Here is a 144179-nt window from a genome sequence, read left to right as displayed (position 1 = left end):
AAATTGACATCATTTTCTGGAATTTTCCAAGCTGCTTAAAGGCACAGTTAACTTAGTGTATGTAAACTTCTGACCCACTGGAATTGTGATATAGTCAACTACAGGTGAAACAATCTGTCTGTGAGTGGTGGTGGCATAGTGGGCTAAAGCACATAACTGGTAATCTGACACAAAAATCATAAACTGGTAGTTGCTGGTTCAATCCCCACAGCCAATGCGTCTCCTTCCTGAGCGGTATGATGGCTGCATGGTCCCATGGTGTTTATACTTGAGTACTATTGTTTGTACAGATGAACGTGGTACCTTCAGGTGTTTGGAAATTGTTCCCAAGGATGAACCAGACATGTGGAGGTCCACAATTTTTTTTTTCTGAGGTCTTGACTGATTTCTTTTGATTTTCCTATGATGTCAAGCAAAGAGGCACTGAGTTTGAAGGTAGGCCTTAAAACACATCCACAGGTACACCTCTAATTGATGCCAATTAGCCTATCAGAAGCTAATTGGCTAATTACCTAAAGGCTTGACATCATTTTCTGGAATTTTCCAAGCTGCTTAAAAGCACAGTTAACTTAGTGTATGTAAACTTCTGACCCACTGGAATTGTGATATAGTCAATTAAAAGTGAAACAATCTGTCAGTAAACAATTGTTGGAAAAATGACTCGTGTCATGCACAAAGTAGATGTCCTAAATGACTTGCCAAAACTAAAGTTTGCTCAAATGAAATCTGTGGACTGGTTAAAAAATGAGTTTTGAGTCACGTGATGCCATGTAAGAAGCAGACGTGTGAGTGACGAGCTCTGCGCACATTGCTAATTTTTAATTATTCTCATGTTATAATCTGGTGAAATTCGATACACCCAGTTACACATTTGCTCTTTGAGGTAAAACATGGCAAAGAAATCAAAATCCTCGGGCTCTGGAGACATTAAACGACACTTACGTGTTCAGGATGAAAGCCCCGACAGGCCTACAGACCGGGGACTCGATTTAGATGGCGCGGCGGGAGAGGAGATCCAGTGTCAGTTGTCCAACATGTCGGTAATGCTGACGAAGGTTCTTGCTGACTTGATACGTCGATCGATTACGGTGATGGAAATAAAATTCTCTGAGTTAGTTACAAGAGTGACTAATGTTGAGAGACCAATCGATTATTTAAAGTGTTCGGAGAAGGAATCATCCGACCAAAGTTGATTTGGAACGGGTTCTTGAAAAGCTTGAAGATCTTGAGAATAGAAGCCGCAGGAATAACGTTCAAATAGTTGGAATTCCTGAGCATGAAGAGGGCAGAGATATGGTGAAATTCCTGGACGAGCTCTTCCCGAGTCTGCTCGACATAACAGGCCACAAGCTGGAAATCGAGCGAGCTCACAGAGTCCCTGCTCGCAGATCTGCTGAGGGAGACAGGCCCTGATCAATCCTGGCCAGATTTCTGAGATCATCCGATAAAGATCTTGTGTTGCGCCAGGCGAGGAGCAAAGGAAAGCTTTCTTGGAGGAATCGTAATGTTTTTTTTGTTCCCGGACTTTGCGAGTTCGACGAGAGAGAAACGCGATCGGTTCGGGGAATGCAAGAAACTCTTGCATCAACCTAAGATCACTTTTGCATGAATGTTTCCGGCCAAGCTAAGAATAGAAGCGAAGGACGGTCCAAAGTATTTACATGTCCCAATCAGGCAATGTCTTTTATAGAATCAATGGGTGAGTAAACCATCAGATGTTTCTCATGTGAGTGGGTCGACTCGCTGTACTTACGCTGGCTTTTGAGGAAGCTGGGCGTCATTTTGGTTTCTTTCTGCGTTGGCTCCGCCTAGCGGCTGGAGTTTGTTTTGTGAATAACACTTTTCCTTAAAGAAACTTTTGCATTGACGGAAGATAATTTTTCATTGAAGTTCCCAGCCAGTTTGAAAGTGGACACTACGGATGACCACAAAATATCTACATGCTGCTCACACAAAGGATGTCTTTTATAAAGTTGACGGATATACTTTTATGCGGCCTCCGAGTGAATTGACTTGATCATCCGGGGAACCGGAATGCCTGATTTGTTTCTTTTTGCGTTGGTTCCGCCTAGCAGCTGGAGTATGTTCTGTTGAATAACACTCCTTTGGAACAGCTGGGGATTAATCTTTCGTTCTTCGTGCTTATGCCTCCTGCTGGCTGGAGTTTGTTTTGTTGAGTATTTTTACGGGACACAGGAATGATTATGTCATCTGCTGAACTCATAAAAGCTGGCTCACTGATCATTTGTTTGTCTGTCTGAGGAATCTGAACGTTTTTATAACGGCTGGAATTTGTTTTGTGGAGGATCACACTTTTGAGACAGTTCTGTGAATGAATCTACATGTTCTTTGTGTTCATTTTGCCTATTGGCTGGGGTTTATTTTACAAAGTAAAATTTGTACAAAGTAAAACAAACAAATTTGTGAGGTAAAATCGCGCATTCCGATGGCAAAGTTGTCGTGGGGGCTCATGGGCGTTAATGGACCTTTTGAGTTTAGAAGGATCGTCGCCGGTTGGTGCTGTCGTGCGCGGGGTTAATGCGCACGTTTTTCTTTTTTCTGTTTGTTTTGTTCGGGGGGAAGTTAGGGGTTTGATTGTTTCACTAATGGCAAATGTGGTCTGTATTATTTTATTTTTGTCACACAATTAATTTTTTCTACTATATCAAAATGTCAATTGTTAAAATGAGTGTACTATCTCTCTCCACATGGAATGTAAATGGGTTGGGGCACCCTATAAAAAGAAGGAAGGTTATTACTTAAATGTAAGAAATATGATATAGTGTTTCTTCAAGAAATGCATCTTTCCCTGCAGGAAGCTAAAAAATTTGGGAAGATATGGGGTGGACATGTTTTTTTTTAGTGCTGGCTCAAGTAAGAGCAAGGGAGTCATTATATTGGTAAATAAGCATCTACAATTCAAATGTCTCAAACAGATTAAAGATAAAGTAGGGAGAGTAATTATTGTTTTAGCTGAAATTCAGGGGCAAAGGTTGATTTTGGCAAATTTTTACGCACCTAATGCTGATGATCAGGGCTTTTTTTTTTAGATCTTGAAGGGATGTTGCAAGCCGCTGGCACCCCTCATGATATAATATTGGGAGGAGACTTTAATCTGTTGATGGACTCAGTCCTTGATCACAGTGAATCAAAAGTGTGAAAGCCCCCTAGAACAACAGTGATGCTTCACAGGATGTGTAAATATCTTGGGTCTTACAGATATTTGGAGACTTTTGAACCCATCTGGTAGGGACTATACATTTTTTTCATCAGTCCATAAGATTTATTCTAGAATAGATTTTTTTCTTGATATCTAAGTCCCTCATTTCATCTGTTGTTGATTGCTCAATTGGAAACATCTTAGTCTCAGATCATGCCCTGGTGAGTTTAGAGGTGATGCCACATATAGAGAAAAATAAATCATATAGTTGGCACCTTAATGTATCCCTTTTACAAAATCCTGATTTCCAACAAATGTTAAAGACTGAAATCAGTGTTTATATGGAGACCAACTGGTCCTCAGTATCCTCTGTGGGTGTGGCTTGGGAGGCACTTAAGGCGAGAATTCGCGGAGTTGGAAGGAAATATTAAAAGTGCAGAGGCAGAGCTGAATCGCCGTTTGTCGTGATGGCCTCAGAGAATTGACCCGATTGAAATATATATATATAATACTATTTTGTCGCGGAAAGTGGAGTTTTGGTTATTCAGGGCAAGACAGTCATACTTTGAGTCGGGGGACAAAGCAGGAAAACTTTTGGCTAAATATATAAAGCAAAGAGAGTCTTTTTCTACCATTCCCTCAGTGAAATCTGCTGGTGGTGAAATATTTACCTCGGCCATTGATATTAATGATGCTTTTAAAGAATTCTATCTTGATCGCTATAGTTCCACGTCTTCGTCTACTGATGAAGTTATTAGAAACTTTGTGGAACCATTAGAACTCCCTAAATTGACGACTGAGTAAAAAAATTCTCTTGATTCTGAGATAACCTTGGAGGAGCTTGATGAGGTAATTAAGACCCTGCCTACAGGCAAGGCTCCGGGGCCTGACGGTTTTGCCGCTGAGTTTTTCAAATCTTATGCTACAGATCTGGCTTCACTTTTGTTAGAAGTTTATACGTAATCATTAAAAATGGAAAGCTCCCGCCAACCTTGGCACAAGCCCGGATCAGTCTGATTCTAAAAAAGGACAAAGATCCAAGTGAGTGTAAAAGTTACCGTCCAATCTCCCTGATCCAGTTAGATGTAAAAATGTTGTCAAAAATTCTGGCTAACCGATTAAGTAAAGTTATGACATTACTTATATATATAGATCAGGTGGGGTTTATTCAGGGCCGTAAGTCTTCTGATAACATTAGGCGTTTCATCAATATCTTGTGGTCAGTAGCGAATGATCAATCTCCGGTCGCTGCCATCTCACTTGACGCCGAAAAGGCGTTTGATATGGTAGAATGAGATTTTGGAAATGTATGAGTTTGGGAGTACTTTTATCGGTTGGATTAAGTTACTTTATAGACACCCTGTAGCAGCGGAACTAACAAATGGACTAATTTCAGATTATTTTACTCTGAATAGGGGCACTCGGCAGGGTTGCCCACTTTCCCCATTATTGTTCTGTCTTGCCCTGGAACCATTAGCAGCCGCGATAAGAAAGGAGGATGATTTTCCAAGGGTGATTGCGGGAGGTGTGGTGCATAAGCTTCTGCTTTACAGCGGATGATATTTTATTATTCGTCTCCGACCCCACTAGATCTATGCCTTGCCTCCACAGAATTATTAATTCCTTTTCCAAGTTCTCAGGATACAAAGTCAATTGGTCTAAATCCGAAGCTTTGGCTTTGACAGCGTACTGTCCAGTAACGGCCTTCCAGCCGGCACCTTCCAGTGGCCCAAACAGGGCATTAAGTATTTGGGAATTTTATTCCCAGCAAATTTGTCTGATTTAGTCAGAGTTAATTTTGATCCCTTAATAAAAAGGTTTTCGAATGATGTGGACTGGTGGGCTTCATTACACTTATCGATGATTGGGAAGGTTAATGTAATTAAAATGAATTGTATTCCAAAATTCAACTACCTGTTACAATCTCTCCCTATAGATGTCCCCCTCTCTTATTTCAGGCAATTTGATAGCGTAGCGAAGTCCTTCATTTGGAATGGTAAGCGTGCCAGATTAAATTTTAATAAGTTACATAGGCCGATGGACAAAGGTGGGCTAGACCTACCCAAGATTCTGTTTTATTATTATGCATTCGGTCTCAGACATTTGGCTCATTGGTCGCTTCCACCTGAAAGAGCCCCTCCCTGGTTTTGCATTGAACAAGAACTTCTTGCCCCTATTTTGCCATTGCAAAGCCTTTCCATCAAACTAACCAGAGAAGTTAAATCACACCCCGTTATTTCACATTTGCACTCCGTATGGACAAAAGTGTCCAGAGTGTTTAATTCAGATATTTATCTAAATGTTGCCTCGAGCCTATGACTAAACCCCAAACTATGCATTAATAAGTCCACTTTTTGTTGGTCTGAGTGGATTACGAGGGGGGTTAATACACTCGGTGATCTTTATGAGAGTGGTGTGATGAGATCCTTTGAAAATTTGGTTCAATATTTTGGGATCCCCAGATCTCAGTTTTTTAGATATATTCAGCTACGACACTTGCTCTGTACTATTTTTGGGAATAGCATACACCCCCCTAGAGCGGCAGATACTCTGGGAGAGGTGATTTCTGCTTTTGGAAAAGGCCATGAGGTATCAGTGTATTACTCCTTATTAATTCAGAGTCTGGGGGACAGAGTCTCAACCACTCTCAAAAGATTATGGGAGAGGGATTTAGACCTGGAATTGGAGGAGGGAGAATGGGCTAGGATTTTAAAAAACAAAAACAACTGCAAGGGTGCACCTTATACAATTCAAGATTTTACATCAGTTCTATTGGACCCCCTCTAAATTTGTATAGGCTTGGTCTTAAAGACACACCCACCTGCTGGAGATGCCAATCAGAGTATGGAGATTTAACCCATGTCTTTTGGGGGTGTGTTGAAATTCAAAAGTTTTGGTTAAAGGTGCAGAATCTGATATGCAAGGTGTTAGGTATTCAGGTATTATTCTGCCCCAGACTTTGTATCTTGGGTGATGGGGTGGTCATTGACATTGTAAGTAGACACATAAAGAATTGGGTCTTAACCAGTGTCATGATCACCAGGCAGATCATTTTGAGGGGCTGGAGGTTGGCTGGAGCACCCTCTTTTCAGGAGTGGTGCTCGGAGATGGGAAGGGTGGCGGCCTTTGAGGAAGTTACATTCAGAGGAACGGGGAGGTATAAAGTGTTCGTGGAGAAATGGGGCGGGTATTTGTCATTTGTGGATGTGTGATTATTGTTGTTGTGTTTTTTTTTTTAGTTTATTTATGTATTTTTTTTTTTTATGTGTGTACATGTGTGTCTATGTCATTTAAGACCACTGTTATGTTGCTGGGGTTAGGGTGGGATTGGGAGGGGGAGGAGTAATAGTTGGGGTTAATTTGATTCTATGTATATATGTTTTGTTCTATGAGGTACATTTATGTGAATCAATAAAAATTGTTAATAAAAAAAGAAAAAACGTTTGAATGACTTCAAGTGTTCTATTCATGAGCAGCCAATAATAGGCACGACCTGCTTGATTTTAAGTGTGTTTTGATTGACCATAATTATTTGCAGGTAAGAGAAAGGGTACAGCAAATGCTCGGATGCCAGAGAAGCTGTGCTGGATGAGACGCATGCGTATTCTGCGACGACTCCTGAGACGTTACAGAGAGTCCAAGAAGATCGACAGGCACATGTGAGAGACGCATTCTGCATGAGCAGAATTCATTTATGTATCAATTTTGTAAAAATAAAAATAAAATCTTTATGTAAATTGTTGCATTCAAGGAGGTTATTTAGTGATGAATGGTTTTACACGTTTACTCAGAAAATCGTTCTGCTTGTGTTACTTGAATAAGGACCATTGTACCCTAAAACCTTATTAGTAAAATTTAAATACAAAAAAGAGCAGTAAGTCAAAAATTAGCCACAGTAACTAGAGTGTCCTACATTTAGTATTTTGTTGTGACTGCAGATTTATGACTGCAGATTTGGCTAGATCTGTTTTTCTTAACACAAAAAGCATACAGAGTCTGAGCCTGAGGATCCACAAATTAATCAATGTATTTGTTAACATTCCTATTTCTCCTTCAGGTACCACAGCTTGTATCTGAGGGCAAAGGGCAACGTGTTCAAGAATAAACGTATCTTGATGGAGCACATACATAAGCTCAAAGCAGACAAGGCCCGCAAGAAGCTGTTGGCGTAAGTGTCCAAACTACATTACCAAGATGTCAATGAGTGAAATCTTCTATGGCACTTAGCTGTAAATATTATGAAAACACAGGGTTTGATACTCTGCTGTGAAGTCGCTAATAAAACTGGGGGCATTCTATGAGCTAATCTGTGTGTCCTTTTCCTCTGCAGTGATCAGGCAGAAGCCCGTCACACAAAGACACGGGAGGCACGGAAGCGCCGGGAGGAGAGGCAGCAGGCTAAGAAAGAGGAAATCATTAAAACTCTTTCAAAAGATGAAGAGACCAAGAAATAAGATTGTCTTTTTGTTATTTCCTAAATGTTCTTTAGTTCACTAAATGATGAAAATAAATATAAATGTATTGTCTCTTATTGTAATTTATTATACCGCATATGCTATCAAGAGTGGATGTGTGGCTGTACAGTTGAAGTCAGAAGTTTACATACACCTTAGCCAAATACATTTAAACTCAGTTTTTCACAATTCCTGACATTTAATCATAGAAAACATTCCCTGTCTTAGGTCAGTTAGGATCACTACTCTACTTTAGGAATGTGAAATGTCGAAAAGAGTCGCATGACGCCATGCGAGGGTCGGACGTGTGAACTGTGAGCTCTGCGCACTTTGCTAATTTTTAATTCTTTTTGTGTCCAAAACCAGTGAGACACGATACACTCTGTTTCATAACTTTTCTATGAAGACAGTATGTCAAAGAATTCAAAATCATCGGGCTCTGGAGTCATTAAAAGGCACTTACGTGCTCAAGATGATATCCCTGACAGGGCCGCAGACCAGGGTCTCAATTTGGATGGTGCGGCGGGAGAAATTCAAAGTCAACTGTCCAGGATGTCTGTGATGCTGACGAAGGTCGTAGCGGACTTGGAGGATCTTGCTGTAATGTGTCGATTGATTACGGCAATGGAGGCTAAATTCTCTGAGTTGGTTACAAGATTGTCGGATGTCGAGAAACAGATCAATTATCTGGAGTCATCGGAGAGGGAATTAGCTGCTAATCCGCTAGCGACCAAGACAGACTTGCAGCACGTTTGGGAAAAACTGGAGGATTTAGAGAATGGTAATCGATGAAACAACGTCTGAATTGTTGGAATTCCTGAGCATGAGGAAGGCAGAGATATGGTGAAATTCCTAGACGAGCTCTTCCCGAGTCTGCTCGACATAACAGGCCACAAGCTGGAAATCGAGCGAGCTCACAAGGACCTGGCTCAGAGATCCACGGAGGGAGACAGGCACCGATCAATTCTGGCCAAATTTCTGAAATCATCCGATAAAGATCTCGTGTTGCGCGAGGCGAGGAGTAAAGGAAGGCTTTCTTGGAAGAAGTACAGCATTTTCTTGTTCCCAGACTTTGCAAATTCGTCAAGAGAGAAACGTGATAGATTCAAGGAATGCAAGAAACTCTTACATCAACGGAAGATCGCTTTTGCATTGATGTTTCCGTACAAATTGAGAATAGATACTAAGGATGGCCGCAACGTATTTACATGCCCACAACAAGTGATGTCTTTCATAAAGTCATTGGAATGAGTAAGTTATTTTGGTGATTTTCATGTTGCTTCCGAGTGAGCTTGACTCGCTGAACATACACTTGACTGTCCGAGGAAACATGGTGCCTTTTTTTCTTCTTTTGATGGTTCCGCCTAGCGGCTGGAGTTTGTTTTGTGGAATAACACTCCTTCAGGACAGTTGTGGATGAATCTGATCGTTCTTTGTACTTGTGCCTCCTATTGGATGGAGTTTGATTTGTGGAATATTTTTTTTGCAGGACATTGGAAGGATTAGGTAATCTGCTGCATTTATGAAACAGCCGGCTCACTGAACATTAGTTTGACTGCCGGAGGAAACTGAACGTTTTTTTTTTTTTTTTAATTTATTTAATTTATATACTTTTGTGTGTGTGTTGGTTCCGCTAGAGGCTGGAGCTTGTTTTGGGAGGAATTCACCTTCGGGACAGTATGTGGATGAATCTACATGTTCTTTGTGTTTATTCTGCCTATTTGCTGGAGTTTGTTTTATAGATTTTCTTCTAATATGTAATTCTGTCTCACAAAATTTGTATAGAAGCACCTGACGGCAAAGTTGTCGCAGGGACTCTCGTAGGCCTACATTAACTTTTTGAGTTTAGAGGGATGGAAGCCGGTTGTGCAAGAAGTGGAGGTTGCAGTTCCCTCTGCTCAACAGTTCGTTAAACGTTGCCGCCAGACATGGAAAAAAGCCCGACTCAAGCTCTTGATGGTCTCTCAGCAGTATCAGCACCAGGCCAATCGCAGACGCAGACCTGCCCCCACTCTGCGCCCCGGCCAAAGAGTCTGGCTTTCCACTAAGAACATTCCCTTGCGGGTGGAATCCCGTAAACTTTCCCAGAGGTTCATTGGCCCCTTTAAGATTGCCAGGAAAGTAAACCCAGTGACTTATCGTTTATACTTGCCTAAGTCTTTGAAGATAAATCCCACTTTTCATGTCTCTCTGTTAAAACCTGTTTTGTCTTCTCCTTTTCTTGCGACAGGTAAACCTCCCCCTCCTCGTATCATTGGTGGCCAGCCAGCTTACACGGTCCACAGAATACTGGATGCCCGTCGAGTACGTGGGTCCCGGCAGTATCTTGTGGACTGGGAAGGCTATGGCCCTGAGGAGCGCTCCTGGGTTCCTGCCAAAGACATCTTGGACCCCAAACTAATTCAAGAATTTCATGCTCGCAAGTCCAGTCGTCCGGGAGGGAACGTCAGGAGCCGTTCCTAGAGGGAGGGGTCCTGTCAGAGTTTTTTGCTTTAATGTTATATTTTGGCCACTAGAGGCCCTCATTGTGTTTCATTTCAGTTTCCCGCCATTGTATCATGTGTTATTGTTTTCACATGTGCCTCGTTCTGGGCTGTGTATTTAAGCTGGTCACTTCCTTTTTGTTTCTTTGCTTGGTTATTGATGTTCCTAGCCAGTTGCTGCCGTAAGTCTGCTCTAGTTCTAAGTACTAAACTTTGAAAGCCTTTTGGATTGTTTTTTCCCTGTGTTTATTTTTGCTGTTTTTTGGTGTCTTTTACCTGAGTTCTTTGGAGATTATTTTTTCCCTCCTTTTGGATCCTTTTTGGACTAAAGATTTTTCTGTTTTGTGGTTGTCAGTAAGAAATTGCATTTTGTACCCTTTTTGGGTTCAACTCCTTTCTGTGGCTCAGTGGTGGAAATTAAGACTCTTGCGCCAGAGACCCAAGTTCAAATCCCGGCTCTGACAGATGAAGCAAAAAAATCCTCTTGATTCTGAGATAACCTTGGAGGAGCTTGATGAGGTAATTAAGACCTTGCCTACAGGCAAGGCTCCAGGGCCAGATGGCTTTGATGCTGAGTTTTTTAGATCTTATGCTACAGAACTGGGTCCACTTTTGTTAGAAGTTTATAGGGAATCATTAAAGAATGGAAAGATTCCGCCAACCATGACACAAGCCCGGATCAGTCTGATTCTTAAAAAGGACAAAGATCCAAGCGAGTGTAAGAGTTACTGTCCAATTTCCCTGATCCAGCTAGACGTTAAAATTTTGTCAAAAATTTTGGCTAACCGATTAAGTAAAGTTATGACATCTCTTATACATATAGATCAGGTGGCGTTTATTCGGAGCCACAGCTCTTCTGATAACATTAGGCGTTTCATCAATATCATGTGGTCAGTGGTGAATGATCAAACTCCAGTCGCTGCCATCTCATTTGACTTTGAAAAAGTATTTGATATGGTAGAATGGGATTATCTTTTTAAGATGTTGGAAATATACAGGTTTGGGAAGGCTTTTATTGGATGGATTAAGTTACTTTATAGACACCCGGTAGCGGCGGTACAAACAAATGGATTAATTTTAGATTATTTTACTCTGGATAGGGGTACCCAGCAGGGTTGCCCTCTTTCCCCATTATTGTTCTGTCTTGCCCTGGAACCATTAGCAGCCATGATAAGAAAGGAGGAGGTATGGCACATAATCTTTTGCTTTATGTAGATTATATTTTATTATTTGTCTCCGACCCCACTAGAGCTATGCCTTGCCTCCACAGAATTATTAATTCCTTTTCTAAGTTCTCAGGATACAGAGTCAATTGGTCTAAATCCGAAGCTTTGGCTCTGACAGCGTACTGCCCAGTAACGGCTTTTCAGCCGGGCGTTTTCCAGTGGGCCAAACAGGGCATTAAATATTTGGGCATTTTATTCCCAGCAAATTTGTGTGATTTAGTTGAGTTAATTTTGACCCCTTAATAAAAAGGTTTTCGAGCGATGTGGACAGGAAGGCTTCATTACATTTATCTATGATTGGGAAGGTTAATGTTATTAAAATGAATTGTTTTCCAAAATTGCTACAGTCTCTCCATGTAGATGTCCCCCTCTCTTATTTTAAGCAATTTGATAGCATAGCAAAGTCCTTCATTTGGAATGGTAAGCATCCCAGATTACATTTCGATAAATTACATAGGCCGGTTGACAAAGTTGGGCTAGGCCTATCCAAGATTTTGTTTTATTATTATGCATTCGGTCTTGGATATTTGGCTCATTGGTCGCTTCCACCTGAGAGAGCCCCTGAACAGGGAGTTTTTGCCCCTATTTTGCCATTGCAAAGCATTTCTATTAAACTAACTGGAGAAGTTGCAGTCATGTGAAAAAGAAAGTAAACCCTCCTTGAATTCTATGGTTTTACATATCAGGACATAATAAAAATCATCTGGTGCTTAGCAAGTCTTAAAATTAGGTCAGTACAACCTCAGATGAACAACAACACATGACATATTACACCATGTCATGATTTATTTAACAAAAATAAAGCCACAATGGAGAAGCCATGTGTGAAAAACTAAGTACACTTTATGATTTATATGAGAGTGTTGAGATCGGAGGGGATGGAGGGGGACGGAGCTCCAACTTCTCTCAAGAGTTTATGGGAGAGAGATTTAAACTTGGTATTGGAGGAGGGAGTGTGGGCTAGGATTCTAAAAAACGTCAAGTCTACATCTAGATATGCAAGGGTGCATCTGATGCAATTTAAGATTTTGCATCGATTATATTGGACGGAGACACAACCCAAGTGTTTTGGGGATGTGTTAAGATACAAGAATTTTGGTTGAAGATTCAGAGATTTATGTGAGACGTTTGGACACACAATTTAAATTTTGCCACAGACTCTGCATTTTGAGTGATGGGGTGGTCATTAATTTTGGGGATAGCCCCTTGAAAGGTTGGGTCCTGGCCGGAGTTATGGTTGCCAGGCGAATCATTCATAGGGGGTGGAAGATGGCTGGGGCACCCTAGTTTTGGGAGTGGTGCGGAGAGATGGGTGGGGTGGCGGCATTTGAGGAGGCGATTTATAGAAGGTTGGGAAAATGGGATTTGTTTAATAGGAAGTGGGGTGGATATTTAGCTTTTTTGGAGGGTTCTCGGGTAAGGGCAGTGGAGAGTGATTTTTTTATTTTTAGTTTGATGTGTATATGCACTCTTGTTTTTTGAAAGTATATTTATTTTTAGTTTGTTTAAAAAAAAAATGTTTATGTTATAATTGTAAGTGACCACTGTAGTGCGTGTTTGTGTCGGGTGGGGGGATGTTCGGGGGGAGGAGTTTAATTTATATAACTGATTCCGTATTTTATGTTGTGTTTATCTGTTTTTGTGGATGGAATCAATAAAAAGTGTTAATAACAAAAACAAAACAGAAATGCTTTTCTGCAGCACCCTTTAATGATTTTTATATATCCTGGGGGATAGAGACATTTGAGAGTCTGGAGGGAGGGCCTGTGTGTGTGTGACCGTAATTTATGAGAAAAACACTATTGAAAAGGGGGTCCCTCAAAATACTCAGATCAAGTGACTTGGTATAAAAACTCTGGCATCAACTTGCATCTTTATCTAAAAGTTAAAAAAAAAAGAAGAAGAAAAAAGTATTTCATGCGAAGTCCACTAAAATGAATGTAAATGTTCACCATTTACATACAGTACTCTTGTCATAGTATGTTCAAATTGTCAAATTGAAAATAAATGCCATAATTTGATGAAAAATAGCATTAAAATAATTTGCTTTGGCATGTTTATGTCCCTGCCCTTTAATCTAAATTCCTTAAAGTTTTACTACTATTATGATTTTTTTGGAGAGGCCAGATTTCTCAAAAGGCTGCCCTTTTGACATTGAGATCTTTTATAGCAACATTTAATACACTTTACAAACCCAACAGCAGTCTGAAGCTCTGAATGGCAACAGTGAGTTTTATTATAAAAGGGAAGATATTTTGAAACATATTAGTTTTTAAGAGACTGTAAGTTCTAAATTTACAAGAAGAGGTCATGAGTCATGTCAAAAACTTCTGTACATCAATTGTCATAAATGTAAAATGTAGTAAGAATGTAAGTACATTTCAATTGAGATGTCTAAAAACATCATATAAATGGGCTAATGTGAAAATGCATTTTGCTGGAAGATCATAATCTCAATGTGATAGCGATGCAAACTCAAGGAAACCAGTCCAGCGTTTGCTTGATGTTTTTGTTGTCATGCTCAGTTATTGGTTTTTCTTCCATTGAGCTGTAGGGCACCTCTGTTAGTCTGAGATTTAGCTCTCATCCTGCAGAAACAGTGAGAGATTATTATGTTTAAGTTGGTAGTTAACTGTGATTGTAACAACAAGCTTTGAATACTGTACTAGAAATGCATTCTGATAAAAGACATGCAGACACACTTAACATACTGTAAATATTGCCTATTACAGCTATAACAGTGCATTATAATTTATCAGAAGATCCAGTCAACATCCATAAACTGTTTGATATGCAGCCTGTATATGATACTGTAAGTGATGCAGAGTCCTATAAATATAAGAGCATACAAATGACTTAAGAATCATTACCAAATTAATTAATTTATTTTAATGTTTTTTTTTTTTTTTTTTTTGTCTATGTCTTAGGCACTATAAAGTAGAAAGTGTTTGCAAACTTCAAAATATGTTTTAATGCAGGAGTAATTTTGCATGTCACCTTATTGCTGTGTTTAAATGGGCACTGATGGACATTGAAATGTTTTTTTCCAATGGTAATTCAATTTGACCACATCAAATGTGTTGACACATGTGCAACATGTCAGGTTAGTTCTCCAAGTTATTCTTAGATCATCCATCATCTTGTGCTTCCTCTTTTCCCATTAACACACCAACACAAAATTCAGTATAAGATACTGAAATATACCTAAGAACCCACTTTGAACATTACTTAAACATCCATACTAGTTTTTATTCAATGTCCCCTTACCAACTTACTTACCTTCAATGACGTTTACTTGAAGGGTCATATCTGCCTCACCAAGATCATTTCTGTTGACACACTCCACAGTGCTGATGCTGGTAAAGTCCACAACATGCATCATGAAGGTGCTGTTTACAGTGATGTGACCATCTAATGCTCTGACAGTGGTAACATCATGACTGTCTTGTAGCAGAGGCCAGTGAATATCAGGCAAAGGCACACCCTGACTGACACACACAAAAGTGAGGAGATCCTGTTGCAAAGTGCATGCAGAGCTGTTCAGTATCTGTGGATGAGCTGCAACAATATACAGGCAAATCACTACAATATAAAACATTATCAAAGAGAGCAATCAAGGCTATGTATGGAGTTTGATAAATTGGGATGTTAAATAAAACTGCACTTACAGTGAACAGTCAAAGTCACTGTTGCACTGGCATGTGATCTCCGCTTGGTGATCCTCAGGGACAGGTGTGTAAAGGAGCTCTTCAGAGTATCTTTATTTATTTATTTATTTTTACAGTATACAATTTATTTTATTTTTTTTTAACCTCAAAGTAGATGCTTTTCAACAATAATAAATGCTACAAAATGTTAACAATTATTTTTGTATGTGTATTTATCTATGATCAGGTTCTCCAGCACATGAAGGTTCTGCACTAAGAAGCCGACATGGAACGAGAACTTCGGCTTTTGAAAGAGAGGGGTAGGACGGGTTACCAGTCTGAACCACAGCTGTGAATAAGAATATATTTTGTGATCCCATTGATTGCTATAATATGTTCTTGCTGTAATTTTTATTCACTTCTAGAACAAGAAAAGAAAAAAGAAATCAAGCAGAGAGAAAAGGATGCCAGGGAAAGGGAAGCCCAGAAGAAGAAAAAAGCGGAAGAGAAAGAGAGGAAGAGACAAGAGTATCAAGCGCAGATGGCTGCTCTTGCTGCACAGGAACAACAGAAAAAAAAAAGAAGAGAAGAAAAAGAAAGTGACTCAAAGTCTAGGTATATTTAAACCTCACTTAAAGAAACATTTCAGTACTTTGCACTTTTTGCTCACTGTTTACTTCATGTTCATAAAACATTGAAGTATTTTGACCCGTGTTTTTTTTTTAGGATTGGGTATTGAGAACTGGTTCATATTCAGAACCAGTTCCATTTCTATACAAAATACTGGAACTGAATGGTTTTCACTAGGGGTGGGTAAAAATATTGATTTCCCGATGCATCGTGATCTTCATTTGAACGATCTCAATATCGATTCTTTTTTTTTCTTTTTTTTTTTTTAGTAGTAATTAACATTTTTATTGATTCATGTGCATATGACAGTGAAAAAAACTCAACACATATATAATGAATCAACATTTTACATTTTAACCCTACTAATACAATCCCACCCTGACCCCTAACGAACACCCCTGTGGTCCCACATAACACACACACAATCCAAAAAAATAAAATAAATATATATAAATATATATTATATACATACACTTACATAAAATAAAATATGTATATATATATATATATATATATATATATATATATATATATATATATATATATATACATACACAAATAAATAAAATAATAAACATACATGATTAAATTACACTCTCCATATCCCATCCCCGAGATTCCCCCCCAAAAACTAAATAAGCAAATAAGTCCCTCAACCCCAGCCTTCTACTTACCGCCTCTTCAAATGCAGCTACCCTCCCCATTTCCACACACCACTCCGAAAAAGAGGGTGCTCCATTTGACTTCCAACCCCTTAAAATTACTTGCCTGCCAATCATGAGACTGGTCATAACCCAATTTTTTATATGATTGTCCCCTAAATGCATGATCGCCCCATCACCCAAAATACGGAGTCTGGGACAAAGCAAAACCTGAGTGTTCAAAACGTCACACAAATACCTCTGAACCCTCAACCAGAACTCCTGGATCTTAACACACCCCCAAAAGACATGGGCAGTGTCTCCAACTTCTGACTGGCATCGCCAGCAAGTGGGTGTGTCTTTAAGACCAAGCCTATATAATCTAGAGGGGGTCCAATAAAATCTATGTAAAATCTTAAATTGCATAAGGCGAACCCTTGCATCTCTAGATACAGACTTGACATTTTTAAGAATCTTAATCCACACTCCATCCTCCAATACCAAATTCAAATCTTTTTCCCATACTCTCTTGAGAGAAGTCAAGGCTCCATCCCCCAGACTCTGAATTAGTAGGGAGTAATACACTGATGCTTCATGGCCTTTTCCAAAAGCAGCAATCACCTCTCCCAAAGCACCTGCCGCTTTAGGGGGGTGCGTGCCACTCCCAAAAATAGTGCAGAGTAGGTGGGGAAGCTGTAAATACTTATAAAACTGAGATCTGGGAATGCCAAAATGTTGAACCAAATTTTCAAAAGGTCTCAATACTCCACCCTCATATAGGTCACCAAGTGCATTAACCCCCCTCACAATCCAATCTGACCAACAAAAAGGGGACTTATTAATACATAGTTTAGGGTTCTGCCATATGCTCGAGGCAACATTTAAATAAATGTCAGAATTAAACACTCTGGACACTTTTGTCCATATCGAGTGCAAATGCAAAATAACGAGGTGCGACTTAACCTCTCCAGCTAGTTTGATCGAAAGGCTATGCAGTGGCGAGATTGGGGCAAGAACTTCCTTTTCAATACAAAACCAGGGAGGGGCTCTCTCAGGTGGAAGCGACCAATGAGCCAAATGTCTAAGACCGAATGCATAATAATAAAACAAAATCTTGGGTAGGCCTAGCCCTCCTTTGTCAACTGGCCTATGTAACTTATTGAAATTTAACCTGGGGCGCTTACCATTCCAAATAAAGGACTTCTCTATGCTATCAAATTGCTTGAAATAAGAGAGGGGGACATCTACAGGGAGAGACTGAAGCAGGTAGTTGAATTTTGGAATACAATTAATTTTAATAACATGAACCTTCCCAATCATCGATAAATGTAATGAAGCCCACCTGCTGACATCTCTCGAAAACCTTTTTATTAAAGGGTCAAAATTAACTCTAACTAAATCAGACAAATTTGCTGGGAATAAAATCCCCAAATACTTAATGCCCTGTTTGGGCTACTGGAAGGCGCCCGGCTGGAAAGCCGTTTCTGGGCAGTACACTGTCAGCGCCAAAGCTTCGGATTTATACCAACTGACTTTGTATCCTGAGAACTTGGAAAAGGAATTAATAATTCTGTGGAGGCAAGGCATAGATCTAGTAGGTTCAGAGACAAATAATAAAATATCATCTGCTGTAAAGCAGAAGCTTATGCGCCACACCTCCCGCTGTCACCCCTGGAAAATCATTCTCCTTTCTTATCGCAGCTGCTAATGGTTCCAGGGCAAGACAGAACAATAATGGGGAAAGAGGGCAACCCTGTCGAGTGCCCCTATCCAGAGTAAAATAATCTGAAATTAATCCATTTGTTTGTACCGCTGCTACAGGGTGTTTATAAAGTAACTTAATCCAACCAATAAATGTACTCCCGAACCCATACATTTCCAAAATCTTAAAAAGATAATCCTATTCTACCATATCAAATGCCTTTTCGGCGTCAAGTGAGATGGCAGCGACCGGAGATTGTTCATTCGCCACTGATCACATGATATTGATGAGACGCCTGATGTTATCAGAAGAGCTACGGCCCTGAATAAATCCCACCTGATCTATATGTATAAAAGATGTCATAACCTTACTTAATCGGTTAGCCAAAATTTTTGACAATATTTTTACATCTAGCTGGATCAGGGAAATTGGACGGTAACTATTACACTCGCTTGGATCGTTGTCCTTTTTAAGAATCAGACTGATCTGGGCTTGTGTCATGGTTGGAGGAAGTTTTCCATTCTTTAATGATTCAGTATAAACTTCTAACAAAAGTGGGGCCAGTTCTGTAGCATAGGATCTAAAAAATTCTGCAGCAAAACCATCTGGCCCCGGAGCCTTGCCAGTAGGTAGGGACTTAATTACCTCGTTAAGCTCCTCCAAGGTTATCTCAGAATCAAGAGAGTTTTTTTGCTTAGTCGTCAGTTTAGGAAAATCTAATGGTTCCACAAAGTTTCTAATATCTTCATTAGTAGATGAAGACGTGGAACTATAAAGATCAATATAGAATTCTTTAAAGGCATTATTAATGTCAATGGCCGAGGTAAATATTTCACCACCAGCAGATTTCACTGAGGGAATAGTAGAAAAAAACTCTCTCTGCTTTATATATCTAGCCAAAAGCTTCCCTGATTTGTAACCCGACTCAAAGTATGACTGTCTTGCCCTGAATAACCAAAACTCCACTTTCTGCGACAAAATAGTATTATATCTCTATTTCAATCGGGTCAATTCTCTGAGGCCATCAGCTGACATATGGTGCTTCAGCTCTGCCTCTGCACTTTTAATATTTCCTTCCAACTCCACAAGTTCTCGTGCATTGGATTTTTTGATGAATGAGGCATACTGTATGATCCGGCCCCTAAGAACCACTTTAAGTGCCTCCCAAGCCACGCTCACAGAGGACACTGAGGACCAATTGGTCTCCATATAAACATTGATTTCAGTCTTTAACATTTGTTGGAAATCAGGATTTTGTAAAAGGGATACATTAAGGCACCAACTATATGATTTATTTTTCTCTATATGTGGCATCACCTCTAAACTCACCAGGGCGTGATCCGAGACTAAAATGTTTCCAATTGAGCAATCAACAGCAGATGAAATGAGGGACTTAGATATCAAGAAAAAAATCTATTCTAGAATAAATCTTATGGACTGATGAAAAAAATGTATAGTCCCTACCGGATGGGTTCAAAAGTCTCCAAATATCCGAAAGATCAAGATTTTTACACATCCTGTGAAGCGTCAGTGTTGCTCTAGGGGGTTTACACACTTTTGCTTCACTGTGATCAAGGACTGAATCCATCAAAAGATTAAAGTCTCCTCCCAATATTATATCATGAGGGGTGCCAGCGGTTTACAACATCCCTTCAAGATCTATAAAAAAAGCCTTGATCATCAACGTTAGGTACGTAAATATTAGCCAAAATCAGACGTTGCCCTGTATAATAATTACTCTTCCTAATTTATCTTTAATCTGTTTGAGAAATTTGAATTGTAGATGTTTATTAATCAATATAATGACTCCCTTGCTCTTACTTGAGCCAACACTAAAGAAAACATGTCCACCCCATATCTTCCCAAATTTTTCAGCTTCCTGCGGGGAAAGATGTGTTTCTTGAAGAAACACTATATCATATTTCTTACGTTTAAGAAAAGTAATAACCTTCCTTCTTTTTATGGGGTGCCCCAACCCATTTACATTCCATGTGGAGAGAGATAGTACACTCATATTAACAATTGACATATTGATATAATAAAAAATAAAAAAAATTGTGTGTGAAAAACAAAATTATGAAGACCACATTCCCCATTAGTGAAACAATCAACCCCCTAACTTCCCCCGGAACAAAACAAACAGAAAAAAGAAAAACGTGCGCATTAACCCCGCGCACGACAGCGCCAACCGGCGACAATCCCTCTAAACTCAAAAGGTCCATGAACGCCCATGAGCCCCCACGACAACTTTGCCATCAGATTGCTCAATTTTACCTCACAAATTTGTGAGGCAAAATTACATAACAGAAAATACTTTGTGAAATAAACCCAGTTAATAGGAAGAATGAACACAAAAAATGTGTAGATTCATTCACAGAACTGTCTCAAGGATGTGATCTTCCACAAAACAAATTCCAGCTGATATAAAACAGTTCAGATTCCTCGGACAGACAAACAAATGTTCAGTGAGCTGGCTGTTATGAGTTCAGCGGATGACGTAATCATTCCAATGTCCCGTAAAAAAAAAAAAAAAAAAAAAAAACTCAACAAAACAAACTACAGCCACCAGGAGGAATAAGCACGAAGAACGAACAGATAAATCCACAGCTGTTCCAAAGGCGTGTTATTCAATAGAACAAGCTCCAGCCGCTAGGCGGAACCAATACAAAAAGAAACAAAACCAGCATCCCGGTTCCCCGGATGATCGAGTCAGTTCACTCGGAGGCTGCATAAAAGTATATACCATGACTCACACAATCCGTCAGCTTTACAAAAGACATCCTTTGTGTGAGCATGTAGATATTTTGCGGTCATCCGTAGTGTCCACTCTCAAACTGGCCGGGAACTTCAATGCAAATGTAATCTTCCATCAATGCAAAAGTTTCTTTAAGGAAAAGTGTTATTCACAAAACAAGCTCCAGCCGCACGGCGGAGCCAACGCAAAAAACCCAAAATGTCGCCCAGCTTCCTCAAGAATTAGTACAGCGAGTCACATGAGAAACATCCAATGGTTTACTCAGTCATTGATTCTATAAAAGACATTGCCAGATTTGGACATGTGAATACTTTGCGACCGTTTTTCATTTCTATTCTCAGTTTGGCAGGAAACATCAGAGCAAACGAGATCTTTTTCTGATGTAAGAGTTTCTTGCATTCCTTGAACCGATCGCGTTTCTCTCTTGTCGAACTCGCAAAGTCTAGGAACAAGAAAACATTATGGTTCTTCCAAGAAAGCTTCCCTTTGCTCCTCGCCTGGCGCAACACAAGATCTTTATTGGATGATCTTAGAAATCTGGCCAGAATTGATCTGGGCCTATCTCCCTCAGCAGATCTGTGAGCCGGCACTCTGTGAGCTCGCTCGATTTCCAGCTTGTGGCCTGTTATTTCGAGCAGACTCAGGAAGAGCTCGTCCAGGAATTTCACCATATCTCTGCCCTCCTCATGCTCAGGAATTCCAACAATTCGAACGTTATTCCTGCGGCTTCTATTTTCAAGATCTTCAAGCTTTTCAAGGAGATGTTCCAAATCAACTTTGGTCGCGGCCGGATTAGCGGTTAATTCCCTCTCCGAAGATTCCAGAAAATCAATTCAACATCAGTCACTCTTGTAACTAACTCAGAGAATTTTATTTCCATCGCCGTAATCGATCGACGTATTACAGCGAGATCCTCCAAGTCAGCAAGAATCCAAACATCACCGACATGTTGGACAACTGACGCTGGATTCCTTCTCCGGCCGCGCCATCCAAATCGAGTCCCCGGTCTGTACGCCTGTCGGGGCTTTCATCCTGAACACGTAAGTGTCTTTTAATATCTCCAGAGCCCGAGGATTTTGACTTCTTTGCCATGTTTTGCAACAAAGGACAAATGTTTAACTGGGCGTATCAAATTTCACCAGATTATAACATGAGAATAATTGAAAATTCAGCAAAGTGCGCAGAGCTCGTCGCTCACACGTCTGCTCCTTGCATGGCGTCACCCAAACCCCTCTTCAGAGTATCTTAAATATTTTTTTTTTTTTTCTTTTTGCCGAGACCTTTCCAGGTTACTTCTGGATCACTATCAAGGCAGTGGTCTGGAAGGCTGCAAGTTTTTTTTTAACCACACTGCCTTTTTCCAGAGCAGCCTGTATTTCTCCTGAGGTTACCTGTGGGTTTTTCTTTGTATCCCAAAACAATTCTTCTGGCAGTTGTGACTGAAATCTTTCTTGGTCTACCTGACCTTGGCTTGGTATCGAGATCCCCGAATTTTCCACTTCTTAATAAGTGATTGAACAGTACTGACTGGCATTTCCAAGGCTTTGGATATCTTTTTATATCCTTTTCCATCTTTATATAGTTCCATTTCCTTGTTACACGGTCTTTTGACAGTTCTTTTCTGCTCCCCATGGCTCAGTATCTAGCCTGCTCAGTGCATCCACGTGAGAGCTAACAAACTTAATGACTATTTATACACAAACACTAACTGCAATTTAAAAAGCCACAGGTGTGGGAAATTAACCTTTAATTGCCATTTAAACCTGTGTGTGTCACCTTGTGTGTCTGTAACAAGGCCAAACATTCAAGGGTATGTAAACTTTTGATCAGGGCCATTTGGGTGATTTCTGTTACCATTATGATTTAAAAAGGAGCCAAACAACTATGTGATAATAAATGGCTTCATATGATCACTATCCTTAAATAAAAGACCATGATTTTGCATGATCAGTCATATTTTCAAAATCAATGCCAAAATTTCACAATTTCTGCCAGATTATGCAAACTTTTGAGCACAACTGTAATAATTATAAACTTTTATTTTGTATAGCGCCTTTAAAAGTGGCTTCTCAAAGCGCTTTACATAAGAACAACCCAAAACAACAAAACACACATAACCATAGAATAAAATACACTCATATACAATAAAAGTGAATCAAACACTACATAAACATAAAACATCAACTGAAAGCCAACTTGAAAAAAATTGTTTTTAAGGCATGATTTGAAAATACCAGGAGACTTTGACTCACGAATGTCAATTGGAAGTAAATTCCACAGCCTAGGAGCGTAATTTGAGAATGCCCTATCACCCAGTGAGCGCATGAGTGTTTGAGGGACTACTACCATGCTGAGACGAACGAAGGTTACGCTTTGGAGTATAATTAATTAGAAGGTCTGAAAGATAATTGGGAGCCAGACCATGAAGTGCTTTATTTGTAAGCATGAGAACTTTAAAGTCGACCTGATACTTAACAAGGAGCCAGTGCACGGACTCCAAGACTAGGGTAATATGTTCACTTGTTTTAGTCAGAGTTAAAATCCTGGCTGCCGAGTTTTGTACATACTGCAGTTTATTTAAGGTAGACTCTGAAACCCCAGCAAGGAATGCGTTACAGTAATCGATGCGTGAAAATACAAATGTATTGATCAACTTTTCAGCAACAGAAAAAGATAGCACTGGACACAACTTTGCAATGTTTCTGAGATAAAAGAATGATGTCCTGACTGTATTTTGCACATGGGGTTTAAATGTCAAAGAAGAATCAAAGATCACACCAAGATTCTTCAGTTTTCCCTGAAACTCAAGTACACAGTCGTCAGTAACCAATGGTGTTGGACTGGAATTACGAAACTGATTATGGGTGCCAAACATCACCTCGGTCTTGTCACTGTTTAAACAGATTTTTATCTCAGAAATACATTTGGAGAGGAATGTTTTGTTTTGACCATGCATGGAATGTATATAAATTTGTGTATCATCTGCATAAAAATGATAGGTAAGACCAAGAGATCTTAGGAACTGGCCTAATGGGGCTAAATAGAGGCTGAAAATTAGGGGACCCAGAATGGAGCCCTGAGGGACACCAGTGTGAACTAGACCAGTAAAAAGAACCAATATGGCAGCTGCCTCAACTGTTAAAGGTAGTGAACACATATTTCTGTTTCATATGCAATTTTATTATGCCATTGTTACCTGGAGCGTTTTCTTTGTTCTCAAACATTTCGCAAGAACATATAGAGGTGAATTAATGCATAATTGTTGTGATAAATAATGTTGTGATAAAGATTTTTTCTGTTATTAACAACAAAGCCATTTTTGCCGTTTTAAGTGTTGCCAAAGAAATTAACAACTTATGAGGTCCAAATACATAAACAGCTCCGGGTATATTCTCTGAGTTGCCATCTTGTAATTACAGCAATTCTGACACAACGTGAAAGCAGCATAATGAACAATAGCCTTAGAGGGGGAATTGTTTATTCCGATCATTCATAAATGTAACTCTGCTTCACGAACACCCTTTAACTATGGTAAAATCACTGTAAATTATGGCCTCTCATGGCATATTGCTTTATTCTGAAACATAAATTCAGAAAATGTCAGAACATTTCCAGTGTCATTTCCGCGCTCTAAATGTCTAGAAATGGTGCAAATATGGGCAATAAATTTTTATCTCAGTATAATGTTATTACCCCGTAATGTCAGAAAAGTGTGTTGCATTACTTGAATGAGGTAGAAAGAGGAAAATTGTCAAGGCAATGAAATAATTAAATGCAAATAAAATTATTTTACTAGAAAGGGCTTGCCAGTGACTCACAGCACATTACAAATCATGTAGCAACATGTAATATAAGTTTGCATAATCTGTAAAAGTGGCTCCCTACGAGTTTAATTGATAAGTCTAATTTTACCTGCGAATACATACAGTAGAGTCAGACACTTTAACTCTCTCAGGGAAAATGTGTTTTTCATCTGTTCCCCATTCTAACATGAGACCGTACTCTTCGGTTCTGTCCTGCAACGAGATCCCACAGAATAACTCTGCATTCCAGTTGTATTGATGTCAGTGGTCTCAACGGTCTTTCGTTCTTCTCCATCTCTGGTGGTCCGATGGGAAACTCTGGGCTGCCTCTGAACCAGACCTGTTGGCCAGAGTGCACTCTCATTGGAGCAGTGAACGCACAGGGGATCTGGGCACAACCAGCCAGTGCACTGATGTGATGCTCTTCCAGCCATAAGGAGAAGTCATAATCAGCTGCATACAACAATTCTCATAACTAGATATCAAGACATTTCTGAAGAATCTGAAACAATTAATTTGCTTTGCGAATTGTTGCTTTTTATAAAATGACTACGATCTCACCTCCTTCAGGCATGCACCCATTAGTTGATCCAATCCGCATGTGCAGAAGACAGAGCAGAACCAGACACCACTCTCGCTGAACAGCCATTGACAACTTCATCCTGTAATGCTTTTAAGAAAATAATATTACGATATTTTATAAATGAAATAGGAAGTTGATATGATTTCTGAAAATGTGCTTTTGTGTTGATCTTGATCTCCCCTCATACCAGTGAACCTCTTTCAGTGCTCCTTGATGCTCTACTTCGAGTGCGATGTGATAGAGAACATCTCGTCTACTTGTTTTTAACAGAAGAACTTTAGAGACCAGGGTAGGGTTGCACCAGCTGTGCTTAAGTTCTCACATAAGTTGGGACATAAAGTTCACACTAAGGGCTTAGTAACTACTAGTTAGTTTGTAACTAAGTCAGAGCTTAATTTGGTTGCACCACCTGTTCTTAAGGCAAGACTTAACTAGTAGTTCGTAAGCTCTCCGTAAAGTAATGCGTAGTCGCATAATATAACGTTTACCCATATTTATCCAATAAGCAGCATTCAAATTTGTACACAGAAGTGTTAAAAAGCCGTCAGCTTCAATTTGATCTTGTTACGGTTGATGTTCAAACCTTGTTTGTTCACTTAACTGTCAGCTGTAATAAATTATATCCCCATTAAAATATGATATGTAATAAAAGTAGATTTGATAAATAGTATATTTGCCCTGTGTAAATAACAATATATAGGAACTCTAAAATAAATGAGGGGTGATAAATAAATACTAATACAACAGGCTGGAAAAACAGACATTTATTCATTTTAATATCCTATATATATTTTGAATGTGTTGAAACTTGACACCGGGTGACACACCCTGAAAACTGCACCGTTAGAACGGTTTCATGCTGAATAGCTGCTTAAAAGTACTTTTTTTTCTCTCTCTCTCGTAAATGTCAACATCGTACTGTTTGCCGAAATGATTGATGCCTGTCACGCAAAACATGAGCCCATTGATGTCATTAAGTGAGTCAGCTTTTTTATTCAGTGGTGTGCTGAATGGGGTGCCAAACACTGACAAGACACACATCATGACCCATGAGCGTGTAAACAGGTTGATAATGTTCTGAGAATAAAACAAGTAAACGGGTCCACTTTGCGGCCAACATTAAAATAAGCTTTTAGAATCTCTTTCCTGAATATATTATTTTACTTTTAAACCAGACTCCTGATATAGAGTGTTGAATTGAATACTAAATTACCACTGCATTGAAGTATGGTAAAATAATCAATTAATAATTTTATTCAGCCTTTATTCAGTTTTACTAACACATGATAGAAAGTATAGCAGCAAAACTTCAAGCAATCGCAGAATGGTCCCATCAGTATACACTTCAGAAAATTGTGCATCATTCATTGAGTGCATGCTGTCATTTTCAGCATCAGATCACGGGAAAAAAAAAACCCTGAAGCAATAAATGTTTTGTACATTAAAAAACAAACTTTTCTTTACGTTGTTTAAGTAGCATTTAAACATGATTTAATCTATTAAAAACGTATGATACATCTCCACTTTATACAAAGCACCCCCACTATAAGCACCCTCAGTGATTTTGATCTGGAACCGGGCCAGATCACCTCAATCCAGGTGGCAAAGGACAAGTCTCAGTTATCTCTGCTTCTGCTTCTGAGACCGTCAGTCCGCACATCTTATCACATGGCTCGTTGTGCATGACACTGCGGAGACTCCACATGTGGAGGCTCATGCTACTCTCTGTGATCCACACACAACTTACCAGACTTACCTTACACTGAGAGAGAGAACCACTAATTGCGACCACGAGGACGAGGTCAACCATTGCGACCACATGTGACTCAACCCTCCCTAGCAATCGGGCCAATTTGGTTGCTTAGGAGACCTGGCTGTAGTCACTCAGTACAGTACTGGATTCGAACTCGCAACTCCAGGGGTGGTAGTCAGCGTCAATACTCACTGAGCCACCCAGGCCCCCTTATTTATATTTTTTTAAATAATGTTGCCACATAAAGTGTCACCCTTTCCTTCTCTGTCCATCTATCTGAGTTAGAGCCAACATTGGGAAATAATGCAAGTGTAATTTATCCTTATGCTATAATAATAACAGGACTGCGTCATTCAGATCTATAGGCCAATCCCTGTCAGCCATGAACACATTCTTGTACTATATTAATAGTCCCCAAGGATTTATGATCAAAAGACTGTTTCATTACGACACATTGCAAAGTGCATAATAACAGAAATTCATTTTCTTTTTACATTTGTACACTATTTGTACATTGTGTATCATCTAAAACATTCTTACCTTTCAGAAAATGTAAATTATTACCTGCTCATCTGAAATGCCTGCCAGACTGCTGTCCTCAAACTGTCCCTCACTGTGATAGCCTATATATCCACATAAGCCATGAAAAACTACCAATAAGTTCTATGGACACCTTAACATGACTTGTATTACACATGCTATTTAGCTAAATTATTTTGGAATATGTACATGGGGGCTTTAAGACATTTTAAGACACTAGGCACAACTTTCTGTAAAGTTGCTTTTGAAATCTGTATTGTGAAAGGCACTATACAAAAAATGACTTGGCTTGTTCACTGGTCTTTTAAATAGTGTTTGTTTGCCTCAGTATTTTATTTCTTGAATGGCATCTTTACCTGATCAACTGTTCCTCCTCTCCAACTCCTGACTGGTCTATCCTGCAGTTACATTATAATATAATGATATAAGTAGAACTTGTCCAATGCATATCCACTTAAAGGGATAATTCTCTCATCATTTACTCACCCTCATGCCATCCCAGATGTGAATGACTTTCTTTCTTCTGCTGAACACAAAGAAAGATTTGTAGAAGAATATATCAGCTCTGTAGGTCCATTCAATGCAAGTGAATGGTGGCCAGAACTTTGAAGCTCCAAAACTGACATATTGTAAAGGCAGCAAAAAAGTAATCCATACAACTCCTATTTAAAGGGATAGTTCACCCAAAAATGAAAATTATCTTATCATTTTTTACCCACACTCATGACATCCCAGATTAGGGCTGGGCGATACATTAAATACCCATGATATAATCGTGATGATTTTGCTGACGATATAAAACTAAAAAATATTGTGAATATCGAGATGATTTTAATGAGCCTTTTATTTGGCCATTAAGTTTCATAGAGATTATCAGTAGACTAATTTCATGATCCTTCAGGGCTGTATAATTAATCAAAATAACATCAAAATGGAGATATGATCATATGTGATTATGTAACTGCCAAAGGCTGCGATTAAAGACAGATAAACATGGTCTGTGTCCGCTTCAGAATGAACTGGCGATGCGCTGATCTATGTGCACGTGCGGGGGAGGAGGGGCTCATGGGCTTGTGTTTTTAGTGCAGTTCACCTGCATTGTGTAATATTGCAGGTTCAAGCATTCGCGCAATTCCAAACATTAGTAACCGCTGTAAAGTTAATATACAAATCTATAAACGCGGAACAGTTAAGGAGAGTTTGACAGCGGTTCACAAGATGCAAAACTCATAACTGTCAAACAAACATTTCACTTCCCGTTTCATAATAGATGTCCATAATAAAGGTGACATAAACACGACTGCACTTGCAGTGTCAAAATAAAAACCCCAGATTAGGGTGAAGTAAATAGGGCAGAAATATATTAATTTATCTTTAACAAATCTTATCCTAAAAAAATAATAGTCCAGTATTATATTATAATAATAAACTTGACTGGGTTCCACAGTAATCATTTAGTACTATGCAATATTCATCTGGTTTCCAAAAAATAAGTGAAGTAGTTTTTGCACACCTTGTTTTTTGCACACCTAGTATAAATGAGCAAATCAATGAAAAAGATTACATTTTACTCTCCCTTGTGTTAATTTAGTGAAAAACTGTGGGAAACATGCCTTCATAATTTTTAAATAGATTTTTATTTAATGCCTTTGAAATATTAATTCTACATGGTTAAAATGGCTGTTTAGATTCAATTATGGTTCCTCTGATTAAAAAACAAACACTTTTATGCTATTTCAGAGAACATAATTATCGAGATATATATCGAATATAGTCAATTTGCTGAAAAATATCGAGATATAATTTCTGAAGCCATATCGCCCAGCCCTATCCCAGATGTGTATGAATTTCTTTCTTCAGCAGAACACTAATGAAAAATTTTGGAAGAATATTTCAGCTCTGTAGGTTCATACAATTCGAGTTAATGGGTGCCAAAATGTTGAAGCTCCAAAAAGCACATATAGCCATCATAAAAGTAATCCATACGACTCCAGTGGATTCATTAATGTCTTCTGAAGTGAAACGCTAGGTGTGTGTAAGAAATAGATCAATATTTAAAACCTTTTTTTTAATCAAAAATATTCGCTTCCGTCCAGCTGTTGTATGCACGTTCATGAGGGTCGAGGTCACGCAGCCTATCGCGTGATGTAAGCATGTTGGCAAGTTCGCACGAGAACTGACACATGAAATACGAAAAATATGGAAGCGCAGTGTTGTTTACAACAGAGGAGGAGGAATGTTATACAGAAGCTGAATTGGTTTTGCTATAGATTTGTGTTTATATATGTTTCTTTTTCAAAATGGGTGTGTGCTTATCCTGGATGCCTCAACCTACTGAAAAACGTTAGATTACATGCGCAGGTATTATCGTATGAGGAAAGACTAACTTTTTACAGATTCCCTATCAATGATCCTGAGCGACTGAAGCTATGGCTGCTCACTGTTCAATGGGATATCAATACATCCATTGAGTCACTCAAAATATTGAGGGTGAGCAGTAAACATTTTCCCCTGCCGATTTCAGACCAGCCGAGGGACGATATCGACACGCCAACACACTTGCATCACGCGAGAGGCAGTTTAAACTCCACTCTCGTGAACATGCATACCACAGCTGGCCGGAAGTGAAAATTGTTATACTGAACTATTTCTTACCCACACCTAGCGTTCACTTCAGAAGACATTAATTAATCCACTGGAGTTGTATGGATTACTTTTATGGTGGCTATATTTGCTTTTTGAAGCTTCAAAAATTGGGCACCCATTCACTTGCATTGTATGAACCTACAGAGCTGAGATATTCTTCCAGAAATCTTTGTTTGTGTTCTGCTGAAGAAAGAAAGTCATACACATCTGGGATGGCATGAGGGTGAGTAAATGATAAGATAATTTTAGTTTTAGTTTTTGGGTGAACTATTTGTTTAAAATGTACACTTTCTATAGTTAAAGAAAAAACATGGAAAATAAAGTTACCTCAAAACGTTCAGAGACCATGGGCCAGACATCAGCAACAGCCCAGTGGGTATCTAAAATAGAATTGGGGTGTCCGTCAACTTAACACGCTACGGAGTGTGACACGACGCAAAGGACACTTCCAGTTTGATCAACCTCATTGATTACAATGGGAGCTGTTTAGTTAACATAAAGTGACGTGTTAAAGGTAAGTTGTGTTTTTGCTAACTTGTTACTTTGATAGTTGTGGGACTAAATGGCAGTCAAGTAGCTAGGTATAGTATAGCTGTAGTGTCAGATTACAATCACAGGTGGGTTTAGTTTTTAAGTATACATTTTCTTATATCAGTGCTGCAATAGAGTGCAACAGTGCCAGTCCACTTTTATAGCCATCAGGGTTTTGGAAGTTTTTTTCCCATTCATTTTTGGCGTAGGCTTTTCATAAAATTCTCCATAAAAGAGTTGAAAGCCGTGAACCAAACCAACCAGCTCCTAGGTGAATTACAACATTACAAACTTTGTTTTAAAACAAAAAACAATTTGAAAATCAGACAAAAAGACACTTGTACAAGATGTTGTACTTACTGTTTTTCACAAGGGCACAAACTACAATCCCATGAAGCACAGCGAATGATGTAGTAGAATTAAAAACTATGGGATTATACAGTATAAAAAAAATTTTATGTTATATTTTACTTACAATATATTTTACGTAATTTGCTAAATATTCCGATATGTACACATATATAAGTATATTTAAGGGTGAAGGGAGACCGACTCGATTGTGGGCTTTGTTGGCCACGGTTCTCTGATTGGTGAAGCTTTCTCTTTGTGGTATGACTGTGTGCAATTTATGTTGTAGAACAAAATTTCCACGTTTCTTCAAGTAATCTTTTCCACAGACCCTTATTTTACTCATAAACAGAACAACCATATTATAAAAACCCATAGGGAACCCATGGCTCGTTTCTCTTCATCTTGTGCTTCTTGTGCTTGTGCAGTAAAAAAACAGCAGATAAAACGCTTGTTATCAACTTGTACAACGGAGGGGGTGTCTTCAGATTTTTATCTGATTATGACAGACTTACAGTCACACCATTGCAACCCTTACCGGTATTGCATAATCAGTTAATTTCAATGTTGATTAAAAATATATAACAAGGACAGCCACAAAACCCGACTTTAAATGTTAAATGTTACTAAATGAAAATGTTGGAAACATTTTTTAACCTAAAATGTAGTGGTAGCATCTAAATTAACTGGCTTTAAGTCAAATATACAGTATATAGCTGGTCACAAAAAAAAAAAAAATAATAATATCATAATTATTCAACATATCGTCCGAACATGATAAAATAGCATTATTAAAAAAATTGTTTAACATCATTGAATCAGCCTGAATATATTAGGTTAAATAAACGAGAGTGATTTTCAAGGGTTAGACCAGACAGAAACAGCTATAATGGTAACAACTGCAGGTTACCACTTGTTACACAACCAAAAATGCTTTCAGTAAATGATGTCATAAAAACTGTTTATTCATCATAATTATACAATAACTAGAAAAATGTTATTTAGAATAGTTTTTTATGAAGTATAGTTGAACTTCAGAAAAATACAAAACTCTAGTGCAATGATTTCTGTGTTCTCAGATTTTTCCATCACTCATGATCACACAGGAAATGCTTTAGTGTCTCATTAGTGTGTCATGGGATTTTTCCCTCCAGCACTTGCATATTAAGAAATGGAGGGTAAGAGACTGTGGCTCTGAGACTACAAAAATGTTTTCCAATTCTTGAGCACAATACAGCACAAAATATTAAATAAAAAACAAAAAGGCGCCTTTCGTGACATTCATACTCTGTGATTGTATGGGGTTTTATGTCTACAAGCATTGACCTAAGAATTTAGTAACTTTGTAATTAAGAGTTTGTAGTGCATGGAAGTACAGTATATGTATGCAGATATCCACTTATATGACTATAATAATACTGTATATGATTATACATTCACTTATGTTCTCTGATGTGGATTTTGTGCAGTTGCACTCACTAAAAACAGCTAATAAGCCTGAATATAGAAGCTTAAAACTCAAATGACCTCAGATGTGCATTTGATTGGGTAGTGCCCATTGCATTCCTTGACCATTATTAGCTCCTTTAATGAAGGGAATAAATCTCCTCTCTAGCACACATACCCTTCCTCCCAGTCATGGGGTGCTGCTATGGGCTTATATTGTACTCAGCACTCGTAGCACACCAGGAGAGAAAGAGAGTGGTTAACTTTTGACGTGTACTAATTTACCTAACCAGAATCAATGACTTACATTACTGCCAGACCAAACAGTTACAGTATGTACACACATAAGGGCTATATTTAATTCAGTAGAACTATAGCCACTAGTATTTAAAAAATGGAATTAGAGTGCAAAAGATCTTAAGGGCTAGAGAGTCTAAAAAAGCAGTCAAATTTGCCATTACAAAAATGAGTGCTAATCATAAAAAAAAAAAAATAATAATAAAAAAATAATAAAAAAAACAAGCCCAGGGAGAGCTTACAATCAAAAGTTATTTAATTGAGAGTGTTGTACAACTGTTAGTTTGCTTGTTTCCAAAGAGATATTCATGGTCAGAGTTTAAAAATCAGTCAATTCAGTGAACAGAAAAATGTCAGTTATCTTAACTGCTAATCGAAATACATGCAGTCCCATGTTATTGCTTGATGCATTCCCAATTTTTTTCACTACACAGAACACCACTGATGAATTACCATATTTGTCTTACATTGAGATTCAGTTAGACTGAAAAACAAAATTGGCAAAGGCATTAAAGGAATAGTTCACCCAAAAATGAAAATTCCCTCATCAGTTACTCATCCTAATTTTTCCCAGATGTGTATGACTTTCTTTCTTCTGCAGAACACAAACAAACATTTTTAGAAGAATATCTCAACTCTGTAGGTCCATACAATGCAAGTGAACGGGTGCCAAAATTTTGAAGCTCCAAAAATCACATAAAGGCTGCATAAAAGTAATCCATACAACTCCAGTGGTTAAATCCATATCTTCAGTAGTGATATGATAGGTGTGGGTGAAAAACAGATCAACATTTATGTCCTTTTTACAACAAATTCTCCTCCAATGTTATGCAAATCCCCCAAAACAAGAAAATGAAGAACTCTTAGGAGAGAAGAGCACTTAGGAGGGCTGTTTGAAAGTGGATATTTATAGTAAAAAATACCTACGTTTGGTGAAATAGATTTATTGTTTTAGTAAAAAAAAAAGAACGGAAAAAATTATTGATTTTATCTCACAATAAAAGGCTCCACTGACAAAAGTAAAAGACAGGGGGGAAAAAATAACATTTGATGCTGGACAACTCAGGATAACTTAGCCAGCATCTGAGAAGATCTTCAAAAACTAGCCCGGGTGAAATCAGTTCTTTCACAAAGTTTAATAGCATAAGTTATATTTAAATGCATAAATATGTTGACATTTAGCAGCAAAGTAAATTTAGAGCGCAAATTATGGCGACTTTAGCGCTGCTAGCACATCAGCATTTCACTGTAGAAGCTAGAAATGTCCCTCCCTTTACTGAAACAGAGTATGACTGGTTAGCAAACATCCCATCTCAGCTGAAACGAATGTTCTGATTGGTTGCTCAGCTGAGCTGGACTGTCTATCTTGCCCCTGCCTTTAGTTCAGCGCTCCCGCCTCCCGCTGCTCCATGAGCATTTATAGAGAATTTCTTTTTCAAATAAATCACAATTCATTTAACGGTGCTGCGGCATCACCTCAGTAGATTGAGAAGTTATGGATCAAAAGCCTACTCGCTCTTTTGGTGGCCAAACGTATCATCACATATCTTTGGTGAGCATACGCAGAATCCTTAGAAAGATAGGTGGGCATACACCCAGAGGCTTAGCAATCATTTCAAAAGTGAGGATGACAGTATGTTTAGCGCAAGACAACATAAATATATAAGATCTATATTTTTAGGGCTGTCAATCAATTCAAAATTATAATCGAATTAATTACATGATTGACCAGTGAATTTTAACTTTTGCATTTACACATTTAGACATTTGCTGTATGAGAGACACAGCGTAAGCAATTTTGCCACGTGAAAAAGTGCAGGGGACGAAATTTGGTTTTATTGAAAGTGAGAGGGACTCGTCCCCCGCATCCCCCCGTGTATTCTACGCCCATGTATACACCGTGTGCTTCTTATGCGCTAGACTAAATTACTGCATCCACACCTATCATATCGCTTCTAAAGAGATGGAATAAGTCGTATGGATTACTTTAATGCTGCTTTTATGTGTTTAAGTTGAGAAATTTTTTTTCATTTGAATAGTCGTTTGATGTCATTTAACTTAACATGAGATCACATTAAACTCAAATGATGATGCGCGAGAGCAGCACTGCAGTTCGCGCCTGAATGAGAAGGGGAAGAAAAGACAGCTCACAGTCCAGATGCACTCTAAACTTTCCAAACAGCTTCAGGTGATGTAGATTGCAAAGTATGAGGGAATTATACAAAAATACCAAATAAGTAAATACAGAAGTTAATACAGACACTCTCCTTGTGGAATAAGTGGAGCCAGAGCTGCCGCTCCGCTTAAACACTTGTGTGTCGAGCATCTTTAAAGGAAACACCCTAGCGTTACAACTTTAAACGTTATGGTTTTATTAAAGTTCAAATAATAGGGAAGCAGGTCAGGTAAATAACTACAAACACCGAAACTGCCATTTCTCTGTGCAGACAGCACCTCTTCTATGAGTTGCGTGAAGTGTCCCGATCTGAGGGGGAGAGATTGAAACTGCACCCGGCTGAGGCACACTCTGTTGCGGGGACGCTCGTCCCCCTCACGTGTGCTTGCGGCAGCTAGACTATAACCAGGGTTGGGAGGGTTACTTTTGCAATGTATTCCACTACAGATTACAGAATACATGCTGTAAAATGTAATTTGTAACATATTCCGTTAGATTACTCAAGGTCAGTAACGTATTCTAAATACTTTGGATTTCACTTGTTTTGACTATAAAAGCTCTGCCAGTACAGTAAGACAAAATACACGTGTTAAAAATACATTCTCTGAAAAACCTAAATATCTTATGCAGTGTTGTTTCTAAAACAAGATAAATCAAATTGATCTTGTTTTAAGGATTTTTTGATATTTTTACAGGAAAACAATACAAAAATTATTATCAAGAATATGATTTTTGCCCTAATATCAAAGGTCTTACTAGAAAAAAAGAAATGATGATCCAATGTGAATTTCCTTGATAAAAAAATATGATCGTGCCTGGTAACATGTGCATGTAAAATGGCTAGAAATAGCATTTTAGCTTAGTGTAATGCTGATAATTTACACAAGGTTTATTTCTAATTCTTCTGCTCCAAACTTACAGGTGCATCTCAATAAATTAGAATGTCGTGGAAAAGTTCATTTATTCCGGTAATTCAACTCAAATTGTGAAACTCGTGTATTAAATAAATTCAATGCACACAGACTGAAGTAGTTTAAGTCTTTGGTTCTTTTAATTGTGATGATTTTGGCTCCCATTTAACAAAAACCCACCAATTCACTATCTCAAAAAATTAGAATATGGTGACATGCCAATCAGCTAATCAACTCAAAACACCTGCAAAGGTTTCCTGAGCCTTCAAAATGGTCTCTCAGTTTGGTTCACTAGGCTACACAATCATGGGGAAGACTGCTGATCTGACAGTTGTCCAGAAGACAATCATTGACACCCTTCACAAGGAGGGTAAGCCACAAACATTCATTGCCAAAGAAGCTGGCTGTATCCAAGCATGTTAACAGAAAGTTGAGTGGAAGGAAAAAGTGTGGAAGAAAAAGATGCACAACCAACCGAGAGAACCGCAGCCTTATGAGGATTGTCAAGCAAAATCGATTCAAGAATTTGGGTGAACTTCACAAGGAATGGACTGAGGCTGGGGTCAAGGCATCAAGAGCCACCACACACAGACGTGTCAAGGAATTTGGCTACAGTTGTCGTATTCCTCTTGTTAAGCCACTTCTGAACCACAGACAATGCCAGAGGCATCTTACCTGGGCTAAGGAGAAGAAGAACTGGACTGTTGCCCAGTGGTCCAAAGTCCTCTTTTCAGATGAGAGCAAGTTTTGTATTTCATTTGGAAACCAAGGTCCTAGAGTCTGGAGGAAGGGTGGAGAAGCTCATAGCCCAAGTTGCTTGAAGTCCAGTGTTAAGTTTCCACAGTCTGTGATGATTTGGGGTGCAATGTCATCTGCTGGTGTTGGTCCATTGTGTTTTTTGAAAACCAAAGTCACTGCACCCGTTTACCAAGAAATTTTGGAGCACTTCATGCTTCCTTCTGCTGACCAGCTTTTTAAAGATGCTGATTTCATTTTCCAGCAGGATTTGGCACCTGCCCACACTGCCAAAAGCACCAAAAGTTGGTTAAATGACCATGGTGTTGGTGTGCTTGACTGGCCAGCAAACTCACCAGACCTGAACCCTATAGAGAATCTATGGGGTATTGTCAAGAGGAAAATGAGAAACAAGAGACCAAAAAATGCAGATGAGCTGAAGGCCACTGTCAAAGAAACCTGGGCTTCCATACCACCTCAGCAGTGCCACAAACTGATCACCTCCATGCCACGCCGAATTGAGGCAGTAATTAAAGCAAAAAGGAGCCCCTACCAAGTATTGAGTACATATACAGTAAATGAACATACTTTCCAGAAGGCCAAAAATTCACTAAAAATGTTTTTTTTTATTGGTCTTATGATGTATTCTAATTTTTTGAGATAGTGAATTGGTGGGTTTTTGTTAAATGTGAGCCAAAATCATCACAATTAAAAGAACCAAAGACTTAAACTACTTCAGTCTGTGTGCATTGAATTTATTTAATACACGAGTTTCACAATTTGAGTTGAATTACTGAAATAAATTAACTTTTTCACGACATTCTAATTTATTGAGATGCACCTGTACTTCAAACTTACTTCTCTGTCTGCTCGTACGAATGTAACACATCATAAGAAAGTGTTTCACCGCTGTTCAAATGCACTTTGTTTCGCATCATTTATATGTATAAATGTTTTCCATCTAAAAGCACTAAATAGTAAATGAAACAAATGACAATAAAATGCAAAGTAATCTCTTCAGTAATCAAAATACTTTTTGAATGTAACTGTATTCTAATTACCAATGATTTAAATTGTAACTGTAGTGGAATACAGTTACTTATATTTTGTATTTTAAAAACGTAATCCCATTACACGTATTCCATTACTTCTCACCTCTGTCTATAACGTGATGGCTTGCGACTTATTGAATTATAATATATGTCACTGTGCATTTCTTATCGTGAAGAAAACTGGCAACATGCAGCTTTATTTATAAGAGAGAGTTTGTTTTTTGTGTGAGTTAAAGATGGATTAAAGTGAACAGAAAGGTGAGAGAGGGTAGTCTTCGCCCCATTATACACTGCAACAAAATACATTTTTGATTTGTTTGTTTTTTTGGCTTGTTTTCCAATATAAATATCTAAAACTCCTTTAAAACATTGTACATTTACTTTAGCAGCTATACTGCAGTAGAAAAACTGTTATCTGGGAATGTTGAATATAATATTAAAAATACAAATATTTTTAAATGTCTAAAAATCCTTTAAAAAAGATGCATTCACCCGAGAAGCAGCATATAAGATATTTAGACTTGCTTTTATAGAATAGATCTTAAATATAAGTATATTTTGTCTTTACTGCACTCGCAAAAGTATAAGTGAAAAAATACACTTATATACAAATTACACTTATATTTAAGATAAATTCTCTGAAAACAAGGCTGAATATCTTATATGTTGCTTCTCAAGTAAATGTATCTTATTTTAAGGATTTTTAGACAATTTTAAATAGAAAACAATACAAAACACTTGATAACAATAAGATTTTTTGCAGTGAATTTTTTTACTGAATTAAACAAAGTATTTTTTCCCCCTTTTAATTCAATGAATGTCATTTAGAGGTATTTTTAAAAGATGATTTTGTCCTCTTTATTGTTAGAAAGCACATTTAATACAACCTTTTAAGTCGGGGCACAAGCTGAGTAATCGGTTAAGAGCTAATAATTAATCATTGCAATAATCGCTGAATAGTCGAATAATCATTATAATAATCATTAGATTATTCGATTATCAAAATAATCGTTAGTTGCAGCCCTAGTTGCACCTATCTAACACAAGTGACTAGCAAAATGTAAAGTTTTTGCAATCTCTATAATTGTCATAAGAAGATTATTCGTTTATTTGTCATTTGATAGTTTTCAACATGCTTGAATACATCAGTTAATAGTAATTACTCAGTAATTACCAAGCCCAGTCATAGTCTGTGGATTTTAACAGATTAGTGCTGATTTGGGTTAAACTGAGAGCATTACCAAATTAGCCTATAAATATACAACAAAATAAGGAAAGGCAAGATGGGTGTTCAAAATGAGTAGAAATCATGTTAACATTAGTGTGTATGTAACTGAAATGGTGACTCCATGTGACATTACCTTGCTGTTCGTGCAGCTATATAATTAGTTGCAGTTTTACTGTATTAAAATTACTGTTTGTGCAGGGCTTTCTGCACAAGTGGAAAGCGCAGCTCGGGCTTTAGTCCAGATAATTAGTCCAGATAAAAGAGATCTGACGCCAGGCCGCTCCACATCAAATCCCCTACAAGCACCCATCCCTACTCCCTCTGTGTCTTTGTCCTCATCCTCCCTCGCATCTGATGCCAGAGTGACTCAGGCTCTGAAGGGGCTTGGGCCATATGAAGCAAGACAATATTTATTTGACCATGAAGTGCCCATCAAGTTTCCACCTAAATCCAGCTATCATTGATTGTTTGCCATACTTTTTTATAACTTACTAATTCTTATTTTGGCTTGTGCATTTAGGCAATTTCCTGCAATTTTTGATTCTCAGCCACGACGCACTGTGACACAGATTAAAACCACAGAACTTCAGGATTACGTTTTGTCAGAACCCTCTACTGCAAACACGCCCAAACTCACTCCAAAGGGTTCCGAAGAACACATGTTAGCACATGCTGGACTTGGCAAGAGGCTTGTCACGTTTCAAGATGATGCTAAACATGACGAGGTAGAATAACGATAAACTGTTTATATAACGGTTTATCTGTGTATTTTGCAACTTAGGAAAAAATAAAATGCACACGCTTTGTACAATTTTTAATTGCAATTAATTTCAATGATAGCTTAAACCATTTTAGAGTAATTAGACCTTGTACATTGTTTAAAACGTAATGTAGACTGTACACTATTAGAAATATTGATCAGTGACTGATAAGTATCCCCACAGATAATATTGATTATGTCTTGATTAGATTTTTAAGCAGTTGGAAGACAAATTTCCGAAGTTAAAAAGTCTGAACAGAAGATGGATGTTTTACAAGGCTACTGGTATGGATTTTCCTTATACATTTACATTGTGCATTTTATTAAAAAGAAATTTATGATGAAATAATTGCATAATTAATACCATTTGACTTCTGGATGCTTGTGTATTGTAATTATGTTCTGAAAGTGGGACTGACAGTACTCTCTGTTTACATTCCACTCAACAAGGTGGAAGTCGGAGTCGTAAACTGACCATGATCCTGACTGATGAAGAGGGCTATATATGGCGTGCACTTAAATCTACTTCTAACAATGGGAAGAATGTTCTGTATGTGGTGCCAATTCAGGAAATACTTTCCACAGATCCTCCACCCTACAATGCTCCTGAATTTTCCAAAATGCCTCAAGCAAACTGTGTCATCTGGCCAGAAAATGCCTTAATCATTTTGACTTCACTGATGTTTGACACTGTTGCAATGCAGTCTCAGATCCACTAAATCTAAGATAGATAGAAAAGATTGACTTTCATAAAAGATCATTTTATGAGTGTACTTGATTTTATTAAGTTTTGTATAGGACCAAGTGTCAAGTAAAGCAGCTAAGGCATGGAATCAAAGAAACCAAGGTTTGGTCATTGATCACTGCACGAGAAGATGCAATTAAAGTTGTCTTCCCCAGGGCAAGTGAGATTCAGTATGGCCCAGAGTTATATCTTTTACATAAGACCACAATTTCTATTTCTTGTTCTACATATTTGATTTATCAATTTGTTTCAACATTGTTGTTGTTGTAGGTCATTCTCCAGCACATTGCTTGGCCTGTTGCAGACTCTAAAGATGATGATGAACACAGTTTTAGCCCTGAGGCTGTCACTCGTCAAATTGCATTCCTTCGCGAATATATTCAGAAAGGTAAAATTGCTTTCCCCCACTTTTTAACGTTTTGTTTTTTTTACTGAATATGGCAACAATCAATTATTAATCATAGTTTATTAACTGATAATTTTTTGATGCTAAATGGGCTTTACATCATGTTAACGAATGTTTAATCATGGTTAATAAACACTTTCAAAGTATTGTTAATTAATATTTTTCATTGTAACTCTAGTGTTACTGCTTATCACTGTTCATCGTAACAGTTGTTAACACACAACCTTCCTGTGAATCTTTAAATTTGATTTTTATATGCATCTTGTGATTGTTTTCCCATGTAGCCACCACAGACCAGCAGCAGAAGCTCATGTCATTTTTGACTGGTTGGGAGGTGACTCCCAGAGCCTGCAAGTTAAAGAATTGAAGGGGAAATTCTTCAGGGCCTCCACCTGCAGCAGGACCCTGATGCTTCCTGCTGATATACTGACAATGGATTATTTCTCTTCTACTTTGCAAGCTTGTGCAAACACTGTATCTATAGGATTTGTACTTGTTTAAGCCCAAACTCTCAGAATGTGTGACTGATCACTTAAAAGGGATCAGTTCTTTGTGTCTCCAGTTCTTTGTAACACATTACAACACCTGTTGCTTCGCTGAACATAGAATTGGTGGATTCGTTCATTTATCTCATATAGGTTTGAAATGAGATGTTAATCGTCTACAATATAAATAAACAACTTGAAATGAAATGCAAAACAAAATTTTTGCTGTTCAAATGTCATTGTCTTCTTTGCTTTTTATTGTACATGTTCAAAAAATCCAATACAGCAATCTTAAATGTAATAGTCTGACAGTTTTTACATATCTGTGGTGAACCCATATACAGAATAGACGATTATATGGTACTGGAGGATGTTTTAAGGTGAGTCTAATAAAAATGAAGCATCTTAAAATACAAGATGTGTGTTGTAAACAAAAAGTGTTTGTTAACATTTACAACCTTGCTTTCATTTGGTGAAGCAATCCTTAACCCAAGATAAAAAATGCAATGAAACGTATTTTCAAACTAAGTTTTCTTCAACCAAAGTCTGTACAAATGTGAGAGTCTGAAGGTAAATATCAAAACCAAATGAATCAGACTCCTGCAGTGGGTCGATTTTTGCCATAAGCTGCTCAGTTTGTTCATTGGGAGTTGCAGCCTAAGAATTACAAGCACGTTGACCCCGATGTGAGCGTCTTCAGCATCTCACACAAATCAGATCAACCGCAAATGAATCTGCATTCTGCATCTATAGGTAAACAAAAAACATATTTGTAAACGTGATTGTGATTTCTGACAATTTTAGACTGTCCCTTTCTAAACTCTGTTTGTCAAAAGACAGTGCCATCAGGAAAAACTGATTTGCATTCAGTGAAAAATTAACATGTTTATTGATGACGATGCCAGGTCTGTAGTGCAGTGGTTCCAAAACTTTTTGAAACCAATGCATCCCTTTTTAGTTTTTTAAAGGCACCCCAAATTTAATCTGCAAATGTCTTGTGATTAATGTTTATGTTGCGAGAATGGTGGCATAGTAGAGGTGTGAATCTTCAATGGCCTCACAATTTGATCATAAAATGATCCTCAATGCATCACGATGCATTTTGTCCTAAATTTTTTAGCAATACTATACACACTAAGATATATTTGAACTTTTTTTCCCATTTCAGTTTTTTATTTAAGAGCAGTTTTCAAAATCAGATTGAATCATATCACATAAAAAGCTGTATACTTTTCAAATACGATTACCTAGAAGAAGAAAAGAAATGTTTTCACTTGAAACTTAAACTTATGGAGAAGCTCTTTTACAGGATAATTCACCCATAGTCAGTTATATAAATAATATAACATAAAAGGCTCTGTCTTATTTAAATAAGAGCAATTAAGGTTATGAAAGTTTCAAAATCCTAAATACTTTTTTCCCAGAATCAGAGATGACTAAAACTAACACATGCAGTGCAGTGAGTATGCTGAAGTTCATTTCAGTTGAATGATTCATCATCAGACTAAATCAAACCATTATAACATGTGAGTTTAGGAGTCAGAGTGGTTCACTTAAGGAGCCGATTCAAGAGTCATTTGTTTACAAATCGGAAAAAACTGGTCGCGCTGTTTGACTCTGAGTGGAAACAGTGAAGACAACACAACAGAAAGACATGTTTTCCTGCCATTATTTTGCATTTTGTTGTTTTAATCTTATTACACTCAATTCAGAGTGTAAACTCACTCAGTTCTTCTGCTTAAAAGTGCTGAAGGAATCGCAGAACGCTGATTTGGTTGTGTTATACTGTTAAATAAAGCTTGTTCAGTCTGTTTGAAATGCTTTCATGGTGTAAATGCAGCTGGTTTGTCATGTAGATGACGCTGTAAATGTGTTCTGCAATCCATCCGTGTTTGAAGCATTGCACGCAGCATGACAGCATCGATTATGGATTTTTGAGAATCGATTCAGAATCGTTGGTCCAAGAATCATGATGCATCAGAGAGACGATTTTTCCCCCACACCCCTTTGGCACACGCATTTTAAATATGAAAGATATCTGTGTTTATTCTCTTATTTATTCCATTTTGTCATGTTTAAAAATGTTATGCTGCTGCTGGTTTCTCGGATTAGAAAAAGCAGCAATCACAGCGGTGTCCATTTAAAATGTTTATGACAATCAAACTAAACACACTAAGGCTAATTATCGGGAGAAATAGCATCCCATCTGTAACTCAGTCAGGATGCGGGACATGGCTTAAATAAACTCAGGACTGCCCCTATTTAATCTGGAAGTCTGGTCACAATAGGTTATAAAATTATGAAAATGATCAGAGATTCTGCAGCACCCCTAGCCAATCATCATGGACCCCAGTTTGGGAACCACTGCTGTAGTGAGTCTCTGGGAGACTTCAACACAGCAATTCACAAGCGTTTTTATTCTAGCTAGATAATAAAGAACAGTATTCCATTTGTATATTAATAATATACTGCCCCTTTTCACAAATCATGAACTAGAAAAGCTAGGGAATGCCATATAGAAAATGGACCAATTTAATAACACAATCACATGTAGCCTATGATAACTCAGTAATTTAAAAGATTTTTGTAAAGATATAATGTATGTTTCACACCACACATGGAAATTAAACGATAGTAAGTAGGTATGTGGAACATTTACCTCTGATTGTGCACACTCTTGCCAGCAATGAAGCTTGCATTCTCTGTTCCTCGCATTAAAAACATCAGTTGTGCCACTCCTAAATTTTCTCCTCCATGATCTCCACGTACTCTTGTGGGGGAAAAACTTAATATGAAAATGGACTCTGAAACTGCAAACACATGAAATTGAAATGAAAGAAGATATAACTATAACTGATCGAACACAATGATCCAATAAATAAATAAATAGGTGAATGGTTAAGAAATTGGTCTAATTTGTAACATTCCTTAGTAACACTTTATAATAATGGTCTGTCATTAATAGGTAACTATGCAGGAATTAATCTAGGATTAATGAGTAGTACTACATTAACACTTTAGTTACTACTATTAACTAATATGGAAACATGATTAACCAATCAGTAAGTAATAGTGAACTGATGAGGTAGTTCACTGTTAGCTAATCAGTAATTACTGAATTAGATTTTCCTCATTAAGAACTATCAACTAACTATGGCTAATTTAAAATAACTACTAATTAATTTATAAGCAAAACATTAACGTGTCTAAAATGTGAATGATTATGTTTTTATTGTGAACATGATCATGAAATGCACCTTCAGAGAAACATGCACCTCACATGTGTTCTTTGCTGGAACTGATTTATGAACATATCAGCTCTCTAAATCATGGCTACAATGTCTGGTAGAGTATCATAGTCAGCTTACAGATGTATGTGCCCAACATGTGTATTCCTTGGGATATCTCTGTTCATTACAAATTATTAACTTTGGCAGGTTTGATATTGCTGGAGGTCTTTTTTTAAATAATTGATGTAATGAATAAGTAATGAGTAAAGTTTTACCACATAAACATGAAGGAATTACTAATTATTTTAAAGTGAGGGTCACGGTAATGCATTATTAATTAATGAATACATACTTGAATATACACAACATTTTTTTTTACAAAACATTTTTAAAATAATGGTTTTTATTCATAGATACTGTAGGTTAATCTTATAAGAAGTGTTTAATTTTATGTGAAGTGCTTTTTTTTTCTGAGTAATGTAATGGATCCAATGAAAAAAATAAGAATGAGTGTCTGGTCCATCAAGCTTCTAATCCAATCAGGGTTCACCATATTAGATGCTTGTGCTGAAGCTGAAAGAAGAGCGAGTGCGATTTTGCTCCACCCTCCCGTCGATCAGCCTGCACATGGTAAACTTTAACATACATTCTGTTCTGTTCATACCAATCACAGGCAAAGGAGGAAACATGTCAAATTAATTTGATAAAAACTGTACGTATTTACAGAGTGGACTGTCTAAGGCGGAAGTACATCTGTGGAATCGGCCTCATGCTGTATGCCGGTTTTCTCCGTTTTCTGTTGAAGGCTTGTGGAGATCAACACACTTGTCCTTTTGACACATAATTTTATTACTTTACTTTATGTTAAGATATAAGACTTTTAAAACATGTAGTAACCGTGAGCACCAGCAATTAAAAGCATTATCCTGCTAAAGGTTTGTAGCCTATGCAATTATGTTCAGTTATTTCAATGATTCATAATGCAGTGCCAGAAAAAAATGTTTTGAATGTCTGTGAATGTTTGTTAACTATCTGTTTGATTAAATGAATAATATGTAGGAACAAACATTTGAGTATTCATTATTAACTGACAGGCAACACCTCTGTTATTATTAATAGTTTATAATGTGTTTTCACTTTAGAAAAATGGTCCAGATAACCTTTAACTCCCAAGGAAGGAAACAGTAAGATCTCATTAATTAATAATGCATTACCATGACCCTCACTTTAGAATAATTGTCCATATCATTAGTAATTCCTTCATACACATGTGGTAACACTTGACTCATTACTTATGGGTTACCAAAATGATTTAGCAATATCAATATCAAACATGCAGAAGTTAATAATTTTATTGATATTGGTGTACTGAAATGGTTTTTTTCCATGGTTAATCATTACATTATTAAATTTGGTCCCCATCAATCCTGAATACAGTATGTGGTTACATCCTTGACTATGATACTCTACCAGACACTGTAGCCTTGGTTTAGTGACCTGTTACATTCATAAATGAATTCCCACAAAGAACCCATGCATGATCTTCTTCACAATAAAAACATAATTTTTCACATTTTAGACACATGTTAATGTTTTGATTATTAATTAATTAGTAGTTATTTTAAATTAGCCATAGTTAGTTGATAGTTCTCAATGAAGAAAATCAAATTCAGTAATTATTGATTACCTAAGAGTGAACTACATCAGTCATCAGTTTGCGATTACTTACTGATTGGTTAATCATGTTTCCATATTGGTTACTAGTAGTAACTAAAGTGTTAATGTAATGTTAATGTTAATTACCTATTAATGATGGACCATTATTATAATGTGTTACCCATTCCTTCACATACTCTGTCACATTAGGTCAGTAAACCCAACTATCAAAATGATGTAATTGCACACATTGTTTTCATTCTTATAACAAACACATCTGATCATTTAAAGCAATAGGAGAGAGCAAAACCGTAGACTGTAATGAATAATGTTTACAATTCAGTCTCTTAGATATTTGTGGATATAAAACCTTACCTCAAGGGAAAACCAAAATTTTCTGCCACCTCTTTGAAAAATCCCAGCGTCATTTTAGAGCGGTTATTGTCTGCTGTGCATAACTAAGTGATCTGAAAAAAAAAAAATATCACCCATTAATATTGATACACCTTCACTCTGAAAATGTACATAATGCAGCCTTTAAAAAAAAATAAAAGCAATATTGTCGGATCCACTAGGCTCTTTCTCTCCCCCTCCCTCACTGCCAACACTGTGCTCACTCTCCCCTGAGTTCTAATTACACGCACCTGCACATCATCAGCATTCTAATCAAGGACTGCATTTAAACCCCACTCTCACTCACAATCATTGTCTGTTCTCATCTATGTTCTACCTGTGACCAGAGACTCCCTAGTTTGTTGATACTTACCTGTTTATACTTACTGTGTTTAATATTCTCCTCTTCTGAGATTGGTGTTGTGTATTCCCACATTATCTCCCCTGTGTTTGGACTCTCCTGTGTTGTTTACGTACTCTGCAAAGGTCAAAGGACTGTTGTGAGTTTACCTATCATCTGTACATCACTACATAACCCTGTCTGGATTCACACTCACCATCTGTTATCATCGCTACTGATTCTGGATTGTCTCACCTGTTGTTTACATTGCTGATTCACTTCATCTGTTCAATAAACACTGCGATTGAGTTCATCTCTCTGCCTCTGTGAGTTTCTCCGTGACATATATAAATGGCCAGAAGCATGCCAAGTCTTTTACTACTGGTTCCCACCAAAAATTATGCCACACATTTATACTACAATTCTAAAAGTAGGTTCAAGAAAGATTTACCTTTCTTGAATATTCATCCACACCACCAAAGATAACCATGTTGTATCTAATTTGAAGGAGAAAATTTTAGAGCATGTTAAAAAAATATGATGTCCTATAAAAATGATATGCAGTCAAAGCATAACAAATTGTTAATGAAGTCGATGCTGGAAATACACACTCAGTATATAGTGCATGCCAATGTCATCAAATAGCTTTCCCTTTAAAGTTGACATTACCTTCATGAGTTTATGGTTTGTATCTATATGTACAAGATGCTTGGAGTATGGAATACAATAAATACATCGGGCAACACAACCAAGCTGGGACATTCGTGAGAGAACGCCGAGACCATCAACCCGATGCACAGATGCATGAATTCTGTTCCATTGAACTCGATGTCCTCTGGCAATGAGGGTTCCACTGACAACCCTGTACCCTACATTATGCATAGTTCTCTTAATTTCAGACACCAAGGAATCAAGCTGTTCATCTGTGCAGCTACTGTAGAGGGAAGTAACTCACAAATTACATTCTCATATCTGACGATGGACAGTTGTATGGGAGACACCTAAAATTTTGCTGATGCTTTCCTGTGGTAATCCAAGCTTCAAAAAATGGATTAGACTGTCTTCAGATACATGGAGTCTTGGATGTCCACATCCATGTGGTCTTTCTATTTCCATTAAAGTTGCCACATTCTGGGCTTCCTTGTGATGCTGTATAAGTGAATCTAAGTGCATCCAACCACTTACTAATTATTGGGAAATCCCAATGTTTACCAACATGGCAGTAATCAATGCCATTTCTTGATGGCAACCAAACTGCAAATAATCAACATCCAGTGGCTGATGTTCCAGCGCATAAGTCACTCTCTCAACTAGACTGTGAAGTATTTGCTGCCTCACAGAGTCCTAAAATGCTAAAACACAAACACAGTACATTAGGTCACTGCAATAAACTATGTTCATAGTGGAATGTTAGACTAATAATTAGTGAATAGTGCAAAGAATGCATAGTATATATACATCTACATACCATTTAAAAGTCAAAAGTCAAACAGTAGATATTATTCCACAAACATTCCAAACTGTAATATATTACATCACATGACCAGGTCATGTTGCATGTTCAGTGGCATTTAACTACTATTTTGGACATTTGGACATGATGATGTAAATATATTTTAACATTTGGCTGTTCAATTTATGAAACACTTCCTATTCAAAACAAATAAACAAAGTAAATTTAAAAACAGTTACTGCTGCATTTTTTTTAATTACACATTGTCATAAAAACAAGTCAGTAATGATTTTACGTTTATTGAAACTTGTACGCAATACAGTTCTTGCTTCATTTGTGAAAGTAATAACAAACCACGTTTATGTGAGAATAAATCACGGAGCCTAATACAGAGGTCTGTTAGTGATTCTTGTGAAAATTACTGTCTAACTGCACATTATCACACTTAATACAAGACTACTTGCCAAATAAATAAATAAATAAATGGCATGGGACATTTATTCGAGTTGAAATTATTTAATTAACTTCCTTGTAGAGATCGTTGAGTGATGTGTGAAGTGAAAGATGAATCGCAGTACCCGGATGTGCGGTCTGATATCACCTGTAGCAGTTGATATCGGGAGATATCAGTCCGCTGGAATGTGTGATTGACCAATCAGAATAGAGTATTTCACAGAGCCATGTAATAAGACAATATTTATCATGACAATAATATAAATGGTCAGCCAGTTGAGATTTGCTATAGGGCCGCAACTAACGATAATTTTGATAATCGACTAACCTAATGATTATTAGAACGATTATTCAACTATTCGGGTGATTATTGCAACGATTAATTATTAGCTCTTATCCGATTATTCAGCTTGTGCCCGACATAAAAGGTTGTATTAAACGTTCTTACTAACAATAAAGAGGACAAAATCATCTTTTAAAAATACCTCTAAATGACATTCACTGAATTTAAGGGAAAAAATACTTTGTATTACATTTAATTCTGTAAAAACAAATTCACTGCAAAAAAGCCTGTTGTTTTCAAGTGTTTTGTCTGGTTTTCCATTTAAAATTGTCTAAAAATAAAACAAGATACATTTACTTGAGAAGCAACATATGAGATATTTAGACTTGCTTTCAGAGACTGTATCTTAAATATAAGTGTATTTTGTATATAAGTGTATTTTTTCACTTGGTTATACTTCTGCGAGTGCAGTAAAGACAAAATATACTTATATTCAAGATCTATTCTATAAAAGCAAGTCTAAATATCTTATATGCTGCTTCTCAGATGAATGCATATTTTTTAAAGGATTTTTAGACATTTTAAAATATTTGTATTTTTAATATTATATTCAACATTCTCAGATAACAGTTTTTCTTCTGCAGTTTAGCTGCTAAAGTAAATGTACATTGTTTTAAAGGAGTTTTAGATATTTATATTGGAAAACAAGCCAAAACAAAAAACAAATGAAAAACATATTTTGTTGCAGTGTATAATGAGGTGAAGACTACCCTCTCTCAGCTTTCTGTTCACTTTAATCCATCTTTAACTCACAAAAAACAAACTCTCTCTTATTAATAAAGCTGCGTATTGCCAATTTTCTTCACGATAAGAAATGCACAGTGACACATATATTTTGATTCAATAAGTCGCAAGCCATCACGTTATAATCTAGCTGCCGCAAGCACACGTGAGGGGGACGAGCGTCCCCGCGACAGAGTGTGCCTCAGCCGGGTGCAGTTTCAATCTCTCCCCCTCAGATCGGGACACTTCACGCAACTCATAGAAGAGGTGCTGTCTGTACAGAGAAATGGCAGTTTCGGAGTTTGTAGTTATTTACATGATCTGCTTCCTTCTTATTTTAACTTTAATGAAGCTATAACGTTTAAAGTTGTAACGCTAGGGTGTTTCCTTTAAAGATGCTCGACACACAAGTGTTTAAGCGGAGCGGCAGCTCTGGCTCCACTTATTCCACAAGGAGAGTGTCTGTATTAACTTCTGTATTTACTTATTTGGTATTTTTGTATAATTCCCTCATACTTTGCGATCTACATCACCTGAAGCTGTTTGGAAAGTTTAGAGTGCATCTGGACTGTGAGCTGTCTTTTCTTCCCCTTCTCATTCAGGCGCGAACTGCAGTGCTGCTCTCGCGCATCATCATTAGAGTTTAATGTGATCTCATCTTACGTTAAATGAGATCATACGAATATTCGACAACGAAAATATTTGTCAACAATTTTTTTTTGTCAACGTTGTTGATAACATCGACTAATCGTTTCAGCCCTAGTTGCAACTGCTCACCTATTGCCATCCCTCCATATCCTGATCGTCCATATTGAAAAGCCTTGGCTTTGATCTCACGTTAATTCGGTGTAACATGTTTCCGCCTTGATTGTAAAACGAAACGTGATTGGTTGAAGCTAGAACATGCTATGATTGTCCAGTGCAAAGTGTCCGTTATCTGATTGGCTTGAGTAGATGGTGGGTGCATGTCTTGACGCTAAATTTATTTCAAAATCGACAAATGCATGTAGCGATCAGCAAATGCATCCACAAATAAATGCGTGCGACTCACAAATGCTGGACAGAGTTGTGTTTGTCAGTTAAAAAATATATTCGTAAATATTTTTTTATTTGCAGATCACATTTTATTTATTTGTGAATTCACCTTATTTTTGTGAAACTCCTAACATATATTTATAAATCTCATTCTTTTTATTTGTGAATTCATTTCATTTTTGTGCAACATTTATTTGTGGATCTGATTCAATTTATTTGTGAACCAACTTTCTATTTGTACCTCTCTTTCCATTTGTCTCTGAATTTGAAACAATTCTATCTCCATATTACTTGAATAAACTGGGTTTTTCGTCAGACCATAACTTCAGTGGGGCTAACAGCACTTTAAACCCACAACACAACGAATATCATGCGATGTAGGGTGTCTGTTTGTACTTGCGAGAGAGATAGGGAGGAGTTGTGCCTGGTGAGGGGTGGGCGGGGCGACAATGCAGGAAAAGCAATAGCGTGAGAATTCTTGGGAAACAGGCGAACGCAAAGCCGACGAACAAGAGCGGCCACGTCTAGAAGAAGAAGGAGGAAAAGAAGAGTCAGGGAGGGAGAGGCAAGGCATGGCAGTGGGGATGTGGCGGAGAAGTTAACATGCCTTAAAGGAAGATAGCGGTAAAGAACAGACAGGGTGCACTCGTTTAGACAGTCATAAAATAACGGGGAAGTCAGAGGAAGTCTTTGACAATGGCAGCATCTGCATTTGAATGAGAGTTTACGAGAGCGTCTGAGCACATTATGAGGATTCATATGCGCCTGTTGCTTCCTGTCATCACCTTGTGCTCTTTCTGCAGTGTGGCCTTCTGGTTTTTCCTCTCGAACAAGTGAGTATGTCAGGCTGTCGGTCATTTGTGTTATCTTTCTTTCTATTTAGAGAGTGAACTTTAAAAGGTTTGAGTGTTAAAGTACGAGAGGGTCTGCTGCTGGCTACTGTGACCAAGAGGAAAGCTCATGGTGCTCTTTCAGGCTCTTTTGCTGCCAGTCTGGTTAAAGTCACCAAAACATCTTTTTTAGTAGGCTACCACGTTTTTAATCTCTACACTGTCGTAGTGCCGAATAGAAAAAGAGGATATTAAGTAATTGTTTAATAAAGAGGGCTTTTTTGTAGCCTAAACAAAGAGAGATTTAATGGAAAATGTTCAAAAGATATTTTGCTGGAATAAGAATCAGAATGCTGGAAAAAAAAGTGTGAAAGTCTAAAAATGATGTCCACTGTTTATACTGTTTCAGTTAAGTTTCGCATCAGATAAGTAAATAATTGAATGTTTGTTTCATTTCCTCATCTGAACAAATGCTTTCACAAATGCAAATGTCAAATGCAATTTGCATTATAATACGCAAAGGTATACAAAGATTTGACAAGCCTCATTTAGCCATTCAAAAGAGTGGAGTCACCAATGATTCAGTGTGACCAACATGATGTAAGCATATATATGTTTAAAAGTTTCATTTTTGAATATAATATAGAATTATTAGTAATATATAGCTAAAATGTTACTGATAAATGATGTATGTATTATGCAGTATTAGTAAATTATCTTATTATGGAGAAAAGTGAGAAGATATTACATTGTCTGTTAAGGCATCTTTACACAGCCAAGTTAAGCCTGCTCTGTGGCCTGTACCTGCTCAAAACTCTGTGAAAAGACACAAAGCCACATAAATGCCAGACGAAATGATGCCTGCTCTGACCCACCTCAGCCCCTGGTATCAAAGGCAGTTCTGATGCTGATTTGCTTCTGTGTAAATGAAAAAAAGCTACAGTTCTTTAACACAGGGCTTTGAGTACATCAATACAATGACAAGCCAATGATTGAACTTCAGTCGTTATATAAATTAAGAAATAATGCTGTCACAGCCGTGACCTGCTTTCCCTTATTATGTGCCGTTACACTGGCAACAGGGTCCTTTAATCACAACAAGGCATGTGGGAGATTAAACTCCTTGAGAACTTTACTGAACAGAATCACTGGGCTCTTCACCATAGGGTAAATGTGAATGAGGCTTCTGTTATTTAGGTACCAAATAACAGGAAACAAAGTCTTGATTTGTACTTTATGATAGCACACATGTCTGTAATATAAGTACTGTATAATGCAAGTGAATAATAGTGAAACACATCCATTCATGTAGAACACTACATTTACTGAGCAAAGGTCATGTGTGGTTTACCAAATGTCACAGAACACAGACTACATCTCTATATAGCTAAAGTGTGCACATAAGAGTATGTGCTAGTCATGGGTGCAAGATCATAGTAGCAAGATCCTGTATATTTTTTTCTATTTTGTATTTTTATTGTGTGATTTAACACAAAGTGCTTCACAAAACAAGCTCAGTTAAACACGACACATTCACATAGTAATAAAAGCAAGTCTGTACAAATTAGTTTTTTAAACGAGACTTAAGAGCAGACAGATTCAGCAGATCTAATATCCCAGGGCAGGCTGTTCCATAATCGTGGGGCCTTCACTACAAAAGCTCTATCACCTTTAGTAAATTTTTTTACTATTTTTAATAATATAAAGATATGTTTTAAGCTTCTTTTCACCAATGCTGTGATTTCTTGTCTAGGGGATAGCAGGCCTACAGGAAGCTTAGATATGGACTTTTGGTATGATCAGTGTGTTTTAACTTGTCCATGAACAAAAGCGCCTAACACCTTTTTTCTTTCTCCTTTTTTATCTGAAATGCAAAGCAGAATGCGTTAGTGATATAGTTCACCCAAAAATGAAAATGATCTCATCATTTACTCACTTTTTTTGTATGCTGAACACAAATGTAGATTTTTAGAAGAATATTTCAGCTCTGTAGGCCTATTCCTTTAAATTAATTAATGCAACAGTATCCTTACACCACATGAATATACAGTATACATCTCAGCTTTATCTGGGAACTCAGAGATGTTTGGCTGTATTTTGCAAACAGTATGGAAGGTGGGTGTGGAAGAAAGAGCAAGAGACAATGATAGGGAGATAGAGAGGGAGAAATAAAGAGAGACATAGAGAAATAAATGAAGACAGACAGAGGGAAGCGGAGAGTAAAAAAACCAGACCTGGTTTGTAACTACACACATTTTCATTCTTTAGTCCTAGATTGTTTTGCTCATTTCAAAAGATAAATAGACAAATTTCAAATACTGACAATACTATAATAACTCATTTGATGTGATTAGAGTAAATGAATGTAAATGTAATAGTACTACAACTGATGGTGTAAATGAACCCACTTTTCTGTCAATCTAAATGTTGTTGTTTATAACAGTGGTTCTCAACCTTTTTGACTCCAAGGCCCCCCTCTGTCTGTCAATTATTCTGTGTTCACAGGGCAGCCCATATATGGACAGAAAGAAGTTGATAGCCTCAGTTTGACAGTTGTCAGTTTGTTTTGACAACTAAAGTCATAGTCGGTGTAACTGTTCAGGTTTTCTGAGATTAAACTGCATGTTTACTTTAATTTTCACACCTGTGACATAAGATGCTCACCTGACCTGCATCTCTGTGTGCGTGCATGTCTTTGAAGGACAGGGTTTTGGAAAGAGTGGTCGTGTCTAATTCAACGGCTAGTCTGGTGGAAATTCAAAGATTGGTTAGATTAATGGCGATTATTTTAGTCTGTTGGCCATAGTTTCTGTTGGCATGCATTACAATTTTTTTACAAAGTAAATGGGTTTTTAAATACATGAAATATATAGCTGCATTTACAGTATATGTGAGGAAGGGGGTCCTTTGCAAGAGCATCATCATATTTCGGGGTCCTTGGTAACAAAACGTTTGAAAACCCCTGCATTACATGAGAAAAAGACAAGGTTGACCTTTTTCCATGTGGACACCTGAGGTAGAAATGGTAGAGTTTAAGTTGTGGCTGTTAACACAAAACGTGTTTTTATGTCCATCTGTGTTGTTTTTTAATGATTTTCCTATATGTAAACATTAGCTAGACAGGCATCTAGCACCATGTCTTGCTGTTTTTCATCATCTCACAAATAAGTGCTGCATTTTTAAGACGGCATGTCAAGTTGAGAACTTCGAGTTTTAAAAACGTGTCTTACAAACCTGCATTCTTTTCCATTCTTGACATTCCACTACGCTGCATATGAGTCAGAGATTAGCCATCGTTCATAACGTTGATAATCCAAGGCAAATACCCAGAGGGAGGTGCAGAAAATAAAGTAAAAATAAACAAACCGCTGCCAGCAAATCACAAGCGTCCATCATTAATTGTTAACAATGGATGTTGTTGTACAGTATTGCATTTTTTTTCTTCAGTAAATTACACTGAGCTCCATACAGCATTCAGTAGTCACCATCAGGGGAAGGATAGTCGGGGTATTGTGCATGTGGTTAGTTAACAAGCCACTCTTTGTTGTTGAGTTGTAGCTTGCCGGTTTTGGAGTAATGCAGACAACTGAGGACAACTTTAAATTTCCAGTATTTCAAGTTTTACATAATTTTTCTCCTTAAATCTGCAAGTAAAAAACAATATCACCAGTACAAACAGTTGGTAAACAAAATCCTCTGAGAGAAGTAATACAAATGTTATTCACTAATTTAATTTACTTTTTGTGCCTTTCATTTTTTTATTTAGTTTTTGATTATTAGGGGTTCAAGCGTGAAGTGCTTAAACCCTGTTGTAATTGCAGGGTTTCAATTTTATTATTATTCTTCTCCGCTAAAACTACTGTAATTTTCAAGACCAAACCATAAACCATGGTGGTACTATAGCTCGCTCCTCAAGAGCATGGACTTGCCTTTATTGGCCAATCGGGGAAGTGCCTGATATCATTGAAATCCTTAAAACAAACAAAATGGCTATCTACAATTTAATTCTGCCATTAAAAATGGATGGATTTTTTGCAAAACCTACTTTTGCAAACAAGTCCTTGGCCGTACACCCAATCAGAAGCAAACCAGTGCAGAAAGAGTCTCTGGAGTCCCAGTATTTTAATAATTATCAAGAAAATGTTGAACTGTTTTATTGGGCACTCAAATTTCATTTGCTCTGTCTCTTGCTCTTTCCTCAACACCCACCTTCCATTCTGTTTGCAAAATACAGCCAGACATCTCTGAGTTCAGCCAGATAAAGCTAAGAGTGATACTGTATATTCATGTGGTGTAAGGATACTGTTGCATTAATTAATTTAAAGGAATAGGCCTACAGAGCTGAAATATTCTTCTAAAAATCTACATTCGTGTTCAGCAGACAAAGAAAAAGTCATGAGGGTGAGTAAATGATGAGATAATTTTCATATAAATATATCTATATTATTTTTTTTATATTTTTTATTTATTTTATTTTTTGTGTGTGTGTGCGCATACTTATGTGATTGTTAAGGGTCAAGGTGGGAATGGGGAGGGGTAATAGTGGGGGTTAAATGTTGATTCTGTGTATATATGTTTTGCTTTTCTTTGTTATCTGTATGAATCAATAAAAAAATGTTAATCAGAAAGAAAATGATGAACTCTCGATTCAACTTGGCGACATCACACCAAAACGTAAGAAGTGGGCGTAGCCACCTTCATTTAAACTGTTATAACTCTTGAACAGAATTAGATATTTTCACTAAATTTGGGACAATACTGTAAGAAAGAAATTAAAAATAAAAATTAGCACCTCAGACGCTCAGACTTAAATAATAGCTCTAACCATGGAACTGTTTGTCCGATCGATTGCATGTAGTGTGTTTGTCCAATGGCCGCCATCAACTTATAAATTTTCAGCTGCTATTAGACATGGTTAACAAAGGCAGATTGGAACAAATTGCAGTGGGCCCATTTTACTCTTGGCCCTAGAGGTCTGTTCAATATGTGAAAAAAAACATTGACCACCGGGAGAAGCTATCATATTTGACATGCCTGTAAATGGTTGTTTATTCTTCAGTTTCACACAAACATATGTTGTTCTAGTCATATAACAGATCTCCTCACTCTGAACAACTTTGCCTTAAAAACCATTGGTGTTAATCAAATAGTATTTGAGGTTATTTAAAAAAAAACTAGAACTAGTCCTAAGTTTTTCTCTCGACCTCAACAAAACCAGTGCAGTAAAATTCTTAACAGGATAATTAAAATAAATGGGTGTGGCTTGGTTTACCCAAAAGCCTATAACTTCTAAACGAAACATCAGATTTACATAAAATTTAGTACGCCAATGCAACGTGTCCTGAAGGAGCATGAAAAGTTGGTGGAAAAGATCGGATATTAGGTGGCACTATAACTGGAAATTTGACAATGGCCATATCTCTGTGATCCTTATCTTAATGTGCAGAAAATTATTAATTAACAGACTCTCTGATTTATACTTATCTTTTAATGCATGACCTTAAATAATATATAATAAAATATAAAAAATATATTTACTCCCCAGGTCCTAATCATTTGTGTTTTGTTTGTGGTATTTATTATTCTTTAGCATTATTTTTAATTCCTAATGTTATTTTGGAGATTGGAGTCTGTTGTTTTGTTTGAGTGTTGTGCTCTTATTGATTTCCTGAAATAATACAATTGCCACAGTAACAATATTTTAACCCATATTTATGAGATATCTGTTAAGATTTTTTAAAATTGAAATCTCTTTCTCTCTACAGTAATGTAACACCTCGTCCTTATACTAAGATTCCACAAAAAGGCCCAGATACTTCACTAACCTTCAAGGGATGCAAGTATGTGAAACATGCTTATATTATGCTTACCCTAACCCTAATTTCAAAGTACTCCATTGGCATGATTGTTTTACATATAATATTGGCAAAGCATCAATTCACATAACAGAAACAAAAAATCATAATAGCAGAAGTAATTATAAAGAAATAAGGTGCCCAGTAATAATCTTATCTCGTACATCTCTAAACTTAACACAGTGCTTTTGTCTCAACCACACCAGTGTCACAGTGGGCACCAACATTTTCTTCCTTTCTGTTCTTACTCAGCACCTGTTGTCCAAAATCATAATTTAATTGTGTCATACATTTTACCCCAGAACATAGAATTGTATAATAAAGACCAAAGTGCCAAATGGAATATTATGATTTTTTTTTTTTTAATCAACAAAAAAATCATAAATTTTTTTTGGTGTGCATGCTTATTGAGTTGGGGATGTAGCGTGTGAATGTGCATTTGATCTTTATTATATAAACCAGAAAAATATAGCATGATGTTGGTGAGATTGATGATGAAGGTGAGGGAGAGTACCTTTATTTCAGCCTCATCAGACTCATTCTTTATTTAAAGGCATGTTTGCCTGTGTCTGCCTTTTTCTATGGCTAGACTTTGTTTCTATGGCTAGATTAGATCAAGTTAGACTTAAACAGTGTAATTTGAAATTACATAAGAAATGACATGTTATTACATTTTGAGATTTATTAATTTTTATATCATCATGTGCTGTGTTTCTATCTAATTGTATTAATTCCTTACCTGAACAGTTTTCTGTATTTGGTTGTGAATCCCTTTAGACTGTATGTCATTTCTGAAAGCTATCATACATTTTATCCTGTATGTTTAATTTTTTCAGAGACAGTGCATTAATTGCCAAAGCACTGGGGAGCTACTCAAACGAATGGAATAAACAGGAGGCAAACTTTAAAAGGTTCAGGTAAAACAGTTGCTCAGAGAAGACCAGTAGCTGTTTTCATAAAGGTTAAACTGTGCCTGCAGGGTTCTTTGTTGTATAAAAACACTGTATTGTTGATTATGGATCATAGCCAGGATGTACCCAATTGACAAAATTATCCCAAATCAGTCACTATTCTGGGATGCCCTAAGTGTTTTTGTTTTATTATTAGATTTCCATATGACTGCAACACAACAGACTAAGTGTATTAGGGTCTAAACTGTCTGTTTCAATCCAGGTCATTACTAAACAGCAAGTGCCATGCTGTGTCCAAAGCTGTGGTCACACAGAATAACACACCAGTGGGGTCAAGCATTCTCTATGATGGAGAGAAGAGAAAGCCACTGCAGGTGACACAAGCCCTGTTCAACATCTTAACTAAGGTATTATGTGATCCAAATATGTTTAAAACATACTGGCATATAAACACATGTAGCATACATATGCACCATTTGCATTTGTGTGTGAGTGTGTAGGAACAGCCCTTTGGAAATGCAACTTGGGAGTCCTGTGCAGTGGTGGGGAATGGAGGTATTGTAGCCAACAGCAGCTGTGGAGAGCAAATCAATTCAGCCCAGTATGTCATCAGGTAAGGAGGATCAGATCACCCCAATAAAATCAATCAGTCCTAAAATTAGTAGTAGGTAAAAAAAAGAAGGAATATAAATAGGTGTATAAAGCTGAAATGTGTAATTTCTGTGCCACTAGCGTTCAATCAGGTTCTTTCCAATCACTTCCACTATCTGCCAATGGTCAAACAAAAAGATAGTCCTGCCCCCAATTTAAGTCATTGGTTAAGCCAGTTTTGCTGACTGATCAATTGTGAACAATTGTGCCACAGTGTTTATAGTTTTGATAGTGTCAGTATTTACATGTCTCAGGAAAATCAGGCTCCAAATGGCTTTCTTATGTCTCTGCATATTCAGCTGGGATTTGAAGAAAGTTACACACTTCACATTAGAAAAATCACACACTTAAGCTTTTAAACTGGATTAGATGTGGGCCCAAAAAAAGTAATCTCTTTCTTTAGATTACTTATCAATAAAAATGGCCTAATCAACCTATGCCCATCTGTGTATTCTTAGATGTAACCTTCCACCACTGGGGAACCAATATGAGCAAGATGTGGGCAACAAAACAAACTTGGTGACTGCAAATCCCAGCATCCTCCATGAGAAGTGAGTCTGTGACTGTGATTGTAACCAGTATGTAACCATACAGTTGAAGTCAGAAGTTTACATACATTTAGGTTGGAGTCATTAAAACAAATTTTTTTAACCACTCCACAGATTTAATATTAGCAAACTATAGTCGTTTAGGACATCTACTTTGTGCATGACATGAGTAATTTTTCCAACAATTGTTTACAGACAGATTGTTTCACTTTTAATTGACTATGCCCCTTCGCCTGTTCCGTCCCCTGGGTACCTGGGTAGGACGAGGGGAGGGGAGAGAGAGAGAGAAATGAAAAAAAAAAAAAAAACTCCGGTTCCCAGCCACGGCGCCATTCGGTCCTCAGCCAGCTGTCCAGCAATCCTTCACGACGCCGGGTGAAGGCACTGGATTCCGCCTCCTGGCAGCCAGCAGGGGCTCCTCCGTGCCCTGGTGGATGGTTGCGGTTCCTCCGGCGGATGGCAGCAGGTCTTCTGTCCCCTGGCGGAGGCAATGGCTCCTCCGTCTCTTGGCGGACGGCAGCGACTCCTCTGTTTCCTGGCGGACTGCTCCAGTACCACTGAACCAATCCTTTCCTCGGCGTCGCGATCCTCCAGTGGCAAGGACTCTCTGACGGCGTATCTTCCTCCAGTCTCGGGTTTCGTCACCAGTGTAACAGATCTCTACTTGTTGGGTAAAAGAGGAAGCAGGAACCGGTTAACAATCAACAGACTTTTAATAAAACACTGACAAAGACTTAACATAAACAAAAGCGCGCACACACGAACACCGCTGCGTGCGTCTCTCTCTCTCTCTGGCGTCCCCGGCTCCTCCTTTTATCTCTCTTCTGCTAATTGAGCAACTCAGCGCTGGCGTGCATTCTCTCGGCCCGGCCACACCCTCCTCCTCGTCACAGTGCATTACTGTTAACAAGATTTTTGCTTGTTTTTCTCAGATCAATCACAATTATTTTCCTGTGGTAATCAACACTGTCATAGATGCTGTTGATAGAGCTTAACCTGTCCTTGAAACAGTCCTTTGATTCTTTTCAGGTCATGGGTACATCATAAGACAAAATAAGTAAAACCCAATCAGACGTATATCTCTCCTTCCCTTCTGTTTTCTACCCAGGTACAGCGGATTGATGGAGCGCCGTCGTCCATTTGCGGAAAGCCTTCATCCTTACGGACAAGCATTATTGCTGCTACCTGCCTTCTCCTATGGCCAAAACACGCCTGTATCCCTGCGTGCCTTTTACACACTAGAGGACTTTGGCAATGATGGCCCACTGCCTGTTTTCCTGAACCCGGAGTACTTGAGGAGACTGAAGAAGTTCTGGCGTGAGCGAGGCCTTAACTCAGTTCGTCTCAGCACAGGACTAATCATGGCTAGTTTAGCAATAGAGATTTGTGCTAATGTCCATTTGTATGGCTTTTGGCCTTTCAATAAACATCCGCATGACTATCGATCGATCACCAATCATTATTACGATGATCGGGAGAGCAAGAAGAATGTGCACTCCATGCCGACTGAGTTTGAACAATTACTGAAACTCCACAAGCAAGGTGTTGTTCGCATACACCTGGGGGAGTGTCAGTCCACTCACAGGTAAAACATGAGCCGAGAAGCAAACAATGCCTTGCTTTATGTACATCTGTGTATGTACACCTCCACAAAATACATCTTCCATTGAGAAAGGAGTTCAACATTTAGATGCAAACCTGCAAGATTGAACTTTTTTGTTCATTGTTGAGAGAATGAAAGCCACACAAGAAATGAAAGCTTCTGTATTAGTTCTACCAGGAAGACTCATAGTAGTAAACTACATGGGTGAATTTCATGAGGTGTCCAGGTCACATTTAACCGCAAATAATCAAAATAAAATATAAGATATTATATTATATTTTGCATAAAAAAATGTAAGTCTACTATTAGGACCCTTAAGCTTTTTTTTGCATCGTGAAATTATTGTCAGGACAATTAAAGGAATATTCCGAGTTCAATACAAGTTAAGCTCAATCGACAGCATTTGAGGCATAATGTTGATTACCACAAAAATTAATTTCGACTAGTCCCTCCTTTTCTTTAAAAAAGGCAAAAATCGAGGTTACAGTGAGGCACTTGCAATGGAAGTGGTGGCCAAAGTTTGGAGACAAATGTGAAGCTCATAATTTTATAAAAGCACTTACATTCATTCTTCTGTGAAAACTCATATTATTTGTGCTGTAAAGTTGTGTTTAGGGTTTGTTGACATCATGGAACGAAGTTGCCTGAAAACTGCTTATCACTTAACACAGAAAAGGTTAGTAGGTGATTTTATCACACTAAAATTCACTTCCTTTGTAAGTGCCTCACTGCAATCCAGATTTGTGCTTTTTTTAAAGAAAAGGAGGGGCAGTCAAAAATAGTTTTTGTGGTAATCAACATTATGCCACAAATGCTGTCGATTGGGCTTGAACTTGTGTTGAACCCGGAATATTCCTTTAAGCTTATTTTTCACCATAATTCTCATTAATGTAATGCGAGTCTCATGGTCATTACTGTAACGTAAAAAATAAATTATTTGAAAATATTTATACATCATGGTAGCAATTGTTATACTGTAGTAAATAAAACATTCACTGACTTTAATAATAATAAAAAAATAATATTTAATCAAATAATGAGCTAAATAATGTGCTTAATTGTCCTGTAAATAATGTCACAATGCAAAAAATTCAAGGGGCCTAATAGTAGACTACATTTTTTTTTTTAATGCAAAATATGATTATTACTTTTTTCTTCTGGGGTGAAATGTTACCTGGACTTTTCTTGACCGGTTTTGTGAGATGCACCATCCCATCGGACGGGGCTAAAGCCAAAGTACATCGCTACACACAGTCTGTCGCTACATGGTAAATTCATATTCATTCCCAGTCTTTCTGGTAGAACCTGGCCACCCAGAAGAGTGACGGGAAAGAAGCAACTGTGAACATGAATGAATCTATACTGCTGTGCGTACACACTTAAAAAATCAGCTATGAACATGCACAACAAATTCATCACATGTTTTTAGTTTGAGATAATCTTGCACATACACAAATAATTGCTGAAAATGAATGTAATTAATTTAGCCTCTGTACTGTGAAGGAGTTTAATTAAGAAAATGACTCCCAGAACTGCATCCTCCCTAAGCACCGTAAACACTCCTTTAGATGTTTTGCCTTAGTCAGCTTTAAACACGCTTACTATAGGTGCTCCTCCAGGTCACACTCATCACAAGTGCCAGTCTATACTCTGGAACAATTATCAACGGAAATTAATTTGAACTCAGGTGTGCTTGATTAGCAGCACTGGATTCTAATTCTAGACCCAGATCTCAGCCAGGAAAAACAGGGATGTTTGAAAACTTCATAATCACAATGGCTATGTTCAGAATGGAATACTGCTTTACTGCTTATTGAATACTGTGCACTATACACTGTATGCTACCTGATGTTTTGTATTTAAATACCAAGTGATAAAGTAGGCAATATTTCATGCTAAATTTTTAGAACAGTAGTATGCTACTTTTTTTGGTCTTTTTTAAAATCTACTAATATCATTTAAAACAAAAATTTGAAATAATGAGTCAAGAAAGAGATGGTAAAAATCACAGCTGATATTATTTCCAGGTCATCCATCACTATGGATATGGAAGTAGTAGGCCATCTGGGTATTCCATGCATACAGAATATAAGCATACTGTGCACAGTATACATACTAAATACTGCAGCAATAATAAGAGTAGTATGTTAATATGCTATTCCAAAAAAATAGGAATCGTGGGTGTGGGTTAGCTCTACTCAGAGTGAGAAAACAGGAGGTGTAGAAAGTAGCAAACTTGAATGTGCCAATTTTGCATGCTCTAATCTGAGCATGAAAGGGCTCTCTCATATGAATGGCTGTAGTGTAAACAAATAAAATCTCTTTTGAATTATTATTAAAAAATATACTTTTTAGAAGAAATCCAGTCTATGTGTATTTTAAGTTTCTATGAATATTCAGTCTATGAATTTCTTAATTTGTCCAGTTATTTGACAGAGGCAAAGTAAACTCCTGATATATCTTTCCATTTAAATGTGAATAAAGAAACACTGAGCCATTTAACAATCTCAAGGTAATGACTGTTGACACTGAATTGGCCAGTAGTGAAAGTGAAGCATTTCTTGTGGTCAGATCTTCTCACTGGGGCTTGTCACCATAAGATTGCTTTGCAATTTGTGCCTTTTGAGATTCCAAAGTACATGCTTATGGCTTTATTTGTTTATGGTTTTTATAAAAAGCACAAGAAACAAAATAATTTGAAACAAATCTTATTTGCTTGGTGAGGTTGTAATGAAAACACCAAAGTAGTTTGATCAGGAACTCCTAATAAAGTTTACACATTTTTCTCTTTTATATGAAGGATATACAGAGAACACCAAGATACATACAGTGTGTTAAGAAATTAGTGGTGGTAGGGAAGAGAAAGATTGCTGCTCCATGACCTTTATAAAGAGTGCTGTAGTTAGTGATTCAGAATTTCTTGAAGAGCTGCTTTTGCAAAACAACTACAAATGCATCAACACTCTGACAGAGAAACAAAATACATTTTCGAATGAAATGATAGTGACAGGGCTCATTTTAAGGGCTGATGCCACTCAAAAGACAGAGTCCTACATGTTTTCAGTGCAGAGAAAGCGGAACACAAGTGCATACCGTACAAGCTGAGCACAAGGGCCCTCAGCTACTTTTTATAGTTGTCCAATGTCAGCCCAACCAATGATGAGCTTGACCCACCCCTCTTAAAGCTGGAGCCCAGGGGGTTGCTCGGACCATGCCCCAGCCCTGATTTATGCAAGTATTTACACTTCAACTCCATCTTTGTACTACTGCTCTTACTTAAAAATTTGAGAGTGGCAGTGCCAATATTTTTGACTACTTTGAGTTAAATTGCTTGGGTTTTTTCTCATTTCTAAGTCGTTTTGGATGAAGGCTGTTAAATGACTAAATTTAAATTTACACTATGCAGTATACACGTATAAGCACCCTCAAACGAAACTTAGAGCACCCTCAATTGCAGACCAGGGCAAACTACTGCCCGTGGGTCGATTTATCATGAACGTTTTTTATTAGATCTTTAATTTATCTGACTTTTGGGCCTATCCCGCATCCACAAGCTTTTAATATGCTCAGGGTTGCCAGATAATAGATGCAACCCCCCAATCAGAGATTTATACTTGCACAAATTGGAAATATTTTGCCTTACGTCATACTTAATTTATGCAGTCTGGCAACCATACATGCGAGTGTCTCGTTTCGAAGGCTGCATGCTAGGTAGGATGCATCCTTTGAAGGCTGCAGTATACCGAATGTCCTCCTTTAAACAAATCTCGTTTAAACGAGACAAACAGAAACAGAAGTTAACATGGTTGCTATGACAGGCACATGATATAATGCGCCGCTCACCATTGGGAAGCGGTTGTGCATAATGTGCAAACTTTATTCCATGTGATTAATGTGAGACACAGAAAACAACATTTTGAACAACAATATTCCTTTCCCGACAATAAGCAGTGGGGAAGAGGGGAACAGTATTGTGTGTCAGGAGCGCTTTGCTGCGCAGGGCAAAGGCTTGCGCAGGGCTTGCGCTGAGGTGGCTGCCTTAGTTTGGGCCACGGCTTTCGTGGCTTTACCAGCGGCTCGGTGTCAACATTTGTCAGTGCTGAGGCAGCTGGTGTGGGGTTTTTAGCTGGGCACTGGACCGAGACAAAGCGGGAGCCACCCGGGTGATGAAGTACTGCTCTGTTTTGGCATAAAATGTCTCATAGCCTGTGATTGTTGTTGAGTCGTGACATAGCGCTCAGCAATTCTATTCACAGAGCCTCAGAAAAGGCAAGCTGGAGACACTGGAGTATCAAATAGAGCGGCTTTTCCTGCGTCAGGCATTTCCGTGAGGGTCAGCCAGATGTGATGATCCAAAAACACCAGGTTGCTCATTGACTTGCCAATGGCCTGTGCAATGATGTTCGCCAGAGCACTGCAGGTGAGCGGAGAGTCTTCTCGTTGCCGTGAAGATACCGCCCGCTGACTCGTGTAGTCGACGGTGAAGCAGTAGAGGGCTTCTTGACGAGAGATGAATCGCTGTCTTGAAGCAAGAAAATTCTGAGGAATGGTGTTTGTGCACCTGCTTTTATAGCGAACAGCTTCGCACCTAAAAGGGCGGGGCTCAAACACCATAGTCAATATTAGAATATTGGCGTTATTGTAGAGAGGTTTCAACTAGGTCGTGTGGAAGAACAACTCCCCATATGCGTTAGCACGCAATGTCAAGTGTACTGAGTCGTAAGGAAACACTAGTTTCACACAAAACTGGATTTGTGAAAACTTTCACAGATTGATTTTACTCAGTTTGATGGTTTCATGCACATTGGCATTGTGAAAAATGAATTTTCTATGCCATAAAACCAATAAATGTCTTATTATTATACAAAATGTGCACCTAGACGTGTCACACTTGGCTTAAATAGACCATCCTGATTTGTGAATTTTTTCACAGATCAGTTTTTGTCATTTAACCAATTTTTAAGTTCTTGAGTCAACAGTTTACCTGAAAAATCAATGTTACAGGCTTTGAGATGTCACATTCTTGAAACATGATAATTATGATGGAAAAACACTAGTTTCACACAACACTGGATTTGTTAAAACTTTCACAGATCGATTTTACTCCATTTGATGGCTGCATGCATATTGGTATTTTTCATCAATCTTAAACTAAGCCATAAAACCAATAAACTTCTTACAGTTCTACAAAATGACCACCTAGATGGGTCACACAAGGCTTAAACAGACCATCCTAATTTGTGAATTTTTTTCACAGATCAGTTTTTGTCATTTAACCCTTTTTTGAATCCTTGAGTCAACAGTTACCTGAAAAATCTGAGTTATAGTAATGGTCTTTCCCATTAATTTCTTATGGTGGGTCAAAAATGACCTGGAACACCACCAGTGTTACTTTTATTTTTTTTTGTCACACGGCCTAAACTCATTGAAAACAGTCCAATTTATTTTTGTGTTCAGATGGCAAATGGCCCACCGAGAAGAAGGATACCATTTTTATTAAAGAAACTGAATCAAAATGGGTCAAAGATGACCCGAACACTGCACAAGGGTTAAACAAAATGACTAGCTAGTTGACGTATCATTCATATAAAAATGTAATTTGTCAACAGCAAACCAAAGCCATCAAACTGATTAAAATTTATCTGTGAAAGTTTTCACAAATCCAGTTTTGTGTGAAACTAGTGTTTTTCCATCATAATTATCATGTGTTTCAGGAATGTGACCTCTCAAAGCCTGTACCACAGATTTTTCAGGAAAAATGTTGACCCAAGAAAACTGATCTGTGAAAACATTCTCAAATCATCAAGGTCTTTTTGAGTCTACTGTGACCTGTGTAGATGGTCAGTTTTTAGAATTATAAGCTGATTTCCTATTATTACTCAAGGCAATGAGGGTATTCAAACGTGACCAAATGTGATTGTGAAAGTTTTCACAAATCAGGCTCTATCTAGAACAAGTAAATTTGCATGAACACAGACTGCATGTTTGCTGAAATGTGAAAGTGAAGACTGAAAAGTGAAGAGTGTTTATTTGTCATCGTCTCGACTCAACTGCTATGAAAAAATCACAAATCAGACTGGTCAAGATGAGAGTGGTTTCAGTCTTCTAGGTGTTCAACTTTTGGAGCTATTTGTATTAGAAAATGAAGAGTCATAAAATTTAAACGACCAATTGCAGAGTGGAGGATGATGTCATCTGAATTCACAAATCATGAAGAATAACATGCAACATTATTTACATGTCTACGACAGCGCATAGCCTGTTTATAGCCAATCAAAGTCTGAATTTCAAACCGCAAACTATCTTTACTGCGGTAAATGATGAAGCCAAGATGGAGACCTCAAAATCATGTCCTGTGTTGTAAGTTCAAATTTATAAATCACATTAGTTCTATTAGCAGTTAATTAGGTTTGATTACCCCATGATTACGGTGTCTTAAATTATATTACATGAACTATCTTTGTAATGATTTTATTTACACATACTGTAAAGTCAGTGGTCAACTAGATATGGCATCTGTAATGTCTGTTAATGTGCCTGTTTTAGTTGTACACCAGTAGTCTTAACAATGATGAGCTATTACACATGTCTATTACCTATTACACATTACAAATGTCTGACATTATTAGCCAGTATTCAGTTACACTGTAAAAAGTGGTAACCTGCAATTATTACCTTAAGGAACCTGATTTAACCCTTGAAAATCAGTTTGTTGTTTTAAAATGTATTCAGACGTTCAGACATCAATTATATATTTTTACTTGAATAAAACTAGTTTAATTTAAATGTTACCATATAGCACATCTTGAGGTTTATATAAAAAAATAAATTAAAAAAATCAGTGCAAAAAATAAACATAAAATGTGCATCATATGTGGTAACAACTTAATGAACTTTTTTTAAGTCAAAAATGCCATTTGCTATGACTAAATTATCAAGCTAATTTAGTGGCAAAACTAAACAAACAAAATAGAACATTTTGCAAACAAACACAATCTGCTTCGCAAAGAAAATCCCGACTCTCAAACAAATAAAAAGCAATTTGCAAATACAAAGGGCCATTTGAGAACATTTTTTAGTTTTTCTAGGGTAGCTGTCATGTAAAACTGGCATTTATTTTTTGCAAATATATTTAATAATACTGAAAGGAATTCATGAAGATTGAACCTAGAGCTCACAACATCTGTTTTTCTCTCCCTGCAGGGCATGAGACTGATGGACCAACTTTAGTGCTTATAACCTCTAAATAATAATCACAGAATGAATGAAGCTATGCCTGTTTTCAGACAACAGAAATCTTCTCTCTGCCTCATAAAGGCATCACAGCATGTGTAAGTTTAATTTAGCAAAAATGTCCCTACTAAGCTCTTTAAATTTGAACATTTTCTGTAACTGGTGGTTTCCTACCCATAAGATTTCTTTTTATTTATATATATATATATATATATATATATATATATATATATATATATATATATATATAGATCTCTACCAGGACAATTGTGACCAACTCATGAGGTGAGCTGTTATTTTGCCATTGTGTTCTGAATAAGAAGGTAATATTTGGATTTTTATTGTGATTTCAGGTATCCATCCTGTCATGCCATGAACTATGTAATTTCTTTGTGTCATAGGTTAACAGTTAAAAAGCAGCTACACTATGTTTTCCAGCTGTGTTCGGTGAGGATACTTCTCTCCGCTTCTCCACTAAACACATGAGTGATAAAAGAATGAATTTGAATTATTTACTTGGGTAAATGCAGAAACATTTTGCCCATCACACTTTATTGCAGGTCACCACTTTTTTTCTGTGTATAAGACATGAGTTATAAGTTTATTTTTTATCATAAAAGCAATTAATATTAACATTGTGTTGACAAAAATTCTGCTCGACACGTGAGACCTAAGACATTTATTTGTCAGGTGGAGTGATGAAGAGTGCCATACCAGAAAACACTTGTCTATGGTAGTGTAAGGAAGTGTTTTATGCATTTAGTACAAACAAAATGTTTTTTTTTTATTATTATTTAAACTTGAAAGTGTTTTGTTGTGTGTTTAAATAAATAATATTAAATGCAACTCTCTTGATATTTTTAATTTCTTGAATTTTCATATACATTTTTTCTAGAATGAATATGCTTTGTGTTATAATATTTGAAAGACATGATGCAAAAAATGTAATTTCAAGTATGTAGTAATAAACTTCTGTGATATACTGATGCTCTTGAACAGCTTCTCAGCAGACTATCAGTTAATTTAGAATTAATTGTAAAAGGAACAAATATTCTGCTCAAGTGGGATGCATTTTTAAACCCTTCGTATTCACATATAACCATGTGGGTTAAATCCAGTATACAACACAAACCCATAATGAGCCTTGGTGTGACCCATATGGGCTGTATAAAGTGGGACCTATATGGGTCTGATGCAGGTTGCCCAGCTGGGGCGCACATTAGCCCCACTCAGATTCTCCACGAGATCCATATGGGCTTATCCGTATAGGGCCAACATGATCCATTTGGGGCCCATACTACAAGCCCATATTGTACCTACATGGGCCTCAGCTTAAAATGTTTGCTGGGATGCTTTGATAAACACCTGGCATGTAATGTTACCACTAGGCCAGTCCTCGTCCTCCTTCCTCTAATTTAATCTTCCTTCCCAAACATCGCGCGGTGTTGTCTGTGTTTTTGGTCGTGAACAGTAGGCCCGGGAGTACGCTTTTGTTTTTCGACACAATCCGCAAGCTGTTCCACTCGCACTCAGGGGATTCCGCTCATTTTAGCCTAGCAACCCAATGTCTCGGCATCTGTTAGCACACCCTTTTAAATGAAATACATTCCCGATGGGAACCTCATTTGACACTAGTCCTACTGCTTTTCTTTTTTTTACGATGCATTAATGGTTCATGACACAACCAGATGCCTTATGCAGTCCATTCTCAGAAGAAGAAACCTCCTTTGACAAATTCCAGAAAAAATAAAAACATGATCTTGTGGACATGAGTTCGAGTGACAAACGTGTCGTGTGTATCTGTCAAAGTTAAGGTTGAACAACAGACTGACCCCTTCACAAAGGATAACATTTTTTGCTAACATAGAAAGGGGTGATTCAACATGCATGCCTTTTAATGCCAAATTCACATACTTTTTACTTTGTCACACACAAATATAATGTACTTCCAATTTATTTCATTTTCATTTTATTAACAAAATAGCTCTGCACATGCATTTACAAATCCAAAGAGAGGGGTTTCCAAATGTGGAAATATTTGTACATCGCTGAATAATCCAGCTTGGCACATAATTTTTTTTTCTCTCCTTCTTTTTTAAACACAGCAATAACATTTTATTGAAACACATACAAGTCAGCACAAACAAAGGTCTTATCAATTAGATCAGAGTTTAAAGTGGCATGATGACAACCAGGGAAGTACAATAAATAGAATCACATGCTTCCACATTCACACAAACACATTATTAAATAAAAGTCCATCAGACCCTGCCGAGAAGACATGCTGTCAAAGAAATGTGTCATGTCCAAAGACACTCAGATAGCTTACTACTTTTTTCTTAGACTGCTGACAATAGTATGTAAGAGGGATTTTTTTTGAGATTCTTGATAAAAAATGTCCTTGCCTAACCCAGACTCCACACACTCGTAAACATACGCACGCAAATTGGTGCTCCGATGTGGGGCGGGGGGTCTCTATACTCACACCATCTGGAGCTCTTGAATATACAGCTGCTAAAAACTTGCAAGCACACACATACACACAAAAATTGAAGTTCAGTTACTTTGCATAATTATTTTTGTTGCAGTTTCGAGGTTTCCATTAGAAAGAGTGCTGGGGAAATTCCTTTTTTTCCTAAACATTCTTATTTTCCCTCCCATGCAAAATCATAGGGGCCTCTTTAAAGGGAAAAATTATAACCAGAAGAGGAAACAAAGTCAAAGGAACAAATCTACAGTACATTGCATCAAAGAACATAAAAGAAGCACAATTCACTAAGCACATTTATGTACATCAAATTCTCTCTTTTTGTGTTACTATTAAACAACATCATAAAAAAATCCTAGAAACCCTATTTTAATTAAATGATATGGGCACTGTTAAATAGAATTCAATGTATTTAAAAAAAAACAAAAAGCTAATAAAAAAAGAAACCTAATCAATGTTTAAAAGTACAAAAAACAAGTCAAGTCTGGCTTAAAGTAACCTTAAATCTAATGCCACAATCTTCAGCATAGAAAAGTATCGCTGAATTTCTGATATGTAAAGAGTTTATTTTTTTCTTTAAATTATAAATCAAGATTACTTGCATGCATTCATGCAATCACATCTCCGCCTCATCCTCAGCTACACACAGGCACACACAATGGTGTTCTATGGCATGTTTTCCTCAGTCAGCACGACTGCATAGTAGCACATTGTCTTTATTGTGACAAACAGTATTTGGTCTTCCATGGCATCTTCACAACTGAAACATCCCACAAAAAGGCAAAAGTCTCACAATTTGGAATGTGGCAGTAAGAGAGAAAACGGAAGACTCTTCACACAGTTTGGGCCAGTGTGTATATGTATTTGCGTATCAGTGTGTATCATTAGGTAAATATGTGCATTGCATGGCTTGGAGAGCATCTGGATTTTGTCAACCCTCATGTGGGGCTGCAGCACCATTAAACTCTCAACGTATCCAAGTTAAACCTACTACTTGGATCAGTTATATAAAGTTTGTTTGGCAAAATATGTTCTTATCAAGACACAAGTATTGAAGCAACAGCGATAATGCACCTGAATGAACATTTCAGATGTATTTACAGTGTGGTTCATAAGACTGTGTGGCCGTCTATTCAGCAATTATTCATTTAACCAGCAGGGGACAGTATAAGAATAGAATGGGATCTTGATCCAACAGTTGAATATAATAACTTATAAACTAATCAAAACTTCATGGACCACAAAAACATGAGGGGCATTGGACTGATGGCTTTTTGTGCTGTAACACCCATACTGCATCGGTGGGTGACGATAAAATGTGTACTGTATATATTTGTCTGTGTGTGTTTGTAAGTGTAGATTTACATCAGCTTATTTCACAGAAGAAGAACTGTTCAGTTTTGTGCGGTTTTAAAAACCACATTGTACCACCACTGCTTTGTAAAGTAAAATGCACTGGTATATCATTGCACTGTTACAACTTAGCATTGTGATGTAAAAGGTGCTGTTTAATGTTAGAAACAGGAAGACAGCTGGCTCGGAATTGAATCATAGTGTCATCACTCTTCCAAAGGGATCCGACAGGAAGACTTTCTCCACTTTTTTTTCCTAAACAGTTCCAAACTTCAAGACGAATGGGTTTTACTGCATTGTGGAGGGGATGTTCTCAAAGTTAGACATAATCTTCAGAGCAAAAGATTACTTTAGGAAGATTAAGGAAAAATTCATCTCATTCTTGGAGTTTCCTTAAGGCACTTAAAGCATTTCAAAAAAATGTACAGCATATTTTCCATTTGTATGTGGTCTTAGTCTGTGAGATACACACAATATTTTGTGTTTTAAAAAAGTTGGTTTGAAAGACACTGAAAAGAGAACTCATGAAAAAGAAAGTATAAATGTATAAGGGGTGTGTTAATCTTCTAAGACTTTAAGGAATATTCTGGGTTCAATACATGTTAAGCGCAATCTACGGCATAACAATAATTACCACAAAAATAATTTCGACTCATCCCTTCTTTTCTTTAAAAAATGCAAAAACTGAGATTACAGAGAGGAACTTATATTGTAAGTGAATGGGGCCAATATTTGGAGGGTTTAAAAGCAGAAATGTGAAGCTTATAATTTTATAAAAGCACATACATTAATTATTTTAAATAAAATTGTGTATTATTTGAGCTGTAAAGTTTAAATTGTCATCATGGCAACAAAGTTGTTGAAACTTGGATATACCTTATCACAGAAAATGTTAGTAAATTATTTCATCTCACTAAAATCATATTAACATGCATATTGTTTACGTCTTGTGGCTGTACTTTTGAAACAGTGAGTATTTTAAAGTTCACGGATTGGCACCATTCACTTCTATTGTAAGTGCCTCACTATAATCCAGATTTTTGGAGGGACAAGTCAAAATACAATTTTTGTGGTAATCAACATTATGCTACTAATACTGGCAATTGTGCTTAACTTGTATTGAACCCTGAATATGTAATGTAACTGTTCGCTGAGTATAGTTCTCAGGTGTGTGTGTGTGTGTGAATGTCAGATCCAGACAGATGGTTTGCCTTCTCCTGACTTGCTACTGCTGCTGCTTCCAGCGCTCCCTGATTTGCTGTGCTTGGGCCGGTGCTTTCGCTCCTTTTGTGGTGCTGTAGTGATGTTACTCTGAGGCTTTTCATCAATGTTATGGTTGTCGTTCAGGTCATCGTGGTTATTATTGGCATGGTGCTGCAAGGTGTAGGCTTGAATCGCTGCTTCTAATTGTATGACGTCTTTGTTGATCGGCGGTGGCCGCGTCTCACCTGCTGATGGAAAGTTGTCCTCATTGGAGCCGTATTGTTGCTGCTCCTCCTGTGCAATGTTGGCACGGTTCTGCTTGCAAGCCATCTTGGCATTGCTCAAGTCTGTGTATGGCATGGTCTCAGGCTTTACCACAATGTTGTAGCCCGGTGGTGCAGAAGGGGTGTTCCATGAGAAGGGATAACCAACATAGTCTGCTTCTTTTACACCTCCCCCAACCACACCTCCTAGCTCTCCCTCGCTTAGCGCTGGCCCGCCCACTCCGACTGACAACCCCCCTGCCGTAAGCAGGCCCAGTTGGTATTCATCCTCTGTTGTTGCTGCATTTCTTTTGCGGAGAACGTCGCTAATGGTTCCCACTCCGAGGTGGATCATTTCCCATAGGTTTAGTAGCAGGCAAAGGCAGCTGACGCCATACATTATTCGGAGGAAGATGGTCTTTTCTGTAGGGCGTGAGATGTAACAGTCCACGTGGTGTGGGCAGGGCTTATCCGAGCACACAAAAACTGGTTCCACGCGAAAGCCGTAAAGCAGATACTGTCCAGCTAGAAAGCCCGCCTCCAGCACGGAACGTGTTAGCAGCTGTAGAACATACACTCGCATCAGCCCGTCGTCACGGATGCGCCGGCGTCCATCATGCCTCACTTTGGGCTTGGGCCGTGGTGGCACCAACTCCCGACGTGAGGTGTCTATCTCAGGCACTTCGTAGATCATGGGGTCATCCTCCCGTTCCTCTTCCCCATCCTCGTGTCCTGCTCGGTGCTGCCGTGCCCCAAAATACATCTTTCTTGGCCTTCGCTGGGTGTATCCGCCCTCTGTCCCGTCAGCTGCTGGAGCCACGGGCCCTGCTCCACCCCGTGACTCCTCACTGTGGGAGATCTTATTGGCTGCGTAGCCCATGTAGAGCAGAGAGGGCAGGGCAGACAGTATGATCTGGAAGACCCAGAATCGCACGTGTGAGAGTGGTGCAAAGGCATCATAGCAGACATTCTCGCATCCCGGCTGACCCGAGTTGCAGACAAACTTGCTCTGCTCATCGTAGTATATGGACTCACCGCCCACTGCAGTCAGGACAATACGGAAGACAACTAGTGTGGTGAGCCAGAGTTTCCCCACCGACGTGGAGTGGTGCTGGATCTCTTCCAGCAGACGTGTCAGGAAGCTCCAGCTCATGACGTCTGATGACAACGGGGCAGACAGCGTCCCACACTGCACAGCTCACAGACTCTATGGACAAACAGAGAAAATCTCATGTAAGAACAGAACAATGGAAAGACCATAACTTAAAGGGATAGTTCACCTTAAAAAGAAAATTCTATCATATTTACTCAGCCTCATGTTCTAAAACCGTGTGACTTTCTTTCTTTTGTGGAACACAAAGGGAAATGTTACACAGAATGACAACTTCAGTCACCATTCAATTTCATTCTATAGAAGACTAACATGCTGCATAACATCTCTTTCTGTATTATATGGAAGAAAGAAAGTCATATGGGTTTTGAAAAAACACAAGGGTGCACAAATGATGAAATTTTTTGGGGGGTGAACTGTTCCATTAAAATAATGGTAAGTGTCCCCTCATGTCAGCGCCGCCCTGTCCCTTCGAAATCTAAAAAAAACAAACAACAACAACAACTATAAAGTGCTACTTTATACTGAATACCGTTACTGTCATTTAAAATTACTCGAACCGTGTTATAAGATTATGGCCATAACGCACCCACCCCAAACAGTTTTTTTTATTTATTTTGTTATGAATTCTGAAAAAGTCTTTTTTGCTTCAATTATGACATCACTGATGACATTAAAATGACAAAAAAATCATAATTGACAGATACTTTAAAACAAATGAAAATTAATTAGGTGAACCCAAAGGAATGAGGTGATCTTGTCAATCTGATTCCAAAAAAATCGGATTGATGAAGTTCACAAGAAAGTTCTCAGCAAACTGCTTCTAAATATGTTGAAGCATATACTAGGTTGGTAAATTGAATTTCTTTGAACACTTGTCATGTTATGTTTATGTGTTCAGCTAGCGATACTGCTCGATAAGAGGTCAACTGAGAGTTAATAGACTCAATGAATGGAACTCTCCCTTTCACACTCACATACACAGACACAATTACCTTGAGCAGTGAGCCTGAACCACACAAATCTTCCCTAAGGAAAAACAGATTTAGACAGGCTGTGGTGAGCAGGTGCCTATATGACCTCTCTGGTTTGCCTCTGCTTGGTGGTTTTTTGTTTGGTTTTGTTTTTAATGAATGTTTGGATTCCTGCTTCCAGTAATGCATAAGAGGCATTGATTGCTATGACCATATTAGGACACGTCTGAGCAGTCCAACACAAGGGATACACAGATAATTCAATATGTGCCCAAGTAAGTCTATAGTGTGTGTGAGAGAGAGCAAGAAAACAGAAAGACCCAAGAGAAGAGACTCTAACCCTCCTCAAAGGTCACTGTTATCCTCTCCCAAAAATCGTATTTCCAACTCCAGGTGCAGAGGGTCCAGGGCTTTCTTGCCCCACCTGCCGAGAAAGGACCTCAGCAGTGGACATGCGCCCTTCACCTTTAATCTGCGATTCACTACACTGGTAGAGGCACTAGGGATGAAGAACATAGACTTACAGTGTGACTCATATGTAGACACACAAACATGCTAGCGAATACACTTATGCAATCACGTCCTCAAACCACAAAAAATGTATAGATCACAAGACGGATCCACTTGTCACTCTGAAGCATCTGTCCTTGAATGACTGCCCATCCTGTTATGCATGCCCCCATCCAACTCCCCACATCTCACACGCTTCTCTTTCTCTATCATACTCTCTCTTTTTCAAGGTTGAAATACAGTAACACTCGCCTCCAAAGGGATCAAGGGACTTTGTTTTGTGTCTGTGACTGCTAAGTACAAATGGACATAAATACACACACACACATTCCTGCACACACACAGGATTTTGCCACAGGGAGTCAACCAAAAGCCATTGAACTGTACAGAAATGTTTCTGTTTATTAGACATGCATGCACGAAATGTAATGTGCCTCAACACTACTGTCACAACAGACTTGTCTGATATACTGTTACAATGTCAATGGGCTCTCTGGGGCAGGGCATCCCCTGTGGTTTAATGCTAAGTTAAATAAATAATTGTTTGGTATGTATTAAATTATTCACAAAAATACTTAATGAGAGTTATTAGAGTTATTGTAAAAAACAACTAGCATCAACATAGAGCTTAAAGCAATTAAAAAACACAAAGACAATTCAGCTCATCCAACCAAAACCCATATAGGCTATTGTGCTCTTGTACTCCATTAAATGGCATGTTATATGTTATAAAATGGTCACTTCTGAGTCTGACTCTAAATTAGGATTGGATGAGCCATGTTTGAAGATGTTGTAAAATGGCCCAAAATGCACACCTGTGACTGCATATTCTGTATTAATGTGGCAAGGTTCTGTGATGCTTGGCAGCCGTACATAGCTTACAGTTAGGCCAAATTAATAAACTGTTTACAATAATTATTAAGGAATTTAAGATTTATTGAACATTAGTGTCTATTATCATATACTGTTGCAGATGTTTTCAATAAATTACTTGAGGCCATGTGTAAAAGCAAGGCCATAACCATGTCTTGAACATTGGGGGGTACCAAACCATTTTGGGGGTGGGGGTCGCGTTGATGTCACAAATATAATTGTCCTCTTTGGTCCTTTAAAATAGTAAAGGCTCTGAATGCAATCATTTTCTGAATAAAGGCTTTAAATGCGATAAAGTCCCAAAATGTTTATAATTTTTGGTTTTAAAAGATTTTTTTTTCACACAGAAGTTCACACAGTCCAAGACTACCACTGTGTCTGTATTGCTAGCAATTTGCCAGTTTTAGTCATCTTTTCTTTCTTTTTTTTGTATCAAAGAAAAGACTAATATAATTTGAATTTCTTTTAATAACTGATGTAGCTGTAAAATGACATGACTGTGTGAGCTGTCTAGCAAAAAGAAAATACACAAAATTATTTACTGCCATCAAGTTGTCCCTCATTGTGTTTTTTTCCCCAGTAGAATCTTAACACAATTTTTTCTTCGAGAACCCAAACGCTGCTCTTTTCCATACAAAAACAGCTCATATTGAGCACTACTGTTAATGTCCAAAGAAAAAAAATCATTATTACTACAGCATAAAAGTAGTCCATACAACACAAAGCTGATTTATGGCTCCAGAAAGCTTGGAATATAGTGCACGAGTAATATGGACTACCGTTATGATGTCTTTATACTGAATCTTTAATAGTGCTTTATAAACTTTTATTCTATGGAATAGAGCTGCTTAAAATATCTATTTTATGTCCCAAGAAAAAGTAACAGCATGTTGGTTTTGAACAACATAAGGGTGAGTAAACATTTTCCATTTTTAGGTGAACTACTCCTTTAACTGGTGGCTCATCTTCAAAATAAAATGGTCTCTTTTAAAAGAGATGCTGTACAAAATTCAGAATTAATTAAAGACATAAAGAAATTATTTAGAAAATCTTAAATTGATTTTAAATTATTACCTAATAATATTTGCAAAAATATATCAGACTGTCCTTGCCACAACCTAAAAACTCAATTGAAGCCACAAGTCACAGGTCTTACCATGTTCTAGTTTTAATCTGAGGGTAAAAATGCTCTACTTTGAGTTATAGATCATTTTCTAAGACAATATCAAGTGAATTTTCTAAAAAGGTACTTCAGAAACTTACCAGATAACCATATTCATTCAGTTCCTTTACAATATACACACATTCGCTCTTTGTCTTAAGCCTGATATGCTGAAAACCGCTCCATTAATATTTTCACATTCAGAATTATGAATGACAAATGAATCACGTACTGTACGTGACATATTTTTATTTAAAAACGGCAAATTTCACCAAATGGTGAATAGTTTGCGCCACTGGAAATTACTGTTGATCAGTACAACATTTCAATCATAAAATAGTGGGCAAATATTGCATGTTTAGTTATATACTGACATCTTACATGACTCTAACACTCACATGCATGTGTGCTGCGTGGCGCTGGAATAATCCACGAGGTTCCCACTCAGCTTTTTAAATTTGAGTCCCGCCTTCATTGATTTGATTGGCTATCTCAAATGACATTGGTTGTTTCAAGGAGCACAATACGACGATACTTGAACAAAAATGAGCTGCATGGTCGAGTTGCCAGAAAGAAGCCAATGCCACAAAAAAGCCTGGTTACAATATGCCCAACAACACCTTGACATGTCTCACAGCTTCTGGCACACTGTAATTTGGAGTGACAAGACCAAAACAGAGCTTTATGGTCACAACCATAAGCACTATGTTTGGAGAGGGGTCAACAAGTATTGTGCTCCTTGAAACAACCACACCGTCTTTTTCCAGAGCAGCCTGTATTTCTCCTGAGGTTACCTGTGGATTTTTCTTTGTATCCCGAACAATTCTTCTGGCAGCTGTGGCTGAAATCTTTCTTGGTCTACCTGACCATGGCTTGGTATCAAGAGATCCCCAAATTTTCACCTCCTTAATAAATGATTGAACAGTACTGACTGGCTTTTTCCATCTTTATAAAGTTCCGTTACCTTGTTACGCAGGTCTTTTGACAGTTCTTTTCAACCTCCCTATGGCTCAGTATCTAGCCTGCTCAGTGCATCCATGTGAGAGCTAACAAACTAAAGACTATTTATACACAGACACTAATTGCAATTTAAAAAGCCACAGGAGTGGGAAATTAACCTTTAATTGCCATTTAAACCTGTGTGTGTCACCTTGTGTGTCTGTAACAAGGCCAAACATTCAAGGGTATGTCAACTTTTGATCAGGGCCATTTGGGTGATTTCTGTTATCATTATGAATTACTATGTGATAATAAATGGCTTCATATGATCACTATCCTTAAATAAAAGACAGTTGTGCTCAAAAGTTTGCATACCCTTGGAGAATTGGTAATATATGTACCATTTTTAAAGAAAACATGAGTGAGCAGGCAAAACACATTTCTTTTATTTCTTATGGGATTCATATTCAACTGTAGGTTATAACAGAATGTCACAATCATAAAACAAAACATGGCAACAATGAAAAAAATGAAATGACCCCTGTTCAAAAGTCTGCATATCCTTAGTTCTTAATACTGTGTATTGGCCCCTTTAGCTTCAATGAGAGTGTGCAGTCTTTTGTAATAGTTGTCTATGAGACCCCAAATTCTTGCAGGTGGTATAGTCGCCCATTCGTCTTGGCAAAATGCCTCCAGGTCATGCAAAGTCTTTGGTCGTCTTGCATGAACCGCACGTTTGAGATCTCCCCAGAGTGGCACGATGATATTAAGGTCAGGAGACTGTGATGGCCACTCCAGAACCTTCACCTTTTTCTGCTGTAACCACTGGAGGGACAACTTGGCCTTGTGCTTAGGGTCATTGTCGTGCTGGAATGTCCAAGAGCGTCCCATGCGCAGCTTTCATGCAGAAGTATGCAAATTGTCTGCTAGTATTTTCTGATAACATGCTGCATTCATCTTGCCATCAATTTTCACAAGATTCCCCGTGCCTTTAGAGCTCACACACCCCCAAAACATCAGTGAGCCACCACCATGCTTCACAGTGGGGATGGTATTCTTTTCACTATAGGCCTTGTTGACCCCTCTCCAAACATAGGGCTTATGGTTGTGACCATAAAGCTCTGTTTTGGTCTCGTCACTCCAAATTACAGTGTGCCAGAATCTGTGAGGCGTGTCAAGGCGTTGTTGGGCATATTGTAACCGGGCTTTTTTGTGGCATTGGCGCAGTAAAGGCTTCTTTCTGGCAACTCGACCATGCAGCTCATTTTTGTTCAAGTATCGTCGTATTGTGCTCCTTGAAACAACCACACCGTCTTTTTCCAGAGCAGCCTGTATTTCTCCTGAGGTTACCTGTGGGTTTTTCTTTGTATCCCGAACAATTCTTCAGGCAGTTGTGGCTGAAATCTTTCTTGGTCTTCCTGACCTTGGCTTGGTATCAAGAGATTCCTGAATTTTCCACTTCTTATTAAGTGAGTGAACAGTACTGACTGGCATTTTCAAGGCTTTGGACCTTTTCCATCTTTATAAATTTTCATTACCTTGTTACGCAGGTCTTTTGACAGTTCTTTTCTGCTCCCCATGGCTCAGTATCTAAATTATTATATAACCAAGTCAACAAAAGTGTCAATGAAGAGCATGCTTAAGGTATAAAATGAGACAAGTGATTTTTTAAGAAAACAAAGAAAAATCAAGGTAAATATCACTTACGAGAATATTGTATTGCGCGTCATTTCCAATCAAGCTGTAATTTTGCAAAATTATGCAAAAATGTTGAAAATATAATTTAATTGTGAACATTTAGCACACATCAAATTTTAGCTATGAAATGAGTCTTAGCAAGACAAAGGAGTTGGCCATTAGATTACAAAAACGTTAAAATGTCATTTTCATCACTGTCATTTCCAACAAGGAATTCTATTAAACACAAAACAGAATTTGAGATGTGGTGGAAATAAGTAAGGAATAATTGACAACAGACCGTTGAATTATTGAAAAATAATGGTAATACCTTTACACCTCGGGTGTGCATTATTTTTCAATAATTCAATGGGCCGGAGTCAATTATTCCACTTATACCACGGTTACCACACCTTAAGACATTTTCTGGTTTTCATCCCTAAAACACTCTTGTGAATGGAACTACTTTCTTCCACCACTGATTCAGCGTCTTGCTTTGGTTGCTAGTTAAAAAACATCACTTTTGAACTAGCAAAAGGGGATAGCGAGGCTTGCGCTGCTTTACTGGAGCACTTACTGGAGTAATAAGGTAGTGCTTTTGTGTGTGTGTGAGAGAGAGTTTGTTTTTGAGTGATTGAAAGAGAGAAACTCAGAAACTGAGAGAGATTACCTTTATTGTTGCAGCTCTTGTCAGAAGTAACATCCCTTCAAAATCGCTAAGATGTATGTTTAAGCACTTCTCAGCATCAGCGAGTGTCGCCATTTTTGTTTATAGCTTCTCCAATGTAAACCTTCACAACTGTTTTCAACCCTGCTGAGATGCAGGTGTGCGCTGACATGACGGCTCTTTTTATCGCTCGCAAGTAAGTGTGGGCGTAATGCGTATAATCTATGTGTGTCCACGTGTGTGAGAGCTTAAGAGAGGTGGAGGGGAGCGTGAGGGTGTTTCCTGAAGATATTTCATATAATATAGAAACTGTTGTATTGATCAAGTATATCTAGCTTTGATACAGCTCAAGCCTTCATTGCTAGTTTGAAAACGTCACTTTAGAATGGAGGAGCAATGGAGGATGCCCTGCTTTTCAGCATTGGTGTGTGTGTGTGTGTGTGTGTGTGTGTGTGTGTGTGTGTGTGTGCATGCGTGTGTATGTGTATAAGCGTGTGTAAGTGTGGGTGAGACAAGGAGCGCGAGGGCGCTTTAAACCGAAATGAAAATAAATGTAGGATATTATAGACATTGTTTGATGTTCTTAACAAATTTAATTTAACCAATATGGTTATTTTGCTGTGGTAGCATGCACGGTGTATGTATGTATGTAAGTGTGTGTGTGTGTGTGTGTGTGTGTGTGTTGGGTGTGATAAGAACGAAAGAGAGAGAGAGAGAGAGAGAGAGAGAGAGAGAGAGAGAGAGAGAGAGAGAGAGAGAGAAAGAGAGAAAGAGAGGGAGCCCAAGGATGCTTTTCAAATTAAATTTAAATAAATGTAGGATATTAAGACATTGTTTTTCATTCTTATCCAATGTACTTAACCAATGTCTTTGCTTTAATTGGTTATTTTGTTGTGGTAGCCAGTAGGGCTCTTTGAAATAACTGAAATAATTTGGCGAAGTGATTTTGGAACCGTTATGCGGTCAAGATCTGGAACTACTTCATAGCTGTGCGTTAACTTGAAAAATAATTGCACACATTAGAACGTCTGTCAACCAATCAGAATCAAGCATTCAACAGACCCATGGTATAACACTAAACTAAAAGTTCCCGAGTTGAAGAAACACCCATATAGATAGTTTTTTTTTTTTTTTTTTTTTTGTAGCACAGAACAAGCTCTTTACTATCTCATACACTGCGTTTACAATCAAGTCTTTGGCCTGAATGCATTTGGATCATTCCTGATATAATGAGAAAAATGGGGAATTTATAGCCATTGTTCCTCATCTCTAGCATGCACACACACGCACACACACACACACACACACTTAGTTTTTATGTCCTGCCCCTTGGCAGGAAGAGACAGTGTACATGCTCATCAAAATGCCCCTGTGCCCATGTCAAAGCCAATCTATACCCTTCATTCGTCCATCAACACTCTCTCCAAATTCACAGATATAATACTTGTCATATCAAGACATAAGACAAATGTCACATCCAGTCCACAGAAACACACTACATGAATACAGAGTTCTGAGCTGAAGTCAAGTCAGGTCAAATAGCACTAATGTCTGCCTGTAAAATCACACAAACACAATGTGAAAGTACTGTACTCACACATACTCTACATTCTGTCTTCTGTTCCTTTATGAGTCTGCTTCCCCTCTTCTTCCTTTCATCCCTTTATACTCCTTCCTTTCTTCTCTTTTAAAGAACAGTCTTGAAGATCAATGATGAATGAACTTACATTAACACTAGAAACATACATACACATAAGTGTGTTTATGTGCATGTGCATCGCCATAAAGAATGCGCAGAGGGGAGTCTCAACACTCACAATAGCCCTTTTACCCTGTTTCCCCCAAAAATCTGGGTCAGAGAGGGTTGTGGTTAGAGGGGGAAGTGTTATGGTTTTGATGTGGGCTGCTGGGTGGGTTAATATCCCTGACTGTGTGGAACAGACAATGATGCGTGGAGAACAAGAGAGGAAAGCTGAAATCAGGGGTGATGTTCAGCCTGTAATTAGAAACCAGAAGATTTCCGTAATATCCTTCCTCTACACACACATTCACAAATGCAAAGACATGCCATGCACACAGATAAGTGAGTAAACAAGATCTCTCTCTTAACCTTATTGCCTACCCCCACCACTTCGTCTGTAAAGCCGAAACATGCTGTTGGAAGGAGAGGAACTTCTTAATGTTTGCTCTTCTATTCATCTGCCCATCTTTGGTCAGGGCTTAAATTAGAGCTTGCAGTGACCTCCAGCTCATGCATTCTTATCCAAACACTGTTTCCCCCTATTTCTTATCTATCCCCCCTCTCTCATTATGTCTTTCTCTCACAGTAAAGAGTGAGGCAAGATTACAATCACAGGATTTCACAGCTACTTCTACCGACAGTGAGAGGGAAAAAAAACCATATTAAAATTCGACACACATTCCCCAAGTGAGATAAGCAAACAATCATTTTAATGTGACTACATTAGTTTTGCAGAGAGAGAGAGAGAGAGAGAGAGAGAGAGAGAGAGAGAGAGAGACATTCTGGTGCTGGTGTGTTCAATGAAAACATTTTCCCCATAAATATGAAATATTTGTAAATATAGTATAGTAAATATTTGTTACAGAGGCAGTTTGTTGTAGATTAAGGTCTGGTAATTGTGTAAAGATTATAGTTTCACTGTTAATTCAACATGATATATGATTAGTTTATGACAGAATCTAATAATGGCCCAGCATAACTTTTTTTGGCCCTACTTATCTCTTATTGTTCAGTATCATATATTCTCTTGTTTTATGTGCTTTTAACTCTTATGTTTGTGCTTCTATAGCATGCTAATGTCGCAGATTAACTTCTAGCGTGAGTTCATATAATCATTAAGAGTGGGCTGAACTTGACGTCCAAAACGTAAGGGTTTCGAGCATGATATCTGACTCGAATGCTTTAGAATGGTCCCAGAAGTGAGCTAAGCTGCCATTTATATACACTCAGTGACCACTTTATTAGGTACACCTGTACACCTAATTATTCATGCAATTATCTAATCAGCCAATTGTGTGACAGCAGTGCAATGCATAAAATCTTGCATATATGGGTCAGGAGCTTCAGTTAATGTTCACATCAACCATAGGAATGGGGAAAAATGAGTACTCAGTGATTTCGACCATGGCACGATTGTGTGTGCCAGACGGGCAGGTTTGAGTATTTCCGTAACTGCTGATCTCCTGGGATTTTTCAGTCTGTAGAGTTTACTTAGAATGGTGCCAAAAACAAAAAACAGCCAGTGAGTGGCAGTTCTGCGGACGGAAAAGCCTTGTTGATGTGAGAGATCAACAGAGAATGGCAGACTGGTTCAAGCTGACAGAAAGGCTATGGTAACTCAGATAACCTCTCTGTACAATTGTAGTGAGCAGAATAGCATCTCAGAATGCAAAACATGTCAAATCTTGAGGCGGATGGGCTATAACCGCTGAAGACCATGTCAACTGGCTGTAGAGAACAGAAATGGTATTAAAAGTGACAAATGAGTCACGTGGTTCTCTTCTTTGGACACAAATTACATGGAACAACTTTTACTCTCTGTCATGGTCCCGTCAGACAAAAACCCAACCTGACAAGGTGACAGGACCGTGACATTCTCAACACGCTGTGAAAGGATCTCGTTGCTGAGTACTCCACCACTATACTACACAACTACTGGTGTGTGAAATATGAACATTTTCCAGCCAGTTGCCAAATATATACATTTTAGTTGCAGAGTGATTTCCTCTTATTGTCCAGTAGTGGAGGTTTGCACATAAAGTATAAGATTGATCTTGGGATTTAAGAATCAATATCGAGATCGTTCAAATGATCGCGATGCATTGAAAAATCAATCATTTTTACCCAACCCTATAAGGCACTACAGTGTATTTGTAAGCAGGAAGTTATGTCCATTTGTCCTGAAATATGTATTAAATATGCACCAGACTGAATCAGAGTTGTACATTTTTATTGTATGGTCTTTCATGCAATTTGACCACAACTTTTTCAATTTTGTGTTTTAATCAGCCAAGGTTAACTATTAGCCTGTCTGTTTGGATAGATGACAACTGTTGCAGTTGAATCTGGTTTCGATTTGGCTTGAAAATACAATGCATGCTTGTAAGAGGGAAATACTTTGCATATGATTATGTATGTAGAGGGGGGAGGTGTACTAGAGTGGAAACATAATGTGCTAGAGTGAGGCTTGAGGCATTTATAAGTGTTATGAATACGCAGTTACACATAAACCCTGCTAAATACATAACAAAGAGAGAAATCACTGCCTTAATGTACTTCGGTCACAGTATATTTTTTATGTTCATAATGCCTTGTTAAATGCTTATTTTATTTTATATTGTATAGTGTATATTGTTATAGTTTTTTTTATTTGTATTAATTACCTGGCACCTTATATTAATGATATTTTTATTGTTATTTGTTACTGTTTTATTATTATTTTTTGTCTTTTCATAATCTGTTTTGTGTACAGTATTAATGCTTTGGCAATACTGTATATAAACACATTCATGATAATAAAGTACTTTCAAATTTAAACTGAAATTGAGAAAGAGAGAGAGAGAGAGAGAGAGAGAGAGAGAGAGAGAAAGAAAGAGAGAGAGAGCGAGAGAGAGAGAGAGAGAGAGAGAGAGAGAGATATACCTCTACCTCCCCAGGCATCCCAGCACCTGGCTATGTACCTAGCACTTCCTAATTAGTGGTAAGAGGGCAGATATTTAATTAGTGTTAAGAAGGCAGACAGCACTGTAAAGAACAAATTGGGAGGTGTGTATAACATGCTAGGATTAAAAGTGTTTGTTTTTGTGATTAAATGCTGGATCTATTTTGGTATTCTATCTTGGAATTATTTCAAATTTTAGTTTTATATAAGACCTCCTGCCGAGGTAAAACAGGGATAAAAAGTTACATTTCTATTTTAAAGCTTCAATTTAACACTGGACCAAAGGGCCATAACTACATTATAAAAGTTTCATTTACCCTAAAAACAAATTCCAAAAGACCCATGAACACAGATTTTAGCCACATGCTTGGATAAATCTCACAAATTTTGTGAGAGCATATACACAGCAGCAGTTACCAAAATCTTTGGACTGCCAGCTTGCTACAGTCATTCGCTAGTTTGTTATCGCAACATCTATTTATTTAATTTGTAAAGGCGCGGTCACACATACCTTTGTAAGGCGAAATTCTGTGGGCGAAACACAGTCATCTCAATGTGAATCCATGTGATTATGAATTTTCCACGATGGACTTCCGGTGGCGAAGAATTTCCTTTTCTTCACATGGAGTTCATGTTTGGTGAACTTTTACAGGTGAAATCGCCGCATTGGCCAATAGGAAGTTGTTAGGTTTGGCAGTGACCTCTGTGTTGGTGGTGCTTCATACACAACTACAATGAGTATTCACAATGGACAAGGATATCATTAAGGCGGTGAGTTTTTTAACTTCACTCTCCCAGAGTATAAAGTGTAGCATAAAAGAAGCTGCCTGGCAGTTATTTTTTGCTTATTTCACACGCGGTCAACATCTACCCACGCCTTCTTCGCCTGTGGAATTTTGCCGTTTGAAGGTATGTGTGACCGCACCTTAAGTGTGACTTTAAGGGACATAAAGCCAGCAGTTTATTACTAGAGCTCATTACCATGCACCACCTATTATGACTGCAATCTTTGATAAAACCCACAGCACACAGCAGTTAATATTATTAAGTATCTTCCAGCTAAGTAAGAGGCAGGAATTTTAAACTTCAATGTCTAATTATAGGCCATCATTGAAGTATTAATTAATGATGAATTAAAACTAGAATGTATAGTAACTAGTTGCAGACACACACTGCAGACTTTCTATGTGAAGCAGAAAAAGATCCATCCTTTTTATTATCACTAGTAGTAGTGGATGCTTTGATTCTTTCCAGCAGCTCAAATTTTGGATGTGTTCACCAAGAAAATCTTGTTCAGATTTGTTCACTAATTCGTTCAGTGACCCTTCTTATTGACTACATTTTAGCAATCCGATCAGCAAAAACACATTAAGTGACCAAGTGTAAATACCCCCTATTGGGGCTGTTTAAAAAGGGGCAACACTAAAGGCCACTAAAGACCGGTGTGAATATGGTGCAAAACATTTTGAGATTTGTCCACTTCAACCACGTTTGGAGCTGGTCGAATAATGTAAAAAAAAAAAAAATGCATGTGACCACACTGGGTTTGTAGTGTAAATGCTCACCCATTCAAATAAGTTTGAATAGCCATGAAGCACTCTCTTGCAGCTAACCATATAAGGCTATTTGCCCAACTGAAAATACAGTGAGGGCATGGGACTGTATTGTTCACTCCAAAGATTTCTTCAAAAGCACTTAGGCCTTGTTCAGGCCTGACACTTCAAGTGAGTGTAGGTGTGTGTCTGTGTTACTCACTCACTTAGGACTCAGCACAAGTAATCAGTGATAAACACACACACACACACACACACACACACACACCATGGCTCGACATTACACTTGTTTGGGACAAGTGGGTTTTTGAAGCAGCAAGTGATAGAGAAAATGACTTGCCCGACCGGACAAGAAGCCTGTTTAAAACGTCTATAACGAAAGAAGAAATATATTTGTGATATAGCCTAGCTGTGTTTTTCCCCCACTTTCTGTCGTAATATCAGAATCTATATGACTGATCTTTACTACTGCGTCTCTCGCAGCATTCCGCGGCTCATTGAACACATGTCAAGTTTAGTATGAGTGCACAGTGAGCAGTCGCATTTTTGCTGAACTTATGTATAACCAGTAAATTTGGCATGCAAATGTCATTACACCTATATAAAAAGACCAATCTCTGCAAACAAGCGATGCAAATAAACCATTGCTCCTGTTTAAGAACAATGAAGCAGACTATAGTGTTACATGTGACATTGGAGGAGTCTCATTTTGCCTCATCACATTGTGCGCTCATATTAATGCACATTTTACAAGAAAGGCAGAAATAGCAAAAATGCTTTGATCAACTCAGCTGCATGGTGAAGAGAAATGCTTAAAATAGACAACTTCATCCTTAAACACCTGTTAAATCTCTCATCTCCACCTCTCTAGCTCCATCTGACGTATACATATATAAAACTTCATCCTATTACTATCCATCTTTAATATACAGTGTATATATACAGTATATATATATATATACTGTATATATATATTTATATATAAAAGTTTGGAATAATGTACATATGTTGCACTTATGGAAAGAAATTGGTACTTTTATTCACCAAATTGGCATTCAACTGATCACAATGTATAGTCAGGATATTAATAATGTGAAAAATTACTATTATAATTTGAAAAAAAATGTTCTTAAACTACTTCGAAGAGTTCTCATCAAAAAATCCTCCACGTGCAGCAGTGACAGCTTTGCAGATCCTTGGCATCCTAGCTGTCAGTTCCCTATCTGTCACTCACTCGACGTTGTGTCGATGTAGTGACACTAGGGGTCACTCTTTGGAGCCTGAAACACCTCTGGTCTTTGATAAAAGGCCAATGAAAATTGGCGAGTGGTATTTGCATACCACTCCCCCGGACATACGGGTATAAAAGGAGCTGGTATGCAACCACTCATTCTGATTTTCTCTTCGGAGCCGAACGGTTGATTTCATTGAGCTGACTGTTCATTCACCTCTGCTGGATCTGATTTCAGCGGCTTCTCCCTCCTCTGCACTGGTGCACTGCAGAGAATGCCCCTGGGCCCTTCGGCAAACATAAAAGAGTATATTTCCCTAAAAGAGCGGCACACATGGAACGTCTTTTTAAAGACGTGTCTTTTTAAAGATGCCTTTCTGTTTGTGTGTTATTCCTGGTTGCGGTCGATATCTCTCAACTTCTGATGGTCACGATCACTGTCTTTCGTGTCTGGGCGTGACCCACGCGGAGACAGCGTTCTTGGATGGATCATATACTCATTGCGAGAACATGACCATGGCAACGTTGCGGTCACGGCTTGCCTTCGTAAGAAAGCAAACCACCCCAGTGGCTCCCTGCCTCGGTCCTTCTATCTACGGGTATGAGGCCAGCGCGGCTAGCACTGGGGGTGATTTGGGGACCCCAATGGGACCACCTCCACCGGGTATCCCCCCACGGACCTCCCATTCCCCAGCACGCTTGTCTGCCCCAATCGGGCTTCCGGATGAGTCCGCCGGCTCGTCTCACGGCGAGTTCGACCTCTTGTTCGGGGCCCACGAAACTGATAGCTCTCGAGCGCAGCATCGGAGAGCGGGCTTGTCCAGTCGGACGCGGAAGCCTCAGCTGGGCTCCCCCCTCGGGTACGGTCGCCCAGTCTCAGGCTGATGCAGAAATGACGGACATGCTTTCCTGGGCAGCCGCGAGCGTCGGGCTAGAGTGGAACCCTCCGCACTCCCCTGAACCCTCGCGGCTCGATGATTGGTTCCTGGGCTCGTGGCCCGTTCCCCCGGTGGATAAGGCGCTCGCGGTGCACACAGGAACCTGGTGCTCTTGTACCTCAGCCGACTAGGGCTTCAGGTCAACTGGGAAAATAGCAAGCTCCTCCCGGTTCAAAGCATCTCTTTTCTCGGCCTGGAGTTGGACTCAGTCTCGTTGACGGCGCGCCTCACAAACAAGTGCGCACAGTTGGTGCTGACCTGTTTGAAGGCATTCAGACAGAAGACAGCAGTTCCACTGAAACAGTTTCAGAGGCTCCTGGGGCATATGGCATCCTCAGCAGTGGCCACTCCGCTCGGGTTGATGCATATGAGACCGCTTCAGCACTGGCTTCAGACTCGAGTCCTGAGATGGGCATGGCGCCGTGGGACACATCGCGTGGCCATCACACTGATCTGTCACCGCCTCTTCAGCCCTTGGACCGACCTCACATTTCTATGGGCAGGCGTTCCTCTAGAGCAGGTCTCCAGGCGCGTCGTGGTTACGACAGACACCTCCAAAACGGGCTGGGGCGCTGTATGCAACGGGCACACAGCCGCCGGCTCATGGACGGGCCCGCGGATACGTTGGCACATCAACTGCCTCAAGTTGCTGGCAATTCTGCTCGCCCTGCGGAGGTTTCGGCCATTGATCCAGGGCAAGCATGTGTTAGTTCGGACAGACAACAAGGCAACAGTAGCATACGTCAACCGTCAAGGCAGTCTGCGCTCCTGTTGTATGTCACAACTCGCCCGCCATCTCCTCCTCTGGAGTCAGCAGCACCTCAAGTCGCTGCGAGCCACTCACATCCCGGGCGACCTCAACACTGCAGCGGACATGCTGTCATGGCAAGTTTCCCTCAGGGGACAGTGGAGACTCCACTCTCAGGTGGTCCAGCTGATTCGGAGTCGATTCGGGTAGTCACAGGTAGACCTGTTCGCCTCCCAATAATCCTCCCACTGCCCGCTCTGGTACGCCCTGACCGAGGCACCCTGTGCAAGGACGAGAAGCAGGTCATCCTGGTAGCACCCTACTGGCCCACCCAGACATGGTTCTCGGACCTCACACTCCTCGCGACAGACCCCCCACCCCCCCCCCCGGTGAATTCCCTTGAGAAAGGACCTTCTTTCTCAGGGACGGGGCACCATCTGGCACCCGCGACCAGACCTCTGGAATCTCCATGTCTCGCCCCTGGACGGGACGCGGAAGACTTAAGCGGCCTACCACCCACGGTGGTAGACACGATCACTCAGGCTAGGGCCCCCTCTACAAGGCGCCTGTATGCCTTTAAGTGGCATCTGTTCGCTAAATGGTGTTCTTCCCGACGCGAAGACCCCCAGAGATGCGCAGTCAGATCGGTGCTTTCCTACCTGCAGGAGAGGTTGGAAGGGCGGCTGTCCCCTTCCACCTTGAAGGTGTATGTAGCCGCTATAGCGGCACACCACAACACAGTGGACGGTAAGTCCTTAGGGAAGCACGACCTGATCATCAGGTTCCTGAGAGGCACCAGGAGGTTGAATCCCTTCAGACCACACCTCGTTCCCTCATGGGACCTCTCTGTAGTTCTTCAGGGTCTACAGAGAGCCCCCTTTGAGTCAGCTGAGCTTAAGGCACTCTCTTTGAAGACTGCCCTCCTGACCTCGCTCACTTCTATAAAGAGGGTAGGAGACCTGCAAGTGTTCTCTGTCAGCAAAACGTGCCTGGAATTCAGTCCGGGCTACTCTCACGTGATCCTGAGACCCCGACCGGGCTATGTGCCCAAGGTTCCCACGACCCCTTTTAGGGACCAGGTGGTGAACCTGCAAGCGCTGCCCCAGGAGGAGGCAGACCCAGCCCTGACGTTGCTGTGTCCAGTGCGCGCTTTACGCATCTATTTGGATCGCAAGCAGAGCTTTAGAGTCTCTGAGCAGCTCTTTGTCTGCTTTGGTGGACAGCGGAAAGGAAGCGCTGTCCACGCGCTGTCCATTACAATGACATATCACGCCCAGGACGTGCCGCCCCCGGCAGGGCTATGAGCCCATTCTACCAGGGGTGTAGCGGCCTCCTGGGCCTTGACCAGTGGCGCCTCTCTAACAGACATTTGCAGAGCAGCGGGCTGGGCAACACCCAACACCTTTGCGAGGTTCTACAATTTCCGGGTGGAACCGGTTTCGTCCCATGTAGTGGCACGCACAAGCAAGTAAGTCCGGGACAGCTGGCCAGGTGTATCGCTTGCACATAGTGCTTTTCACCTCCCCTGAGCTGAAGACATGCGCTGTTGACTCCCAGTAGTGTTCACAAACTGTGTTCCCTGGATGATTTCCTCCGAGCCCTGTGGCAGGTGAGTTCACGGAGAAACTCGCTGCCGGCTCAGTACATGTACTAACTAAGCCCTGTACTGGGGTAGGTGCTCCGCATGTGGTGGTTCCCCATAGGTAACCCCATGCGATGTATATCTTCCGCTAATTCATTTCCCCGTTGGTAAACTGCATCTTCCTTGGGCAGAGGCCTCTCTGCCCCAGTCACCATGTTTGTAGAAACTCCTCCCCCGTAGGGTAGGACCTACCATGGGACTTTTCCACATGACATACTTCCGACAAAGCTCAGCAAGACCATGTGACATATTTCCACTCAAATTACCCCCCCCCCCCCCCCGTGTGGTCTCCACGGTGTCTTCCCCTTGGGAGGGACACCCCCGCGACGTAGACCTGGTGGCCCCAGTCAGTTAATTCCTTTTTTTGGGGGGAGAGGAAAAAAAAAAAGAGGAAAAGAGGCCACGACTGGGCTAGCCTGTCTCTATCTTTTGGGCAGTCGACTTGTCCCCAAAGGGCCGTTCGACACTCATAAAAGCGTTGGGGGAGGTTACATGTCGGCCTGGTGCGCTGGCTACGAGGCACACAGTGGTCTGCCCGTCACACACCGCCAGTTCACGTAACAGTTCAGCCAGTTGCGGCGTTTCGTATAGGGACCCCTAGCGTCACTACATCGACACAACATTGAGTGAGTGACAGATAGGGAACGTCCTGGTTACTTGCGTAACCTCCGTTCCCTGATGGAGGGAACGAGACGTTATGTCCCTCCTGCCACAACGCTGAACTACCCGCTGAAATGGCCGGGACCTTGTCTTGGCTCCTCAGCACAAAACCTGAATGAGTGGTTGCATACCAGCTCCTTTTATATCCGTATGTCCGGGGGAGTGGTATGCAAATACCACTCGCCAATTTTCATTGGCCTTTTCTCAAAGACCAGAGGTGTTTCGGGCTCCCAAGAGTGACCCCTAGTGTCACTACATCGACACAACATCTCGTTCTCTCCATCAGGGAATGGAGGTTACTCAAGTAACCAGGATGTTTGTCCAGATACTCTGGTGACATTTCACCCCACGCTTCATGTAGCACTTGCGATAGATGTGGCTGTCTTGTCGGGCACTTCTCACGCACCTTACAGTCTAGCTGCTCCCATCAATGACATCATCAGGTCACATGACCAGGAAGTTGTATGGATTTGAAAATTTCACAAATTCATAAAAAAATACACAAAATAATATTTCTAAAATCTAAGTCATGTAAGATGTGTGTCAGGTGTGTTTGAATGCATTACAGATGGTGTGACATCACTAGGTCACATGACCAAGAAGTTATAACATTAGATTTGAAAATTTCAAAAATGTATAAAAAATACACAAAATCATATTTACAAAATCCAAATCATGTAAGATGTGTTATAGATGTTTGTAAATATATAACTGGTGGTGTGACATCATTAGGTCTAGGGATGTGCATTTTGGTCATTTTGTCTACTCGAGTACTCGGACTAATTACTCGAGTACTCATCGAGTACTTGAGGGGCAATGACATGTTCATAACTTTATATATAATAACATGTCTGACAAACGTCTATAGCTGCTGCATTGTGTCTAGTTGTTCCAGTGTATTGTCTATTCATCATTATAGGCTGTTATAAAATAAAATGTTACAAAATGTACAAAAGATTGCATAATCAAAATATAATGCATCATATTTTGTCATTATGTGAAGATTCACTGCCCAGCTCGGAAAGATTGTGCACAACGCTAGACTGTCTATTCTTCCTTCAGGTTACTGCAGTAATCTTTGTAAGCGCGCACCAGTTTTTTTAGTGACTGTCTGAACCGTCTATTTTCAAATTGCGTTTGGCTTATCTGGAGATGCCATAACCATCGCGTTTTTAATATGCGTGTTAAGTTGAAGTTCAGTTTTGAAGACGCTGCATTCTGTTGCATTTAGCTGCACTCTGTCAAAGTGTTTGAAACACTCGCCTGCTGTATATGCGTTGCTTCAGCATGTTGCAACACTGCCATACTGCCTAGTGTGTGTGTAAGTGTGTGTGTGTGTGTGTGTGTCCAAGTGTTCGCTCTTGTTGGGAAAGCCTCGATGCTCCGTAATGTGTTTGCTGTGATTCATGAAGCATTCCATTCAACTCGGAGAGTCGGAATTTCCACCTTTCAACTGAGGAAAGTGCAACGGAATGACACTTTATATCGGATATCTACCTTAGAAACTCGTGCGGAAATCTTCATTCAGTTCGTCGAGATGCAGGTGTGTGTTACATCACGCAAACATGATGCCACCCAGGGCAGGGAGGTTTACAGTCAGTGACAAACATTCACTTTTATTAAATAATGTCTATTAACGAGTCAAAGTTCTTACATTAAATGATAATAAAACGTGTTTAGCAAACATTTTGCAGAGACAGGTGTTCAAAACACTGTTAATTACACTCTCTTTTGATTATCGTAACGATAGCATTGCAGCGTCGTATATTGGTTGCTATGATACATCTCTGATAATCAATGTACCCATCAAAATCACAACGTAATCAATCTCAAAATTAAAAATAAGCTTCCTCTTTGACACGTTTGTGTTTAGTTGTCAGGTAATTGTCACTGGATTTCGAATTAAGTGAAAAGTCACATCATGCATGATCACTATCAATCATCGTTTTCATGATCGATCATTGCTGCCACGTCCGAGTACCCGAGTATTTGAGTACTTGTGCCCATCCCTAATTAGGTCACATGACCAGGAAATTATATGGATTTGACATTTCAAAGATTCTTAAAAAATACACAAAATCATATTTCCAAAATCCAAGTCATGTAAGATGTGTTTCAGGTGTGTGTGAATGCAGCATTACAGGTGGTCTGACACCACTAAGTCACATGTTAAATACTTTAGGTTTGAATGTATAAAATGTATAAAAAATACACAAAATCATATTTACAAAATCCAAGTCATTTATGATGTGTTATAGATGTTTGTAAATATATAACAGTGGTGTGACATCATCAGGTCAAATGACCAGGAAGTTATATGGATTTGGACATTTCAAAAATTAATAAAACATACACAAAATCACATTTCCAAAATCCAAGTTGCGTAAGATGTGTTATAAATGTTTGTAAATATATAACAGGTGGTGTGACATCATCAGGTCACATGATCTGGAAGTTATATGGATTTGAACATTTCAAAAATTCATAAAAAACACACAAAATCATAATTCCAACATCCAAGTCGTGTAAGATGTGTGTCTGATGTGTGTGAATGCATTGCAGGTTGTCTGACATCACTAGGTCACATGACCAAGAAGTTATATCCAGTAGATTTGACAATTTCAAAAATGCATAAAAAATACACAAAATCATATCACACCCAAATATTGCCACCTGAATTTTGTTAGGGGAAAAAAAGGACTGTCTATACCAGAGAACACAAACATAATTGTCTTTGTTCCAAATTGCATATAGACTGTGTATAATAGGCTATATACGGTTTTACCGTTAGCTACATTTCTACTAATGTGACACGCTCCATCATTTCAATCAGAAGTAGTGTTTTTTAATGCTGTCTGTGACAGCTGCCCATTCAAAGGAAGCAGGGCACAACACTCTCTCTCTCCCCGACTTATAGCATGAAAAAACTTAAATGAATGTCATGTTGAACAATACAATACAACTTACTGAAATGTATCATATCACATGTAGTCACCCAATCTGTTAATGTTGAAATGACATGGAGAATATCTCAAGCTTTTCCGTTAGCGCTCAAGTGACACCAAGTGACAATCGCGTGCACAGTCAGTTCATGTTTCATACGCTAGTCTTTCACCACAAATCGCACACTCAATTCGCACTGTCTCCATTGCCTCAATGAAACCAAATTCAATACAAATATTTAAAACATAATAAATCCACATAAATACTAATAAATAAATAAATAATGAATACATAAAACCAAATAAATCCTCATTTTCTTTTTACCATGTTTTTCTCTTCTACTTGACGCTTTGCCATAGTCGCTGATTTGGTTTGGCAAGTTAACCTGTTGTTTTGATCGTTGCTTAGTACTTTACAATTAGAACAAGCAGTTTTGCCGCATCTTTCAAAAACTTCCATCCTTACCACTCTCGCAAAATGCACACCTTAGAAAACAGCCTATGTTATACATACTGTCTTGTCTTTTCATACATCTCATAAACAATTAAATCTGATTAAAATACTTAAAATTGCCCTATTTAATTGTTCTTTATTACAAAAATAATTTTAACTTTTTCACCCATTCCATTTTTTTCTTCTTGTAACCCTCAAAATAGAGAGAGCTTCACGACCCCCCGTGAAGCTCTGGCGACCCCCAGGTTGGGAATCACTGCCATAGACCATACTATTTTAATTGAACGTCTCAGGGATTACGTTGGCATTCAGGGTCTGGCCCTTGACTGGTTCTCTTCGTATTTGCAAGATAGAACGTGTTCTGTCAGGATTGGGAATTGTTCTTCATCATCTGCTCCTACTTCTTGCGGGGTCCCACAAGGTTCAGTTCTGGGTCTGGTTTTGTTTTCTTTGTACATGCTCTCTCTGGAGTTAATTTATAAAAAATATGGTATCAGTTATCATTTTTATGCAGATGATTCACAAATGTATTTACCATTGAAGCACGGTGATGACCACTCTGTTAATTTTCTTTGTAACAGTTCGGCTGATGTTAAAAGTTTGTTGGCAAATAATTTTTCTCCAGTTAAACAAGGATAAAAAAAAATTTCAAAGCTAAAATCTATCCTTTTTTGTAAAGATTTGGAAAAAGTTATGCATGCTTTTATTTCTACCCGTTTGGACTATTGTAATGTTCTGTATTTAGGTATTAGTCAGTCCTCTGTTTCTTGCCTGCAGCTTGTGCAAAATACTGCAGCGAGGCTTTTCACAAATACCAAAAAAAGAGATCATATTACACCTGTTTTGGCATCATTACATTGGCTACCAGTAAAATGTAGAATCCGACATAAGGTGCTACTTGTTGTTTTTAAAGCTTTACATGGATTGGCGCCAGTGTACATTAAAGAATTAACCACCCTTCACCAATCCCAAAGATCTTTGCGTTCTAATGACCAGCTGTACCTTGGTCTCGCCTGAAGTGTAAGGGTGATCGTGCTTTTTCCATTGCAGCTCCTAGATTGTGGAATGATTTGCCTCTGACTATTAAATCTGCTACCTGCATTGATGTTTTAAGAGCAGCCTTAAGACTTATTTTTTTAGATTGGCTTTTGAATAAATTTTTTTTTTTAACATTGTTAATGGTAACTATTGTGGTAATTGTTTTAATCTGTCCTTTTTTCCTTGTAATGTTGTAAATTTCTATCTCTGTACAGCTCTTTGGTCTACTCCTGTGGTTTTGAAAGTGCTTTATAAATAAAGTTGAGTTGAGTTGAGTATTTGCAAAGAACAACAATTTAAATTGGTACATTATTGCATCCTGTTTACTGGGAAATGAGTGACTGAATAATAATAATGACAAGATATTGCTTCTGAATAAACTATATTTGCACCACAATTGAAAAAAATTCCTTTTTTCTCTCAGGACAAGTCACTTTTTTACTCAGACAAGTAAATGTTCTATGACAAGCCTTAATGTGGAGCCCTGCACACTCTCCTTTTCTTGTTCTCTCTCTCTTACACACACAAGCACACACAAATAGTAATGTATCTTTTTGTCATCCACCAAGCCGTCAGCTTTAAGCTTTGAGAAATTCATCAAAAAATGACAGTTAGAAAGCCAGAGATGTCATCTTGACATTTATTGATGAGTTAGATAGAAGTAAAATGGAAATCCTCCACAGGAAATGGTATTAAAACTTATACAGTATGAAATGAGGTGAGATATTAGGCACATGTTGACTATAGCAGGGCCCTTAAATCTGAAACTAGAACATTAATCTAAACACCTTTAAGGGAAACATAGTTGTTGATTAGATCACGAAAACACCTCATAAATGGCAAAGTTTGAGTCAGCTGAATGCGTTTTTGAGATAGATTGCTTTTCATACTAACACCCTGACACCTTTGATTACCCAAAGAGCTTTTAACCACAAATACATACATGTGGGAGATTAAATTATAAAGGTGTTAAAGAGAGAGGGAGCAAGAGAATGAAAATAGAGATATATTGTGCACAAGTGTTAAGGAGAGAGTGGGGTAGGCATCCTAAAAAAGGCAAGATAAAGAGAACTGCAAGGGGCAGGGGAGGAGGGTAAAAAACATAGAACAAATCCAGAAACTATCTGAATAGGAACAAACTCAGGCACCTTTGGGCAATGGGCGAAATTCACTAATGTTTTCCCCACTTTCTGTGGCTAATATTGGAATATATTAATTTTCAGGATATACATGCTCTACTCAACAGCAGTTCCTCACACAGAAACTGACTGTGTGGAGCAGTGCATGCTTATTCATTACATTCGACGCATGTCCCGGGCATAATAAACACAGGAGCGGATTAAATGTAGGAAGAATGGAGACTTCACCTGCAAGCAGTGAACCAGGCGTGCAATAGATATGGGAAAGCTGCTATATCTCCTCGCATCGCCTGTAAATGCATGTGCATGAGAAGGAACTAGACGTTCATCAATCGGCAGCTAGGTATACTTGTAGAGACTAAACAGCAGCCAGAGAAAATAATAGTTTTGAGATTATAAACTTCAGCAAATTAAAATTCAGCATTCAATTTGTTTTATATCTATATGTATAGTGTCTAATAATGCATTGGCAATCTACCCTTAAATAGCTTTTGCCGCAATAAAGTTTTTATATGCATTGAATCTGCCCATTTGATCCTATTATAAAAAAAGTCCACTGGAAAACATCAGAAGATTTTGCCCAAATTGTAATTAAAACATGTTCACAGATTTTATGGCATGTACTTGTATGTATATGTATATCACTTGTATCAAAGATTAATAACTGTAAAAATATGTCTAATTAACTCTATCCACAAATTTTTTTTACATTTTAACATGTATATATTTAAATAATTAAAGGGGTCATGACATGCTCTTTATATAATTTTATTATCTTCCCTGAGGTCCACTTATAATGTTAGTAAAGTTTTTGTTTTTGCACCATAGTCAGAATTTAGTAATATATAATAATTTTCCACCCTGTCTCTGGCCCTCTGTCTGAAACACTCAGTTTTAAGCTCTCTGGCCCTTTAAGACTTTAACTTGTTTATTCGTGAAGGCCGTGGACAGCCTTGTGTTTTCAATTATTTACATTCAGCACATGTGTACAGTATCGCTGTATAAAGTAACCTGGTCAACCAATACACCACTTAAAAGATCTAAGGCTGCAGATTCCTTCCAATGAAAGCATTGATCAATCTAAATTACTTTCAGCTGATGATTTCTTATTTTGTGTAAAGAGTGCACAATAGACAACACAACAACAAAGCAGGAAGTCCTTACCTTGTTTGTGTTATAGCAATGTAGAGTTTGATCCAACAATGATGCCATCCATCTGTTTTGACTGCAATAGTCCATTACACGATATAAATAATAAATTTTTGCCCAAAAACACGCAAACTTGTATAAAAATCCATAGAACTTCCATAGTTTACATCGTAAAATCCGGTAAACACGATGACGTCATCCTTTTTATTCGACGAACTATGCACGTCGTCTAACGTTCCCTTCGATAAAACAAACCATATACATGCGTTTAGTAGAGTGTCTGGAACAGAAGTATCACACCCCTGATGTTTTCTGAATAAAACTGGCTACGTAGTTTTAGAAAATAGCGCATGAGAACAGCCGTATCTGATGACGTCTGTTCATGCATAGGCAAATTTGTTCGGTTAAAAAAATCTACCAAAAGCACTCTAGAGGGTTGTAATTTATGAGGACATGTAACCAATGAAATTATGAATACGGCAATATGTGGGTGTTGATAGATCGCATAAATTATCGTGTCATTTCATAAGTGAGGGCACTTCTCATTGGAAGATTCAAACGCACGCACTCGCTGTGACAAATGATACTTGCAGTCTCCTTGACAACACTGGCCTTTTCAGAAAGGCACCCAGACAAGCACTTGGATAAAGGCTTACAGAAAGCAAGTTCTGTAATTTAAAAAATTAAAAGTAATTTTTGCTAGTATCACCTTCAAATTTGAAACATAGCTTGGTAAGACTTATGGTTTTACCCTGTTGTGTTTTTAGGTGCCTATACCACAGCATTGTGTATTTATTTCATATTAAGTGTGAAACATGATTTTTTGCACTTCTTTATCTCGGTGTTAGTAACAGATTGAGTAATTTTGAAGATTTTATAGTAAAATCTCAAGTGTTAGCTTTCTAAAGATACCTTGATTATGTGTGTAGTCAGAGGGACTCATGAGCAGTAAACTTTTTATTTTGGGTATGTCATTTACCCCATTCCTCACCAAAGTGGGGGTGCCAGGAAAGAGGTTTTTAATGTAAACGGCCACTTTTATGACTGGCTAACATCGTGCAGCCTCTCCAATACCGCCAAATTTTAATCTCAATCGTAAGAAATTGAACAACAAGCTCCACAACATTATAAAACTACATTTCAGGGTTTACACATAACGTACACCCAATATATTGCATCCGAATACATTAAACTGTTCACTCACGCACCTTAACTATAAAAGTCATGACATTTGAAATATTTGTGAATGAAACGGTTTACTTACAATTTCGCGTTGGATCAAGTAGAGTTTTTAACTGCCCCATCTTTAATAATACTCATTCAAAAACAGTTTCTTTGCAAAGCTTGAATCATGTATTGACTGGTTCACAAGCAATCCATGCTGTTATCAGCCAAAAACACATACAATCCATGTTGAAATGTTCTGAATACGCAAACGTAATGGTGATGTTGGGTGCTTCAACCGGCTTCAACAGGTCAAAGCAAAGATGCTGGTCTTCTCAGGAGCGACATCTCAAATCTTGTGTGTTTGTTTGCACACAGAACAGCATGTGTTTCTCCCAGTCATTGGCAGCAGCAGAATGAGATGCGTTTCTAAAAGTTACTTGTAAAGCTCTAAAAATGTGCCGCACATCTCAAGAAACACATTAAAAAAATGATCAAAGATGTCACATATTCCCTGTTTTTGTATTTACTTTTATGTTGAAATTCTTGAAATTATGCCTCCTCCCCAGGATTCCTGACCCTGTCTCGGCCCTGCTGCCACCTCCCAGGACTCCTGACCCAGTCCCCACCTTGAGGTCATCTCCTTGGTCTCCGTGGGGCGCGTGAGTTGAGCTTGGATGCTGCAGAGAACAGCGTGGGCCTCCACACGTGCTAAGTCCCTGTGATATGATGCGTGGGTTGACTGTCTCAGACACAGAGGCAACTGAGATTCGTACTCCGCTACCTGGATTGAGTCGAGTCACTATCCCTCCACGAGGATTTAGAGCGCATTGGGAATTCCAGATTGGGGAGAGAGAGGAAAAAACTAAGAAATCTTAGTAACTATAAGATTTGGAGTTAAGTCCAATTGCACAAATGTGTTTTCTGTAGCAGAGGTTTTGTATGTTCAAACAGCTAGTTCAAAACTCTCTTTTAGAATTAAAGTACATTTTCACTATCATATTTTTGTTATAGCTCTTGGGTAAACTAGCGAACATAATCAAACCACATTGGCATACTCAACTACAATATGAAGACAGATTTCTACCAAAAGGATTAAATGTGTTCTTAGGACAAAGTGTTGTTTTTTTTTTGTTTTTTCATGAAAGTCAGGTCAGGGCAGACTGTCACATTTTTAAATGTCATAAATCTATAAAAAATTTTAATTGCAATATTTGTTGGCCAAAATAATGCTTTTACATTTTTGTGTTACCTTTTACATTTTTGTTGAATCGTTTTGCACTTAGTAATTGTTTTACTAAATTTTGCCGAAAAGCTTTCAATAGTCTCTTTAATCCAGGCGTAAAGTTAAAGAGTGGAGTAGATTTTGTTTTGGTGGTTGTGTCATTCCCGCATCACCACCCAGTGTATCCGCATAAAACCTATGCCACAAGTTTTGTGGCAAGTTCCATTGTGACAATTTGCCCCATATAGTGTGACCATACATGGAAGGGTAAATGTGTTCAGTCATGTAGCTCTTTTTTCCCGGGCAAGAACAGTGAAAACGTTCAAATAGATTTTTTTTGTAGCCAAGACTTCAATGTATATGTGGCTATGCAAAAATTGACTTTTAAATAAAAATTAAAAAACTATACAGTATTCACAAGAGTAAAATGTGTGACAACTAGCCCCAGTCTCCCGTGTGCGTGAGCGAGCTGCTGAAAATTAGTGAGAGGTGTTGTACTGGCTGTTCTCATTAAGAATAATTCCAGATCTTAACATTTTGTGTGGGAACATCTGCTTAGTTTGCATAATGTTTGGGCAAAGTGATTAGTGATCCCCTAAGGGAGCTGTGCAAAGTCACACATTCATAATGTTTACACGTTTGGTGTTCTTTGTGTTATACTGTTGGATGTCTAATACGCTGAATCCCTTCAGAGACACCGTTAATTAAACAGACAAACTGATGTGTCTCTATATAACTGGAAGTGTACAATGTTTCATTTTAAAACAATGTAAATGGTGTGACTTCACCTAAAAAGAGACACAAGATCAAAATGATGTACAAACCTCAGAAGAGCCACAATATCCAGCACTGTGTTTCTCCATGCATACATGTGTACTACATATTTGCTACCAAATGTACAGCCCCGTATATATAGTATATAGCCTATTTACAGAAGCTGTATAGAGAACTATATATATATATATATATTTGACATCAGATTACGGTGTGCCGTAAAATAATGCATTAAAAAGGCAACACAAAGTTCTATTGTGCTCTATTACTGCATGATATACTAACATATGGCATGACCAGTGATTTTCGATTTGTAAATGAAATGCTCACTTAAGTTGGTTCCTTTTCATGCACCTTTTTAATGAACAAATCATGAACAGATACACATCAGTTTGAATGAAACTCATAAGTCATTGGTTTGAATCATGGTTAGAATCAGTCAAACAACTCAGTCACTCATTGAATCAGTTAGAGTAAATGATGTTTGACGTGAAATGAATCTAGAGCCATTTACTATGTTACTTTTTGAAAGCAATTTAATCTTGTGCGACCCCGCATCCTTCTCGGTGAACTGTGTTTTGTCTTCGCCATGCACTATGCATAATTTAATATATATAATATAATTTAAACTGACTGATCTCAGTTCAGGACACTCAGGGCTGTCAATAAAGTATTAAACTTTGATGCACCGAGTCATGTGAAACAACATGGCGGCAATCTCAGTGGAGTTTGTCTTTAGGAGACATTTTAACAGAACTACATCTGGTAAGAAACCTAATGTAGTTTTTACATTGAAATCGGTTTGAGTCAAAAGATTAAGGTCTCTAGTTTCATCGGATATGCAAACATTTGACCATTTGAGCAATTTATCACGAACCGACACGCTATTAAACACAATGACCATGGACGTAGACTATAGGGCTATTTTTCTCTTAGAAATCCTATATTCACTGTGCATTAGCACATTGAGAATCAATGGGTTCATCCATAGGCTGAACATTTTTGCTTTCAGAGGCTTTATGTGGAGTTAGAATGAAAATAAGGTTCATTTCGAACTTTTCTGAGACCAGTGCAGACACACTGAAAGTTAACTCATTCACTAAATAGAGCATCCTATAGCTTTCCTATGCAGTCAAGTGCATTCACTCTAAACTTCCGGCCAAAAGTTCAGTTTCAGGTTGCAAATGGTATTTGGACCACTCAACATGGTTGGCAGACATGGAACAATGTTAATCAGTACTTAGATTCAGAATTTATAATGCTTAATTTTATTTTAACATGGTTGTCAGTAATTGGACGACGCTGACCATTACTTTGAATCAGAATTAATTATGCTATTTTCATATTGGTAAAATGCTTCAGCACTGGCTATCACTTGTTTTTTTGACAGTGCAAACAGAGAACATTGAGATTTTGTTGCCAAAGTAGCACAAAAGTCAAATCAAGTCAAATAATTTTTATTTGGATAGTTTTTATATTTGTGCTTTTCCCAGTACACATTATTCCAAAATAGCTTTAAAGAAATTCAGCTGTAATGTCTGTAACAATTCAAAAACATAATTAACCAACACTCCTGGAAACATAATAAACAATTTCATAAAAACATTTTTTGAATTTCTATAGCTTGGTATTATTTAACATTTTACAATTTAGTCCTGCTGTCCTCATATGAGGACATATATTTTTAGGAAAACTGTTTGCAGTTTGAAAAAAATGTTTTTGTATGTTTATTAGGGGCTTCTAGTTACAAATCAAAAAGAAAATGGAAAATGCACACAGCATTCACGCTCGGGTCTCAGGAGGTTAAAAATGCAAATTTGTAATGTTAGTAAGACTTAATGATTTCAGACCCATTCTGTTCAAGTACACATTTTTGTTTTGTTTTATTTTTTTGCCGTAGCCTATAACCTTTGATCTACAACCTGTTCCAGTTGTCAATTTGATTAATGTATGTCATTGTACAAGTGCAATATTCATTTCTGGGCAAGAAAAACTGGTTGGAAGGTTTGGATACTGACCACAACTATAATTGGTATTGATCAGTGTGAGTTCATTTTTTATTTTGTTTTCTCTCCAATGTGTTCACTTTGGCCTATTTGTTTCACAGTTTATAATTCTACCCATTTCCAACAGTAAAGAGTCTTTTGGGGCCACAACAGTATAACAACAAAGTAGTAATGACCAGGGGCAACGAACTGGAGGTAATTGGGCCTAAGTAGCAGGGGCCCTCACTGGAGGGGGCCCACAGAAAGGCTATATTGATGTTCCATGATATTATCATAATAGTAAAAACCTGCTATTGGTAGTAGGGGTGCACCAATCGATCGGCCACCGATCTAAATCGGCCGGTTTTCATCTTAAAATCCATGATCGGCAATTGGCCGATCGTGCCTAGATTCAGGGCTGATCCTTTTTTTGCAGCACGCACACACTGCTAGTGTGGCCACTGGAGGGTGAGTTGGTGGCAATTCTAAGCATTCACGAATTTAAACTTTCAGACATGCTGTAATTTACATAAATATGCCAGTTTATTTTAAAACATGTGTAAGAATAACATGTGTATGAATATTAAGTTGCCCATTTTCTTGAGTCAATACGGTAGTTATACCGACTCTCTGCACAGTGAGCACAGAGAAGATAAAGAGACCGCAAACGGGCATAAAAATGCATTAAACAACAAGTAAACATGCAAACACAAATCTGAGTATATGTGATGTAACGTGAGTTGTGACAATCAGACAGCGTGTGGAGCGATAGAGACTGTTTGAGTTATTATGAGCACTATTAGCTTCTCCCACTTCAACATGAGCGCTCTCTGTGTCAATCAAACAAGCACGCTCTCCAGGTGCTCTCAGTATCTCAGCAGTCACTCATCTCAGCACTATTCTGTGAGGATCCCAATTTAAATCAGATTAATGCTGGTCACAACACCACTAATAACAGATATAACTGTTTAACCTTAAAAAACGGCACTGCGTCTTCAAGCATTTGCTTAATAATTTGGGGTTTTTATCACAATAAAATGCCAAAGGCGGTAAATAAATCATAATTACTATTGATTCCTCACAGGAGCAGTTTTGGAGCTAGTAATAGACAACTTTCTTATTTTTGAACATATCTCTGCTGTGTGTGATGCCATCATGGTTTTTACTGGTTGCCAGTATGTCACAATGACCTTTGATATTGACAACAGAACTATTCATAACTGTTTTCAATACAAATAAATGTTAGCAATTCACAATTAATGTAATTGTACTGTGTGGGGCATAAACATAACTGCAGAATATAGCTTGCAAACGTGTGGCCATGGCGACCTCAGGGAGACAGCGAGAGGGAGGCCACAGTCTTTGACATTGAAGGCACTAATATGCAAGGTATACCAACTGTTGGTGAGAATGAAGCAGGAGAGCCCATCAGTAGACCAAGCATGCCCACCACCAGTGTCACTGATGATAGCGAGGAACAGCAAAGTACAGAAGCAGAGAACGTAAATGTCGAGACGTTGCTCGATCATGACCCAGATCCCTCAAACTGGCCTTGCCCAGGTAAGGTCACAGATTAATTCCGTATGATGCTGACCGAGAACGGTCCTCCGAAAGGCCCTGATGGTCCATTCCCAAGATCACAGACAGTAATAGATGTTTTTTCAAAAGCCTACTGCTATAGATGATTAACAAATGGGGAACGAGTGGAACAGGACTGGTTGATGTTTTCCCATAAAGTAAACAAAGTATACTGCTTTGTGTGCAAAGTTTTCGGTGGAGAAAAAGCACACAACAGCCACTTCATGAAAGGATACGGTAACTGATGATGTCTGTCAAGTCTATTACTGCAACACGAAACAGGTCACAACCATATTGATGCTTACCTTGCATGGAATGAACTTGAAATTACGTTAAGACTGGGAAAATGCACTGACAATCAACCACAAACTGCAACTGAAGAAGAAAGGTTGAGATGGAAGCAAGTGCTGACCAAGGTGCTGGACTGCATTTTGTTCCTTGTAGAGAGGAACTTAAATTTACGAGGTAAAAATGCCCTCATTGGAAATCCAAGAAATGAAAACTTCCTTGAATTAATCCAATTTTTAGCCCATTATGACAATGTCATGGCTCAACATGTGCAAAAATATAGACAGAAAAAAGTGTACTTCATACATAAGTTGGTGTACACAAAATTAATTCTTAAAATCCATCGCAGATTGTGTTACATAAAATTAGTAAACAAGTCAAAGATGCTAAATATTATGCTGTTATATTTGATTGCACGCCCAATGTATCCAAGCAAGAGCAAGCCTCAATCATAATTCGACATGTTGACATTGATGAGAATAAAGTGTCTAAGATAGAGGAATCATTTGTGGGATTCAGCACAGTTAATGACACAACAGGTCAAGGGCTTACAGAGACTTTAATTGCCACACTGGAAAACCTAGGGATTGACCTATTGAATTGTCGGAGTCAAAGTTATGATAATGGGTAAAATATGAGAGGGATTCACCGAGGGGTACAAGCTTTGTTTCTGGAAAAGAATCCAGATGCATTGTTTATGCCATGTGTGAGCCACAGCCTTAATTTGCTATTGTGAGATGCTGCCTCTTCAAATAGAGTGTGTTTGAATTTTTTTGGAACTGTTCAAAGACTGTACACTATGTTTGAAATGCTGAGACATTCTGAACCAGTTTGTTGACATAACATTAAAACCCCTCAGCGATACAAGATAGGAGGCAAAACTGGACTCGGTTAAAGCTCTGAGGTATCAGCTCGGTGGCGTACTTGATGCTTTGGAAAATCTTGAGCATGAATCTAAAGATGGCAAAATAACAAGACAAAATGGCTTGTCTTATTATTTGGAATGACATGCTGAAATCACACGTGCCAGCATCGCCAGGCAGTCTACCGAGATTTCGCTGGATACAGCTGTTTTGTTGATTGACAGTCTGAAAAATTTCTTCTCCCAGTACAGAGAGTATGATTTGAAAAAGCTGTGTCAATTGCTCATCTGCTGGCTACATGATTTGATGCTTCTACAGAGTTCATACAGAAACACAACAGAAAGTGCAAAACATTTCATGATGAAGTGAGCACTGGTAAATGTCCAAATGTCCAATGTCCAAATCAACCCAATTATACAATCAATGACATACCAACAATAGGAGCAATATGGCACATCAGGCATGAAATGCCTTTCATTAATCAATATTGTCACCTAATATTTTTAGCGACAAAAATTACAAAAAAGGTGAAAGATCAAAATCTTCATTTAAACCAACAGGAGACAAGGTCTGTAAATGAAACATTCAAAATGCCTCTCTCTGTAGCAATTTTTTGTCAATATCTCCACCTCGGCGAGACTTCATAACTTTCTCAATCCCAATACATTTCAATTGTTCAATGTTGTGGTTGTATTCAATGAAATGTCTGGCAATGGGTGAAGTGATAGCTTGTCTACAGATGGCCGATTTGTGCTCACTAATTCTAATTTTTAGTGCCCTTGATGTTTTGTCAACATACATTTCAGGACATGGGCACTAAAGTAAGTAAATCACATTACTTGTGGAGCAAGTTATGCAAGATTTAATCTGATACACTTTTTTGTAGAAATACATGTAAATTCTTTGCATTTCAATATTGATAAGCATGATGACAATTTTGACATGGAAAACAACCTTTTATATAAGTTTTTTGTCATCATGCACCACATCTTATCTCACCAACATATTGGCCAAATTGCGAGATCTTTAATAGGTGAACATGGGAGGATATTTAAAAATGTATTTTAGGAGGGGATCCGAAGCTAGAATGAATCAATATTTATTAACAATGGATTTGGTCATGGGGGCCTGGGTAGCTCAGCGAGTACTGACGCTGACTAACACCCCTGGAGTCGTGAGTTCGAATCCAGGGTGTGCTAAGTGACTCCAGCCAGGTCTCCTAAGCAACCAAATTGGCCCGGTTGCTAGGGAGGGTAGAGTCACATGGGGTAACCTCCTCGTGGTCACGATTAGTGGTTCTCGCTCTCAATGGGGCGCATGGTAAGTTGTGCGTGGATCACAGAGAATAGCATGAGCCTCCACATGCTGTGAGTCTCCGTGGTGTCATGCACAGCGAGCCACGTGATAAGATGCGCGGATTGACTGTCTCATTCAAATCAAATCAAAATCAAATCACTTTTATTGTCACACAACCATATACACAAGTGCAATAGTGTGTGAAATTCTTGGGTGCAGTTCCGAGCAACACAGCAGTCATGACAGTGATGAGACATATACCAATTTACAATAAACATCAGATTTACACAACACAATTTAAAATCTAATATACACATAATTACACACAACACAATATACAAATAATAACATACAATGTACAGTATACAATACACACAATATAGAATACACATTATAAAATAAAAAAATAGTATATATAGTATATATAAAATGTACAGTAGTTTGTGTTGTACTGTATTGACGTTCAGGCTGTCGGTTGATAGTCAGTTGCCAGTGTGTTGTTAAGAGAGAATATAATTTATGACAGTCCAGTGTGAGATAATAAGATTAATAAAGTGCATTCCTGATGTATATTGATCGTGAGAGATCAAGAGTTCAAAAGTCTGATTGCTTGGGGGAAGAAGCTGTCATGAAGTCGGCTGGTGCTGGTGCTATTGAGCACCGCCCACAACATATATATATATATATATATATATATATATATATATATATATATATATATATAGAGGAACTTGAAGCTGCTGACTCTCTCTACAGGTGCTCCATTGATGGTGATGGGGCTGTGTTCTCTTTCTCTTCTGCTGAAGTCCACCACAAGCTCCTTTGTCTTGCTGAAGTTGAGTCATTAAATGCCTGCTCCTGACATCAGCGTGTCAGAGTGTGCACCTCCTCTCTGTAGGCTGTTTCATCATTGACAGTGATCAGACCTACCACCATCGTATCATCAGCAAACTTAATGATGGCATTGGAGCTATGTGTTGCCACACAGTCATGTGTGTACAGGGAATACAGGAGTGGGCTGAGAACACAGCCCTGTGGGGCTCCAGTGTTGAGGGTCAGTGATGAGGAGATGTTACTGCCCATTCTAACCACTTTTTCTCATCAAGCTTGGAGGGCACTATGGTGTTGAGTGCTGAGCTGAAGTCTACAAACAGCATTCTCACATAAGTGTCCCTTTTTTCCAGGTGGGAGAGAGCAGTGTGTAGTGAAGATGCAATGGCATCATCAGTGGAGCAGTTGTTGTGGTAAGCAAACTGCAATGGGTCCAGTGAGGGAGGCAGCACAGAGCAGATGTAATCTCTGATTAGTCTATCAAAGCATTTGCTGATGATGGGGGTCAGAGCACCAGGACGCCAGTCATTTAAGCAAGTGATTTTGGATTGCTTTGGTACAGGCTGTGGCGGAATGATCCGCCCCTCTGGCTCGTCATCGTCGCCCCACCTCTTAGGGCCGCCCTTCAGCCAGGCTCATGACGGGAGTTGGGCAGGAGAGCAAGAAGAGGTGCATAATTAATAAGCCTCGTTTGGTCAGCGGTGAATGATGCACACCTGATGGGGATAATGCTTCATCACCGCTGTCTTTAAAACGCAGTGCGCACCTCTTCTCGGGGAGCCGGCTTAAAATCTCCATGTGTGCACACACTGGCATCCTCACACACGCAGGACCAGAGCTGGGAGGGACTGGACGAGTGGACGCGCTGCCGGACCCGTTCTTCGGACCCCCGGACACCGTAATGAGTCGTCGGGGGTGAACAGCTCACATTGCCTCCGACGGGCTAGATGCCAGGCCGCCTTCCCCTCATGCTTGCCATGGGCCTGGGAAGACAGGCTGCCAGTGACGCCGCCCCACGTGCCGTGGACTTTGGAAGGGAGCGTGTGCGGCCGACTGAACCAGCCCGTGCCTGGGCTATCCTATGGACACTACCCCGCCCCTTTCACGGAGCCCCGTTCACCGGGAGGATGCCAGATTCCCCCTTTTATTATGAACACTATTCCCCCTTGGACACTTTATTACCCCTTTTGGACATTTTTACGTTTATTATTGTTTCCAATAAATGCCTCTCCGAGGCTTGACGCCACACCCACTGTGTCTATCTCTTGCTCACACTGCCACAAGTCACAATGGTGGACGTTTTGAAGCATGTGGGGACCACAGACAAGGAGAGGGAAAGGTTGAAAATGTCCGTAAAAACACCAGCCAGTTGGTTTGCGCACGCTATGATGACATGGCCCGGAATGCCGTCTGGACCCGCGGCTTTACGGATATTCACCCATCGGAAGGATCGGGTTACATCCGCTACAGAGACGGAGAGTGAACTAACCTCTGTAGCTTCGGTCACGAGAGCTCTCTCCATGAGGGCAGTGTTATTTCCCTCGAAACGAGCATAAAAATTATTTAGCTCATCCGGGAGAGAGGCAGCGGTGTTCACGGCGGAGTTTTTATTCCCTTTAAAGTCCGTGATGTTATTAATTCCCTGCCACATGCTTCTAGAGTTGGTGGTGTTAAACTGTCCTTCAATCTTGTACTGAGACAACTGAGACTTTTCCTCTGCCACCCGGATTGAGGTGAGTAACCACGCCACTACGAGGACCTAGTAAGTAGTGGGAATTGGGCATGCCAAATTGGGCATGCCAAATAAATACATAAATAAAAACAATGGATTTGGTCTTACAACTTTTCCTCAGTGTAAGTAAGAACATAATTTACGGTTAAAAAAAAAAAAAAAAAAAAAAAAAGATTTTTTTTTTTAAACTTCTATAGTTTTTTTCTGTGTAAATGGAATGGAAATATTCAGCAGTTGGTTGGTAATATTATTAGCAGCTGCATCATAGCATGCTTTACATTGAACAATTAGGACAATAATCTGACCCTTGCTAAATACAGTGACATGCAAGATTCAAATAAAACGTAACATCTCTTAACATCTGCCGCCACTCGTGCATCTATAAACATCTTTTACCTCAGTGAAAAAAATGTACCATTAGATGTTTATTTATGAGACACGTGGAATATTCCTCACATTAAGCCACCAAAAGATTATGTGAGAAACTAAAATCATGACAGTGTATTTTATTTTTTTCTGAGAGGTACAGTTTCACTTTACTGACACAATGAATAACCTGTGTTGATTGTCACTGATATGCAAGGGAAAAAACAGCTAAATAATTCCACTGTCATAGGAACAAAAATAAATTGGTATAAAAAATCAAAAATGCAAAATTCAGTTTCATGGATAATATATATTTTTTATAAATATTTTATAATAATAAATTATAAATTGTTACATTTAGTTTAATTATATTGTAAGTTATAGACATGTACAAATACAGTATGTACTTATTGTAAAAAAATTTTTAATGAAATGCATCATAACACGGTTAAATTTGTATTGTAAGAACGATAGGCTATTATGATGCTCGCTGAAGATGTAAGTGACGTGAGCAAATAAAACATCTGTTGCAACTGACATATTTTGTCACCTCAGTGAAAAACAGCTGCACAAGTTTATCTAGGGTGCAGAAAATCTGAAAATATGCTGAACATAATCACGCGTGTCCATTATTACAAATTCAACATGATATCGGGTCGACATGACTTCACGTGTTTGTGACAATCTGCCATTTCACATAGAGACGGAGACTGGCTCATGTGCCTATATCACAGATATAGGCTAAAACAGTTAGGCCAAGTATAATACCAATGTCATGAGGACAAACTGGTATTTTTAATAAAAAAATCATTCAGAATACGGTTTCATATTATTATTATTAATAGAAATATTTATAGCTGTTAATCATGCATCAGTGTATAACGCATTGGCCGAATGAGTCTGTCAGACTGAATTAAAGGTTATTGATCATCATTGGTGAATTGCTCCAACACCTGAAATATGATGCATTTTGATAATTTTATACTAGAGGAAACTTCAAATTTACTGTCCAAGACTTTGAAAACCCCTGCCCTTACAAAAAATAACCATGGTTTGTACATTACCACAGTATCACCACGGCTTTTTGTAGTAAAATCATACCAACCACAAAATTGGTTACTTTATGAACACCATATTATTGTAGTAACACCATGTTTAATTGCATTTTAACTATGGCTTCTGCCAAAAACATGGTTATTACCATATTACTATATTAAAACCATGGATAATTTTACATGGATCAAGCCTTTCTCTAAACTCCACGACCTTCACAGTGACAAAATCAATGCAGGCAATCAACCTATATACATCTTTATTTATTATTACAAGTAGTATTAAAAGAAATACAGTTTTAAGAGTTGAAGACAATAAACAGGATGGAAAAAGTGGGACAAATTGGGGGAATCGAACCTGGGTCCTTCTGCAAGAAAAAAAAGTACATCTACACCATCTTTACACACTACTCCAACACTAGGAGAACAGTTTGCCTTTAATTTCTGTGTTTCCACCAGATTATTTGAGCGCAAATAGCCATGTGCTGTGTGGCCGGTGCTATTTTTGTCAGAGCGAGAGCGAGACAAAGGGACCCAAAAGCAGAGGAACAGTTCAAAGGATTTATTCACAATAAATGTCAACATAAACTCTGCTGGCAAAGTACAAGAATCCCAGCACTGGCTGCAGTAGCAGGGGGAGAAGTACGACTATCCATGCATGCCATGGCCGCGCAGAGGGTAGACAGGAGGAGTGTGTTCGTAGACGGGTGTATGCGTTGTGGAAGTCAGGGGCAGATCCATAGGAAGTGTCCATTGAAGCGCAGTGAGGTGCAGAGAACAAAGCCCAGCCAATTAGGAGGCAGTCATATTCCCGACATGCGGGCAGAGATGAGGAATCCTCCACTGGCGATTCGTGGGCGGCGAGAACAGGACAGCAAACTGGAAGGTAACCACACTCCCGAAAGAGAATAACAAAACAAACAGAATAAACCGGCAAACTCACCAGAGCCGTGAACATTTTTACCTAGTGCAAATAGTCACACTTTTTTTTTTTACTTGCTTGATTCAAAGAATAGTTGTTTTTGAAAATAAAAAGTTGTAAATTACTTCTAAATAATATAGCACTGTTAAATATCCATATAAAAAACATTAATATCTTACTTCGACCACAAACACAAATTTATAAGGGGGTCCTTAAATAGTTCTGTATTTGGTGCTACGCCCCTGGTAATGACAAGCAACAAATGCAGTTGTGGACTTAAAAATAACTAGTTTCACATTCACTACTTGGAAGTGTAAGTATGCTGTATATGTGTGTTATGTTATGTGTGTGTGTCTTTGGAAAGGCCAGCTAAGGCAGTGTGTTACAACTGAGCTCTTTCAGGCAGAAGATTTAAATGGCATAATTCACATTATTAAAAACATGCACACGTACACAGAGCAAACACACATGCACAAACACACAGATACACACTATGCATCCAGACAGCTTTGGAAGCTCTCTCCTAGAACTGCTAAGTCCATTTATAAGACAGCAGTGAGGTGACGGAGGGAATCTGGAGGCAAGAGGAGAATGTCAGCACGAGTGATCCAGAGCAGCATTTTTATAAATGAATGCAATAATAATATTCCCCGGCATTTCTATGAATGGTAATGTACTGTGATGAAAAGTAAAATAAATGGCCTACAGAGATGTCGCTTTTAAACAAAGAGAGAACAGAGCACGGTCAACGATAACGAGTGTATATTTGAGGCGGAGAGGTCAAACTGAACCATTCCCTTGCTCTGTCATATAAATCTATAAACACACACAAACACTGGAATATATTCAACAAACCATGCAGAAACTGTAAATGACTTCAGGGGAGAGAGACAGACTGCTCCGATTACACACACACACACACAACACCCATTAACACAATCCAACTCGCATACATGCACATTACATACAAATGGACTTTATTTTACATTTTCAGTCATTGAACATACATGTGCAAATACACACATACACACTTTTGATGTTAAAACAGATGCTCTAAATGATGGAGCAATGGATCACAGACTGTATGTAAGTGTGTATATTAGAGACGGGCATTTTGGTCATTTTGTCGACTCAAGTACTCAAGTATACATGTACAAATACAGTACGTACTTATATCTCAAAAGTCTTTGGCTGCTGCATTGTGTCTCGTTGTTCCAACGTCTATTCATTAACATAGGCTGTTATAATGTAGTCTGTTACAATAAGTACAAAAGAGGGCATATCAAAATAAATAGAATTTCAAAATTCTTTTGATTATCATAAACCTGTAGAACAAACGTTAGCACTGCAGCATCGTTTATCAGTTTGGCTGCTATGAGACGTCTCTGTTGACAATCAAGGTACCACTGAAAATGACAACATAATCAATCTAAATTAAAAATAAGGCCCCTTTTTGATACATAGTGTATAGTTGTCAGGTAGTTGTCACTGAACTTCGAATTCAGTGAAAAGTCACGTCAAGCATTTTCATTTTCGATCATCGTTTTCATGATCAATCATTGCTGTCACTTCCGAGTACTCGGAACTACTGTACTACTGTATATGTGTGCAAGTTTGAGGGTGAACTAATTAGTTTGAGGACTAATCTCTCTTGCAGCACTTCCCCCAATCCCTTCTTTCTCTCAGCTCTCCCTCTACCCTTATTCATCTGTTCACCTATGCACCTATTCTGTATGTGTCACTCCATCCATCCATCCATTCACCTATTTATCCATCCATCCACTTCCTTGCTCCCTCACCCTCTTCTCCATCAAACAGGATTTTAGAGGATATACAGAGTATGCTTGCTGGATTGCTTGATTCTCAACTGAACTGTGTAATCAAATCACAAACACTATATTTTCTCTCAAACCCTGTGTTTTTAGCTTTTCACCCAGTTTTCAGGCCCAGTCCCTGCTGTTTCCTTTACATAGCAGGCATAATTAATGTAATAGTGCATGACTAGTGTGATTATATCTCAAGACAATATGCAGTTCAGCAGAGAATCTGAATTAATCGATTAAAAGAACAATTGAAAGAGCTGAGACATCCAGAGAAACACAAGTCCCTGTTCAAGGCAGGCCGAAATTACACCCAGTCACAACTTAAACTCAGTGTGTGATGAGGAGGTGACTACGCACACCTGGCCCCCAATCGGGCTAATCAGCCGAGGAGAGGGATAAATGCAGCCGGATGCGGATGCGCAGCTGCCGTGGGTGCATATGTGTTTGTGTCTTTTTGTTTAAATTAAATATTACTTTGACTGTTCAGCTGGTTCCCGCCGCCTACTTGCCCATTTTAACCCTGTTACACAGTGAAACCCGACCTTGTTGTTACCATGTCCAGGGTGCAAAATTCACTTTTTTCCAATGCTGGTGAACTGAGAAACCTAAACATTTCCTACCAGCCATGAAACTTTGTGGCATTATTTTGTATTAAAAATACATACTTTTGACCATTTTAATCCCAATGATAATTCAATTATTTAGCTTTCTTTTATTTGTTATTTTATTTTTTGCATTTCTGTGACAAACAGCATAGGTCTTTGTGCCACTCGCAGCATCATACATTATAGCTTAAGAATGAGCCGTCTCTGTCTCTTTGTGAAACTGCACCTGTCACAAAAACATTCAAATATATTGTGATTTTGTTCTTCATATTCCATATTTGTATTGCCACATTTTGTTCTGGAGATTAAAGATAAACTTTAGGCATCCTTGATAAAATTGATAATACATTTTCCACTAAGGAAAAATATGCAAAGCCATACCTTAGTCACTACATATTGTCTATAGTATACAGTTTTGTAATTTTATTTAAGTCACATGCCAACTAATATCTGTGAGGGTCCGATTTTACTTACTCACCAAAGCTTATTTTCACTTGCATTTGATGTTTGGTAAATGGTTATTTTGGACCCTGTTCACGTTCTTCCCCTTCCTCATTCTTAGAGTATCTCACCCTTGACGTCCTTGTTCCTCTCCTCCTCCTGCTGCTGCTCCAATTTGACCTCCATCCTGTCCCTTTAATAATTATTCAGCCACCACTGACAGACACTGTACTCTTATCAACTAGGAGGTATTGTGCATGAACGTGTGTGAATGAGCCTCTAACATAATGGAGGCTTGTCCAAGTAAAAAGGGGTATGATAAAAAGGGGAAGTAAAAAGTGGCCTGTCCTGTACATGCATGTACTGAACAGTACACATATAAATGATTGCACTAACACACACACAAAATCACAAGCACACACATAGGTATTACTAATGGGGTCTTGCACAGACATCTGGTGGAGGATGTGCTGCTTATAAGCATGAGGAAATGTGCAAGAGAGATGCAAAGATACAAGGAGCGTTCAATACCAAGTAAACATACACTAACACAGACACACACACACACACACACTCAGATACTTACAGAGATTATAGGTATTGATCGGTGTCATTTGTGGAGCTCTTGTCTTTATTAGACTTCTGTTAAACTGATGAGAATCAAAGCGATACCTGTTACCGGTTATACAAACACTCTTAAATAATGCAAAAAATTAATGGGTCAATTCTAAACCATGCAAATGTTTGAAGGTATTAGTAATCCTCTGGTAATGATTCATCCACAAAGTAAGCATGCAAGCATTAGATGTCATTTTCATGAACCATTTTTTGTTTTCCAAATAATCTCCTAATTAAAGATCATTTAAAATGCATGCAATACTGTCCATGTATCTGTACTCAGAGACCCCAGAATTAAACCCCTATAACCAAGCGGTCTCTGGCCAAATTATGTGATCATTAATTTTATACTGCATACAACTTAATGCCTCTTTATTATGCACACAGTGACGCAAACGAACATTGTTTAATTGATCCATAAAAAACAATTGAGCTGTTGATTTGCGAGTATAAATGAGAAAAAGTATGAACTGAGTTGTATGATGTCTACTGGCCTAAGAAGACATTTCTCAGTCTCTCCCCCTGAACTTTTTGACAAAAGAGGCTGACGAGTCAGAATGGAGAAACAATTGTTGCTGCTGTCGTAGTGGCTAAAAGCAACAAGTAACATACTGTACTAAGTAATTTTATTTTATTTAATCTAAGATGTGGCAATAAAAAAACAACATGCATGCAGTAATAATCTGCCTGCGGGAAGAACCAGAGACAAATGCAACTAATGTGTGTGCAGTTCTTCCTACTTCATACACAAACGTGACATTTAGAACAGAATGCTCATTGTTATTTAAGGTCAAGCCCTTGTATTAACTGTACATCAGATGTGCATGCAGGGTGCACAACACTTTTAAACCGGGCTGGGTTGCTGTGACCTTTGCCAAGTCATGATGGAGAAAAATTTAGTGAGGGTCTGCAATAATAGCTTTCTGTCCCACTCCATTTGGAGGCAAATTCAGCAAAACTGCACTTTGTATGTCATCACATTCTGCACCCCAGAAATAATAACAATAACAAAATTATTTGTGGACTTTGTGTATAATGTGGCAAAAGGCCTGATATTCCAAACACAATTTTGGAAATATTTGTGCTTGTACATCAACATTTATATATGTGCATCTTGGCCCTAAAATATCATCCACACAGATATAAACACTAAAGAGTAGAGCAACTTGTGGCTGTCGCCTTGACCTTAAATTGTAGTCAGTGTTCTAAAATACACAGTACTATTATTGATGCAGGAAATCCCTGGACACAGAGTGATGAAACCTAATTCAGATTCTAGTTCAGTTTTGAGAGTAGCACAAAAAGATTTACAGTCACTTTCCACCAATGTACTGCAAAAATAAAGTAAAAAAAAAAAAAAGCACCTACAAGCTCTAAATTCCCTAGATCTTAAACTATCCTCTACACCAGTGGTCGGCAACCTTTTTGACATAAGAGTGCCATTTTTTATTTTCCTGGTCTATGGCTGTGCCGACGCTAGCTAATCACTAGCATGCAAGCAACAGTGAGAGAGAAGCAGGCTATTTTATATGAAGTTTTTTGCACCTGCATTCCAATCTACATCTTGATGTAATTCTTCTGCATGATCACGCAGAGTGTTTTCATCAGGTGAATGGGAGGCTAAACACTATTTTTATTTATTTTTTCTCCCAATTTGGAATGCCCAATTCCCAATGTGGTTTTTAAGTCCTCGTGGTCATGTAGTGATTGCCTCAGTCTGGGTGGCGGAGGATGAATCCCAGTTTCCTCCGCATCTGAGACCGTCAACCCGTGCATCTTATCACGTGGCTTGTTGAGTGCGTTGCCACAGAGACATAGTGCACGTGGAGGCTTCACACCATCCACCGCGGCAACCACGCTCAACTCACCACACAACCCACCGAGAACGAACCACATTATAGCAACCATGAGTAGGTTACCCCATGTGACTCTACCTTCCCTAGCAACCGGGCCAATTTAGTTGCTTAGGAGACCTGGCTGGAGTCACTCAGCACGCCCTGGGTTTCGAACTAGCAAACTCCAGGGGTGGCAGCCAGCGTATTTTACCACTGAGCTACCCAGACCCCTGCAAAATCCTAAAACTTTATTTCCAGGTTTAATTTATATTTTGAATAATTTATATTTTGCCATGTGTGTTTTTGGAATCCCACAATGTAGGCTGATGTTTTCTCTTTTAATGTAATTTTGAATGTGGCCATGGTTTAAGGAGGGTGTGCCTGTATGCTGAGTTAGAAATCTCAAGGATTAATAGTGGTGTATTACTTATTACATGACGTGTTGCTCTGAAAGCAAAAAGAAACAAATGAAACACGGAATGTAGGCTGTCATCCGCACAGACTGACTGGAGCAAAGCGGGCGCGTTTACTAGCGTGATTAACCAAACGTGAAGCACTGCTGGCTCGTGATGCACGAATGACTTGCATGCGCGGCGCAAGTCTTGTCACATTTTAACTTTTGTTTAGCCTCCCATTCAGCTCATGAAAACACGCTGCGTGATCAAGAGAAGGATTACATCAGATTGGAATGCAGGAGCAGAATTTATGTAAGTACATAGTTCAGCCACGAAACTCTTCAGTGCAGCTGATTGGTTCCCTTTTAGCTAGTTGAGTAACCAGTCAAACTCCCCTTCCTACCTTCTCAATCCCATATATACGCCTGGCTCAATCGTCTGGACAACAGAGTTACTCACCACATTGTCTCTTCACGCTCCTCTCTCAGCTCCTCCCTCGGAAATCCCCGGGATTTCCCCAAATGACGTATCGTCTCGTCATAGCCTCACTACCGCCCTTCCCATGCCATCTACTGGAACTCAGCCTGAGGAGCCAGATTATCGCAGGTAATGACATAAACCTTGTCAAAATTCTGCTATGTGCTTCAGGGGTCTTAGACAAATGTATCGTAGACTGCTGGTATATTTATGTTGTTTTCAAAGAATGTGAAGAATCTTTGAAACCTCCACCTCACTACAGTTCTTCACCGACGCAGCCCCCTCCATCAGGTTTGGTGGAATTTTCGGTAATCAGTGGTTCGCCGACAAATGGCCCCACGAGATTTTCAGCCTACCTTCTGATATCAAATCTACAGCGCTTTTCGAAATCTACCACATAGTTTTAGCATGTATGCTTTGGGGTGATAAATGGTGCCGCAAAAAGATTACTGTTCTATGCGATAACCAAGCAGCAGTTAATATCATCAATGAAGGCTTGTCAACAGTTCCTTTTATCAATTGTTTAACTAGGCAACTCAGTTCGATTTGTGTCACAAAAAATTTTATTCTCAAAGATACATACATTGCAGGTCTCCTCAACGATGAATCTTATGCTCTCTCCCATTTCAAATTTCAGGATTTCCGAATAATCTGCCCAGTCACCCATCCTTCCGGCCTGACATGTCCCCCTTTCTGCCAAACAGTCCTAGACTAAAATCTCTCTCTTCTTATTTGGAAGCAGCGAGTACTTACATGAGGTCGGGGATGGCTAAATCCACCCTAATAGTATATGACTCCGCCTGGCCATACTTTTATTTTTTTCTGTGCTGCTTTTGATTTTTCTCCTCATCCAATACATTTTGAAGTCCTAAGCACCTTTATAGTTTACTGTGCTAATTTCCGCAAACTCCAGTCCTCTTCCATCAAAGTGACTCTAGCAGGTATTCAGTTTCACCTTCGCTGACAGGATCCCAGCGCACTTAGCCTGTTTCATCATCCTTCCATTTGTCTGCTCCTGAACGGCATCTCAGAGACTTTTCCAGGAACCAAAGATAAACATTTACCTCTTACCTTACCTCTGTTACACAAATTACTGCAACGTCTTAGACTCAGGGTTTTCTGTGCCTATACTGACATACTTCTAGAAACAGTCTTTCTCACAGCTTTCTATTCTTTTTTAAAGGAATATTTCACCCAAAAATGAAAATTTGCTGATAATTTACTCACACTCAGGCCATTCAAGGTGTATCTGAGTTTCTTTCTTCATCAAAACAGAATTTAAGATTTTTAGGATTTCATTTCAGGCCTCCTCCTTTAAACAATGCAAGTAAATGTACTCCATTTTTTTGACATACCAAAATGCATATTTAGGGTGCATCAAAATAATCCACACGACTCCAGTCGGCAAATAAAGTTCTTCTGAACCCAAACGATTGATCCTTTTTAGAAACAAAACAATACTTATATACTTTTTAACTACAAATGTTCACTTCCATACATCTCTGTGATGCGCGTTCATGAGAGGAATGACGTAAGCTCATTGGTAAGGTCACGCGTCACGTGGAGGAGGAGGCAGGAAGTCAGCTGAGCTAGTCCATGCTTGCTCAGCAGCAGCATAGCAGATCTATTCCGGCAAGACCAAACCTACCTACTTAACTGAAATACATAGTTCAGCCATGAAACTCTTCCACGCAGCTGACTGGTTCCATTTTAGCTAGTTGAGTAGCCAGTCAAACTCCCCTCCCCTGAAGAAAACTTCAGCTTCTCAATCCCATAATACTGTATGTACTGTGCACCATAAGAGCTCTTTGCCCTCCTCCTTCCCCAGCACCACCTGTATAGATCTGCTACAAGGTTTTCTCTATCTTACCTCGCAGCAGCAGTATGCATCCAAACTCGTAATTCTGAGCACTTCAGCTGAGCAAGTCTCGTGCTTGCTCAGCAGCAGCAGCAGCAGCGTAGCAGATCTATTCTGCTAAGACCAAACCTACCTATATTCCATTCCCATTAATAAAATGCTGTTTATACCTAATTTGAGAGTTGTCATGACTGAAATAAAATAGTCTACTTCTCTCTCACTATTGCTGGCATGACAGTGTTTAGCCTATGACATGCGTGCCATAGGTTGCAGACACTTTGGTGAGGTAAATACATGAGCATCAAATCCCAAATCATACTCTACGCAAGTACGTGAACGCAGACGCATCTTGCTATGCAAGCTCGATTTCACGCGATGTTGCATTGTGAAATGTGTCAGCGCGCAATTCATGTATTTGCTGCATTCTCAGCATTGCCGTAAGGGGCGCTAGAGCGGATTTTCTTCTTTCAATCAACAACTGTCATGGCGGACTCAGGCATACGACTTTTTGTCCACATTCCATTCAAACAAACTTGGTTTTTCTCCGTGTCTCTCCCACTCCTCAACTATCGACTCATCTACCACATCTGGGCTGCGTCCGAAAATGTAGGCAGCTGACTTAATGCCTAATCAGTTAATGGCTTAGCTGTTTTGAATGAATGGAACTCTTAAGGATCTGGTCTCCGAACAGTTTGAAAAGCAACTTATTTTCATCCTGCCTCCGTATACAGCCTCCGAAGGCAGCATTTTCCTGGTTTCAGATGCAGCAATGGTTTCATGGTCATGCCTAAAAAAATCTATTGCCCTCTTGTGGTCTGAGGTTTGTAACCACCAGTGCAACGCAAGAGTGCACGTAATGCATTTACAACGGGACCACGCGTTGGCCATATGTTGGCCAAGCGCTCGTGTCTGCGTTTGCGTACTTGCGTGAAGTATGTTTCGGCCTTTAGACTCCAACACTTGCAAATTCAGTAAATTATGTAAGAACTGATGTGCCTTGGGGCCTGGGTAGCTCAGCGAGTATTGACGCTGACTACCACCCCTGGAGTCGTGAGTTCGAATCCAGGGCGTGCTGAGTGACTCCAGCCAGGTCTCCTAAGCAACCAGATTGGCCCGGATGCTAGGGAGGGTAGAGTCACATGGGGTAACCTCCTCGTGGTCGTGATTAGAGGTTCTCACTCTCAGTGGGGCACGTGGTAATTTGTGCTTGGATCGCGCAGGGTAGCATGAGCCTCCACATGCTGGGAGTCTCCGCGGTGTCATGCACAGCGAGCCACGTGACAAGATGCGCGGATTGACTGTCTCAGAAACCAAGGCAACTGGGACTTGTCCTCCGCCACCTGGATTGAGGTGAGTTACAGCGCCACCACGAGGACCTACTAAATAGTGGGAATTGGGCATTCCATATTGGGAGAAAAGGGGATAAAATTATATTTTTAAAAAAAGAACTGATGTGCCTTTATGCACCTTGACAGCTGAATCTAATCCAAAATTGCAGCATGTTAGTGTAGCATCTGCCTGGTATATGCTGTATATTACATCATTTTTTGCACAAAGAACACGTTTTTATGCTTTGCCAAATAAAAAAATAATTTCATATTTGATCCCTGTTGACCTGTCTGATTTTCCTCTTTAAAGTAAGAAGAGGTGAAAAAGGAACAGCTTAGAGTGAGTATGGGGGAAATATTTTAGTCTCCATGGAAATGATGACTTGCCATAGAGGATATTTCTCCAAAATCTAAGCTTTAAGCATTTGATCAAGGTATGAGCAAGAATGTGTATGTGTGTGTGTGTGTGTGTGTGTGTGTGAATAAGTGAGAAAGTAGGTGACAGAATGAGTGAGAGAGTGAGTGAGTGAGTGAGTGAGTGAGTGAATGAGTGAGTGAGAGAGCACTGTATCTATGCTTTCCTCCACTGAAGACTCACAATCCCATACATCAGCAGATGATTCCACAATAAATGGAAACCATGTTCAAATGAAAACTGAGATTATCCTCTAACAATGGAATTCCATTTCCATGGAAATAACCATTCCCACAGGGAAACAATACAATTCCATTACAGTTAAAAGAACATTAAACAATAGGAAAATTCTGCTGTTGGCCTGAAGAAAAATATTTACAGAGATTGCCCACAGCATATCCAATATATACTCCGGCAAAGTATCTAAAGTTTTATTTTTCTCACTTTCCTTTGTACCTCACTCTTACACACTCTCTCTCAGTATAAACACTCAGACATTATAAATCAGCCAAGTTTGTAAGTAGAAGAAACATTCCACAATCCATGAATGAATCAATTTTTACTGGTTGAGTTAAGGCTTGTTTGTCTGAGGGGCACTCCTCTCCCTACTTCTGTCCATCCTTCCTTTTCCCTCATTATTCATGTCTTACCTCAAGAAGACACCATGGAGAAAAAAAATTGACAATAAATGGGAAAATATTATAAATACATCAAGCTGTTCAAAACTGAGGACAGATTTATGATTTAAGGACAGAGAATAAAAAATGAAGATGGCAAAGAAGGCAGAGACGTGGAGTGGATGCAAAGATGCTGGGTTTGTGTTAGCACGCTAGCATATGTGTCGCCAGCGGGCTTTTTCCTTGTCTGGAGCACATGGTGGCCCTGCACACTGATTGGCTCGGTCCTTGTGGCCATGGAAACCCAGCCATGGGTGAACGATACTCCCTCTGAACATGACTTGGGGAAAAGACAGAAAACAAGGACATTTCACACACAAATTTTGTGTAATACTTTTTGACCTGCACTCATGTTTTGTGTTGATGATGTAACCAAGAATGAACTGTCACTGTGCTCATGGCAGGATCACTGAGGGAGAGTTAGAGGTGAAAGAAAAGGAGAAAGAGATCGCAGGAAAAAAAAAGAAAAGCGCAATAACAGCTTGTTTTTCTAACTCCTTTTCTATTACTTTGTTGCCAATTTATTCCTGTTGTAAATTAAGGATAGATCCACCTTTAACACACATAGGCAGAGGGTGAAACCCCCCCCCCTTAAAAAAACTTTATGAGTTATAATAAAGGGCTTATTGGCTTATAATAATAATAATAATAAAATTATTAATAATAATAATGAATCTAAATACAGTTACTGCCATCTGGAGCCATACATTCAGTCAGGGCTTAAATTGGCATGCAATGGTCAGCATCTTTGTTTGTTTGTCAGTCTATTCTATTTCTTTTATGCTCCGACACCGTATTTGTTTTACACATTTCACACATTCTGGCTTCATTTCACAAGTATACTTGCTCAGAAACTATTCAAGATCATTATGCTTCTCTCTAGCATAGGAGGCAGCTATTCAAGAACAGCGCAAGACCGTGCACCCCCCGCAAACAGACTTGTGTTGCGCTTCTATTGTGCTGTGGTCTGATCTCTAATTCATAGATATCGAAAAATACTGTATGAAATCAACTGCTCACACATTTCTGAGATCAATATGCAGTAGCAATTTTGCTTAGATTATTTCAAAGCTGTATACCCCTTAAGAATGTGGATTTAGCCTACTTTTAAATTGTAAAATAAGTGGATAGTTTAGCATGTTCAAAGGAAAGATGACGCCTTACCTCGGGTAAGAAGAAGATAAACTTGTTCCAGCTGTCATCTGAATTTTATAAAATGCGTAAAATATATCTGACATCATATATATATATATATATAAATATTCACATTTAATGTAAAATACTAAATCAAATAACTATGTTCAATATTAAGTTAAATAATGACAGAAAAATTATATAACATAATCCCAGTCAAAGAGATTCATCTGAGAAAAAAAAAAAAAAAATATATATATATATATATATATATATATATATATATATATATATATATATATATATATCACACACTGGCGGACAAAAGTTTGGAATAATATACAGATTTTGTTATTTCGGAAGGAAATTGGTATTTTAATTCACCAATAATAGTAATTTTTCACGTTATTAATGTCCAGACTATACATTGTGTTCAGTTGAATGCCACTTTGGTGAATAAAAGTACCAAATTCTTTCCATAAGAGCAAAATCTGTACATTATTCCAAACTTTTGGCCACCAGTGTATACTATATATACACCGATCAGCCACAACATTAAAAACTGAGATGATATTCTTCTCACCACAATTGTACAGAGCGGGTATCTGAGTTACCGTAGACTTTGTCAGTTAGAACCAGTCTGGCCATTCTCTGCTGACCTCTCTCATCAACAAGGCATTTCCGTTTAATTAAACGATTTATTTAAATGTGAACGGATGCAAGGAATGGAATGTTACAAATGCGGATACACTCCTTTCAATGCAACTATAATCTAATAAATATGTTTTAATATAAGAATTGCACTACGTTATTTTATAAATTGTTTAAAAAAATTATTTCCGAAATAAAGACAACCTCCGCAGTGACTCAAGCGATTTACATTTTATGATGAATTTGGCCACGGCTACTGATCTAAAGTCAGCTTTCCTTTCCCGCTAGTAATTAAAATTTGTAGGCTATATGAGGTGGGGGAACTGAGACAGGGGAAGGCTAAGCCTTGCTCAGCCTTACACACACTCCGCCTATGCAGACACAGAAGAATGATTTCAGATTACATTAGTTAGAGGAAATGCACATATTTATTGGTATCATTTTACTTTTTATTTGGAGCCAATCAAATGTTTTGTTCTCGAGTTATTTGCGATCATGTTCTACCACTGTTTGGCGACCATTCTGGAAGTTGCTCCAAAACGTCACTGTTTTTGAAGACCTCAAAAAAAGCATTTTTTCTGGAGTCAGATGAACAAACTAATTTTATAATACACTTTTTGCAAAACTGTAAACACAACTCACTGCTTTACACTCAGTTTGCAATTTAATAAAACACTTATAGCAAAACTGTAAACATTGGTCTCTACATGGCTACACTATTTCGCCAATTGCCTTTCCAAATTGACACATGTGAAAACACTTTTAGATAATGAGTTCACTTACAAATCAGAGCTTGAGCACTATAAATAGGCCAGTCTTATGGCCAGACCCACAAAGAAGGCGAGATGTAGCCTAATTCTTTCTAGCACAAATGCTTTTGTTTTCTTCAGTGCTTTTGTTGTTTTGAGGAGTGTTAGAACATTGAAAAAACAAATAACTTTTTCCCCTTATTTGTATTGATTGTGTGTTATGTTTGGAATACACATCCATACTTTACACATTTGGATGCCTGTGTGTATGTGTGTTTACTACATGTATGACAAAACTTTATTGCAAACTGCTCTGCCCTGCACACAGAAAAAGCAAAAGCCACAAGCGTTTTTCATTTATACTATCAGTGCGTAGTTGGCACTTCGTGTACTTATTCAAATGATGGTTTGTGTGTACTGTACTGACGCAAAGACAAAATTTTGCAAGAATTGTTTGCTTTTGCAAGAGATGTATGTTTTGCTGGTATGGTGTAAGATTTTGTGGTTAGTGTGTAGAGTTTTGTAAAAAAATAGCCTATAGTTTCAAAGATAGTGCCTAAGCAATCAGAAAAAAACTGTAATAATCATTTTATTGGAAGGCTGTTAAAATGTATATAAGAAAACATGTATTACTTAGATTTGGGTGGGCTTAATTGGGTCACTTCCATTATAAGTAGTATTAAAGGAAATATTAAGAGTGGAGACAGGAAACAGGATGGGGTAAAACTGGGGCAAAAGGGGGAATCGAACTGGGGTCGTCCGTACGACAAAAACGCATCTATAGCATTTTTACACACCATGCCACTGAAGCTACACTTTGGGGTGCAGTTTGTCTTTAATTTCAGTTTTTTCACCAGACTATTTGAGTGCAAATAGCCACGCTGTGGCAGGTGCTATTGGCACCTAGTGCAAATAGTCACACCGATTATTTTGTGGTACCCAGTCTTTTTATAAAGCATATTCTCTTAATAAAATATGCACTCCTGTTGACTGTATTACATAATTTACAACTCCCTTTACAGCTTGCTTTTGGTGCCAATCTGTGGACATTTGACACAGAAACTGTAACTCACATGTGCCCATACGTTCAACAACGCTTCCACTTTCAGCCACTGCGAACAGAATTTTCAAATTTCGGTAAGCAAAGACCGATATCCGCTGAAGAACTTTCAACCTACTGTCGCTGAAAACACAGTGAAATCAGTCTGTTTAAAAATTACTTTAAGCCAGCTCTATGTCCCTGCTCTCAGCACACTTCTTTCAACCAAGCAAAACTGTCTAAGAGGAAGGACTGGAGACCAGAGGCTTTGACCTGATAGATTATTTAAATATATAATTCCTTACGCTGTTTTTCTCCAGCTTTCTGTCTCTGTTCTCTTTGACAGGACCCAGACTTGGCTGGGTCAACAGAGCACTTGTATTTGACACAGGTTGTACGTCACTGTGGAGATTTATCTATGTGTGTGTGTGAGAGAGAGAGAAAGTCTTGAGAAAGATGATGTTGGGCAGGCCATGGGAGAGAAAGCAGTATATCATGGTGTCTTATGTTTGTGTGTGTGTGTGTCTGTGTATCTGGCCTCTGTTGTCTCAGTGTGTCCTGTCTTTGCAGTCATCCCTCACTGTCACATAACATTAATACTGACTACAGATTTACTCACTCAGCCACAGAAGCTGAGTATGCACACTCAAGTGTATGTTTGTGTTTGTGAGGCAAAGGTTCACATTGGTACTGAGCTGAATGGGAGAATAGAATCACACGAGACTCCTTCCCACTGAGAATGTCACTGAGGATCTATAACCACACACACACACACACAAGTTCTGCATCTACAGTGTGTGTGTGTGTGTGTGTGTGTATGTATTTCACAGAATGATGGAATTATTTTGAGTCACAATGAGGATAAGGAAATCACTCCTTTCCACAAAATATACATGAACGTACACACAAAAACACAAAACGCTCCTTTTATAACGTACAGTATATATGTGTATGTGAGGAAAAGAAAAGCAGAAAGATAAAGACATCATATCAAATAAGGCTACATCCAAACGTATTTGTCGATGCAGAGCGAAACTAAAAAAATGTTCCTGCCTTTCCAATGTTTGACTATTTCTTCCTCTTCTTCACCATTCATACTGATCTCCATATGGTTCTATAAAAGACTGACAGACAAACTGAGCGGCTTCACAGCCTCCACATTATCTGACATCTCCACAGTCTGGGTGGTCAAAACTGGTCTTGCCCAACTGCAGACTGTTTTGCCTCTATGTGTGTGTGTGTGTGTGTGTGTGTGTGTGTGTGTGTGTGTGTATACGCTTGAGTATACTGCTCATGCTAGAAAATTATACACAGGCCAGGTTCCTCTGATCAGATTCCAAGGCTTTAGAGTGTGTGGATGTGTGGTATGTAATTGCATGCCTGACAGAATGTGCTCCTCATCTATCTTTTACCCGGGCAAAGCGCAATTTCCTTCCCTTGCTTTACTCTTTTTTTTATTTCCGCTCCAAAGTCCATTTGTCTGTGTGTATGTGTGTTATGTGTCACAGGTGAACATTGTTGTATCACACACACAGATCCTTCTTGCAGACTTGTTCTTATAAAAAAGAAGAGCAGAAAATAGGATTTGTGTGTAGTGCTGGGTTAAAATATCGATTTTCTGATGCATCATGATATTCATTTGAACGATCTCGATATCGATTCTTATATCCCAAGATCGAGCTATGTGGCAACCCTCAACAATGAGAGTAAATCACTCATATATGCAACCAAATTTCACTTTATGCAGCTAAAAATGTCTGTGATTACCCACTGGCAGGTCAAAGTTCAGATTTCACTCACCAGTGATTGAGTAGTATAATGGCGAAGAAGTTGCTGTCACTGTGAGTTGAGAGTAAAACTTTGGTTTGACTCATTCTGTGTGTTCAAAGACGAGATCCACGCAATTAATTTGTCAATGAATAATGTATCTTTGAATACCTTTTCTGTTTTTAACATTCCATTGTTGATCAAAAACAACAAAAAAGAAACATTTAATTAGAGGTTGACCAATATTCTATTGAATCAATTCTACTGAAGAAACTATCAGTTATTGGAAAAAAAAAAAAAAAGATAATTTTTCTCCATTGCATCCAGTGCTGGAACGGCTGGGAAGGGTCCGCTGTCGTTATACAGTATGAGAGCGGCCTCTAGAGGTGAAATAAAATCACTTCACTGGTGCCTTGTGGTGTTTGTTTTGACACGAGACTACACTCTGCATGGAGCAGAACTTCATATGTGGATTTAAAACATCAACAAAGAAAAGGTATGTATACATTACACTACAGTACATGTTGTCATATCATTATAAAGTAATTTATTTGTTGATTGTTGCATTAGTAGAGAACAGCAGTATGTTTGCCGGCAAGGCTGAGAGGACGCTAACATTAAAGCTAACCTCAAGCAGTTAGAATAATTTGACAAAAATACACGCAAGTCCTACCCAAATGTTTAAATGTCACGATTGTTACCATCTATTACCATCTATTTGCATTAGTTCATATCCAGCTGGTCACGTTTATGCATTTGTTAGCCAGCTAAGTTGCATATTTAAAGCTAGTGATGTGAGAAAGCAAATTAATATCTTCATGCAGCCGAGAGAAACGTATAAACAAATCAGAAATACATCTGATTTCAGTAAAAACATTTTATCCTCACTGTAATACGATGACTTCAGATCGATCACATTCTTGCACTAAAAAAGGCTAGACACAGTGCAAAAAAATACAGTTTAACAGAAAGCAGGTGTCTCAATATGCTTTTAAAGTTCACACATCATCTGAAAAACAGCGCTCCTGCACAAGACACTGAATAAAAAAAAAACAAAGGGAAAAGACGTTCATCTAGCATGCATTTACACAGAAAAACAAATGGATGGTTGCTAAAGCGTTCGGTGTGAACAGCCCCTTACAGTTGGTGGAGGTCTTTGGCCATTGCGTCTTGCTCTCTTCTAAGTGTTTCTCAGATTAAGTAATGAGTTGTTTTAATGCTTTGTCAGGAAAGATGTTCAGCTTGGAAACGTGTGTCTCAAGATCCTCGCGCTCTATTCCAGTCTGTTGTGTTCCGTCTGATTGAACTGCCCCTGGCCTGGGCTCATAGTCTGAGCCGCTTCACCACCGAGTTCAGCTGAATACCACTGCTATCTGTGAATATTGCTACTCTACATACAACTGTACTGAATAAAAAACAATGTGGTGTTTCACTGTTATTATGAAGCTTGAGTCTGGAGTAGTAGGAATCAGTGCAAGTGTAACACCACGTGAACTGCCTATTGAAATGTTTTCCCCCCTCATTTTATTTTGACTTAACATTTGAGAATATGGACTGACTAAAACCATAAAGTCCACAATCATCTCCACCGTTTTGAGCGTGCACATTAGTTGAAAATGAAATGCTCTTTTTTAACAGCCAGGATAGAAATGTTCTATGCAATAATATAATGGTGCTGAATGGTTTATGTATTTATTGCGCACTCTTGTGGCTAAGGAAACAACGTCAATTTAAAAATCAGCTGACTTTAAAATTTGAATATTTGTTCATGTATATTAATATTTATATATTTATTTCATTTTAAAAAGTACAATACATTTTCATGGTTCAGTCACTACTGTTTATTTTTGTAATAAAGTTCAGCACTATTTTACTTTGAGTGTTATTTTTTATTCAGTATCAATTTTTAAAACTATTGGTTGATTTATCAGTTATTGGCAGGTACTGCCCAACTTAGTTATCGGTATCGGTAAAATCCACTATCAGTCGACCTCTACATTTAATACTAATCACACATAGCACAAATGCGATGAACAAGCCATAAAACTACACTTGTTTGGTAATATACGGACAATCAAAACACTTCTGTGAGACGCTTATTGAACTGCCACTATTCTTAAAGAAACAGTATCCTTTTAATGTAAATAATTTATTATACAACAATTATGTAACAAAAAATATATCTGCAATATAATATATATTTCAAGACATATTTATTGATGGAATACATGGATTTGTAATTTTCAAAAAGCTAAAATGTGACCAAATGTAAACTAATGTTAACTAATAAACTAATGTTAAAATAAAATGTGTAAAATTAATATTTTCGTAATGTTCCTAGTTAGAAGGTCCCCTTTATAATTAACAGCATTACCTGAGAGATCATTTCTGTATAAGCAAAATGGATATTACCACATATAGCTAAGCATAAAACCAGTGCTGAAAATGTGTGAACTTAATTCAAATTATTCACAATTAACACTGGAGAATATATATTTTATAAGAAGAAATATTTAAAAATATAAGATCTTTTAAGACTTGCTCCTTAAATAAAAAATGTCTGCTATCAACAGTGAAGCCAATATTTTTATGCTTTTTTTTTTTTTTTTTTAAATTGACAACCATTGTATAACATGGTGTAATAAAAGTATGCAAGCTCCTTGTGGCCATAAATCCACCACTACTCAAATCAACTGTCCTGTCCAACTTATCATGACATTATGACCATTTAAGCATTTTGTCATAGTAGTTTTATTTATTTATTTTTTTTTTCAAATGAGATGCGTTTGAGAAGTCCAGACACATAAGGTGCCTACAAAGTAACTTTGAAAGCTAACAGAGAGAGAGAGAGAGAGAGAGAGAGAGAGAGAGAGAGAGAGCAGAAGAATTAAAGTAGCAGGTAATCCTGAAATGAAACATTTCGAAACACTCACTGTAAAATATGACTAATTTTAATGGTAAAAGAATGTGAAAATGCTACAGAAAATAACCTTTAATTTGTTAACGGGTAATTACCTTAACATATACAGTTAAACAATATATATATATATATATATATATATATATATATATATCAGTTGTGCTCAAAAGTTTGCATACCATGGCAGAAATTGTGAAATTTTGGCATTGATTTTGAAAATATGGCTGATCATGTCTTTTATTTAAGGATAGTGATCATATGAAGCCATTTATTATCACATAGTTGTTTGGCTCCTTTTTTAATCATAATGATAACAGAAATCACCCAAATGGCCCTGATCAAAAGTTTACATACCCTTGAATGTTTGGCCTTGTTTAGACACACAAGGTGACACACATAGGTTTAAATGGCAATTAAAGGTTAATTTCCCACACCTGTGGCTTTTTAAATTGCAATTAGTGTCTGTGTATAAATAGTCAATGAGTTTGTTAGCTCTCATGTGGATGCACTGAGCAGGCTAGATACTGAGCCATGGGGAGCAGAAAAGAACTGTCAAAAGACCTGCATAACAAGGTAATGGAAATTTATAAAGATGGAAAAGGATATAAAAAGATATCCAAAGCCTTGAAAATGCCAGTCAGTACTGTTCAATCACTTATTAAGAAGTGAAAATTCGGAGATCTCTTGATACCAAGCCAAGGTCAGATAGACCAAGAAAGATTTCAGCCATAACTGCCAGAAGAATTGTTCGGGATACACAGAAAAACCCACAGGTAACCTCCGGAGAAATACAGGCTGCTCTGGGAAAAGACTGTGTGGTTGTTTTAAGGAGCACAATACTTGTTGACCCCTCTCCAAACATATGGTTGTGACCATAAAGCTCTATTTTGGTGTCGTCACTCCAAATTACAGTGTGCCAGAAGCTGTGAGGCGTCAAGGTGTTGTCGGGCATATTGTAACCGGGCTTTTTTGTGGCATTGGCTTCTTTCTGGCAACTCGACCGTGCAGCTCATTTTTGTTCAAGTATCGTCGTATTGTGCTCCTTGAAACAACCGCACCATCTTTTTCCAGAGCAGCCTGTATTTCTCCTGAGGTTACCTGTGGGTTTTTCTTTGTATCCTGAACAATTCTTCTGGCAGCTGTGGCTGAAATCTTTCTTGGTCTACCTGACCTTGGCTTGGTATCAAGAGATCCCCGAATTTTCCACTTCTTAATGAGTGACTGAACAGTACTGACTGGCATTTTCAAGGCTTTGGATATCTTTTTATATCCTTTTCACTCTTTATAATGTTCCATTACCTTGTTTCTTTTCTGCTCCCCATGGCTCAGTATCTAGCCTGCTCAGTGCATCCACATGAGAGCTAACAAACTCATTGACTATTTATACACAGACACTAATTGCAATTTAAAAAGCCACAGGTGTGGGAAATTAACCTTTAATTGCCATTTAAACCTATGTGTGTCACCTTGTGTGTCTAAACAAGGCCAAACATTCAAGGGTATGTAAACTTTTGATCAGGGCCATTTGGGTGATTTCTGTTATCATTATGATTAAAAAAGGAGCCAAACAACTATGTGATAATAAATGGCTTCATATGATCACTATCCTTAAATAAAAGACTAATTTTTTTGCATGATCAGTCCTATTTTCAAAATCAGTGCCAAAATTTCACAATTTCTGCCATGGTATGCAAACTTTTGAGCACAACTGTGTGTGTGTATGTATCTCTCTCTCTCTCTCTCTATATATATATATATAACAGGAACAAACATGTAATTTTACATGTTTGAAAAAAACATGTTTTTTTATATGTAAAAGTATGATTTTACTGTTTAATTTACAGTAAAAATTTATATTATGTTTAACAAGAGAATACATGTACTTTTTATGGTAAACTATTGTTAAAATTATGGTGAAAAACAATAATCTGGCTTTCACAGAATTCCCTGTATGACCCATCACATTTTATGAGAATATTTATGTTTCTTCTTAATTTTAATATCAGTTATGCACCTTGGGGTATTATGTGTTATATCTGATGTAGTTGGTTAATGTTTATTGCATTATTTTAGTGTCACATGTGTTATCCTGATGGTGTTTTGTGTTTGTGTGAGTGACACTGTGAACTGTCTCTAAATGTGTATTGTCATTGCAAGAATTTCATGTCATCATGTGCCTTTTTATTGTCACTACGGTGAGTAACAATGCATTTTAATGTGAAAAGCAGATTAATGCAGTTCCAGTGTATCAAGTTCATATCATTTAATACGATTATAGTGCTCACCATTTTATTTATGGTAGATTTATGGCAACCACGGCTGCTAGATTTTACTGTAAATTTAACAGTTTTCTTTGAAGTGTACCATAAACCAATTAACATTTGTACCGTATTTCTTACAGAGAATTTCAGGCAACTCCAGCTGCCAGTTTTTCACCGTACATATAACAGGATTTTTTATTTTTTTACAGTGTATGAAAATGAAGCATCTATGGCCTTATAGCCACTTAACTACTTTAGAATCACTCTCCAGTTTAAAGTCATCAAGTAAAATGCCTGGGCTATTCTGGGTCTGGTTTCTTATGGTTTTACACGCAATGGAGACTGCATTCTGCATGTAAGGCATTACATGAATTTAAAACATTGATTAATTGTAACTCTAATTTTGTTAGTTACCTTTATGATGAGCAACAAATCTGCAAATAATAACACAGCCATTTTAAATGAGTCCTATCTAGACAATACAAAACAAACAATAGAAACTAATATCTGACACTCTAGGGGTATTTTGTTACATTCTGCTCCACCACCCCACCCCTGCTATAATATGAGCTAATTACATTAATCAGGTGTTTTGGTGCATTAATGTGAAAAATACCTGCAAGGCTTGTTGCTGTGGAGCAGTGAGCAGAACAGCCGTACCGTACAGAGTCTATGTTTAAGTAGAAAATATGGTCTCCTCTTAGCAGACATTAAACAGATAGACCAGGACCAAACACTGAAGACAACTAGCTGGTCACTAACAGGAGGAAAGACAGCCATGGAAAAAATGTAACTGCCATTCGAAAGGTGACAAGCACACTTCCTAAATGGATGTAGAATAAACTCAAGACAATGGTAACCACAATCCTCTCCAAAACAAATATGTTATTATGAACATTACCTAATCTCAGGATATATTCTGACAGTGTAGGATAGTAGTGAGAGAAAGAGAGTTTACAGGTGTCCTCTATATCAATGAGGGAGACTTCACCCAGATAGCACACATACATCTCCGAGATGTCTGTTTGGGAGCGTTTCAGCTGGAAAGAAATAACATTTGCTAAACATCTTAAAAAGATCAGAATTGCATACATTCTAAAGCACAAACGTAATGTGAATGTCTTATTGACACTACATTTTGCAGATAAGCAAGCAACATAAAAATACGTCTTCCAGATGTAAACATCAAATAGACATCTGGTTGATGTACAGTACATGTGCTATCAGGGTAAAGCTATCTTCACCTTTCAATCATAACTGCTTTATTATTATATCAGCAATTATTATTGTTAGAAGAAGAAGAAGAATAGGAGGATTAGAGGGAAAACAGGAAAAAGAAGATTTTGTTGTCATGCAAAACAAAAAGCAATAAAAACATCCAATTTGTCAAGCATCAGGTCCCTTCTAGTGTTAACAACAACACCAAAGTGATAACTTCAAAAGTGCACACACCTAAACCAGGCAAAATCCTCCATTTCAGCATGGCCCTGTTGAGGCCAAGCAAAAGCATCGCAGGCAGAAAACATGAAGTCTGTAATGATGTTTTGTTTCTGTCAGCATAAACGATAAACCGAACACTACATGGATAAGTGTCATAACGTTGTACAGTAACCATCATTGTGCTGAAATGTACACTAAAGTGTTTCATTTCCTTCTTTCAAATATAAATATACTGATTAAAAACCTAACTGACTGATACTCATCACTAGACCTGTCATTCACGCCTATTGCTGCTTCTCCACACAAAATATAAGACTAAAAAAATATAGGCTATATATAATTTAAATATATCTCTTACCGCTCTGCGAGTCTGTGATGATTATTTTAAGAAGAAGGATTCCCTGGTCAAATGACGGAAGGTCCCCTTGTTTTTTTTAATAGCTGCCCAAATCGTCCGTTGTCGTACTCGCCGTTGCCTCCGTCTTGTAAGCGTTGAAGACTTCACGAGACGTCAGAGCGTCTGATATTGTCCGATTTTAACATACTGTCAAGTATCCAACGTTATTCGACGACGTGTCTCGAGTGTTGTTAACATTAATTTGCGAGGTTTTGTTCAAACAGGCGACGCTGAGGGGATATATTCAGTCATTTAGAAGAAATCGGTGCTGCTGAACCTTGCTGACAGCTGAACTCAACTGATGTCCTCTCGTGCTAGTATTTACCTGGCGAAACATTCTCGCGCGCTTGATCTGTCGATTTTACTCACGCGCCTAGTATCACCCACTACACAGAACACGTGCAATCTATCCATCTTGTCTGTGAACAATGAGTGACTATGAGTTCAAGTTGTGTCCATACGCTCCGTCCTCTATCTCACTGCGAGGTTGACTGCTACCACGGTTCACCCACACGACTTTTTTTGATTGCTTGTGAAGAGGACAGGCAAAGGTGCTAAAAGCGTATTAATACTTAAGGGGAAGACTGACGAAAGGTTTGAGGCGAAGGGTGAACGTTCACAAAAGGCGAAGGGTGAACTTGCGCGCAAGGACGATGCGCGCGCCCGCTCTTATTTGATTACGTTTGAACATAATTAAGAAGCCATTGTGTTCTACCGCCCGGTTCATACTACCAATATTCGCCCAGATATTATTATTTCAGTCCCGAAATCAGTTATTTTCAAGCATTTTCAAGTTATTTAAAATGGCAAAAGAGAGAGCTGCTGTTATTAAACATGAAGTCTTGGTCCCATCTCTTATCCCTTGAACTTAATCAACCAAGAATTGTAATACCTGCCCCACACCCTCAACAGTATTTGATCTGATAGTTCTTACCCTGAAACCGTGTTCCATTAGTCTAAAATCCAAAGGAGCCATTGTCACACCTCAGTCTGCTTTCAACTCTGACATTCACTCAGGCACTCTGACAGGAAGTTTGACAGGCTGACTGGTTCAGGTGCATTGGTTGACATCTTATACAGACAGTGATATCAGAAATGGGGTTTTCTCTTTACCAGAGGCATCTCTGTCAGATCTTTTGTTTCTGTCTTTTTACCTCTCTCTCTCTCTCTTTCTCACTTGTCAAATGATGGCAGTGTTGGGTTGGTCATAGTCCAGCGGCATTAAATAATTATTGTTGCTAGGATGGCATGGATCCGATCAAACTGTTCCAACAGTTTGGATGTAGGGTGAAATCAGGCTTCCAAAGTTTCTGCACTCTGGGTGATTTTGATGTACAGCCGGGTTTGTCAACATATGGTGCTCAAAAACAGCCTGAAGTGACACAGAGCGATCCAATACTTCTTTTCATCACATCATCTATCTCTCATTTACTGTGTCTGCCAGAAAAACCCTAGCGCCCTGCTTATTATGAATCTCTCACTCCGACTTATGGGATATGAGAGGAGTATTAGGTAGAGGCAACACTGAAACATTGGATCAAGATGGTGACATTGTCACATCAAATCAATCCATTAATCAGTCATTCAGTGTGATTAAGCAAATGATCAGACAGCCAACACTGATTAGAAGAAACTTTCCAAGATGTATTGCCAGTGTGTGAACTCATCATGTCAGGGTTATGATTAAGCTGAGCAACTGATGAGTGAAACTGGAGGTCTAAAACCTCTCTAGACCTCTAAAATGTAGTTTTAGGATATTCTAATTATGATTGAAATTCCATTTGATATCACATTTGAATGCCACAGGGCGTTCTGTAAATAAAACAAAAAACATTCTAATTTGCTTCTTTGTAATGGACCAAGAATATCACATTTTCTTTTAATCAAAAAGGTGCTTTAGGATTTTCAATTAAAGTTTAGCAATTCCTTTCCAGTAAGGATCCAGTCAACTTTTTTCCCCGGTCCGGAGAGAGACCAGTGCAAAGCTTTAAAGGGTTCATAAAAGGTGTATAATCATATCCAGTGATAGGTAAGTGACCCAAGAAGTAATCCATTACAAATGACTATTTACTTATCTAAAATGTAATCAGATTTCTGATTATGTCATCAAAAAAAGTAATCATATTGGTATATTTTCTTCATAAGTTACCTTTTAGGACACTTTATACTGAAATGTTTTAGTTTTCCACTCAACAAAATCCTACTTCATTGTGGCACACAAGTCATACACTCAGCACCAGGGACCGAAAACGCTTCAAGGAGCGAAAACGGGAACAAAATCCCTTTCAATAGTTCCAAAGTAAAAACATTATTTTTAAATGGTGATAACCGGTTAATAACCATTTAATTTTGTTCCGAAATTATTCTTTTTTTAAAATGAAACCATAGACCAAAGTGTTTATCACAGTAATTTTTCGGAATTACACCACTTTCTGTTGCCTGAAAAATGAGGCTTTTCACTTTTTAGTAGAACATGAGCATGTGCTTTGATCTGAAGGAAACTGCTGCATCACACATTTCTTTGCCCAATTGAATGATGTGGATGTAGATAGATAAATGGTGCATTAATACAGATTTGACGCTGATTGGTTTTGACTGAGAAGCAGATCTGTAATTAAAATTAAATTATCCATACAGTTTATTTATTTATTTTATAAAGTCACAAATACAAATAACATTATTAAAATGATAAAATATATTGTCTACTCACTTTTCTGCAACATGAGGTTAAGTAAATAATGACAGAATTTTTATTTTCAGGTGAACTATTTCTTTAACATGCACTGTTTATGTGGCTGAGGATAAATACTCTGCTTGACCCCCTTTGATGCTTCAAGCAGGATTTTTTTTTGGGGGGGGGGGGAGGATTTTCTCCCCTTTTCTCCCCAATTTGAAATGCCCAATTTCCAATGCGCTCTAAATTCTCATGGTGGCGTAGTGACTCGCCTCAATACAGGTGGCGGAGGACGAATCTCAGTTGCCTCCACGTCTGAAGCGCATGTGGAGGCTTACGCTATCCTCTGTGGCATCCACGCACAACTCACAACATGCCCCACCTAGAGTGAATAACCTTATAGTGACAACCAGGAGGTTAATCCAATGTGACCCTACCCACCCTAGCAACCGGGCCAATTGGTTGCTTAGGAAGCCTGACTGGAGTCACTCAGCATGCCCTGGATTCAAACTTGCGACTCCAGGTGTGGTAGTCAGCGTCTTTGCTTGCTAAGCTATCCAAGCCCCCTTCAAGCAGGAGTTTTTGAAAAGATTTGGATTAATGGCAGTTTGACAGTCAAGCAAATTTAAGCCTGGCCCTCATACTCCCCTTCAGAGCTGTCTACCCTAGCATTCAGGAGTGGATCAGGATGACTCTTTCCACTCTTCCTCTCTATCTACCACATAGGATGCAATTCTGCTATGCTCGCTTAATCTCTGTCTTCTCTTTCTGGATATCTTTTTGAACTCTGGCTCATTATTCTCAACAAAGGTGCCATGGGGTGGCAGTGTCATGTTTGTGTGTCCTTTTGTTGAATATGGTACTGTACTGACCAGCATGTGATTTGTGCTATATTGATCTCTCTTACTGCTGTGAAAAATGCTGACATCATGAAGTTTCATGATCAGGTACTTTGCGTTCCTGACAGAGGGCCATGAACAGGTTAAGTGAAAGAAAAACAGGTAAATAATCAGTTGTGAGTAACAAGTGAAGTGAACTGGTCAGGAAGGCATGGCTCAAAAAGATACTATGAAAATTTTATACTGTAAACAAAAGTTATTAATTGACATACCTGAGGGAAGCTATCAGCTGCACCATTATAAGCAATGCTACTCACAAATGCGTGCTGGATATTGTGATTGAATATGTCAATCAGAACCTTTTTCTAAGCACTGGACCAAAACAATACCGGCTGGCCACCACCATGCTAAAGCGAGGTCATGTTCGATTGGTTGAAATAGAATGAGGGTAACACTCAATAGCCAATTAATGTATAAGGCATCGCAGCTGAAGCTTTTTACATTTGATGGAAGATGACATCTGGAGACATAAGGCAAGTTGCCAGAGTTAAAGGTGACTGGCTGATAAAACATGGTTAAACTTGTATTGCCAACAAGGTACCTGCCTAGATAGGTATAGTTTTACTTTGATTGGATCAAGAGTGAATCATAAACTTCAAATGTGAGAACTTGCGGAAACTGTCTTGCATGCACGTTTAGCAACTGCAATCACAGTGGTGTATTTTTGAGCTTTAGAGACTGTGTTGTGGTAATTATGAAGTTTATATTACCATTTTTTGACTCAATATGTGATGTGATTGTATTATGACAGTTTTGTGACTGAGGCTGAGGTGTGTGTTTGTGCAGTGAAACTGTGTTGAGCCTAAGGCATCTGGTCTGATGGCAGCGAATGTGAAATGTGCTGAAGCGCACACACACAGACACACCGCACACAACCTTATGAGCACAGTCTGGAAATCACTGCTAAGTATAGAAAGAAACACCAGTAAGTTAGTATCTCAGGAGAAGACTTTCGCTCACAATATAATTTCGCCATTCATCCTATTAGAAAGTCACCCTGGTATTCTATCCATCATCCCTTTTCTCAACTATCTTTTTTTCTTGAGAAGCAGGTTATAAAAGGTAAAACCTCTTTATCTACCATTCACATTGCTGTTCTGTACATCACTTCAAATTATCACTGATTGGCCTAAGCATTCGTTTCTTTCTGCTTATCCATCTTTGTTTCTCTGTTTGTTAGTGTAATTTTTCCCCTAGCATGCGGATGTAATCATTGGACTACTTTGTCAATGTCTACCAATTTCTTGTTGTCTGTTCCTTCTTGTCTGTCTCTCTATCATCTCAGTGTTGATGTTGTGCATTAGGATCGCCTCAGCCTACAGCACTCTGTAATCAGCGTCTTGTCCTTCGCTCTGTTTGCTAATGAGAAAACTTCGTGACTAGAAGAAAACCTCAGTGAACCCAAGAAAACTTAAAAATCTCACAGCGGAACACCCACAGTGGTACCAAAATGTACAGGGTGGCCCAAAAAAACAAAAACGGGTCCACTATGTTCGATTGCTCATATCTTAAAAATGCATAAAGGTGTTTGCACAATTTTTGACATATTTCTACGACTTTTTGTAAACAACAAAATGACGTCACCGTGATGTCATCGTGAGCAACATCATGCTACAAATAAAAAAATAAGTAAATAAAGTTTTCAATGGCAGCAAACTTAAATGCTTCTCTTTCGCCATGTGGCCCCGTTTTTATTTGTAGCAAGTTGTTGCTCATAATGACGTCATTTTGTTGTTTACAAAAAGTCGTAGAAGTACGCCAAAAATCGTGCAAACGTCTTTATGCATTTTTAAGATATGAGCAATCAAACATAGTGGTCCCTTTTTTTTTTTTTTTTGGGCCACCCTGCATTTTGACACTTAAGCCGCACTTAAAATTATGGAATTATCTAACAAAATATCAAATCAAGTGGCACTTTTTAAAGAAATATAGAACAAAAACTTTTCAAGCAAAACATAAAAAAATAAAAAGGTTCAAGACTACTATGGAACATGTCCATAGTTAATGTCATTAGCTACATCTGTGGCATCAGAGTCAGAAATGATCTTTTCCATTAAGGGGCAATATTTGAGGGGGCCTGGATAGCTCAGCGAGTATTGACACTGACTACCACCTCTGGAGTCGTGAGTTTAAATCCAGGGCATGCTGACTGACTCCAGCCAGGTCTCCTAAGCAACCAAATTGGCCCGGTTGCTAGGGAGTGTAGAGTCAAATGGGGTAACCTCCTTGTGGTCGCAATTAGGGGTTCTCGCTCTCAATGGGGCACATGGTAAGTTGTGCGTGGATCGCGGAGAGTAGCACGAGCCTCCACATGCTGGGAGTCTCTGCAGTGTCATGCACAACGGGCCACGTGATAAAATGCAAGGATTGACTGTCTCAGAAGCGGAGGCAACTGAGACTTGTCCTCCGCCACCCAGATTGAGGTAAGCACACCACCACTTGGACCTACTAAGTAGTGGGAATTTGACATCCCAAATTGGGAGAAAAAGGGAAAAAAAACAAGGGGCAATATTTGATTATCAGGGGCATTTTTTAACTTTATATGGGCATATTTCTTTCTAACCATTCTTAACATAAGCTGTCTCACACCAGTTTATTTCAAAGACTTTGTTTTAACACAAATTCTCAAGAACGATTACCTCTTACCCTTAGAATTAAATCAACATTAATTCATGTTATGCCACAATATGTATAACTATGACTATCATAGAATATTAAGGTGTATATTAGATGTTACATTATGAGGGCATTTTTTTGCCTCCAGATTTTGGATTTCAGGGGCATTTTTGCACTCAGCCCCCCTAAATTTCTGACCCTGTTGGGTCTGCTAAGATGTGAACCTGAGGGGAATTTCTTTATACATCTATTAAAAATGGACCTTGGGTCCAGTTTGTTCAAAGTAATTGCAAATATGGCAAAGAAAATTAAGAGTTAACAACTTAGTTCTGAGAAAATGTCTAGCATCATTTGATTGCATATGCCACTTGGTTAAATATTTTGTTAACTTATGCAATGGAATTTATACATTTTTAAATGCAACTTTTGTGTTCTAACACCTTTTGGGGCCCTCTACATTTTTCTGTGAGACTAATAAAACTAGAAAAGACACTGTTTTCTGACTTTTCTGGCCACTGTAAGGCATTAGGTGTTGACAGAATGTATTATGCAACTGGTTTATGTTGTACACTTCAGAAAATCTGTCACTCATGCTGCCAGAACAATCTCACATATTTACATCACACACACAAACACATTATTCATGCAAGCAATCATCACAACGAGTGGTAGTCCAAACAGATTATTCATCACTATTTTACCCACAGACACAAACACTGCGTCTATAAATTAAAATTATGATTCCCTGTGACAAACAGAAACTTCATTTCAGCCACTTTATGTTGATTAGATAAATGTCAGAAAATATGGCATTCAAGTTAAAAATGTAAATGTCATTTTCTTCAGAATTTTTATCCCTGTCCTATTTTTGGCCATGTTGATAAAATATATTTTCCTTTTACAAGCTTTCAGTACATTCATGAAAAAAGTTTTTTTTATTATCATTTTCCACAAATAGGGTCAAAAATAGCGCCTGAAAAAAAAAAATGAAACAAGTGGTACACTGCTCAAAATTACACTTTTTGGTAATTGAAAATAATTGTTTTAAAAAAGGTTTTCAATACAAAAAATTCAATATACTGTAACTTAAAAAGATTTTCAAAATTATGACATTGTTGCATTGCATTATTTTAATTGTTGGATTTAATCAAGAAAGTCAAATCTTTTAGGGGGGACAGACCAAAACCAGTGTTAAAAAAAATAAGACACTAGTTTTCCTGGTGTTCAAAATTCACTTATAAAGTTTGAGTATATTATACTAAATATTGAAAACACTTTGTCTCACATA

General features: G+C 38.5%; 3 protein-coding genes, 1 long non-coding RNA gene and 1 pseudogene across 6 annotated transcripts in view; 3 read left to right on the top strand and 2 right to left on the bottom strand.

Moving 5' to 3' along the window:
• The window catches only part of LOC127450300 (60S ribosomal protein L19-like), a 16293-nt pseudogene extending 2966 nt beyond the window's left edge, over positions 1-13327 (top strand).
• Positions 13328-51230: 37903 nt separating this feature from the next.
• Positions 51231-63915, top strand: LOC127450299 (alpha-2,8-sialyltransferase 8F-like). 2 transcript variants are annotated; one of them, XM_051714267.1, is made up of 7 exons: positions 51231-51602; positions 57365-57439; positions 58291-58371; positions 58628-58739; positions 58866-58978; positions 59475-59567; positions 60673-63915. In XM_051714267.1, exons 1-7 carry the CDS (start codon positions 51517-51519, stop codon positions 61151-61153), a joined length of 1041 nt encoding a protein of 346 aa, XP_051570227.1. In that variant the 5' UTR covers positions 51231-51516; the 3' UTR covers positions 61154-63915. The 2 variants fall into 2 exon arrangements, with proteins under 2 accessions (XP_051570227.1, XP_051570226.1); XM_051714266.1 differs by having other exon boundaries at positions 58628-58772; positions 60673-63914.
• A 3141-nt stretch (positions 63916-67056) lies between these two features.
• Positions 67057-69124, top strand: LOC127450302 (uncharacterized). Its single transcript, XR_007898943.1, has 3 exons — positions 67057-68498; positions 68652-68685; positions 68802-69124. It is a non-coding gene; the product is annotated as an uncharacterized LOC127450302 (long non-coding RNA).
• A 3781-nt stretch (positions 69125-72905) lies between these two features.
• On the bottom strand, positions 72906-137741 carry LOC127450298 (gap junction gamma-1 protein-like). 2 transcript variants are annotated; one of them, XM_051714265.1, is made up of 2 exons: positions 137637-137741; positions 72906-74914 (listed from the first exon to the last, which is right to left on the bottom strand). In XM_051714265.1, exon 2 carries the CDS (start codon positions 74858-74860, stop codon positions 73430-73432), a length of 1431 nt encoding a protein of 476 aa, XP_051570225.1. In that variant the 5' UTR covers positions 74861-74914; positions 137637-137741; the 3' UTR covers positions 72906-73429. The 2 variants fall into 2 exon arrangements, with proteins under 2 accessions (XP_051570225.1, XP_051570224.1); XM_051714264.1 differs by lacking the exon at positions 137637-137741 and adding an exon at positions 136664-137004.
• A 6062-nt stretch (positions 137742-143803) lies between these two features.
• LOC127450702 (116 kDa U5 small nuclear ribonucleoprotein component) overlaps positions 143804-144179 on the bottom strand; it is a 21475-nt gene continuing 21099 nt past the window's right edge. Inside the window, exon 28 of the mRNA XM_051714989.1 lies at positions 143804-144179. This exon is cut by the window's right edge and continues 554 nt beyond it. The gene's annotated coding sequence lies outside the window, so the exon portion shown is untranslated.

The sequence above is a fragment of the Myxocyprinus asiaticus genome, chromosome 13 (assembly GCF_019703515.2).
Source record: "Myxocyprinus asiaticus isolate MX2 ecotype Aquarium Trade chromosome 13, UBuf_Myxa_2, whole genome shotgun sequence".
In the NCBI taxonomy this organism is placed as follows: domain Eukaryota; kingdom Metazoa; phylum Chordata; class Actinopteri; order Cypriniformes; family Catostomidae; genus Myxocyprinus; species Myxocyprinus asiaticus.
The sequence above is the reverse complement of the archived record's forward strand: the minus strand, read 5'-3'. Positions and strand labels throughout refer to the sequence as shown.

Coding starts and splice junctions, on each gene's coding strand:
- LOC127450298 (XM_051714265.1), bottom strand. CDS start 74,860: ATGAGCTGGAGCTTCCTGACACGTCTGCTGGAAGAGATCCAGCACCAC.
- LOC127450299 (XM_051714266.1), top strand. CDS start 51,517: ATGAGGATTCATATGCGCCTGTTGCTTCCTGTCATCACCTTGTGCTCT. Junction 58,372..58,627: donor GCAAACTTTAAAAGGTTCAG/GTAAAACAGTTG, acceptor GTTTCAATCCAG/GTCATTACTAAACAGCAAGT. Junction 58,773..58,865: donor TGTTCAACATCTTAACTAAG/GTATTATGTGAT, acceptor GTGAGTGTGTAG/GAACAGCCCTTTGGAAATGC.